At 51.7% G+C, this 114,603-nt stretch overlaps 1 protein-coding gene across 2 annotated transcripts; it reads left to right on the plus strand.

Annotated features, from left to right (window-relative positions):
• Nucleotides 1–35,557: 35,557 nt before the first annotated feature.
• Nucleotides 35,558–114,151, plus strand: PSD2 (pleckstrin and Sec7 domain containing 2). Of its 2 annotated transcripts, none has more exons than XM_054287786.1 (16): nucleotides 35,558–35,660; nucleotides 75,948–76,052; nucleotides 78,216–78,728; nucleotides 82,214–82,702; nucleotides 84,150–84,344; nucleotides 88,390–88,470; nucleotides 88,906–89,018; nucleotides 90,194–90,254; nucleotides 95,034–95,124; nucleotides 96,207–96,250; nucleotides 99,784–99,974; nucleotides 101,095–101,165; nucleotides 108,153–108,310; nucleotides 109,614–109,758; nucleotides 110,799–110,942; nucleotides 112,461–114,151. In XM_054287786.1, the coding sequence occupies exons 3-16, from the start codon at nucleotides 78,265–78,267 to the stop codon at nucleotides 112,665–112,667; spliced, it is 2,454 nt and encodes an 817-aa protein (XP_054143761.1). In that variant the 5' UTR covers nucleotides 35,558–35,660; nucleotides 75,948–76,052; nucleotides 78,216–78,264; the 3' UTR covers nucleotides 112,668–114,151. The 2 variants fall into 2 exon arrangements, with proteins under 2 accessions (XP_054143761.1, XP_054143762.1); XM_054287787.1 differs by lacking the exon at nucleotides 35,558–35,660 and adding an exon at nucleotides 56,838–57,064 and having other exon boundaries at nucleotides 90,194–90,252; nucleotides 95,035–95,124.
• The last annotated feature ends 452 nt before the right edge of the window (nucleotides 114,152–114,603 follow it).

Genomic DNA, 114,603 nt, shown 5'->3' on the forward strand with positions numbered 1-114,603 from the left:
CAGTGATGTTCCTCAGTAACATTAATGAAACCACTTCTACGACCAACTTCTGCATTAGCCCAGCTCCCTGTGCTGAGTTGTTGGGCTTTCCCCTCATGGTGCCTGCCTTCAGAGAGAGCAGGATGTGCCCTTGGTGTCTGTATTTGAAACCTGATCAGAAATGCTCAGTCACCAACAGTCCCCTCCCCTCCCTGTACTCCTCAGTGCACTCCAGAGCATTGTAATGGCTGAAGATGATGAATACTACGCAGACAACACACCCAGCTGTCCAAGCACACAGTCAGTGCAGAAATGAAGATATGCCTGCCTAAGTAAAAGTTTGATTAATTGCATTAATTAGGCCCTAAGGTATGGTTCATAAAATAAGAGTACAACTGGTATATTGGATTGGGGAATTGACTATGTGACAGGGAACAAACAGTGGCACGAACGGGAGCTCGTCTCTGTCTGGAATGGCATGATAAATTATCAATTAAATAATGGAGAGTGACAAAGCTGCAGTCTGGGAGAGGCGACCTCCAGCCACGGCTGCGGCCAGCCCGGCTGGGTGACTCAGCCACATCTGTCACTCTGCAGTGCTTCCATCCCAGTTTGCTCTCCCCAGCCCCACCTGCACAGCCCTGGGCTCGTGGCCCTGGCACACTGCAGGGCACTGGATCCCATGGGGGGAGTGTGGGCTCAGCAGCCATGGGGCACTGGGCTCCTAGAGGGCACTCACCAGCTGCTGGTCTCCTCCTGCCGTGGCAGCAGGACCACCTTCTGCTGGGAAAAGTGGTGAAGGGGTACTAATTCATCCCAAATGCACTGGGTTTGACCTACCCATGTGTCACACCTTCTCTTCTCAGGGTGTCTCATCCTTTGGCATCACTATATTTGCTCACCAGGGTCCTGCACCAGTGGGAGAGCCACGGGTCAGCTCAAGCATGAGGTCCAGTAGAACTTCTTCTCCTGGATCTGGGACTTTGTGCCAGGCTCTTGTGTGGCCACAGCTGCAGCTTTCTCATCCTCTTCTGTTCTTGCTGCTCTGAACCATGACTCCTCACTGCTCTTCCCTCCCTGCAGATCCGTGGGGATTTGCCTGCTGCAGACAGGGGCCCATCCCCGCCTGCACAGGCAGAGGGAAGTGGATGGTCTGTGTTGGTGGTGTGCTCCCCCACATCCCTCTCCCGTTTCCCACCCGAGCATTTCCCATTTCCCTCTCCCGTTCCCCACCCGAGCATTGGGGAGTGCCCGATTCTCCAGGCTGGGTCTGCGAGCGCCGCTCCTGCCTCGGGCAGTGCTGAGAGAGCTGCAGGCACAGCCGGGCAGCAGCAGCCTCTCCAGATCCCTCCTTGTGGCTGTTATCAGTGACTCTGCATCCCCACAAAGCCAGCAGCAGGCTGGGACAGGGGTAACACACCTGTCCGTGAAAAGCAGAGCTGCCCCAGGAAGATGATGAGTGTCACTATAGGACATGAAACAACACTGTGCACACACCGCTGCTCTCAAGGTGAAGGGAAGTTTCTTTTCTGACTCCAACAATTTATAGATTCCCAAAAGTGACAGTGGACTGCAGGGTGACAGTGCCACCTGTCCAATGACACTGGACAAACCAACAGTCCATCAAATTTCTCCTCCTCCATAAAAAAATGCAAAACAGTAAGTTATTTACAGAAAGTGTGTGAGAAAGTTTGCTACAAGAATGCAAACATCAGAAAGCTTAGAAAATCTTTAAAAATCAGGGCAACAGATGAGAGATGCTCCCTCCCCAGCAGCACTGCTTCAGTTTCTTCTGGAAGAAGGCTCCTTCAGGATAATTTCCACCAGCTCTCACTTTCCACAGCATTTTCTCTCATTCTGCATTGTTTTCTGCTTCAAGATTTGTTCCATTATTACTTCTGGTGTCACACAAAAGGCTTGACTGATATCTAGGCTGGACTCTGACAAAAAAACTCTACAAAAATACCTCTACAAAAGGAGTGAGCAGGCCTGTGACCAGTGCAGTTGGAGTGTGTGATATGGGAAACCCAGGGGAGCTTCAGCACTGACAGAGAGAACTCAGGAGATGGTGTGGGCTGAATGATCCTCTCCCTTCCCTTGGGAATGGTCCCTGCAGCAGAGGAGGGACTAAAGGCAGTGCGAGAGTGGAAACCCAGCAGGGAAATGATCACAGTTCCACCCTGATGAATGGCTGAGTCAGGGAGATGTGCCTGGTCATTAGTTGTGTTGTCTCCATAGTGGGTGTCCAGACAATGTGAGATGTTGTTTGAACATTTCTCTTGTCACACACCCCTGGCAGGGTGGGATGCTGGGGAAGTGACAGCTCTGTGGTGCTTGGTGTCCTGTTCATTCTCAAACCATCACTGGGCACACTCCTCTCACCTCCTGTCTGTCAGATTTCTCTGCCATCCATCCTGTACATTCAGACAAGGCCCTTTCAGGCAGACCAAGCTGACCCCAGTTGTCAAACAGAAACCAGAGTGGTTTAAAGGTGGTTGTAATCCACAGAGCCTGGTTTTCCCTCTCTTCCTTGTGTTCCTTCCTCTACCTGTGTTTCCTTGCCCTGGATGGAGCAAGGACAGTGGCCTGGGACAGAGCAAGCACAGTGTTTGCCAGTGCATGCTGGGGAAGGACAGATTCCCCCCAAAACTAAAGAAAGAAGCAGTTCCTGGTCCATTAGTGCTTATGGTGCTGTGCTGTAATGAGTGAAGGTCAGACACAGGAGGAAAGCCAGAGAGGGACACAAACTGCAGCCATGGGATGTTCACTTGGGATGCAGGCACATCTCTGTGCTGATGGAAACACACATCTAGCAGGTGTTTTAATGATTGAGCAGCACTGGGGACCTCAGAGATTTTTTGTTCTTTCTCTACCCTTTCTGGATGACTTTTGGAGTTACTAGTTGTGGATTACTCAGCACCTTCTCTTCAGCTCCCTCTGAGCCCTCTGTGTGCCATTTTCCCAAGCTAAGGAGGGCTGTTATTTCTGGACAACTGTCTCCTATCAGTGATGGTGACACGATCAGTGCTATGCTTCTGCCTGTCTCTGACATGGTTTCAGAGGGCTGCTCTCTGTGCCCTGACAGGTTTGGGATATTTGTGCAGCAGTGTCCCTATCCCTTTCAATATCAGTTTGTTTCTGGCATGTGAATTTAGAGATGGGTGGTTGTTCCTCATCTAAGTTTGGTTGTTGTAGCACAGGTTGTAGTTGGGATATTGCTTTCACAGGATAAATGATCTCCCCATTTTGCTTTGGAAAACACCCTCTCATTCTGCAATTGTAAAGCCATGGTTTCTGTGAGAGAGGCTGTGCACACCTGGGGGAGGTTGTGTCCTTTTCTCATCAGATTTCTTAAAGAACAGGGCACATCATCTCACCCCACAGGTGATGCTCAGTGAACCTGTAGGTTGAGCTGGAGCCTGGTTTTCCATAAGATGCCCAGCTTGGGAGTTTGGGATGAGTCTATTCCCAACCGCAGACAATCTGGTAGAGCATCCCTCGATTCACAAAATGAACCAAGCTTTGAGCTTGCTCTTGGAAGCATGGAAATGTACTGGCAACGGGCATGCTACAGCAAGCAAACCTATGGCTGATTCATCTGTCTCTCTGTTCCTGCTTTGGGTGCCCCTGGTGAGGCGAGCGGATGGGATTTGATTGGTGCCATCACAAAAAGTGGCTGATGTTTGACAAAGAGCTGTGAGAGCCCAGCTGCCTCTGGCTGCAGCCAGGGCACGTTGCCTCTCTCTGCTCCCCTGACCCACGGCCCTGCTGGTTTTGGGGTCCCACAAGCAGCCAAGCTGCACGGCGACATCCCAGAGTGAGCTGACGTGGTGCTGTGCCTCTGTGTGAGGCTGCCCTGCAGAGCCTCCTGCCAGCTGGAGCCCTCTGGGCTGTCCCCTCCTGGCTGTCACCAGGAGCCACCTGCTGCAGGACAAGCAGCAGCTCAGTGCCACTGCAGTCCAAGCCCCACCACCAGTGCTGGGTGCCGCAGGTCCGTGCAGGCTGGTGGGAGCACTGTGGGGATGGAAAGTCCCCGGGTGCTGTGCTGTTGTCTTGCACATCTTTTTATTTGCCTCATTTGTTTACGTCTTTCAAACATGATTTGATGGCAGTCAGGGATCCTCCTTCACCCTCCTCAAAGGGTGGCAGCTGAAGCTTTTAGAGTGTCCAAAGGTGGGACATGAGGATGGAGAAGGGCCCAGAGGGGCCACACAAGGAGCAGCTGAGGGCACTTGGCCTGTCCAGCTGGAGCAGAGCGGACTGAGGCCAGACCTGCCCAGGGATGCAGCTCCTCTCAAGGGACAGGGCAGAGGCAGATCTGATCTCTGCTCCCTGGGACCAGGAATAGGACCTGAGGGAGTGGCTGGAGCTGTGTCAGGGGAATTTAGGTTGGACATTTGGAAAAGATCATTCTTCCATAGGGTGGTGGGACACTGACCAGGCTCCCCAGGGAATGGTCCCAACCCCAAGGCTGCCAGAGCTGCAGGAGTGTTTGGACAAAACTCTCAGGGATGAGATTGCTGGGATGCCCTGTGTAGGGGCAGGAGTGGGACTGAATGATCCTTTTGGGTCCCTTCCAGCCCAGGATATTCCATTATTCGATGGTAACTGCTCAGGGCTGCCACATTAACCCAGAAGTTCCCACATCTGCCCCTGTGCTGCCCCCCAAAGCACCCCCAGTGCCTCCAGAGCTGGTGACAGGCAAGGGCTTTGGCTCTGGCAGACAAAGCACATCTCCCAGGCTTATCCATCCCTCACTGTGATATCAGCCCCAGAGGGAGTTCCTGTGTCAGGGCATTTTTTGGGTGGCAGAACGGATGAAAAAACCCCGTGATCAAATGCAGAAATCCCCACCCAGCCCCTTGCCTCACACATGGCAGCTGGTGAATTTGTTGTGAAATGCCATCCGCTGTCCAGTTTATTCCAGATGAAAATCCCTTCTCCAGCAACTCTTTCCCCAGGAAAAGTTATTCATTTGTGTGAGTACTTCAAAAGGAAAGACTCTGAAGCAGGTCTGAAACTAAACTCATCAAGGCTGAGGAGTCCAGCTAAAGCAGCTACAGCACCCCTGCTTTACTTTCCAGGAGAAAAAGAGATCCTTCCCATGGCAGGGAGACAGCTCTGCCAATGTTTCCTTCTCATACCTAGCACTGGCAGTAATTTCAGCTGTGGCAAGATTCATCAAAGTTAATCATCTGACCCTCATCTACATGAGATAATTTTTCAGCGAGCAGGATTTGCCAGTAGCCTCAGCTGGCACCACGCAGACCAACATGAACAAATCACATCCTGTTCCAGGTCTGGCTTTCCAAATCCCAAGCAGGGAAAGAGAGCAGCGGGCGTCAGATCCTGAGGAAGACCTAGATTCAATTCAGCTCTTGGTGTTGGGCCATACGGCTGCCTCAGGTAGCTCTTCAGCGAAAATCTGACAGTCCCCAAAACTTCACGAACACTTCTGGCCCTGAGCGGCTGGCATCTTGCACAACCTTCTGATCTGACAAGTTTGCCAACATCCTGAATGGTGAACATCTCATGGGGTAGGCGGTTCTTGGGAGGCTTCCATGCATCTTCTGTCGTCTCTGAAAACCTGTCTGAAAAAAACCCGGCCTCCTTCTGGCTTTGCCTTCAGCCCGGCACGGAACCTATGGAGGCAGGTTCAATTGGAAAGGTCCCATCTCTGCAGGGGTTGGAGCCAACCTTCTGATTTGATGTGAACAGTATGTACGAATGCCACTGAATGACATGTTTCCATGATAAAGAGTGTGGTGATGAAATTCTCCTGCGTGCCAAGGATGGAAACAAAAAAGTCAGTGGGCAGCTGCAACACATCACAAGAGCTGGAAAACAAAAATCCTTTCTGATTCCCAGAGCAATTCTTGAGGTGCTTGGAAACCTCAGATTCCTGCCCCCTGCAAGGGACCTGCACTTCCCCTGAACACATAAAGCACTGTCACTGTATTAAAGCTAAACAAATACTCCACAGAGAACGGGGAGATATTGTTTGAGTGACAAAGGCTGATAAATCATTCTCTGGACGTTTTCCTCTTTGCTTGGCTTCTTCCCGTTGATCCATAGGAAATCGGTGGCACTTTGCATGTGAAAATCCATAACCCAAAAGTCCATGCATTGATGACTTTGAGCAAGCCGTGTTCTCGGGTAAAACACACCACTTGCTTTTGGTTTTCATCAGCATTGTTCAGTGGGGAGGAGGGTAAAGAAGGCCCAGGGTGGTTTTTGATGTGGGGGCAACAGAGCTGATCTGTGTCCTCGTGTCAGAGCAGCCCCAGGCCCATGCTGGAGAAATGCACACCATGGATGTGACACCCACCCCCGAAGCCACAGCTCAATAGTGCTCAGGCTGCTGGGAGCTGTGGGCAGGGAGATAAACACTTGCCATTGATGCAAATGATCCCTTTGTGGACAGCTGGAATGTGGTGGGCACCTGAGATTCATTGGTTCAGCAGAGACCTGAGGAGCTCAGCCTGTCTGCCCCAGCTCAGACACCACCCCTGAGCTCCCCTTCCCTTAAAATCCGCTTGCTGTGGACTTGGCACTTGGCACGTCAGCCTGATTTCTCATATTTTAGGCCTGTTGTGGTGGGCTGACCCTGGCCAGCAGCTCAGCACCCAGAGAGCTGCTCATTTGCTTCCTCCCCACAGCAGGATGGGGAAGAGAATCAGAAGAGCAAAAGTGAGAAAACTCGTGGGTCGAGGTAAAGAAACAAAGCTGTGTGCCTGCTGAGGGAAATAAGGAATTCATTCACTCCTTCCCATCAGCAGGCACATGTCCAGCTGCTTGCTGCAGCTCAGGGCTTCAGCACACACGATGGATACTTGGAGAGACAAACATCATAACCACACACAGCCCTTCATCCTCCTTTCCCTGAGCTTTTGTTGCTGCCATCATATGGTTTGGAATATCCCTCTGGGCAGCTGGGATCAGCTGTCCTGGCTCTGGACCTTCCCAGTCTGATGCCTGGGGGTGGGATGGGAAACAGAGAAATCCTCAGCACAATGCCAACACTGCTCAGCACCAACCAGAACACCAGTGTGTTACCAACACTGCTTTAGTCACCAGTCCAAAACACCATGGCACCATACGGGCAGCTGGGAGGAGAATGAGCTTCATCCCAGCCAGACCCACTATACCCAAAACTCCAGCCCACAAAGCCTCCCTGTGCCTGGGGCAGCACTTTCTGTCTGACATGGCTGAAAACTTCTCAGGGCTCCAAAATGCCTCGTACAAAAATAGGTCCAGCAGGACCATCTTCCCCTGAAAAATCTTCTTTTGATCCAAAGGGAGAGACAGCCTGAGGCTGGAGGGAAGAGCAAGGGGCCTGCAGAGTGCTCCCCTTCAGCACAGGATAGGTACCAGGAGACCTTTGCTTCACTTAGATGTCCTGAAGAAGGGCTGAGTCATTTTCCTTCCTTGTGCCTCATTTTCCCAGTGCCCAGGGCAGAACTGGCAGCACTTGCGTCCCAGGGACTGGGGGTGTTGCAGGGAGTCTGATGGGCTCTGTGAAATCACCTGGTGCTGGCTCTGCTGTGCGGATATTTTGTCACCCTTTCCCTGACCTTGTTTATCTTGGAGCTGCCTCTCCCACAAGATGTCACCTCCACCTGGGAACGACCGATTTGGTTCAAGGCTCAGGGAAGTTACCCTGCAGATCTGTGCCACAAGATGTGATCTGAACCTGCGCAGCATATGGCTCAGATCTCCGTATTTCGTAGAAAATGGGACTTAGCTTCGTAATCCTGAACTAAACAGCAAGAGAAGCAAGCAGAGCCAGAAGGGAGCATCACTGCCACTCTCCTGCCAGTTTTCTGGGTCGGCACTGCCTTACTCACATCTCTGCACAAGCCTGCAGCAGGCAGCCGCTCTCACCCACCAAAACTCATTTCCAAGCATCCAGATGGGGACTGAGTCAGGTTTCAGCTGAACCCCTCCCAGGTGGTGCACCAGGTAGCCCTGGGCAGCACTGCCTTGCACTGTGCTGGTGACACTGTCACTGAGGGCGGCACCAGCAGGGTCCCCTCTCAGCCTCAGGCTCCTGAAAGAGCTCTGCAGTGAGTCACCAGTGGCACTGCTGATCTTGTGCTGGCAGAGGTGGGTCCTCTGTGTCCATCAGTCCCACTGTGTCCATCCAGCAGTCTGGAATCCAGAACTGGATCATGAACCATAAGGGCTTCACAGTTTGGGGAGCAGGTGTCACTACAGGACATGAAACAACACCATGCACACACACTGCTGCTCTCAAGGTGGAAAAAGGGAAGTTTATTTTCTGACTTCAACATTTATAGATTTCCAAAAGTGACAGTGGATTGGAGGGTGAAAGTCCTATTTCTCTAATGACACTGGACAAACTAACAGTCTATTAAATTTCTCCTCCTCCATAAAAGAATGCAAAACAATAAGTTATTTACAGAAAGTGTGTGAGAAAGTTTGTTACAAGAATGCAAACATCAGAAGGCTTAGAAAATCTTAAAAAATCAGGGTGAAAAGCAGGCATGTACCCAGGCAGGCAGGAAGGGCTATGCTGTCCTGTCCTCTGGCTGGCTGTGCCACTTCTTGAGCCTCAGCCTTTCTGAGTTTGACCCATGTTTTCATATTCTTCTTTATCCATTCCTGACCCATGTTTTCATATTCTTTATCCATTCCTTGGCTGCAGTTTTGCAGTTTGTTCTTTTCCCTGCCGAGTTTCAGCGCAGTGAGTAGTTCAGGAATCAGCTGGTTTGGTTGTTTGCTGTGTTTCCATGCCTTCCTTTGTACCTGGATGCTTAAGATCATTTCAGTGAGGAGGTGTGAGGGGCCCTCCTCTCTGTCCCCCTTAACCCCTGGATGTCCCTCCTGGCTCTCCAAGGCCATGGGAGATGTCTCCAAGCCCTCTGCCTTTCCCTTGCCACTCTCCTGCCACTCAGAGCTGTGAACTCTCACAGCTGCTCTCACCCAAGGTGCCTCCCACTTCCAGTTTGCAAGGATCCTACATCAAATCCATGCAGCCTGGAGCTAACAGATGTTTTGCCATCCCATCAGCTCACTAAGAAATCGAGATGCTGATTTTTTCCCGTTGCTTGTACCGCCTGTACCAAAGGTTCTCTGGGATAAAAGCCGACTTTGCTGAACACCTGCTCAGCCCTTTGCTGCCCTCTGAGCCCTTCTGCAAAGGTCTAGTCATGCTATTTTCCTGCAGATGCTCTCTTAGGATGCAGAGTTGAAAATCAGTAACCTCTACAATCCTAGCTATCACGAATTTGTCTGATTACAGGACTCCTGAGTCTTTCTCCAGGTCTCTTGGAGATGTTTCCCACTGAAAATGGGCTACCTGGCCACGCTTCACCACAGTTTACTCAAGAGCTAGAGTTCCTCTTTATACCTTACCCCAGCCAGCTGGAAAGAACAGTCACGCTCACAAAGAGCCTCTGTTATTTTCCCAGAGGGGAGCCTGAGTGCTGTGGCAAGACCAATCCATGCTGATTATCCCTCACTGGCTATACAAGAGAAAGTGAAGCACAGAGAGAATCTTTCACGGCTGCACAAAGGAAGGGCCAGGCTGAGTGCAGCTCCAGGGCTGAAAAACCTTCCTCTTTCTCTACAGCAGTGTGGAGCAGACCCTGCCTTTGTGACCCACCTGCATCAGGTATCCAGGCAGGGCCAGTCCTTCCCAGGCTGTCCCAGCACATCCTCACTGCATGGGAAGGGAGGATTTCTAGCCCACCATCCCTCCATTTCCAGGACAGAAAAGATGAGTGTAAGAGGGAAAAGAGCCACCAGTCTCTTTTCTGTGCCCACTGGAGCACAGCTGCCTGTGCCAGGCCCTGCACGTGTGTTAAGGGCAGGATGCACTTTTTGAGGATCCTGCAGAAAATGCATCCTGCTAGCTCCCTCCTCTGTAGGCAGCCCAGCTCTGCAGAGCTGTGAGTCACGGCAGGCAACAGGATTTTATTCCTGTCATTGCCACACCAGCTCAGACACAGGCACAGGGGAGCTGTGGGCTGAGTCAGGAGGTGCCATTTCTGCACGGTCGCTCTCCAGGCAGGAGCTGGACTTTTCTCACAGTGTTTTTTTAAAGCATCTCAGCAAATCAAACTCTGAGCACAGAGGGTCAGGACGTGCTGCATATCAATGAGGGGGATGTACAGCAGCCACTGCATTCTCTTATCTCCTGCTATCCCCTATGGAAAGCTGGACCTCGGCGCTGACATGTTTTGCTGAAGAGGTCTCCAGAAAGACACACAAGTCAGCAGGGAGCAGGAGGAGTCCTTGAACTGTCAGCAGAGGAGGAGGGAAAGCACAGAGGGGCTGTTGGATGGAAGGTGGATTTGGAAAGCTGTGCATGAACCACTGGCCTTTGATAAGACACAACCAGAGCTCCCAGGGAAGCTGGGAGGAGTAATATCCACCACCCTCCAGCAGAAAGCAGCATGGCAAAACAGGGATCCCTCCCTGGTGCTACCCAACAGCTGGGGGGTCTTGTTCTGCTGCCCTGACCATGTGGATCTCCCTTCTGAGTTTATAAAATTACAAGTTTACTGTCTAAGTGATAGCCCTAAGCTGCTATCTAAGTGACACCAGTTTGTTGTGTAATGATCTGATGTCCTTGGTAAGGAAGGGGGTTGTCTCCTCAGAGACCAGTTTGTCCCAGCAGGAGAAACTGGACAGCTCAGTCTCTGGCTGTAAACAGAGCTCAGACTCCACGCTGTGATTCAGGTGAGGAGCTCTGGGGTGTGAGAAGCAGCTGGGATAACTCATGGTTTTGTGGAGCGTGGGGCAGACCAGTCCCCCTGTGCCCTATGCCATGTCTGTCCCTGACCCAGCTGCTTGGCCATTCTTCACTCAAGGGCAGGGGAAAAAACATCTGCTGAGCAAATCCAGGATCTTACATCTCCTTAAAGGGTTTCACCCATGCCCTTTGTTTCCATGTCAAGCCTGGTGTGAATTAAGGACCAGCCCATTTTTTGGGCCCAGTGTGAGAGATTCTCACACACTTTCAAGCTGACAACATGCCTAAATCAGGGTAAATCAGTTACCCTGTGATCTACATATGTAATTTCTACATTTTGCACAAACAAGATCTCTGAAGGGGCTGAAATCCAATAGAGGACCAAGGCAAGGAGACAATAAAGGAAAAGGATGCACCCGAAAGGGAAACCAATGGCTTCTCCATCCACACCCATCAAAGGCACAAGGAAATGCTGATGGGGAGTGACCTCTGAAGATTTCTGGTCCAATCTGCTCAGAGCTGGCCAGTGGCTCAGCTGTGGTTTGTCCTAACTGCTTCCTGAGAGCCCCCATTCTCTGGTGACCTGTCCAGGGAAGAAACACCCATAGAGATAAAACATGTTGCAACCAGAATTTCTCAAGCTTGTGTCCATGGCTCTTTTTTTAACTTACCACTGACTAATCAGCCTCTCACCTCCCCAGGACCACATCACACAAGGAAGGGAAGGAAGGTGTTGCTAAAGGTGTCACTCTGAGTGTGTCCCCATCAGAGAAGGGATTTAATGAGGCCTTTAGGAAGCTCTCAGAAAAAAGGCTGCACTGACAGCCCCACCACTCAGGCAGCTGGGAGCTTTGTCCTGACTGCAGACATTGCTCAAATACTGAGTGGGAGAGGCTCCAACAGGCAGAGTGAGCAGATTGTTCCTGGCAGGCCCTGACTGCATGGCAGTGCCACTTGAGCCCTGTCCAGGCTGCCTCTGTATGGGGAGAAATTGTCCAAACCAAGTGCAGCTACTAAGCAAGATCTCCAAGTTACCTGTAGCTGGAAGAGTTTTGATGCTGCTGGGACTGAAGTCAGGAGGTTTTGCATTGGTAGATAAAGCTAATTGGGTTTTCTTTTAATTAAAAAAAATGAAGATATGTCACTTCCTGGGGCTGGAGATGGCAGAAGTCCTGCCTTCAGGACATGGAGGAGGCCCCCACACCCTGGGGCCAGGTGTGCACGTACAGAACAGAGAAGTGACTCCAGACATGTGCCCTCTGCTTATGGCACAGCACATCAACATTCCCCATCCTGCTGGGCCTCCTTGCCCATGGCCAGAGCTGGCCACAAGCTGCTTTGTGCAGGATGTTTGAAGCCACGTGCAGGAACAAGATCATCTCTGTCCAGAGGCACTGGGTTGAAAGTATCTGAGTAATCAGAGAATGATGGAATCACAGAAGGGTTTGTGTTGGAAGGGACCTTAAAGACCATCCCATTTCACCCTGCCATGGGCAGGGACACCTTCCACTATCCCAGATTGCTCCAAGCCCTGTCCAGCCTGGCCTTGGACATTTCTAGTGATGGGGAAGCCACAGCTTCTCTGGGCAACCTCTGCCAGGACCTCACCACCCTCACAGGGAAGAATTTTTTCCTAATATTTAATTTAAACCTACTCTCAGTTTGAGGCTGTTCCTCTCTGTCCCAACAATAATGGTCACAAGGAGTTCAGTAGTTTCTTCAAATCAGCTTTCCTGAATTGAAAAATGGTTAGAATGGTTGTCTGTGAACCCACCCAAGTTCTCCCTGGAAATTACAAACCCCCTGATTTTTGTTTGCTAACACATTGTCTATTTTTACTGAAACCTTCTCCAAAACTGTTCAAAATTTGTCATCGACCAAAAGCATTCTGTTTAAATACAGCTTCTGAAAAAAGTGAATGCTCATAATTCTGCAAAATATGGCAAATGTCAAATTGAATTAATGCCAACTCCACTTATTTATTAAAAAGGGACAATCTTTCCATTTAAGTCAGTTCCTATCAAATATTTTGGCCAGCTCCCCTAACTGTGGCCTTAATTGTGATCCACTTATCCTACTGGAGCCCATCAAATGAACAGAGGTGAGGACAGGGAACAGAAATTTCTTGGGAGTGAAATCAAGGGCAGACGAGGAATTCCCTACCCCCATGACAGAAACCCACCCATTGCCAAGGAAAGCTCATTGCTCAGACTTCAAACACTACAGCTTGTGCTTAATTTGGATACCACGGTTCTCCTGCTAGGATGAAAAAGTGCCAGTCTTACTCCAGGCAGAAGAAATTGGGGGCTTAGCAGAGCTGCCAGCCCCGTCTCTGCCCAGGAGCAGTGCCATGGTCCAGAGCTGTGATGGCAGCTGGCTCAGATGGATGATGGTGAGTTGGATATGTGGGAAGGAAACCTTTTTTACACACTGGGGAGCCAGCCTGGCTTTCTTTCACCTTAAACAGAATTTATCACTCCAGAGCACAGCCCAGTGCCATTAACTGTTGGAACTCAGTGCATCCCTCTGGGTGTCCAGAGTTGCCAAGGACCCCTTTGGGGAGCTCAGAGACCCTGGCACTCAGCCCAGAGCACCTGGGGATTTGATTATGACCCCTGGAGCAAGTTACCAGCTTTGTATGAGGACGTGAAGGTCACTCAGGTTTGAAAAAATGATCACAGGGTGAAAATGTAGATTTTAGGATTTTTGGTATGGGGGCTATGGGGACAAGATGGAGGAACTTGGGCATGTCCAGCCTTTCTCCTTCTTCTTCTTGTTTTCCATTTTCTGCAGTGATGTTGGCACTTTGGGATTGGTTTAGAGTAGAAGTGCACTGTCTAACATAGGTGATAGGTATTGGGAATTAAGTGTAAATATGTTATACGTAGTTTGTAGTATAAAAGGACAACACAGAGTGCCCGTGGCTGCCCTGCTGAGCAAATTTCGGCTGGGCAGAAAGAAAATTTTATAGATAAAAATTAATAAACAACTTCAAGACCGAAAAGTGAAGAGTCCAGACTCGTTCCTCAGCCGCATGGGCTGAAGCAGAGACACCCTGCACATCTCAGGGCAGCAATCATCAACAGCAACCCAAGAATTAACCTGTGAGGTGTCTGCAGTGGTGGATGGGATAACGAGAGGTGAGGACTGCAGGTGGGATATTCAGGTTGGGTGTTAGAAAAACGCCTTCCCTGTGGGTGCTGCAACCCTGGGTTGGTCACAGAGGTGTGGGATTCTCCAGACTTGGCCAAACAAAGCCACATCTGAGTGCCAACAGTGCTGCTCCAAGGGCAGGATGGACCAGAGGCCTCCAAGAGATGGACTCTCTGTTCATGTTTAATTTCATGTCCCAATCTGTCAGACTGTGCCCTTATCTGTTCCACCAAGCTCAGGTGCAGCACCCTCTGCTCAGAGCTCCTGTGGGCAGACAGACCTTGCTAAAAACACTGAACCATTTCTGTGCAATGATTTTTTGGGGGGAGGTGAGCACACACAGGCACAGGCAGCTTAAATCTTGGAATCATTTCCAGCCTGCAGGCTCTGTCCTCATAAAGCTTTGCAGAAATACCTTTCTTGCCAGGGTAGCTGATGTTGACACAGCTGGATGGGCTGTTGATGAACCTTCCTGACCTCAGGGCCAAGGGGTGAAGGTGGACCCCCCTTGGACCTCATTCTAGACCCTTCTGAGGCCTCAGCCCCTCTCAAAACTCATCCTGACCCCTCTGGGACCTCAGCCCCCAGCCAGGCTCCCAGACTGGCTGTTTGATTGTGCTCTACCTCCAAACAAGGACAAATGAGGCAGAATTCAGAGAAGAGCAACAGGAATGATTATGGGGGTGGAGGTAATGGCTGAGGAGGAAAGATTTTGAAATTTAAAGATGGATAGCCAGGCTACAGGCCTACATACAGAGACATTATCATCAGTCATTAAGCAACACAACACTTCAGAGCCAGGGCAGGCTCATGATTCAAGACAGCCCAGTCTCCAAAGTGCTGCAGCCCAGAGGAGCAGCAAGGCCAGGCAGAAGGAGCCTGCTCAGGCTTGTGAGCATGAGCATTTATTTTTATTTTTTCTCTCAATGCAACATCTCACAGTACGAAGTGAAATTCTGTTTGGCACTAGGCAGTACCACAGGGGCAACAGGGAAAGAGAACTTCCTAGCATCATTGATGATCTTGGAGGTCTTTTCCAACCTTGGTGGCTCTGTGGTTCTGTAATTCTATGATTCTATGACTCTATGAATCTGTGACTCTGATTCTATGATTCTATGACTATGATTCTATGACTCTAATTCTATGATTCTATGACTATGAATCTATGATTCTGTGACTATGATTCTATGATTATAATTCTATCATTCTATGACTATGATTCTGTGATTCTATTATTATAATTCTATGATACTGTGACTATGATTCTATGATTCTAAGATTTTATTACTATGATTCTGTGATTCTGTGGTTCTATGGTTCTATGATTCCCTGTTTGGGTGGAATATGAAGAAGTTGGGATTTTCTTGGCATGGCACTGATCAGCCAGAGGAGTGCCAGAGCCCCACTGCTCAGGGTACTGAAGTTAGACTGGACAAAGCACTGGGCAGTAGCCAATGGTGAGGAATGGCCAGTGGCCAGCAGATGGACACAGCAATCAGAGGAAGGCTTTCCCAGCACAGGAAAGGAGCCAGCTTTGCCTCTGGTGTAAGCCCAGCCTCCCTGAGAGAGCTGGCCAAGCCCTCCTCACACCCTCACGCAGGGCAGAGCAGGATTTGATCAAAAAGTGCTCCCACAAAGTTTGCAAACCACAAATGCCACATGGAGAGACAGGGAGGGAGTGAGGGAGGGGAGAGAGGGCACAATTAATGTGCAGCTGGTGCAGGCCTGGGAGAGAGGAGCTGATGGCCAGCGGAGCTGAGGCTGAGGCAGCCACAGTGAAAGCTGAACGCATGGCTGAGTGCAGGGCCCAGCAAATCACAGCAGATGCAATAAGCTGTGGCCAGTGGAACCAGCAGCCAGCAGTGACAGCAGAGCCCACGGGCTGGGGCACGTGGTTGGCACAGGGAGAGGAGGAGGCCGGAGAGAAGCGCAGATGAGCTCTACCAGGGGAATGCGAGGCCTGCTGCTCCAGAGCCAGAGCAATGGCAGCGAGCTCCTGCCACACATGGCACTGACAGCAGGAGCTCCCCTGTCCCTCCAGGAGCCAGCCTGAGGCAGGCTCTGCTTCCAGGATCAGCACAGAACCCTCCATCTCCCTCTGCCTTCCCCCAGCAGAGCTGCCCTCAGTCACACACTGCTGCAGGGAACTCAGGGCTCTGCTCTCCAGAGCCATCCTGTGTGACCGTGTTCACAGGGGTCTGAGGGTGAGGGAAGAGATGAGGGTCTGACTCCATGTTTCAGAAGGCTTGATTCATTATTTTATGATATATAGTGTATTAGAACTATACTAAAAGAATAGAAGAAAGGATTTCTTCAGAAGACTAGCTAAGAATAGAAAAGGAATGAAATGATAACAAAAGCTTGTGTCTCAGACAGAGAGTCCGAGCCAGCTCGCTGTGATTGGCCATTCATTAGAAACAACCACATGAGACCAATCACAGATGCACCTGCTGCATTCCACAGCAGCAGATAACCATTGTTTACATTTTGTTCCTGAGGCCTCACAGCTTCTCAGGAGAAAAAATCCTAAGGAAAGGATTTTTCATAAAATGTGTCTGTGACAATCCTGCAGCCAAAACTCCTCTGTCCTCTGGCACCCAAGTGCCTCCCATCACAAGGGAGGGGGATCATCCTTTCCTTATCCCTCATGGTTTGTGGGCTTGCTCACCTGGGGTAAGGCTGCACCAGCTTGGGGCTCGCAGGCTGGGTTTGCATGGTGGGACTTGTGTGAAGATCTGAGAAGGGAAGGGAAGGTCCACACTGCTGAGGCCACCTGAGAAGGGAGAGAAAGGTCCTCACTGCTGAGGCCACTGCCCTTTGCTCTATTGGGACGTCCAGCTGTGGGTTAGCACAGCCACTGCCACCATCAACCTAGTGACAACATCCTGTTGAGAGATGATTTTGCAGCCAAGGATATAGACTGGAAGCTCTTGCATCCGTGATATCCACAATGTGTCTGTGTAGGACATGCGAGCACACTAGAAATGGAGAGTAAGTGTCTGATGTTCATATCAAACATCTAGGACAGCAGATCTGTGTGCCTGCTCAGGAACATTTGTAGTTTGAACAGCTCACCCCTGTCTTCATGAAGAGCGTTCCAAGGCCCTGAGTCATTGGTTTCCTCACACCAAACTAAGCACAGCAAAGCAGAAGTTAAGCATCTCTGCACTAACAAAATCTCCAGGAGCAGTAAACCTGCCTTGAACAACTCAGGCCTTTTAAAGAAGGAAAAAAGAACCATAAATCCACCTGAAAACTCCCTTTTGACTCCTGGGATTCCTCCATTTTTTGTGGCCTCCCTTGTGAAAGATGATAAAAGAAACTTTTGCAAAGATTGGGGTGCCATATCTTTTGAGATCCTTCTTGCTGCTCCCAATGCACAGCCCAATTTAGAGGAGCGCTGCTTCATCTCCCCAGCTCCTCACAGTTCACCTGTAGAGCAAGGCAGGCTCTGCAGTGCTGTAACAACCCATTAGACACCCAGTCAATCACACCAGTGATCACTGTAATGGTGCTGTGCACACCAGGGGATGCCTCCCCACCAGAGCTGGGCACAGCACTCCACCCACCAGTCCCCCCAGTGCCTACCAGGGGATCAAAGGATATTAAAGGGGGAAAAATAAAATTCTCGATCCAATCTCCTCTCTCCAGGTGTCTCTTCCTGCTGGTACAGATGCAGCATCCTGAGGATGCCATGACTGTGTCAGAGGGTCACTCCACCTGGGGCTCGGCTCTCAGGGCTGTATAAAAGCTCTCCTCTCATCAGCTCACCAGCACCCAGTCCCCAGGAAGCCAAAATCAGACTGCAGAGTGTGCTGGAAGCAGGAATCTCTGTCCCTGCCCCTGCCCTCGGCCTTCTTAATCCCTGTGATGGCTGATGCTGGCTCTAGCCCAGGTGCCTGGCTATACAGGGCAAACTGCTCTTCAGGGCTGACCTGCTGCTCTCTCATCTCTCATTTTGTTGTTTCCCATCCTCAGTGTGTAGTGGAAACAGGGGGCAACTCCAGAGTTACCTCCTGGTTCCAAAGAAGAGGCACTTTGTGACCAATCCCTCCCAATCTGGATGAGGACAGCTTTGGAAACTGCACCAGGAGATGTTTTTATTTCCTCTCCAGCCTGAAGCCCTTGGAAAGTGTTGCTCACAGGCTTAAGCTCTTCTCAGCAAGACACAAACTAACTAAAATATATCAAAGCAAGATTCTCATCTACGCCCCCAAACCTTCCAAATATCCAAAGCCTTGCATTGAAACCAGCCTAGGCAGCAATCTCTTGATGCCCCAAAACAGAACACTTTTCTGGAAGGGAAACCTTGGGTCTCTTCAAATTGCTGGACATTTTGCTGGACTATGCCACTCAAAATGATCTAATTGTTTCTTCTGGCCTCAAAATTCATTTATCAAAACCACACCAACTCTGTACTGGGCCAGCAAAGCCTCTGCTATAGATTTGGCAGCAAGATGTCCAGACCTACAGTAGCCATTGACACCATCATGATGGATCTGCTGAAGAAAGCTCGGGGAAAGGAGGGGTACATATATAACAAAGAATATGGTACCCATATAAATATGTGCAGACTTCAGTAAGCAATAAATCAGTTTAGAACCCCTTAGTGTTTAGAGAAAACCAAGCTATGTTCTAGTCAATCAATCTGTTGCTGAAAATATTATTAGTGCCTGGCACATGGATTTATGATGAAGGCTAGATGGATGCAAAAGAAACGTTTGTTAGTGGGAATTTTTGATGACTGTGCTGAAATATCATTCATTTGTGAAAAGAAATCTAAATACAATCATCATGGTTGTTTATCAAGGAACAGAGTTATCTTCATCTCTTAGTTTCCACCTTAAAATTCAGGATACCTGCATGATTCTCTTGTCTCTCTTTTTGTCTGAAATGCACACAAGTTAAAAATGTAAACCTGTAAACAGCATTGTGGCAGGAGCTGCACCATCATCACATCATTCCCAACACAACAGGAGATGCTGGGCCTTGGGTGGTGCTCAGAACCTGATGGCACAAAGTCACCATGCAGGATGTCACCCCAGTGATGTCTCCTGAGTGTCTCTGTGCAGGGATGGACACATGAGGAAGGGAAAAGTCCCTTCTGTAGACTTGGTTAGGCACAGGAATGGTTGTGAAACTGGTTATGAAGCCTCATGAATGGTTATGAAGCTCAAAGGAATTATAACAGAGCATCTGGAGAAGGTCAGCAGGGAGAACAGCTTGCACCAGTGCGAGCATCTCAGGCACTGCTCACTGTTTGTGGATGGGTGCTGAACAAACAGCGTCCAGAAGCGGTGTAAGTGCCAACTCCTCCTCATCCCAGCCCTGCTGGCCGTGTCTCCACTCTGCCCTCACCAGTTCCTGCCTTCCCCAAGAAGATGCCTGAGCTGCTGTTAGACCCTGGTGTGGTCACTCCTCCTCAGCCAGCTGGGAGGTGCCTGGTGTGGAAGAGTCAAGCTTTGACACGGTGGGGTCTGTGCCAGGTGTGCACAGGAGACTGTCAGATCCCATGGGACACTGGCTCCAGCCCTCCCAGCATCTCCATGGACACCTCTCAATACAGGCTTGGATGGGACCAGCATGAGATGAGTGACTGTCCCCATGGCAGGAGGAGCCCATGGGGTGGGACAACCCTTCACCACACCGAGCAGAGCAGCTCTGGGAGCTCCAGCCTCAAGCTGAGCTCTGCCCCTGCAGCCCCAGCCCCAGGCTGCCCAGGCCAGCTCTCCCAGCTCCCTCTCTTCTCTTTACTGCTGTTTTTGTTTTCTTTCCACAGCTCGTTTTCTCGGTCATCCATGTCTCTGTGCACCATAGATCACCCCTGTGTGTCCAGAGGAAAGAAAGATCCCCTCCAAGCCAGCAGCCCTGTAACGGATGGACCTTCCCCATTCGCAGCGAGCTGACAGCTTGTGAGAACAACAGCTTGAATTACTGAAAGAACTTTTCCCACTGAGTTAATCTGCAATGGATGTAGGTGACCTTCTAAAGGCATCTATTAATCAAAAAACCAGTGCCCATTCACTGTGCTAAGCTGAGCCCTTTGGGGGAGGGGGAGATACTAATTTCCCTCTGAGATAAATCATAATTTGACAATAATCATCTGCCCTAATCACTCCGATTCTTCCCTTTAATTATTTGTACACACGGCTCTTCCTGCCTGAGAAACACAAAGGACAACATTAAACGTGGAAATGCTGAAGGCTCCAGCCACAGCCTCCAATCCCAGTGTGGAGCAGGGCACCCAAAAGAGCTGAGCTGACACGGTGCAGCCTCCTTCAAGGTGCAGGGAGCAGCTTGTCCCACTGCTCCCAGGCACAGGGAGAGCACAGCTCCCTACACCACAGCATCAAGGAGAGGGCTGCTGGAGGGGACAGCGGGGAGCAGAGGGGCTCTAGAGCTGTCCCAGGGGTGACACTCAGTGCTGCACCCACTGAAGAGGCTGACCCCACACAACAGCCATGCACTCGTCCCCGGGGAGGGCTGTGATAGCAGGGAGGCTGTGGGGAGCACAGGGTTAATGTCACATCAGTGCCCCTGGATGCCGGGAGGAAGGGCTGTGGGCTGGGGAGCCAGCAGACCGTGGGAGGGAGGAAGGAGGGAGGAAGGAAGGGAGGCAGGGAGGGAGGCAGGGAGGGAGGGGTGCTTTGGGTGGCCTTGTGCAGGGCTGATGCACTCCCTGCCTGGGGCTGGTGGGCTCTGTGCCCGGGTGTGACCCTCACCCAGCCCGGGAGGTGGCTCTGGCGGGCACAGCAGCCCCTCAGAGCCCGGGGAAGCTCTCAGGTAACGAGTTCAGTGCCTGGGGGCCCAGTGTGGGCCAGGGCTCCTCATCCTGGCATCCCCTGCCGGGTCCAGGGCTGCCTCCAGCAGCTGGTGCTCTTACCCAGCCACCTTGGAGCCACTGAGTCCCCAGGGCACGCTCCAGGCAACACAATGCTGTGTCCTTGGGCGCCCCTGAAAGCAGAGGGGACATTGATGGGGGTCAGGTGACCGTTTTGTAAAACCTGCACCTGTGAGATAAGAATATGAATGGCAGTGCTGTGAGAATTTGCCTGTGCCTGCAGTGGGGGAGCAGTGGGGTGTCCCCATGGCAGTGAGGGTACAGTGGTGCCCTGCACGTGGCTGACTGAAAACTGCTCACAAAACTCTTTTTTCAGTAGACTCGTGGGATGAGGCAAACAGCGCACGCTATCCCTGGAAAAATGGGACTCCTCCTTGTTCTCCTTGGGAAGAAATCCTCTAAAACTGGAAACAGCCAGGAAGTGCAGCACAGCAGCCCTTGGGAAGTGAGATTTCTCCCTGCAGCCATCTCCTCTCCCACTGGCTGTGCCCACAGCATCTCCCGCCGTTCAGGCAGGGCTGGGTGTGCCAGTGCCTCACTGCCAGCCCCATGGGACAGCCCAGTGCCAGCATGGGGTCCCGAGAGCAGCAGCATCACTTCAGAAACACACCAAACACACTTCATCCTCTGCTCTGTAGAGTTTGGGGCCAGGAGCTGTTAGGATTTAAACATCTGCCCTCCCCAGAAAAACAGACAAAACAGGAGACAGCCTCCACAAGCTTCCCCAGCGCTACTGGGTTGACTTGCAGCAATTCCCGGAGCCCGGGTCACTGTGCTGTCTCACGAGCTATACCATGGACCTACAGCACCGTATGCTGGCCTAGCTTGGCATCTACACAGCACATCCTGCTGCTCTCGCTGTGCTGAGCCGAGCAGAGCCGGGCAGAGCCGAGCAGAGCCGGGCAGCGCCCGCTCCGGGCCCGGGGGGCTGCAGGAGACGGCGATGTCCCCACTCAGTCGGTGATGGTGGGGACACCCCTGGCAGGAGCTGAGGCAGCAGCCCCCGTGTGCCCAGTGCCAGGGGAGCAGTCCCGGGACGCCCATCCCGGTGTGGGCACAGGGGATGGAGCTCACTGGGGTCTGGGCAGCTCCCTGTGTTCTCCCTGAGCAGCTCCAGCCCTGTCCAGCAGCGTCCCAGGATGCCCATCCCGGCGTGAGCACAAGGGATGGAGCTCACTGCACTCTGGGCAGCTCCCTGTGTCCTCCCCGTGTCCTCCCTGAGCTGCTCCAGCCCCATCCAGCAGCGTCCTGGGATGCTCATCCTGATGTGAGCAGAGGGGACAGAGCTCACTGCACTCTGGGCGGCTCCCTGAGTCCTCCCTGAGCTGCTCCAGCCCCGTCCTCCCCTCTGTGCTGTGTCCCTCGGGCAGTGCAGCTCCAAAGCCCTCCTGTGGGATTGATCAGCTCCAGTTTCACCAGCCCTGGGGGCACTGGTGCCCTCCCTGTGCAGACTGGCAGCTGCCTCACAGCAGCCCAGGTGAGGCCAGCTCCGGATCCTGCCCCTGCAGCAGCTCAGAGCTGCCAGACTTGGCACAGCTCAGCTCTGATCCTCCCTCAGATGGGAGGGACGGAGTGACCTTGAGCAGCTCTGGCAGTAACCACATTACCATTGAGCTGGGGAGGAGCAGGCTGCTTCCCGAAAGTCTGATCCCTGGGACTCCCTGCCATGAGAGGCTGGAGCCAAGGATACAGAAATGAAGATTTAATACAACTGCCGAGAACCAGCTGCATCCCTGAGGAGAACAGGCACAGAGCTCTGTGTGCCTGGTGCCTCCATCTCCTGCTTCTCACCACAGGTGCCCTTTGGGCTGTGACCAGTGGGCACTAAACTTGGATTGCAGTGCTGAGGGACAGTTTAGGGGTGCACCTGGTAGTGAGTTAAGGTTGGACCTGATGACATCAGAAAGCTGTTCCAGCCCTAATGATTCCATGGTTCTGAGCTCATCTCCAGGGCAGTGAGGTATCATGAGCACGAGCTGGCTGTGCCCACTTTGTGGTGCTTCCTGAGCCATGGGGGACAGCTCAAACCACACATTGCTCTGGAGTAACCCTGGTGGCAGTCCCTGAGGGTTTGGGACACTGTGGGTGACACGTGGCCTGTCTATGACTGAGTCCTGCCATGAGAGATGGATGGTTCCTCATGGAGGAGAGAGCTCTAAAGTACAGCATGGCCCACCCCAAAAACTACTGGGAGAAATCTGCCCTCACATAATCTATAATAGGATGGTTTGGGTTCCAAGAGACCTTAGAGCTCATCTGACTCCAACTACCCACTGGGCCAGGCTGCTCAGAACCCCATCCCACCTGGCCTGGACACTCAGCCATGCATCATCTTAGGTCCCTCCTTATGGGAATTAATCACATGGACTCCATTTCATTCATGGTGGAAAAAGCTCTTTTTTATTCACATAACTCCTTTTTACACAATTTTACACACCTGTGTGTGACTCCCATTGGTTAATGGCTTTCTTGCCCATTCCTCATTGGTTAGTAACAAGTTGTTATTCTGTATTTATTAACAAGTTGTTATTCTGTATTCATTGGTCACTCAAACCCCCAGTGTGTACCTGCAGGAAAAGTTGTTTGTGAGAGATAGTTTTCATTTTTCTATCTAAACCAGCGCAAAAACTGTTTATAGAGGTGCTGCTTGTTTTACACCCAGGAATAGATTGTGATGCTAATGAACTGCTCACTCCAGGATTGCTTTCACATTTTTGCAAAGGGCTAGCCTGACAAGGCCAACCACTGATTTTAGGAGAGCAGGTTTGATTTTATGAAGCCTTTCTTTACGATTTTTCTACCTTACTGCAACATCTCCTGACCCCAGGACCTGTAGAGGCAGACCTGGAGTTAGCAATGACCCATCCAGGTACTGCAGGAGAGCAGCAGGAGCTCAGCACATGCTCCAGATGCTCTTGCTTTGGTCAGTAGCATATATAGTAGAAGCAATAATGTATATATATACATAAATTAGTTGCATATTTAGTTACTAGCAATAATACTAACCCATCCCACCACCCTGGCTGAGCCTCTCCTCCCTGTAGGATGTGCCCAGGAGTGGGATCACATGGAATGCCCAGCAAGCAGAGAGGTGACCCTGCAGTCTCACAGCACCCACTGTGTCCCTGTCACCTCCACACCGGTTTGCCCACTACCCTGGGGCCCCAGCAGAGAGCCTGGGGGGAAAAGGAGAGAGCTTTTGTCCCCATGGCCCAAGCATGCAAGAAACCAAACAAAATGCAAGAGGTCAGCAAACACAAGGCAGCAATTAGCACAGGCAGTGGGGAGGAGAGGGGGAGACACTGAAATTTATGGAGCTCAGGAGAGGGAATTCTCTATGGGCGCCAAACATGCACTATAAATACCTTCAAGGTAATGACAGCAATGGAGTGAATTATTCACCATCTCTGATGATGGGAGGGCAAGAGGCAGTGACCTGGATCTGGGGAAGGGAGTCTGGGTGGGAGGAAGCCTGGGCAGCAGGACCAGCCTGGGTGGGATGTGCTCCCAGGGGCAGCCCTGCTTTCTGTGCAGAGCCCATCTCTAGCAGGGCCTTGGCTGAGCCCACCTCAGTCCCAGTGCTGGAGGGGCCAAGGCCAGGCCATGGGGGCATTCCCAGCCTTCCTGCCCCTCCTGGCACAGAGGCAGTCAGTCAAGTTTCCTGCACATGGTGGCTCCTCCACTCCCAGGGCTGTGGCTGAGCAGGCAAACACCTTCCTTTGGAGAGCCACCCACATCCACCTGGCTCCACACAGGTGAGTTTGGCATCTGTGACACCCATCAACCTGGGCAAATCAGCAGGAAGGAGAGAGAAGAATCTAAGTCTTTGACTTGGAAGGAAGAACAAGGGAAAATTGCCTTCAGCAAGATCTCAGCATCACAGAGTGGCTGAGGCTGGCAGGGAACTCTCAGATCACCTGGCCCAGCCCCTGCTCAGGCAGGACCACCCAGAGCCAGTTGCCCAGTTCCAGATCCAAACAGCTTTGAAACATCTCTGAGGATGGAGATTCCACAACTCCCTGTGCCACCTGTGCCAGTGCTTGGTCACCCTCAAAGGGAAAAATGTTTCCTGATGCTCAGAGGGATCTTCCTGCGGTTCCATTTGTTCCTATCTCCTCTTGTTCTGTCACTGGGCACCAGTGAGAAGAGCCTGGCCCCATCTTCTCTGCACCCTCCCTTTAGGTTTCTGTACACATGGAGGAGTCTCCCTTGAGCCTAAAAGATGGAGATTTCCAGTGCACAGCCAAGAGGCCCCCAGCCAGCTGCTGGGGTTGTTTCCCTGTATGTGTGTGTGTGTGATAAAGAGAAACAACCACATTGAGGGTATGGGGAGGCCCAGAAAGGTGCTGTGCTTCCACTGATCCTCTTGGAAAGGTTCAGTCCTGCTCCTGCTCCCTGGTGCTTCACAGCCAGCCCAGTGGAGAGCTGTAACAGCATTCCCAGTGCCTGCTCTTTGTTCTCTCTGCTGCTGGATCACAGCTGATGACACCAGGAAAATAGAGGAGAGGTGGGAGTAGCTGTGCTGTCCCCTCTGTCCTGGTGACCTGTGGAGGCAGCAGTGCCTCCTACATGCTCAGGCAGCCTGGAAATATGAAATGGTCAGTATGGAGGACACTTGTAGCATCTGCTGGAGACCCAGACTGGTTTCTGGAGCTTTTTCCATCTCTCTGCAGATGGGTCTGTCCTTATCTGCATCTCCCTTGGGGAACCCTTCAAGTGCTTTATCACAGCACCAGGGCTGGAAAGTAGCTAAGGTTCCCTCAGAGCTGTTTTGGAGCTCAGGCTGGCACTGGGGTCCCCACCTTCAGCCACCCACCAACCTTTCTCCTGCCAGGGCAGAAACCAGGGAGAAGGGTGGGTCAGCTTGGGTGGCTCCTGCAGCCTCTCCAGGAGAAAGAAAGCAGTGCTCTGATCTCATGCTCAACATTCAGAGTCACGTCACCAGCAAGGACCCTGGATGTGCTGTCTGAGCTGTGTCAGTCTCGTGTGTTTGTCATCCATCACAGCCATGTGGAGAAGGTGGCATGGGCTGAAATGGCTCCTGGAGCAGAGTCTAAAGGACATTTGCTGGCTCTAAAACCCACAGGAACCACAGGAGATCCTGCTCCCTCTTAGCTGGACAGGTGGGCATAGGCAGGATGGTCAGCCCCAGCATTGGGGGAGAACAGAGAAAGGAAAATCCACATTGGAAGAACATCACAGCTTTGGCAGCCCTGTGCCAGCTGCCAGGTTTGTGTCTCCCAGAGAGAAGGAATGTTAAACTCAGTTCCTGGACACTGCAGTGGCACAGAGCTGTGTGACAAGAGCAGGAAAACAACGATCCCTCAGACCCTGTTTGGTTCTGTCTGGCACTGGCAGAGACACAGTATCTGTCCCAGGCACTGATTCCTTATGCAGAGGACAAGGACACGGGTCTGCTCCAGCGTCGGACACGCAGCTTTACAAGGCACAGAAAATGAAAGAGGAAGAGCAAAGGAAACTGCCTCCTAAATGTGAAATAAGTGGAGCCTGGCTCCAGACCCTCAAGACAAAGCCATAAATCTGCCCAGCCCTGCTGCGAAAGCATGAGACACCCTGCAACAGCCACATGGCGTCACAGTGTCCTTGATCTCTGTTTGCTCTTCCATCCCTCCCTTTCATCTCGCCAGCCCCGGGGCACGTTCCGGCTCCGCTGCCAGCCTCTGTCCGTCCCGCTGCCGCTTTATGGCACTGCCGGCTGCAGGACAGGGCTTGCGGCAGGACAGGGGTGGCTCTGCAGGAGCAGCAGGACAGGGCTGGCCCTGCAGGACCAGAGGACAGGGCAGGAGCAGCAGGACAGGGCTGGAGCAGCAGGACCGGAGGACAGGGCTGGCCCCGCAGGACCAGAGGACAGGGCTGGCCCCGCAGCAGGACAGGGCAGGAGCAGCAGAACAGGGCTGGCCCCGCAGGACCGGCCGAGCAGGGGATGCAGCCCCGAGGATGCTGCCCCGGGCGGTGCCACGGGGTCCGGCCGTGGGTGACACATGACTGGGGTGGCCGTGCCCCCAGGGCGGCTGTGGGTCACAGGACCCATCGGGACAGCTCCTGAGCCTCCTCTGTTTGCCGGCTGGAATGTTCCTGGTGAGCTGGGGTGAAAGGAGGGGTTCTGGCAGCCCCAGGAAGGGGGAGCAGAGTGACGCCTGTTCCCGAGGCACGGCTGACACTGAGACATCCCGAGAGCCACGGACTGGCCCGGGTCCCCGGCTGCTTTAAAGGCAACTCTGTTTTGAAGCCTCAGACCCCCTCTCCCACATAAACAAGCCAGGAGAAGCTCTCAAAGGCCACCCAAACCACATCCAGGCGAGCCCATTTCCCGCCCGTCCCTGTTTGACCGTGTCCTGGCCATCGTCTGGAAGCGAGGGGACAAAGCACAGAGGGCACAAAGCCATCGCCTGGCTCTCCCCCAGCCTGGCTCCGAGAGCACAGGCAGAATCAGCACAGAAGCCACAAGTCTGTGCCACATTTGTCTCCTTTCTGTCCCTGGGCTTGCAGCACAAGGAGCAGGGGGAAGAGAAATGTGTTCAGGCTGCAGCTAATGCCAGAGCTTAAGAAAAGGATCAATTCACCCCCAGACAATTTGCAATGCAAAGGGAGCAGCTCCCCTCTTGGTTTACTCCTCCCCACATGCACAACCCCTGTTTCCCACATCCCTGCCTTGGGAGGAAAGCAGCTCACCATCCCAGAGCAGGCAGAATCCTGAGCCTGCCCACTGCTCCCACACCGCTGATTGAAATCCCTGGCACTGCCACCCGGTGCCCGTTCACCCCTGGCACCAGAGAGCCAGAGGATGGTGCCAGGGAGGGGCACCCAGCACATCGGCAGCGCTGCTTGTGCACAGCTCAGCTCTCCTGTCTCCAAAGGCTTCTCTCCCAAGCGTGCCTCACTAATTAGTAAACGGAGCCTAAACCTTTTGGTCTCCATCGATCTTATCTTTAAACCCTGCAGACAACAATTCCTCAATCGATACCTCATTTAATTGCTGCCACCAGGCTGACAGCTGGGCTCCTGGCTGAGCAAGCCTGGCTGTCACATGGCAGGCTGCCAGTGCCACCTTCTAATCCCAAACTGATTTATCCTCTTCCAGCTCCCCTGCTCTCCCTACCCCCCCACTTCTGACCCTATTCCTGCCCCTCCTTCCCTGCGCAGGGGTAGAAAAATCCTGGCTGCCTGCATGTCCCCCAGGAGCACATCCCACTCCTGTGATGATAATTCTCCCTGAGCATGGCTGTGACCAAACTCGTGTTAATGAACATTTGGGCAGGAACAAGCAGCCCCCACACCTTGCTGAGACCCAATTCAGCTCCGTTCTCAGGTGGGCATCACCACAGGGGGACACCTGGATGTCACTTGTGTTGTGTCCCAGCCAGCCCACACAGGGGGACAGGCAGACAGGCAGCTCCGCCCTGCCCATCCCCATCCCAGACCTGGTCTCTGTGCACCCTCAGCCGGGTCCCAGCGTGTGCTGGCCATGATCTGGTGCCTGGCTGCTGCCCCAGGAGCTGGATGTTTATGGATGTTCTTGGTCTCCTGAGAGCACCAGATAACAGAGGCAGCTGTGCTGTTTTGGGAGGAGATGCCTTTGGAGGCAGGCACTGACTTCCCAGCTCTGCCCGCTCTGCTCGGGGCTGGGGGAGCCATGGCAAGGTGTCCTGAACTGCCAAGCAAATTTTACCCTGTTTGCCATCTGTATGGCAGTTGTTTTCTGTTCAGTGGGCAGTTTTCCTTATCTCTTCCATACCCACTCCTCCCTCTGTGGACACATCTGCTGATAACAGGCACTGAATGTCACTGCATGGCTGACAAGAACTACAGCATCCCACTGGGAGATGTGAGCCCAGAGGGAGGAGCCAAGCATTCCGACCTGGATATAATCTGGAGATTCTGGAACACCAGGAGGCTTCCAGAGGAACAGCAGCTGCCTCTTCCACTGGATCTTCAGAGGAAGAGACTGCACCCTTCTACAGGACCCCTGCTCCAGCAGAACCAGCCCTGACACTGCAGGAGGACTGAGCCACAATTCCAATGGGACTGCCACCAACACCCTGACCCACAGGGTGTCAGGTTGGGTTCTGACTCTGGCAGTGTTGTTCTAGTGTACTGCATTGTTTATTTTTTCTTTTTATTTTCTTCCCTATTAAAGAACTGTTATTTCCTGCTCCCATATTTTCACCTGAAAGCCCTCCTTAATTTCAAATTTATAACAATTAGGAGGGAGGGGGTTTGAATTTTTCCATTTCAGGGGAGGGTCCTACCTTCCTTAGCACACATCTATCTTTCCAAACCAAGACACAAAGGGATCAGGCTCCTGTGATGGGGCAATTGTTATGGGTGCTCTGTGTTTGCTCTGGCTCAGTTTTTAATCTTGCTTCCATCGTGAGGTTTTTTTTCTGCAGTTTAATGATAATCATAGGTGTGACACACATTTCTGTCAGTGGCAGAATTGGGAAGTGATTGCTGTAGCCTGATCTTAGATCAGTTCTGCGTTTGTCATCTGCAGCTCTTGATGGCCTCTCTTGGTGGGAATGCTGGTTGCTCTGTCCTTGTAGCCTCAGGAAACACCAGTGTGTTATTTTGGAAGGAAATAGCACTTGAACATAATAAATGAACACATCACCAGCAATACCACCCAAATGGAGCCTCAGGATTGGGACTGTCCCCCACAGCACAAACCCTGAGCCTGTGGACTGTCCAGCAAGGGAGTGGGTGCCTTCTGCCACCAGTGACACTTTGAGTGCCACCTGTCCTTGCAGCTTTGAGTTGCTCCACTCCATGGTGACCCAGAGTTCTCCAAGCAAGACGAGGTTCAGATATGTAAAATAAATCACCACCTCTACTATTGGCCTTAGCTGGAATCCTGATTTGGAGCCAAGGAGAGCAACAAGGCCTTCACTGTGCAGGTGCTGAGGGGAACCCTGGGTCTGGGGGAATCCACGTCTCACCAGAGTCCAGCAGGAATGTGGAATCTTCTCCAAGGAACCATTCAAGGTCTTCACAGAGCAGGAATGAGGAACTAATGCACAAAGAAAGGCAGGGGAACATGCCAGCAGCTTCCTGAGGGCAAACACAGCTCTGGGGAGCACGGATGCTCTGTGGGAACACTGGGCTAGCTCAGAACACCCCTGGCTGCTGCAAGGCACTGGTGTCTCCTCCAGCCATGACAGGCAGGGTGTACCACATCTCACACACCTCCTCTTCCAGCTTGCTCTTCTCCTGCAACAGCCACACCAAGGCAGGATGTGACCCTGGGCAGAAACCAAAATCTGCTCTTGGTGCAGGCTGCTGAGAATGGAGGACAGAGCAGAGGTCAGGCTGGAGGTAAAGGCACCTGAATCCCAGGTTTCTAGGCCAGAAACCAATCCCAGAGCCTTTCAGCCTGGAGAGAACCTAGCCATATATCCATGGTGTTACCACAGGGCTCAGACAGCATCCTTGCAAGCAAGGCTGGGCCATGCCAGGGTGCCACCTCAGCACACAGTCTGTCCTGCTCTCATCTCCCAGGCCACAGCTTCCCAGCGAGCCAGGGAGGGAGGGGAGTGCTCAGCAGCTCCAGGAGTGAAGGCCAGGGAAGCTTGTAATGGAATTCATGTTCTATCAGCAATGAGAAGTTGTTTCCACCAACAGCTCGGGGCTCTTTTGTGCAGGACCAAGAGCTGGACTCAACAATCCTCGTGCAGGGCCAGCAGCTGAGCTTGGTGATCCTTGTGGGTCCCTTCCAGCTCAGCACGTTCCACAGTTCTGTGCCTCTCTCACCTCTGCTGCTCCTCCACAGCCTTTTCATTCAGGGCTGCTCTCTGCTGCCCTGTGAGCCAGGCTGGAGCCGAGGGGCCCATCTAGGCAGGGCTGGTGGGAGAGGAGAGCCCCGTGGGCAGGGCAGGGGTGGCTCCCTGTGCCAGCCACGGCCCTGGAATGCAGGAATGCTGATCCTGCAGTGCTCCTTGGCCGTGGTGCCAGGGGGTGCACGGTGACACATGGCACCGGGAGCTCTGCAGTTGGCCCCGAGCGTGCCCCAGATGGTTTGATGCCAGGGTGTTTGCACACAGCTCTGCCATTTAATGGGGAGAGAAGGCAGAGCTGATCCCAGCTGAAGCCACACACCAAAATGCTGACAGACTGTTTGTCGAGACACAAACATTGGCAAATGGCCCCGCTTGCCATGTACTGAGAGGGAGGCAGCCCGAGAGCAGGGATGTCTCTGGCAGGGACTGGGAGCCCTCAAAGTGCAGCTCAGAGGGTGCTTCTGAAAAAGGAAGCCACTTTTGTGGGGATTTGAAGCACCCTTCTCCAAATGGGCAGAACTGGGATGTCCAGCTTCTATAGGTGGGGCTTGGGGTGATGGGGACAGCAGGGTGTGACTGTTGTGCAGCACAGTTTGGGGGATGCAGCATCTCCTTGGTCCTCTGGCTGGTGTTTATCCAGAGAAAGCCACACCACCAGCACTTTGGATGTGTTGGTGTCCAATCCCAGCAGGGATGGAGCACGCAGGGTGGTGCTGGGGCTGCCTGTATCCCTGGATTTTGGTAGGGCTGTGCCTCCCCCACCAACGCTGGCCATTAGTTCTTCCCCACTGGATCCCATCCTCCACGAAAGGAGGGGGTGGGAGCTGTGGGGAAGGGGGCACTGAACATGAGCCAGGCTGGGCAGCCTGGGGCAGAGACAGGCATCAGCACTGTGCCCAGGGGTGGCACAGGTCTGCTCACCTCAGGGACAGGCTGGCACCTGCCCACACCAGTGCCAGGAATTTGCACCAGTGCTGAGAAGGGAAGAACTGCCTTCAAACAGAACCTTCCAGCCCCTGGGGAGCCTGGGTTTGGATTTTGGGAAAGCCAGGCCCCCTCACCTGAGTGCCAGCCCAGAAAGTGCCACTCTCAGGCCACTGGGTGGCAAGAAGGTGGCTGAAGGCAATGAGCTGGAAGGCTTCACAGCTTCCCACTGAACCAGGGAAAACAGGAGCTGCTCCTGTGCTAATCCAGCAGCTCCACTTTGCCAGCAGGAGCCTTCTGTCTCTCAGATGATCCCCCTGATTGGAAGCAACTTTGGAACCTGAGTGTAAACCCAGCTGGGCCTCAGTTCAAGGTGATCAACTTCTCTGGACAAAGCCCCTGTGTTCCCAGCAGCTCTGCCCTGCCAAATGCTGAGCACTGCCCAGGACAGCAGGGAGAGGGGCTCCCAGAGACAGGAGAACATGCCCATGTGGGTGGGAGCACAGGAGGTAATGAGGGGGGAAGGAACTGCCAGCTGGGAAGAATTACAAACAAAATAAGGTTTTGTCATCTACCAGGACACCAGATTGATGTTAAAGGAGTCCATAGTTTTAAATTACCAATAATATCACATCAAAAAATACCAAAATTTGGGGTGAATGTTCAAAAAACTATGGAAGGACTCCTGTGTTTTGGTGCCAGACAGGGGTCCATCCCTCCACCAGCTATCACCACAGTCCTGCCCAGCTCCAGGCTGAAACCTCCCTAGACTGTGGCATCTGTTAAAAATAGGTTAGAAGCGGTTGTAAAATAGTTGATAATTGTTAAGCATGTACTGTTAGTTTGGTTATGGTAAAAGGGATTAAAAGGGTAGTTATAAGAAATTACACCTCAGTAAAGTGCACCTCTCCCCAGGTGAAACGAGCCAGCCTGGACAGAACTGTAATGGGCCAAGCAAGGCCTTAAACCTTCATGCAAATGAAGGATCCAAACAGAAACTGATCCAAAGGGACAAAAACCAGGATAAAAAGGGGGATCTGACCCAGGGAAGGTGGGTGGCCTCAGTGGGAAGGAGGGTGCCACTCCTCCTGGACCATCGGGGCCGTCGCTGCTGAGCAGCCCCAGTGCTGGCACTGCTCCATCCTCGATGGGAACGCTCCTGCTCAGTCCGCAGGCCCCCTGCTTTAGGCCTTTCTTTTTATTATAAAAAATGCTGAAATTACTTTAGTACTGGGAGTCTGGTCCTATTTTTAACAGCACCCAGTGTCCCCCAATCAGTAACATCACCAAGGACTGCCTGGGGAGCCCAGTGGGATGTAAAGGCCACGGAGAGCCTGCTGAGCTGCCTGCTTGGGGCAGCCATCCCCTAATCTGCTGTGTCAGGGCAGCCCAGGCCTTCAAACTTGATGTTTGCACCTGCACGGGGTGCTCAGCCAGGGAATGCCAAAGGATGCAGAGCGGCACAGTCAGTCTGTCTTGTTTTGTGCTTCCTTCTGCTCTGTCGTGGTACCCACCTGTGACGGTGTTCACAGGGGTCTGAGGATGAGGGAAGAGACGAGGATCTGACTCCATGTTTCAGAAGGCTTGATTTATTATTTTATGATACATATTATATTAAAACTATACTAAAAGAATAGAAGAAAGGATTTCATCAGAAGGCTAGCTAAGAATAGAAAAAGAAAGAATGATAACAAAGGCTTGTGGCTCGGACTCTCTGTCCCAGCCAGCTGACTGTGATTGGTCATTAATTAGAAACAACCAACATGGGCCAATCAAAGATCTACCTGTTGCATTCCACAGCAGCAGATAACCATTGTTTACATTTTGTTCCTGAGGCCTCTCAGCTTCTCAGAAGGAAAAATCCTAAGGAGAGGATTTTTCATAAAAGATGTCTGTGACAGGCCTCCTTCGTGCTGCCAGCATCACAATATTTGGGATTTTTAAAATCTTAAATAGCATGATAGGAAGGGTGGTCACCTAAAAAGCAAAGAAAGGTTTTAGCTTGTGTGAGTTTCTGTGAAAAACATTGAAAGGAATTGCACAGAGGTGGGGAAATGCCTGCTGTGGCACTGAGGGGCTACTCTGCAAAGTCACAGCATGTGTCAGCCAGGGACACACCATTGCCTCATTCAGGCTCTGGGACAGTTTTCCACCTAATTTGCACCACGGAAATATCCTGAAATTTGTCTCCTATATCAACTCTGACTGTTTTTCTCCCTGGCTTTCAGGCCCCTCATGAATTCCTTGCCCTTTCAAAAGAGAGGAGACAAAAGGGGGTGAGTATTTCTCAACCCACCCCAATGCCCCAGGCAGGGCAGCGGGCACTGCCCAGCTCCCAGTGCCCCATCCCTGCCCTCAGTGCCCCCCTGCCCTCCCTCTGCCAGTGCCCCCTCAGCCTCCCCTCCTGCCTGTGTCAGCTGCTGCCCAAGAGCCTCCACAGCCCCAGGAAGGGGCTGCTAACAGAAATACCTCACTTCAGAGTGATCTCCCTGACCTGGAGAAACCCTCTGGACTACCTTCCCTCTCCAGATTCCCACCATCCTGCTGGTGCTCAGCTCTCCCTCCTCCTGCCCCTGACCCTTTCATCCCCACTGCAGAGGTTTCCCTGGGAGCTGTGGGGCTTTCTCTCTCCCCGCAGCCCTTTGTGTGATCTCCCCAGCAGCCTCCCCTCATCCAGAGGTTCTCGTGCCGATGTGCAGAGCGGGGCTCAGCGCTGGCACCGCGGCATCCCGTGGGATCCCGTCTCCTAGCAACGCTGGGAGGATGCTGAGAGCACGTCTGGTCCATGGCCCGTGGAGGCTCCGTGCGCAGGGCAGAGGGCAGCTGCTGCCTGCAGGGAATGGAATGAATGCAGCTCCCTGCACACACCCCTCCTTCTCCTCCCACCCTGGGAAGTGACTGAGGGTCAGGACCTTGAGCACTGTCCTGGGTCACCTCACCCTGCTACCCCAGCCCTGCTCTCCAGCCCATCACAGAGCTCCCCAGAGCCCCTCCCTGCACCAGCGACCTGCAAAACTCCCACCCACCAACCCTCCTGCCTTCTTCCACTGCTCAGACTTCCACAAGGTGCTCAGACTGCCCCATCCTGTCTTCTCCCACCACCAACAGGGCCTCAGGGTGCTCAGACTGCCCCAAAAGCACTGCGGGGTTTAGCTTGTGTGAGTTACTGTGAAAAACATTGAAAGGACTTGCACAGAGTTGGGGAAATGCCTGCTGTGGCACTGAGGGGCAGCTACTCTGCAAAATCACAGCATGTGTCAGACAGGGACACCCCACTGCCCCCATCCAGCCTCTGGCACAGTTTTCCACTTAACTTGCACTGAGGAAATATCCTGAAATTTGTCTCCTATATCAACTCTGTTGACTGACTGTCAACTGACTGTTTTCCTCCCTGGCTTTCAAGCCTCTCATGAGTTCCTTGCCCTATCAGAAGAGAGGAGACAAAAAGGGCTGAGTGAGTATTTCTCAGCCCACACAAGCGGGGTTTCCCCCCTGTTCCCAGCCCACACAAGCGGGGCTCTCCTCCTGGTCTCACCCCACATAAGTGGGGTTCTCTCTCCTGTTCCCGGCCCACAGAAGTGCGGTTCTCTCTCCTGTTCTCACCCCACACAAGTGGGGTTCTCCCCCTGTTCTCACCCCACACAAGCGGGGTTCTCTCTCATCTTCTCACCCCACACAAGCGGGGTTCTCCCCATGTTCTCACCCCACACAAGCGGGGTTCTCCATCCCGCTCTCACCCCACACAAGCAGGGTTCTCTCTCCTGTTCTCACCCCACACAAGCAGGGTTCTCTCTCCTGCTCTCACCCCACAGAATCAGGGTTCTCCCCCTGTTCTCACCCCACACAAGCGGGGTTCTCTCCCCCTGCTCTCACCCCACACAAGCGGGGTTCTCCCCCTGTTCTCACCCCACACAAGCGCGGTTCTCCCCCTGTTCTCACCCCACAGAATCGGGGTTCTCTCCCTGCTCTCACCCCACAGCAGCGCGGCTCTCCCGCTGTTCCCAGCCCTCAGCGCGGTTCTCTCTCCCCGGCAGGGCCCTGTCAGTGCGCGGTCGGGCCGCCAGGGGGCAGTCCGGTCCCGGCCGTGCTCTCTGTCGCCGCCCCGCGGGCGCGGCGGGCGCTGCAGCGGCGGGCCCGGTGCCGGTGCCGGTTCCGCTCCCGGTCCCTGTTCGGTGCCGCTCTCCCCCCATGGCCGCGTCCCGGGGACCGCGTCCCCGCACCTGCCCGGGGATCCGGGCACGGCGAGCAGGTACGGGCTGGGGGAGTGAGGGAGGGAGCGTTTCCCTCCCGGCCGGAGCAGCATCTCCGCCTCGGCGGGAGCGGCGGGGTCGGGAGGGCGGTTCAGCTCCCGGTTTCCGTGCCGGGTTATGGATGGATGGTGAAGGTGCTGCCGGGGCTATGGCACACCAGTGATGGAGAGATAGCCGGGCTGTGCTGTCCCTCATGCCGGGATGACGGGGATGCCCCTGGGGTTGTGTTATCCCCGTGCGGGAGGGATGGAGGCGCCTCCAAGCTGCGTTATCCTCATGCCGGCGGCATAGAGGTGCCCCTGGGTTGTGTTGTCTCTGGAGGGATGGGGGTGCCCCGGGCTGTGTTATCACCGTGTTCGAGGCATGAGGATGTCCCTGGGCTGTGTTATCCCTGCTGCCGGAGGGATGGGGGTGCCCCCGGGATTGTGTTATCCCCATGCTGGAGGGATGGGGGTGTCCCTGGGTTGTGTATCCCCGTGTTCCAGGAATGGGGGTGTCCCCAGGATGTGTTATCCCGCTGCGGTGGGATGGGGGTGTTCCAGGGCTGTGTTATCCCCGTGTTCGATGCATGGCGGTGTACCTGGGCTGTTTTATCCCCGTGTTCCAGGGATGGGGGTGCCCCTGGGCTGTGTTATCCCCGTGTTGGAGGGATGGGGGTGTCCCGGGCTGTGTCCCCCGGGTGCCATAGGGTTATGGGCGCCCCCCGTGCTATCCCTGTGCTATTCTCTGTCCAGGAGCGATGGAGGTGCCCCCGGGGACAGAGAGAAGGGGCTGCTCCCGGGGCTGTGCTATCCTTAGACGGATGGGGATGTCCCCGGGCTGTGCCAGACAGGAGGGTGCTCCTGTGTTGTCCCATGTGCTGAAACAATGGGGTGCCCCCAGGCTGTGTTATCCTTACAGCTGTACCAAAGGGAAGGAGGTGCCCCGGAGCTGTGTTATCCCCGGGCGGGAGGGATGGGGTGCTCAGCCCATGCAGGAGGGATGGGGATGCGCCCTGAGCTGTTACCCCTGTGCAGGAGAAATGGGGGTGCTCCTGTATCCCAAATCCTCCCCGCAGAGCCAGGTGGAAAGTGCTGTTCAGGGACCCATCCCTAAACTGACATTTTTAGTGCAAGTCACTTACAAAGAGTATTTCTTTCTGGAAAAGTAGAAATGCAAATGAAATATTTCAGTTGATGTGAACTACATTGGTTCCAGTTAACCACAAAAAAAAAAAAAAAAAAAAACCCTAAAAAAAAAAAGGAAATGGTGAGTTTTCAGAATGAACCATGCAGGAGGGATGGGGGTGGAGCCAGGTGGAAAATGCTGTCCAGGAACCCATCCCTAAATTGACATTTTTAGTGCAAATCACTTGCAAAGAGTATTTCTTTCTGGAAAAGTAGAAATGTAAATTAAATATTTCAGTTGGTGTGAACTACACTGGCTCCAGTTAACCATAAAAAATAAATTAAAAAAAAAAAAAAAGAAGGAAATGCTGAGTTTTAGAGTGCACCATGCAGGAGGGATGGGGTGCTCAGCCTGTGCTGGAGTGATGGGTGCTCCTGTGAATGTGTTATCCCCATGCAGAAAGGATGGGGTGCTCCTACATCCTAAATCCTCCCTGCAGAGCCAGGTGCAAAGTGCTGTCCAGGGACCCATCCCTAAACTGACATTTTTAGTCTAAAATTGACATTTTTAGTCTAAAATAGACTAAAAATTGTAAAAATTGACATTTTTAGTGCAATTTACTTGCAAAGAGTATTTCTTTCTGGAAAAGTAAAAATGTAAATGGAAGTTTTCAGTGAGTTACATTGGTTCCAGTTGCCATAAAAAAAAAAAAAGAAAGAAAAAAAAATAAAAAAGAAAATGGTGAGTTTTTAGAGTACCCCCATGCAGGAGGGATGGGGCGCTCAGCTCATGCAGGAGGGATGGGGATGCTCCTGGGGCTGTGTTACCCCCGTGCAGGAGGGATGGGGGCGCTCCTCAGGCCGTGCCATCCCCTGGACCAGCAGCAGGGTGCAGGACAGGCTGCTCGAGGGCCTCCCTGCCCACCCCAGGGAGCACCATCCCCTCACAGGTGCTGCTGGGAGGAGTGACAGGAGTGAGCTGAAGGAGGCTGCTCTTCCCTGAGATGAGAGCCCCCAGGATGGAGCACTGCAGGATTAAGTTTGTGCTCAAGTGGCCTCACGCTATCTCAAAGCTGCAATTCCCCCCAGGCTGTTCAGGGAAGGGGTTTTGGAGGATTTGAGGCCTGACAGAGAGTTTGCTGCAAGGATTTTCCTGCACTCAGGTTCCTGGCCAGCTGCTTCCTTGTCCAGTGTGTCTCCAGCTCTTTTCTGTGGGAAGGAGCAGGCTCAGCTCTCAGGAACACCCTTCAACCAGGGGTGTGTAAGACATGAGCCAGAGGAGGGAGCAGCATCCCTGTTGTGCCCATTCCCCTGTTCAGATGTGTGTTTGCTGGGGTGGAGGGAAGGCTGAGAAGCAGAAACAGAAAGCTGTGATTTGCACAGCCCCACTGGAGCTGCCTTGCAGGCCATCTTGCTCTGAGGGACAGCCATTAGGGAAGGTGTCAGGCTTTTGTAGGCAGTAAAATGAGCAGACTCTGGGCAGTTTGCATGCATGGGCTGCTGTGTCTGTGGGATGGGAAGCCCTTCTGTGAGGAGCAGCCTTCTGGTGCTATGGGGTGTCCTCAGCCTCACGCCCACTATGTATTGTTTGGATCACAGTGGTGGAACTCATCTGCTGCCACCTTTGCAGATTTACCATGGGGGAGATAGAGGGCAGGCTGGGAATTACAATGTTTGATCAATGAGGTTGCTTTTCTGAAATATCTATTTTAATGAAAGGAAAATGTTGGTCACATCAGAATTAAGTTCTTCTCTGTGAGTTTGAGGTGATTCCTCAGTTGAAATGCCTTTGCAGGGGATGAAAGACAATTTGAGTTAACAATTCATTGTCCCACAGGGAACACTTTTGGTTCTTTCTTCCTGGCAGCAGCTGGCAGCAGTGTGGCAGGAAAAGGGTCGCTGGTTAGGTGGGAGGGAGGTTCAGGGCTGTTTCCTGGGCTGCTGAGGTGGTGAGTGGCTGTGAACAGCCAGGCTGTGCCCCTGCAGAGAGCTCAGAGCCAGCTGTGCCTGCACCCTGCTGCTGGAAACTGAACTTCACTGCTGGGAGCCCAAGGGCATCAACCCTGATCCCCAAAATGGGGCCCAGGCAGCCCTGGGCTGGAGGTTTTGGTCTCTCCTGTGTTTTCTGTCACCCTGGGCTCCATCCAGCCTTCCCTGTCCCACCCTGCTCCTCCTGGGCAAGGGCTGTGGCACTGCCCCAGCACAGGGCAGGGCAGAACATCCTCCTGCTTCTCCTGCTCTGCTGATCCCTCCTCCTGCCCCAAAAGCCTTTTCCTCTCTGAAAGCCACTGCAGCAGCCCTAGCAAAGACCAGAGGAACCTTTCTTCACCTCTCAGCTCTGTTCCAGGCTGATGTGCAGAGCCCCCCAGCTCAGAGTGAGGGGCTGAGCTCCTCAACTCCAAAAGGCCATGGTGGGGGACAGATGTATAGGGATCTGACATTGGGGTACTGGCAAAATTATCTCTTGGCTTGTCTCAGAGTGGGCTCAGCCCTCAGTTAGTCCAGAATCACTCACCTGAGCTGAGGGGGATGCTGGGGTCACTCCTCGCCTCAAGGCTGCCTCACTCAAGGCTGCTTTTGGCAGGTCTGAGTTGACCACACCTGGCAGGGAGACCTTCCTCTGCAGGGGAGAGGCTTAAAGCTTTCTGGAAAGGGACCTGGATGGTTTCCTACTGCCTCCTTTGAGAGCAGGAACAAGGAGCAGGGCTTTGAATGGTGTCCTGAGACCTGATCTCTGAGTTTCCGTTCCAGCACAGGGTCCTAAGCCAAGAAAACTGCCTGTCCTGCCAAGGCTGGGTAGGAAACTGGCCCAGGAGCTGCATGATGTTGTGTTAACTCCTCTCTGCAAGAAGCACTGGGCTCCTTTGATGAGCCTCCTATCTGTACTTTATTTCCTTCCAAAACACCCATCCTGCCTGGCCTAGCTGCAGCCTGAGGCTGTGGAGCTTGTGAAGGTGCTAATACAAGCTCAGTGATGAATTTAACCACTCCTTAACCTTGTCCTTTCTGAGCTGGGTTCTGCTGGGGATGTCAGCCTGGCTGGGGAAGGTGCTGGGGCCAGGGAGAGCAGGGTGGGCTGGAGCCAGGATAGGGATGGCCTTGGAGCAGGGAGCACTAAACATGTTTGGCATGTCAGTGGTCTGGCACATGGGTAATCCCCTTCTGTTTTGTCTTTTTGGTGATGATTTCTTGCAGAACTCTGTGTTTAGCAAATGGGATAGAAGGGATCAGGTGTTGGTTTGGGCACACATCTGTCTTGGTTTGGAAAGACAGGAGTCTGCTAAGGAAGGCAGGAGCCTCCCCTGAAATGGAGAATGTAAACCCTCCCCACCCCTCCCAATTGCTGTAAATTTTAAATTAAGGGGCTCTCAGGCAAAAATATGGAAGCAGGAAATAACAGTTCTTTAACAGGGAAAAGATAGAAAAAAAAATTAAAGGATGAAATAAAACAATACAGTACACCAGAATAACACTGACAGAGTCAGAACCCAACCTGACACCCTGTGGGTCAGGGTGTTGGCAGCAGTCCCATTGGAATTGTGGCTGCAGCCCTGCTGCAGTGTCAGGGGTGGTTCTGCTGGAGCAAGGGGGATCTGTAGAGAAGGATGTATTCTTCCTCTGAAGATTCAGTGGAAGGAGAGGCAGCTGCTGTTCCTCTGGGAAATTCAGTGGAGAAGCTGTGCTGGTGTCTCAAAAACCTCTGGATTATATCTGGGTAGCAATGCTTGGCTCCTCCCTCTGGGCGGAGCATCTCCCAATGGGATGCTGTAGTTATTATCAGTCAGGCAGTGACATTCAACAGTCTGTTATCAGCAGATGTCCCTTCCCGAGGGAGGAGTGAATGTGGTCACTCAAAGAGAGAGAGATAAGGCAATCTGCCCACTTGACAAAGGTCATCTGCCATACAGATGGTAATGGAAAACACCTTGCCTGCAATCTTCAACAACATCTCATGGGCTCCTGGGGGTGGGACACTGCTCTGGGCAGCACAGACAGACAGACTGACTGGCAGCAGCAAGTCTAGAAGTCATCTCAGAGACTCTGAGAGCTGCTCTGCTTTGCTTGGGACTGCACATTCCAGCTGTTTGCCTGGCACACCACACATCTGGGCTGTCTCCATCAGGTGAGATGTGCGTGGCCAAGCTGCCTGCTCTGCATGTGCTGCTCCTGCTGCAGTGACCAGATGTCCTGCTCTTTGGGGATGTTGTCCTACTTTCAAGTAGGTTATTCTATTTTTGCCTGGCCCTGTCCTTTTTGTGACTTTGCCTTCCTGCGTGTCCCATGCCAGGCTTTCCCCTGGCAGAGGCAGAGGCTGTGCAGGTTGTGGTCCCAAGCAGCACAAGCCATTTCTCTCTGCTGTGTTCCCTTGCACGAATGAGCTCAGGCACCCAGGCTCCCTGAAGATCATCAGGTGCTCAGGGGGAAGGGTCTTTGTTCTTGTTTGTAATGGGAAGGTATTTGGGAAGTCATGGGAAGATCATGGGAAGGTATTTGTTCTTGTTTGTATGTCTTGTCCTCAAGCACCAGGATCTGGAGTGGAGGTTTGGGCAGAGAAGGAAAGGACTGAGCTCCCTCTCAGGGAAATGGCAATGGAGCCTTGTCCTGTAGCTGCAAACAGGCAGGTTTAGGTCTGGGAACTGCCAGCTCCCAAGCCTTTCTTGGGAAACACCCTGGGCTGCCAGTAGCCCTGATCTCTGCCTCTGCCTCTTCCCAACCTCTTCTTCACTCACCCTTGACTTCAGTTTGAAAACTGCAGCTTCTTGTTCAAGCCAGCCATGAGACACTGAGGTCAGTGTGTCAGAGGCCTCTCAGCTGGCCCAGGTGGGCTCCAGGTGTCCTGGCATGGCTGGGGGGCTGTGGAAAAGGGCAGAGGAGCTGGAGAGCCCTGTTGGACATGCTGGGCTGTAGCAGGGCTGGCAGGGAGCACACAGGGTGGGAGCTAGAGGCTGATGAGCTTTGGACCAGTGCTGCAGTTTATTTCTGGCCTGCTTAGCAATCTCAGGCAGGCAGTGTGGGTTAAGGCATCTCCTGTCCTGGATTGACAGTACAGATCCAATTAGCCATGAAAGCCTCTAATTATTTGTCCTGAATTGCTCTGGTGGTAACCAAGGCTCTGCTATCTCCTCCTTTTGTCTGTGTCCCAGCTGGAAATGCCCCAGTGTCCCTGCATCTAGAGCAGCAAGTGTGATGTGCAAGCAGAGTCAGCACAATCTAATCAAGGGAGACAGGCCCTGGGAGTTAATGAGGGGATGGACCCGCTTGGTTGGCTTTGGAGAGCTCTGAGCCCATCCTGAGAGACAAAGGGCTGAGTGTGGCCAGGATAAGCCTCACAGGATGAGCTGCTGTGAGAGGGGCTGTAGGACACAGGGAGGGAAGGGGTGGCTTGACAGCAGTGCGTCCCTTGTGTCTCATAGGAGAGAAACACCTCCTGTGTGAGGAAAGGCTGAGAGAACTGGGATTGTTCAGCCTGGAAAAGGGAAGGCTCCAGTGTGGCCTTGCTGTGGCCTCTCAGTTCCTACAGTGGCTGACAGAGCTGGAGAGGGACCTTGGGCAAGGGCCTGCAGTGACAGAACAGGGGGAAAGGCTTCAAACTGACAGAGTAGGTTTAAATTAAGTGTTAGGAAGGAATTCTTCACTGTGAGGGTGATGAGACCCTGGCACAGGCTGCCCAGAGCAGCTGTGGCTGCCCCATCCCTGGCAGTGCCCAAGGCCAGGTTGGATGGAGCTTGAAGCAGCCTGGGATAGTGGAAGATGTCCCTGCCCATGGAATGGGGTAGAAGAAGATGATCTTTAAGGTCCATTCCAACCCAAACCCTTCTGTGGTTCCTCAATTCTGGCTCTGCAGCCTGGCCAGCTGAGGCTGGCCGCTGGAAGCAGTGGCTGCAGGGAGCCACAGGCAGGATGGGAGGTCACCCAGGCAAGGCCTGAGGGTTTCTCTTCTCCAGACACTCGTGCTCAGTTATAGCTGTGCATTCTCAGCTGCAAAACTATTTTAAGGGGAACAAAGCTTTGCAGGCCATTTATTGCATGCTTCTGCTTCTTCTGGGCTCTTGTTGTGCAGAAGAGGGGCCTTGGCTGTCTGTGAGAGAAAATGTGTCATGAACATTCTCAGTAACCTTAACTCTGACCAGACATGACAGCAAATGGCTCTCAGACGAGGCAGGGCAGCCAGCCTTGGCTTGAAAGCAACATTTTGCACAAATAATATTCAGGTCCTGTGTGAGGGGCCAGCTGAGTGCTTCCACTGCTGTTTCCAGGTCACAGGGTCCCCCCAAAATGGGTTTGACGTCATTGTCTTGAGAAGCTGCCTGAAGGCAAGCCATGGCTGTGCTCACCCAGTGCACATTTCTTCGTGTGTGGATGGATGAGCAGCAGGCCTCCCAGCAGCATGGCTCTGCCCTGTGCAAGAGGAGGGGAGGAGCAGCAAGGATCCCCACCTGGGGGAAGCTGGGGGCTGTTCCCAGGCTGATCCTGGTGCAAAAAATGCTGCTGAGCATCAAGTGTGTCTCTCTGACCTCCCTCCAAGGGACCTTCAGACAGGACCTGTCCCTACCAGGGCCCTAGGAGTCAGCTGACACATCCCTCAAGCCTCTTGGTGTCCTTCCCATGCAGCCCAGAGTCTGCCAGGGTCCAGCCAGAGCTTCCTCCATACAAATGGGGACCAGGGGGGTGGGCTGGGAACGTACAAAAACTGTTTCTTTCATGCCCACTTGGAAAGGGGAGCCTTGGAATTTTAAGCAGCAAAGACAAAACTCTGCTGAAGAGGCCTCTTCTGTGCTTGCCTGCTGAAACCTCTGATCACAGTGGAGAGGGGGTCCAGGGACATGCCAGACTTGCCCTTATTAATGGCTCTGTTGTTGTCTGCTCCCGTTTGTTGGCCTTTGCTCTGGGAGATGGTTTGCCAAAGCAGCCACTGCTTTCCCTGGAGCAGCTTCCAGGGGAGCTGTCCCCGTGGTGGGGCTGTCCCCAATGTGGTGGCTGTCCCCAATGTGGTGGCTGTCCCCATGGTGGGGCTGTCCCCATGGTGGGGCTGTCCTCATGTGTGGCTGTCCCCATTGTGGAGCTGTCTCTATGGTGGGGCTGTCCCCACGATGGGGGCTGTCCCCATGGTGGGGCTGTCCCCATTGTAGGAGCTGTCCTCATAGTGGGGCTGTCCTCACGGTGGGGCTGTCCCCATTGTGGGGCTATTCCTTTGGTGGGGCTGTCCCCATGGTGGGGCTGTCCTCATAGTGTGGCTGTCCCCATGGTGGAGCTGTCCCCATTGTGGGAGCTGCCCCCATGGTGGGGCTGTCCCCATGGTGGAGCTGTCCCCAAGATGGGGGCTGTTCCCATTTTGGGGGCTGCCCCCATGGTGGGGCTGTCCCCATGGTGGAGCTGTCCCCAAGATGGGGGCTGTTCCCATTTTGGGGGCTGCCCCCATGGTGGGGCTGTCCCCATGGTGGAGCTGTCCCCAAGATGGAGCTGTCCCCAAGATGGGGGCTGTTCCCATTTTGGGGGCTGTCCTCATGGTGGAGCTGTCCCCATAGTGGGGCTGTCCCTGTGGTGGGGCTGTCCTCATGGTGGGAGGTGTCTCTGTGGTGGAGCTGTCCCCAAGGTGGGGCTGTGCCCATGGTGGGGGCTGTGCCCATGGTGGGGCTGTCCCTATGGTGGTGCGGTCCCCATGATGGAGGTTGTCCCTGTGGTGGGAGCTGTCCCCATGGTGGGGGCTGTGCCCATTGTGTGGCCAGGTTGCTCTGATGCCTTGTGAAGTCTGGCCTAGAACAGAGACTAGACAGAGCTAAAGAATAAAGTTGGGATTTATTAAGAGACCTCAATGGATCCACCTTGGGCAGCACAACCCAAAATGGCCACAAAAAATGGATAACACGTCCTGGGGTCTCTCACTTTTATCAGTTCTGGTCCATTTGCATATTGGAGTTAATTGTCCAATTCCAGCTTTAGTCCATGTAGTCCCATCCTTCTTGTTTTTCTCTCTTCAGCCCACATTGTTTGTGCTCTTGGGCCCGAGATTTGGATCATTTGTCCTTGGTCCCCAGCTGGAGCAGGAATTGTTTTGTCTCCCTGCTCTGTTAAGAGAGCTCACCATCCCCTGACATGAAGCCCAGACTTACACAATAAAACAAAACAGAATCTGAAAAATATAAAAGCTAAACCTTTGAGCTGAGGAATCAGCTCAAAGTCAGCTCTCAGACCTGGCCTTCAGGGCTGAGCCAGAGTGTTCTGGGAATCTCCTTTATGGCCACAAAACCTGAACCTGCAGGTGGAGAAGGGACATGTGAGAGGAGACAGAGGATCTTTGTTCCATCTGGGACTTTTCCCTTCTGGATTTTAAGGGTGTTGAGCCTTGCAGCTCAGAACTCCAAGTAGGGGCACCAACTTCTCCCACCTTGGTCTCTGCTCTCTCCAGCAGCACCAGTTTGGCTGGGCTGGGGACACAGTGACAGCCTGACTGGTGCTTTTCATGCATCACTCTGACCATCCAGCATAGCAGCTGTGCAGCTGCTCTGCCCTGCACTCTCCTGTTTCCCACCCCAGGCTCACAGCATCGGGCCCTCTTACCTGTGTTTTTCTCCTTGAACCACTTAGTTTAAAATAGAGCAATTATCTTCCTTCAGAAAGGAGCTTACCCACTCCAATCTAGGGCAGTCTGGCAGAGCAGCAGCCTGCACAGCTCTCCCTGGGAGCACAGCTCTGTTCCCAGCATGGGGGTCCAGGGCTGGAGCCCCTCTGCTCTGGAGCCAGGCTGGCACAGCTGGGGGTGCTCACCTGGAGAGGAGAAGCTCCAGAGACACCTCAGAGCCCCTTCCAGAGCCTAAAGGGGCTCCAGGAGAGCTGGAGAGGGACTGGGGACAAGGGATGGAGGGGCAGGACACAGGGAATGGCTTCCCACTGCCAGAGGGCTGGGATGGATGGAATACTGGGAAGAAATTCTTCCCTGTGTGGGTGGTGAGGCCCTGGCACAGGGTGCCCAGAGCAGCTGTGGCTGCCCCATCCCTGCAAGTGTCCCAGGCAAGGCTGGATGGGGCCTGGAGTACCCTGGATAGTGGAAGGGTCCCTGCCCATGGCAGGGGTTGGACTGGCTGATCTTTAAGGTCCCTCCAACATAAACCCTTCTGTGATTCTGCCATTCCTGTCTGTGGCTCAGGATGGTGGTTGGATCACCGGTTTGGGGTCTGGGGCATTACTGGGCTGAGCAGTTCAAGCCCTTAGTCCCAGTCTTTCCCTGTAACCTCTCTGGTGCCACAGGGATGCAGGTTTGGCTCCTTGGGAGCAAGGCCAAGGCTCTGCCAGGGTTCTCAGCCCTCCCTCCATGGCCAAGGCCTGAGGGTTGTCTGGATGGGGAAATCTCTTCCTGAGGTTGTGTGATAAGAAAATACAGACCTTCAGACTTTTACCTACACATCTATCAACAAGTGACAGATCTGCAGGAACTTTCAGAGGTGGCCTAGTCCATGTTCATGCCTGAAGATGGGACCATTTCTTTTGTAGGCCAGTACCAGCAGAGTTTTCTCCAACCTGCTCCTAAAACGCCTGCCCATGACCCCTGTCTGTTTGACAGGATGGGGTATTGGCTGTGATTCAGAGGATGTAATTGCTTCTGGGTTTAAATGCTCACAAAATGAGGGAGCCTTTGCAGAAGCTTGTTGCAGTGAAGGGTTCAGAGATGGAGCAGGTTCTGCCAGGCTCAGCTGCCACACTCTCCGTGCTAGGAAGGGTTTACATCCTCACTTGTGTAGATCACCTAATCTCCTCTGTCCTGGGATCCCTCTGCTGTCGCACAAGTCTACACCCAGCTGTTGTTTAATTAAAAAATAAGCAGACAGGTATTCACTGGGAAAATTAAGCTGTTTTGCTCTTTATGTGTCCTTGATGCACTCCTGGCATCTTATCTGGGGACAACAGCTCCAAGCCTTGAATTTGCATTTATTTTTGTCTTGCCAAGCTGGCTGTTTCACTAGGGAGCAAACCATGGAGCAGTGAATGTACCATGCCATGCAGACTGGCCGTGGTTTCATTGAGGAATGTGCCTTGTCTCCCCTTTGCCCTGCCCCATGGGCTGTGGGGTTCAGGGGATGTGGCTGCAGCTCATGTTCACTTCCATGCTGTGTCTGACTGCTGGGGGCATTTGGCTTCTTCAGCCTGGAGCAGAGGAGGCTGAGGGGAGACCTCAGGGCAGCCTGCAGTTCCCTCATGAGGAGAAGCAGAGGGGCAGCACCAAGGACAGTGACAGGACCCAGGGGAATGGCTGGGGCTGCGTTGGGAGGGTCAGGGTGGATATCAGGAAAAGGTTCAGAGGAGATCATATACTGAACAGGCTCCCCAGGGAATGGTCACAGCCCCAAGGCTGCCAGAGCTCCAGGAGTGTTTGGACAACACTCCCAGGCACAGGGGGGATTGTTGGGGTGTCTGTGAAGGGCCAGGAGCTGGACTGGATGATCCTTGTGGGTCCCTTCCAATTCAAAATATTCTGTGATTCCATGAGACAGCTTTGTGTAGCTGTGCTGGACCAGCCTCTAGACCAAACATAGCCCATGTTGTGCTGTGAGATATGGTCAGGAGGGCCAGGAGAAGCAGAGAAGGACCTGTGTAGGACACCCAAGGTCACACAGAAAGGCAACATGAGCTACTGATATCTCCAGTGTAGCAGAGGAGAGCCAGCTGACCAGAAGCTGAAAGGTGGGAGTAAACCCTTTGTAGCAGAGGGTGTTTGTCCACAGACACAGAGCACATGACTTGTCCTTTGGCTGAGCTCTGTGTCCTTTCAGTGAAGCTGGAGCTACAGCTCACACCCTAGAAGCTGGAGACCCGCAGATGTGAGCTCTCAGTACATTTGTCAGGGCTCGACAAACCCAGAGACTGGAGCTGTCTCCATATGCCCTGAGTCAGCAGAGCTTCTCCATCTGGTGGCTTTAGGTGAGAAGAATAGAAAAGTAAGGAAGAATAAAGTTAAAAGGCTGATTTTCAAAGGTTGGAGGAGTTGAATCTCCTTGATTAGGGCACTGTAAACCACTGTGGTCATCAAGCCCACCCTAAGTGTTTGTCTTGAGCCCAGCCCAGGATCTCTTCTGAGCGGGGACCTGAGGCTGCTGGGTACATGGAGCCCAAGCTCCCATGGACACCTTCTCAGTGCATCAGCTGGAGCAGAGTTAGAGAAGGTCCAGCTGAAGAAGGATTTCCTCCAGGGACAGACAAGCCAGGACAGGACTTGTTTCCTTTGAACTTTTCCTGCAGGAGTGCCAAGCTTTAACCCCAGAGCACAGGGGTGATCCCCAAAGACCCTCAGGGTCCAAGCCCCAGCTCTGTACCCTGAATTACTCCATCCCTCCAGAGCAAATCCAGCTCCAGTGGAGCAGATCCAGCCATGGCTCTGCTAATCCCTGGGGGCACATCAGTGTCACTTTTCCTTGGCTTCTCCCACCTACATCACCTCTGAGCAGGGCAGTGCTCATGGCTTGAGCTCCACTGCTCCCTTACAACATCACTGAGCAGTTTTCATACTGGAAATTGGGATTTGCAAAGATGATGTGAGTTGATGAAGGAAGTCAGGGCTGTGGGGAGGGAGAGAAAAAGAACCCAGGAAAGCTGTTAATCTGCCATTTTAATTTGCTGCATTGTAGCCTGAGAACTTCATCGTTGCTGAGCTACCACCCAGGTGCTCATCCAATGGGAGCTGCTGGAGATTTGCAAGTAGAAGAGCTTTAAACAAGAGACAACGTGGATTAAGCCTGACATCCCATCAGATCCTCCTTCTCTGGGTCCCTGATCTTCCAACAGGCACCTTTCCCACTTTGCATATAATGTGAACTATTGTATAAATATTTAGTCATTCTGTTGGGAACATTAATTATAAATGGGGACTCAGCTTTTGAAAGCTGCCTGTAGGTCTGGGCACCCAATTTCCATTAATTTTAATGAGAACCAGACATCCAAATCCCATTCGGTGGCTTTGAGCATCTCAGGCAGGGAGCTCCATGTGACACCCCCCGCCTCCATCCTCCCCACTCTGCAGTGTGAGAGTGAGATTTGCAAATACCTCACAAATCCTGCAGATGCCTGAGCTGCCCTTGTGCCATGCCATTGTTGTCTGCTGAGGATGGTTGGGTGGTAGCTTCAGAAGTATTTCTAATAAGTTCATTTAATCCATCCTGTTGGTTCTTTTGCTTTGCACCCCCCACCCTCAGCACTTTGAAACAGCAATGCCTGAATGAGCCCCCAGCCTGTGTGGTTTTTTTGAGAGAGAAGCTTTGATGCTTGCAAATGACAGCTGTGCAGAGCAGGTCTGAAATGAATGATTGAATTATCTGACTGATTAAAAATGTGCTGTGGCTTGGAAGATCTGACAGCAAGTACCCACTTAGGCAGCTCACATGAAAGGGAGCACACATGCACGTAGGGTTTGTGTGTTTGTGTGTGCATTGGCAAAAACAGCCAGTGAGATGGGACAGACACACAGAGCAGCAGCTTCTTAAGCTCAGCATCCTTTGCAAAGCTCCAAATCTGCTGTGAGATGCTCAGCAAAGCTAAAACTCAGCGTGGTTGTGGAGATAATGATTATTTAGACAGACGTCAGCAGTGGTTTAGGAAATGGAAATTGAGCTAAAAAGTAGTGCAGGCTGGGGAACTGCTTAACTGCATCTCAGTCCCTCCTGGCCTGTGGCTGAGGAGGGATAAACTCTGCAAACACAGTCCCATCCTCTGTGCCATGGTGAGGAGCAGCCCCAGGGGTACCAGCTCCATGGGAACCTGTCCCGTGATCCAGAGGCTGGAAAAACTTGAGCCCTGGTGAGATTGGCTGTAAATGGCTGGAAGGAGGGAGAAAGGAGGTTTGGTTATGGCTGTGCCCTCGATGCCATCAGTAATGCAACAGCAGATGTGCCCATGCAGCCTTTCCAGACCAACCTCAGCTTCCTTCCCAGTCCCCATGTAGTGAACTCTCCTTTGGTGATGCCTCAGAGAAATTCAGCTCAGCTAGAATAGAAGAAAAATATCTGGAAGTGAAATTAATGAAAAAAAAATTAAGTGTTTTTTTTTTTTGCAAATAAAATATATTTTGTTGGCTCAACAAGTTCACAGTTTCCTGTTGGAGTTCCATACAGGGGAAAAAAAATCGTGTCATAGAAGTTGCAGTTGTAGTTCTTCATTGTGAATTGTCTTCTGATAGTTTGCTGAAATTGATTTTTTCCTAAATTGTCAGTGTTTTTCATCTCCCTGCTTACAGAAGATCACTATCTCGCCCTGACCCCCAGCTCAAAGAGGTGAAACACTGGGCTGTAACTAATTGCTGTATCTGAAATAGTTTTGGTTTGTTCTCCCAGCCCAGCCACTGAATAATTTGCTCTTTGCCCCTTGCAGTGCCATTATTGCTGTTGAGTGTGTGTAACAGCTCCAGCCTCGCCCTTCCTGCTCCTGTCCCAGTTCCAGTGGTCATTTCCACAAGACTAAATGCTGCAACATCCTAAGGGCACACAGAGCTAATGGTAGCTCATTGGCATCTGTGTCATCTCTCCATCAACATCCCAAAATGTCCCTCTTATTGAACCCATTCTGGCAGCTCAGGAGCACTCAGAGCAAAGAAGGTGCTGGGATTCTGCTTATGTAAAACCTCATCACTGCTAATTGTCCCCCTGCAGCCCAGGTGTGGGAGCCCCAGGGCCCCTGTGTTTCTGTCCCACATTTCTCCCAGCCAGGACCTGGCTGCTGAGCTTAAAGGGAACATCAGATCATTTGAATTCCCTTTTCCATCATCTGAAAATGTCTGCTTATCAACAATTTTTTTTTTAATTTTATAGACAATAGAGAAGTTGTTGACACTCCATCCCTGGAAGTGCTCAAGGCCAGGTTGGGCAGGGCTCTGAGCAACCTGGTTTAGTGGAAGGTGTCCCTGCCCGTGGCAGGGAGTGCAACAAGAAAAGCTTTAAGGTCCCTATTAACCCAAATCATCCTGTGTTTCTATGAATATAATTGAAATCAGGTATATAACTTTCTTATCCTTCTTTCCATATCCCAAGTCTTTCAAAAATCAGAGGGCCTGGCCTCTAGGTTGGACTCAGACAGACAATGAGCCTTAAAGGTGATGGTAGATGGGCAGCACCTCCAGTCAGTCAGTGCTCCCCAGTAGCTTGGCCTGAATTTGCTGCTGCCCTTGCTCACTGTACCCCATCCGACAGGATGAGCAGTGCTTGGCCTGGAAGATCCAGGGCCTCTGTTCCCACAGCTGAAGCATCCTCACTTTCTCTGTCTGGGATTGTCTCAGGTAACAGCAAATTTTTCTTCCTTTGCTCTCTGCCCCTTCACATCAGTGCTCCAGAACCTGCTCACACCAGCAAAATCAGTCCTCACACCCTCTAAAATCCCTCTGCAGCTCTCTTGGAGAGGCCACAATGAGGTCACCCTAAAACCTTCTCTTCTCCAGGCTGAACAAACCCAACCCTCTCAGCCTTTCCTCACAGCAGAGCCGCTCCATCCCCTTGATCATCTTGGTGCCTCCTCTGGGCTTGCTCCAACAGCTCCACATCCTTCCTGTGCTGGGACCCCAGAGCTGGAGCAGAACTGACCCCAGAATTCCACCAAGGGCTGCTCTTGCACTCAGGCTGGGCTGGATCAGCAGATGGATCCCTGCAGAGTGCTGGATCGAATAAGGGGAGGGACAAACAGCTTCCCTAAACAGCTTCATAACAAAGTGAAAGAAAATCCATGTTCCCAGAACAGCTTTTCAGCCTCAGGGGTAGATGCTGAAGGACTCGTGCTGCTGCCAATGTGCAGCCCCACAGTTTCCAAAAATGACAGATGATAATTTTCTGTTACCAAAGTATTGCAGTGGATTTGGTGTGATTCTGGATCAGGCCTCAGCTGGACAGATAAAGGTGAATTGATTACTGAACTCAGAATTAATGGTTGCTTAAATGCTCTAATTGCATTTGTTCTGAGCAGAATGTGATCCTAAATTGATAATATGCATGCAAGGCGCTTGAAAGTGGTCAATTTTCCTAAACTGGGAACAATTACAAACAAGAAATGATTGGGAGAAAAAGATGAGAAAAAATAATGTGTGTTCTAAATTAGGGTTGCTTAAGAAAACTTTGATAGATGCTGTCTCCTCCACAGCATGCACACAGCTCTGCAGCCATTGAAGATATTCTTAGCTAAGAATCTATCATTGTTAAGGAAGATAAAATCAGAAATAATAACACCAAACAGGCAAAGAAGGGATTTGGTAACAAAAGCAATGAATTAACTGTTACATAATGCAGAGACCTGGAAGGCTAATCTGGAAAAGCAGTCAATGAAAATTATGTTTGGTGGCATTAAGGACTATTAGGGAATGTGCATGTGTGTGTGTTTATATGCATGTATGTCAGGGAGAAAATAAATGCTGCATGTTGCTTTTAGATGAAGCTGGTAAAGACTCTGCTCTGATACTGAAAAATAAAAAAGGTGTCCAGTCAAAGCTTCATAGCTCTGGAGAAGAGCAGCCTGATGGGTCCATATCCTACTGTGGGGATGCAAAGATGCTGGCTCCAGCAGTAACCAGGCAGCACATTAAATGTAATGTGGTAAACTGTGGTAAACAGCTGGTAAACTGAAATGTTTTACATGTCTAGGGCTAGAAAAACTCCCTCGAATGGTTTCATGTATGTCAGTACCTGGGTGTTGGGGAAGGGAGTGCCCAGAGAAGCTGTGGCTGCCCCATCCCTGGCAGTGCCCAAGGCCAGGTTGGACTCAGAGCAACCTGGGTTATGAAAGCTGTCCCATGGCAGGGAGTGGAGCTGGATGGTCCTTCCCTAAAGTCCTTCCCAACCCAGTCCATCTGTGATTCTGTGAAGTTAGGCCAACAAAATAGGATGGCATTTGTTTAGGTGAGATGATGGATGGCAGAGAGGGGGAGACTCCTGGCACTGGGGTACAATGAAAGATGGAAGAGATGCTGCAGAGCCCTTGTAGTCAGAGGAACACCAGACTCCCTGTGGGACCTCCAAGGACCTGCTCACCCTCATCAGCTGCTGAGGATACAGTTTTCATACACTGAGTGTTACTGAAATTAGGACAAGTCAGATGCTCTGAGTGGTCAGGTCTGCTTGGGGAGCTGATTTTGTGTCAGCAGTGGGCTCTCAGGAAGACAAGTGCAAATTCATGCACTCAGAAACCCTCGTGGGCAGAGGAAGGATGCTGGTTTGGAGGACAGTGACTCATTTGAAAGCTCCCATGAAGGAAGATGGAGAGTGAGCAGAGTGCTCATCCAGCACCATCAGTCTTACCTCCTGCCAAAACCTGAAATGCCAGGAATGATGACTCCCATATTCCAGGCTGGGATTTCCCAGGCAGAAATGCCTACACTGGGCAGGGAATCAAAATCCTCTATGGCACATGGAGATTTCTTTAGTGTGGGCAAGGGAGGTGACTAATCCCTGCACAGGAGATGAGTGCACACTGTCCTTGGGACTTTCCAGAGGGCTCTGGTGGCTCTGCTGGCCAGGCTGGCACTCATCTCTGACTCCTGGCCCAGCAGCCAGAACGTTATTGAGGAGCTCAGAGGATGAACTGGGGTGTAGAAAACCAGACCCCTATGGAGCCCTAAACAAGTTTCACTCGAGTTTATATGCAGGAGGAGGTTACAAGAGAAACTGATCACAGCCTGAGGGGAAAGAAAAGCTCCCGGGGGAACATTCTTGAAGGCACTGGGCTTTTCTGTGCAGGAAGAGCCAATGGTGACCCCAGACACAGTATTGAGGTGCAGCTCCTGGCACTGGAATTGTTTCACCTGGTTACTCATTCTAGCATTAATTCTCCTATTTGAATATAGGTTAGCCTGTTAATGGGGAGGGAGTCATAAAATTCTTATATTTTTGTAGTGTAGAGCTTTAACACACTCTTTGTTGATGGTCAGTTTGCTGTTGGACAGTTTGTCTCAGGGTGAGGTGTTTGGTGCAGCTCTCTGCCTTCTGCTACACCTGTGAGAGCCCAGCTGGATGCAGAAATTCCAGGTGTGGGCTTTCCAACCTTACCTCCAAGGACAGACATTACCCAGGATAAAGAACTGATCTCAAGTGTAAGAGAAATGCAGACAAAGGCTCTCAAGGACTGGCCCTGATTCTGCAGAGGGGCTGTTATCCCCATCCCCCTGCCTGCACCACCTGCATGCAGCCAGGCCCTCACACAGATTTCTCCTAATTATGGCTTCCAGCAAAGTGGCTTGTACTGAAAATGAGTGAATCCCAGCTGGGAAATCCAAGGGATTTCCTGAGAAAAACAGCTGTGTGAGGACATGGAGGCATGCTCATTCCTGGGTACAAAAGAACGCCAGCAATGGTTTCAGAATAAAAACTGAGAAGGCTGAGCAGCACCCAGAAGTGTCCTTGTGGTCCACAGCAAGCATCAAGAGCGGGGCATGGCTGGAAAACTCTTTGCAATGGGGATTCAGCACTTCAAAAGCAAAGGCATTAAGCTGCAGTTAAGGCATTTTTTAAATGGTGAGGGAAGTCAATAAAGCCTGGGGGGCTGCAGGGTAGGTGGTCCTGCCTTCTCCACTCAGAGTGTGTGGAGCTGCCAGCCTTGGAGCTCGGGTTTGGTGTATCCCATGGGGCTACAGGACCATGAACCATTTCAGGACCACATCTTTTTTCCAGGTGTCCCCCTGTGCTTTCAGCCTAGCTGGAGCATTCCCATGGTCTGTATGGTGCAGGTGTTGGCACTTTACTTGCATGCCTGCAGTTCCCCACTGCCTGGCAGGCTCACAGGGGGTGCTTTGGCTTGTTGGGGGGCTTGTTGGTGGCTCCCCTGATGCTGGTGTGCAGGGAAGGTGTCCTTGCCTTAGGATGCTCCCTCTCCCTCACAGAACTCGTGTCACAGGTGGCAAAAAATCCAGACAGTTCAGCAGCACACACAGAATCGCTGCAGTTTGGGAGCTTTCTTAATTGGAGGGAAATATTATGACATATTGGAGGCACCTGACAGAGATGTACCAGGAGGAATCTCTGTGCCTTGTTGCTGTTGGGAATGCCCAATCAATGACAGGCACAGGCTCACCACCCTGCCAAGGGGAGGAGAGGAGGTTTCTCCCTCAATCCAGCTGTTGATACACTCATTCCCAGGAGCAGAATGATTGATAACACAGTTATTTGGAACCCACCAGTGGATATATTCTTAGAAACTAGAACCTCATTTTCTCATGCTGCAAAATGTCATTTCCTAGGACCAGCTGAGCAGAAATTGGATTTTGTTCCTTGCCTTCAGAGCTGAACAGCACAACAGACTGATAAATATTGATTATGCTTTTATATTTTAATTTTTTTTTGTTAAAGCACCCTAACCTGATAATTGTTTGATTACAAATACATTAGAGTTGATCAGACAGAGCAGCAGGAAAGACTTTTATGATGGTGTTAATCGAATTTCTTTGATGAAGGGACCCTGTGGGAGGTTAAAAGCCCCACATCTGGATTTGCCCAGCTTCTTGACTGTGGCCACAAGGTCCATTTTTGTGTCTCTCCAGCACAGTAACCTTCACTCACACTTGCATTTGTTGGAAAATCCTGAGTGTAGCTGCAGGGTGGCTCATTACATGGTCCATTACCAATCCTATCCCTGGCAAACAACCCTGTGTGCTGTGCTGGGGTATCCCTGCTGGAAGGAGCTCTGGCCATGTTCTGCTGAGCTGCTCCAGGACATTATTTCACCTGATGGTGAAATAATGCAGGGTTAAGGACGTATGGCTGTGGGTTGTAATGGTATTTTTAATTTGGAATGTCGGGGATTTGCCTGCTCATTCAGCAATGTGTGTTCCCTGGAAGGAGTTTTCCAAGAGACAGAGGTCTAGGGAGAGGTTTTCTCCATGGAATCAGGAGTGGGATCTGGGGCAGACACCAAACCCTTCTACTCACCCAGAGGTTTGATGGGGCTTGGAGCACCCTGGCCTGGTGGAAGGTGGCCCTGCCCATGGCCTGGGCTGGAGCAAGGTGGTCTCTCAGGGGCCCTCCAACCCTTCTGTGGTCCTGTGGCCCCACATCCCAGTGCAGCAGTCAGGGTGCACATCCTGGCTCCTGTGTGCCACCCAGACACGGGTGTGCCAGCACAGAGTGTGCCAGCTCTGGGGGAAGGATCCTTGTAGCTGGCCCAGACTAAGGGACCACTGGCTGGTGTTCCAGTGGGGCAGCTTGACCCAGAGAGCACCCACAGAAACCCCCACTGTATTACAGCCACCAGAAGGCCAAGGGACAGGGTTTGCCCTAAACCACTGCTGTCAGTCTGGTAAAATGGCCCTAAAGCAGGAAAAGCTTTGTGTCCCTGTGCCTCTCCACTCCACACTGCATGCCCAGCTCTCCTGGTGAGCCAGGTTCCGGGGCAAGCCTGTGGACAAAGCCACTGCCTTTGCATGCAAGAGCTGTCAGGATGGAGATGTGTCAGTGGTGGTGAGCAGCACCAGCTCCAGCCCACCCTGGTGGGAGAAGCTCTGGAGGCAGCTTGGCAGGCACAGGACAGCACTGCTGCTGGAACCTGGATTGGATGGGATCCATGGGATCCATGGGATGGGATGGGATGGGATGGGGTGGGATGAGGTGGGATGGGATGGGATGGGATCCATGGGATGGGATAGGATGGGATGGGATGGGATGGGATGGGATGGGATGGAGCTGCAGCAGGTGGGAGTGTCCAGAGGCATGGAGCAGCCCAACCTGCAGTGCTGGGGTTTGCACCAAGGTGGGTCCTCGGGGCATTCCCAATACTGTACATTTGCATTTGGAAGCACATCGGTTGTTAGAGACACTGAGAGCATTTGGCAGGATTTCAGCCCAAAACTTGAAGCCAGTGTCGATTCTCAGGGCGAGGATTTGCCGGCAGGAAGCAGAGCAATCCCTCAGCGCTCTGCAGGTGCCCGTGGGGGGACAAGCCCCGGCCCTCCGGGACATCCCCGGCAGCTGCGAGCGGAGCCTCCCGGGCAGCCGCGGGTCTGCTCTGCCCGGGGCTCTGCCGGAGCTTTATCCCATCCTCTCCCCGCTCCATTCACCGTGCCTCCCGCCTCCTCCCCCTCTGCCGTCCCTCCCACCCTGCTGCCGGATCCCCAGCAGTCTCTTGACACCTTGGGGGAAGGCTGGGAGGTGTAACCATCGGCAGCGAGCGAGGCAGAGCAGGAGAGCAGGCAGAAGGAAGCCAATAACAGGGAGGTCTAGGAAGGTGGTGGAGGGGGAGGGACGGGGCCACTCCTCCATCGGTGGGACTGCAGATTATTTTGCATGGATTGTTGAAGAGAAAAGGGAGCTGCATTTGTGAAGGGACCAAAAAACAAACAGCTCACTGCTCGGGTAAGTGCCAATGCGAGCTCCCCGGCTCTCATTGTCATGCCGTACATCGATCCCCCCTCCTATTTTGCTTAGTTATGCTGGGTTTGGTTCTTATGAGGATTATTTGATGCATCAGCTGTGTGCTTCAGAGGCTGGAGACTGACTGGTACGTGTGTGTGTGTGCGTGTGTGTGTATGTGTGTGTGCGTGTGGGAAGATGCCCATTCTCTGGATATACATTGACACATTTTTCCGGCTCTCAGTGTGGTGTTACCCCAAAGCGTGCCGTACACACACACACAAATGGTGTTTGCTGCTCCTGCCTTTAAAATCCACTCACACACGCAATTATTGAAGCTGAAAATTAAAGAGGGGCTCTTAAATCACAGTCCTCAGTGGTAGGGGGCTACCTCTCTTTATCCTGAGCCTGACACGTTCGGTATTATGTTTTATAGCAAAGCTACATTTAAAGATCAATTCGGCAGTGGTTATTGCATCCAAATTACATGGTTGTCATGGAGATGGTACAGAGAAGCTGAAGTGATATGACTGCATCTGGACTGGAGTGGAGCTTTGCTGCCGAGTGAGATCCTGCCTTGCCTCCTGTGTCTTTTTGTCTCTGCTGGGTTACAATTTCTTTTAATCTTGAATGAAGCAGTGATGTATTAGAGGATTTAGAGGTCGAGCTGCTGGGAAGGGTGTGTGTTACCCCCACTCAGCACTGGGTTATTACCATAATTGTTCTATTAACGTCTGCCTCTCCCTGAATTTCTTCCACAAGTCTGGGAAGGAGGAAGGCGTGAGAAGGACAGATAGTTTTCTGAGCACAGCTAGGGCTGGCAGTACTTTCTAAAAGGATACCTGCCATGCCCACACCTCCCTGCTGGCTCCCACACCTTGGGGGACAAAAGGGAAAGGATGCTCTGCTTTTAGCCATGGTTATCTTCCATTTTGCTGCCTCAACTTTGAGGATTCAAGGAGCCGGTCACCTGCTCCTCACAGTGTCAGGGGAATGGCTTTTAAAAAAATTATTGTTATTTTAATTATTATATTTGTTTGCTTTGCAACTGGTAATATGGATGTGTCGGCAGTTGGGAAAGAAAATCCATAATTTATGAGAATGAAATTTTCCTGCCTAAGGCTAGCTAGAATACAAAGAGTATATCTGTGGGAAGGGCATGTTATATGTTACAGATGTGTATTTCTCTAGTGGCTGGGAGTAAATCACACTATTGTGCTCATCTTCATTATTTTGGGTGTTAGGCTGGCTTTAGTCAATATTTAATCTAAGCTCATTGTGTGCTTGCACAATAAACGTGCAATTTGGAGCCTAACTTTACATCTCTAAAATGCTCTGGGAATGCATGTGGCATTGTCTCCATAAATGCAATTTCTCCCCTTTCTGTGAGACCAAGCCTATTGTGGCCATGTAAATATAGTAAAAGGCACTGGTGGAAGCAAGCCCATCAGAATGGCAGTGTTTCTCTAATTGTATCACTAAACATAAGACAGAATTAATTACTAGGATAAACAGAGCTTTGTAGCTCTTGGATCAGGATAATATTTGCATGGAGTTCCAGGCCCGCATTATAGTAGCTGGCATTATGGCTTTAATTCCCCCCATGCCAGTAGATAATGTTTTTAGCCAGGAGTGGAGCATATTATCATTAGATATTTTTGCTTTAAAAAGATGTTAAACCCCCATGTCCTTGTCAAATTGTCCATTGCAACTGTTCCAAAGTCTGTGATTCAACTAGGATTTTCCTTAATGTGATTTTTCCCGTACAAGTCCAAGCAAACAATGGATAAAGTCTGGAAGTGGGTGGCCGAGTCCAGAGGGGATGTCAGAGAGATGGCTAATTCACAAAATGGATGGTTCTCATTCTGGGCCTCTTTTCTCCCTAAAAGTTAGGCAGAAGTGGAGTTGAAGTGGGTAGTTTTCCCAGGAGATCCCTTTGGGGGTGTAAGGTTGGAAGCCAAGTAGTTCTGCATTAATCCTGAGTTCCCTCCTGTCTCAGCACCTTCAGCCCACCCTAGGATGTGGCTGGATTATTCTCTGGGGAAACTGAGGCTTGGCATGGTTCAATGACTTTGCCAAGGTGACAATGGTAGTGCTGGGCAGGGGACACAGGAGCTGTGCCAGGAAGAGCCTCTGTGTGAGCACCAGGCCTGCTCAGCGTCCTGCTTGCACGGGGAGGTGGTGGTGGGGAGCAGTAACTCCAGTTCATGGAGACCAGGTGGGTGTGTTTGCTGAGGCCACTCATGAGAGCTCCACAGAGGGTGGCAAGAGGGGCTCAAGCCGTTTCAGACCAGTTTCTGAGCTGTCCAAGACAAGGACTTGCTTTTCTGACCTCAGGCTGTCCTCACTGCGTGGCCCATCACGTGGCTCTTCACATTAAACCCTCACAGGTGTCTTGGCTTTCTGCTCTCCCCACTGGTGCTGCTCACCTCTCACCTCCCTGCTGAAATACCCTGAATTGCTCTCCTGGACTTCAACCCACTTCTCTGCTCTCCATCCCATCACCCAACACCTCTTTGTCCTCTTCCTCCATGGACTTTCCCAGGAATGAAGTTCCCTCCATCCAGCAGTGCCACCAGCTTCCATGCCGTGGGTTTGTGTGCTCTGTGCCTGTCCTGAGGCACACAGTGCTGGGTAGGACAGGCCACCATGCTAAAGCAACTCAAGTGAAAAGTCTCCTTTGAAATCTGAAGTTGCCCCATGTGGTGTCCGTGGTTCTGCACAAAGCTGGAGCTGGTTCTTGCTGCCAGAAGGAAATGGAATTCCCTGTTCAATTCCCACACAGACACCTGTGTGTGGCCCTGCTGACTCTCACAGTTTGGTGCTGTTGCCAGAAGGATGTTCCCTGGGCTGGGAGGGAGCTGTGGCTACTGCCAGCAGAGTGCTGGCTGTGGGCACAGCAATTCCTTGGAGGTTGGGTGTGAGCAGTCCCTGGAGTGGGTGATCTCCTGGTGGAAGTGGCCACATCCCCTGTGGGTGCTGCGTGCACTGCTGCCTGACAGTCTCTGCGTGCACACACCTCTTAGCCAGATTTGCTGGAGGTGAAATCATCCTCCTTGTCCTTTTGGCTGGAAAATGCCTTTCCCAGGATGGGACAGGCATCCAGGCTCTCAGTGGCTGGATGGAGCCATAGGTGGCTCAGGGGTGGATTCTGCGCTGGAGGCTCGTGGTGCTTCCCTGTGGGGGTTATGGTGGGAGCAGGACAGGGTCAGTTCTGGCTTTTCCCTGTTTCCTGTGACTGGCAGGGAGAGAGGCACCTGTCCAAGCTGGACAGTAACCACCTCTCCCTTTGTCCTCACTGCTGTCCTTTGTGCTCCTGCAGGAGCTCCAGGAGTGGCTGGGATGCTCAGGGAGATCCTTCCCTGCAGCCCATACCCTGAGCCTGGCAGCACCCAGCTCTGCTCAGCTCCCAGGTGGGGACACTGGGATTCCTCCAGAGCCAACACTGCCCATCCCTGGGTCAGGCCCAGAGCTCCCTCACCTGCACCAGGCAGGGCCAGAGGGAGCAAGGAGCTGCAGGCAGCCCCAGCAGACATTCTGCAGCTGAGCCCAAACCCCGTCTAGTGCTCTCCATGCTTTTTCTGGGCTCTGGGCCTCAGCCTGGCACTGGGCACATGGTTTGTCACCTAACTCTTCACCAGCACTGCACTTCCTCCACTCCTTCCTCTGCCTCCTCCTCATCACCTCACATACTCCCCTCGTGGTTTCTCAGCTCTGTGGTTTTGAATGACCTGTGGAAGAGGCAGGGCTGGCAGGTGGCTCAGGCTGTCTGCTGCCAGGTTGTTTGAAGGAACTGTCCCCATGTCCTGGCCAGGAGCTGTGCTCACACTCGGTCCCAAAGGAGGAGACTACACCTGAGGGGATCTTCCCAGCATCACTCTGAGCACCCACTGTGCCATGGGAGCTGCTCAGGTGTCACCTCTGTGGTGCCACCAGCCTTGCCTCATCTTCTCCTATGTCCTCTTCTTCTCTGAGCCATGCTGGATGGCTCCCAGCAAAGGGGTGCTGGTGGGATGCCCTGAATTGGTGGCTGCTGTCACACACCTCAGCAGGGGCAGGGAAGGGCCAATGCTCCCTTGAAAGCAGGATGAGCCCAGGATTGATCCCAGGATTTTCTGCCTTCCTCTAGAGCATGGGACATGCTCTGGTTCCAATCTCCCAAAGCCCCAGTCTGGCAAAATCTTTGTGCACTGGTTTTGTGCCTCCTGCTCTCCATCTCTGACAGCTCCACGCTGCAGAGGCCCCAGTGTCTCTGGGAGCTCTCCATGTGCTGTGGCTGTGGCAGGGACATGCTGGGGACATGCTGCTTTGTGACCTTTGGGATGAAGTGTTTGCAGGGCTGGGGGCTCACAGCTGGATTTGGTGTCTTGTACGGTCACTGCCCATCCTTGTCCCCCCAGGCAGTGCAGCTGAGCTCCCCTGGCTCTGTGGCCTGGCTGATGGAGATGGAGAACTCCATCCTGGGATGGAGAACTGAATTCCCCCTCAAAAGACAGAACCTAGGAGGGCAAATCCCAGTGATGTTCCCTTTCTGAGGGTTAGAGGATGTGCCTCTGAGTTCTCCTGATCAACCTCAAGCAGGAAAACTGACATCAGACCCCAGTGCCTGATCTGCTCATGGTTCACCAATCATACTGAAAAGCCCAGGGAAAATGCTGTGAGCTCAGCCTCCTCTCCGGCTTCTCCCCCATGTGCAGTTGTCTCTCTATTATTTTCTTGATATGGAAAAACAAATTTGACCCAAATATCTTTTTCTTTTAAATCTTTAAAAAATTGTAAGATAGTAGGGAAATGCTGTGGCACCAAACTAAATTGAAGGGTTGCATTTTTTTTGTTTTCTGGATTTGCTTACATGCTCCAAAGTCAAGGCAAAAGCTCTGTTCTTGCAACTTTTTTTTTTTTTTTAAGTTAATCCAGCTCTTCAGTGGTTTCAGCACAAGTGCATCACAACCCTAGGTAAGGTCTAGCTGACCTATAATTGCAATTTTCAGCAAGTGAACAATTTTTCCAAAAAATTTCACACAGTTCTATGCAAAAACCTCATAGAGGTGGAGAGGGTATTCCCTGTGGTACCTTCCACCTGATCCAGAACTGGGATCTGAGGCCAGTTCAGGGAAACATCAGGTGCTGCCATGTAGAGAGCAGGACCTGCTGACTGCACCCTCCTCCCCAGCAGGGCCTGGGCACACTCACAGAGATCTTTGCCCACTCTGCATGGGCACACTCACAGAGATCTCTGCCCACTCTGTGCATGGGCACACTCACAGAGATCTCTGCCCACTCTGTGCATGGGCACACTCAGAGATCTCTGCCCACTCTGTGCACGGCCACTTGCTGTTGGCTGGTGCTGGGCACAGGAACAGAGGATGGCCCTGCTCTAGTGGAAGGTGACCCTGCCCATGGCAGGGCTTTGGAAGGAGGTGATCTTTAAGGTCCTTTCCAACCAAACCATTTGGGGATCCTGTGCACCTTCTCCAGGTCACCCACAGCTTCTCCCTTTGCGTGTCCTAAAGCAGCATCACATCCTGGCAGTGCCAGGAGGGTTTGGACAACACTCTCAGGCACAGGGTGGGATTGCTGGGCTGTCCTGTGCAGGGCCAGGAGCTGGACTGGATGATCCTTGTGAGTCCCTTCCAATGCAGGGTATTCCATGGCAGAGAGACCTGGCAGCCTTGGATGAGCCCTGCCCTCAGTGTGACACGAGGCACTGTCACAGACATCTTTTATGAAAAATCCTTTCCTTAGGGTTTTTCCTCCTGAGAAGCTGAGAGGCCTCAGGTACAAAATGTAAACAATGGTTATCTGCTGCTGTGGAATGCAACAGGTGCATCTGTGATTGGTCTCATGTGGTTGTTTCTAATTAATGGCCAATCACAGTCAGCTGCCTCGGACTCTCTGTCTAAGACAGCTGCCTTTGTTATCATTCTTTCCTATTCTATTCTTAGCCAGCCTTCTGATGAAATCCTTTCTTCTATTCTTTTAGTATAGTTTTAATGTAATATATATAATAAAATAATAAATCAAGCCTTCTGAAACGTGGAGTCAGATCCTCGTCTCTTCCCTCATCCTCAGACCCCTGTGAACACGGTCACAAGCCACTGCTCCCAACACTGAGCTCTCCTTGTGTGGGGCTCTGCTCCTTCCCAGATTCTGCATGTTTGCTCCTCAAACAGGCACTGTACCCAGCCTGTGGGAGTGGATGGAGGAGAAATGAGAGACTGGAGCTTTGGCACTTGCTAGGAACAAAGCAAGCAGGCTGTGGATGCAGCCTGCCCAAGCAGGACACAGGCACGGGGGGGACTGAAGAGGTTTCTGGCCAGAAGGGGATACACGATGCAGGGGAATTCTGCTAAATTAAAAATATATATTTGTCTTTACTGGTACAACAGAAGCTAGGGGAGCAGGCAAGAGGAAAGTGAGAAAGCTTTATTTAATTAGATTATAAGGCCCCAAAGGCTTAAGACTCATAAAAAAAATGAATTGATTTTTGTAATTGAGGATGGGGTTTCTGCCAAGTGCTGCCTTAATGAGTATTTAGGTTTTGCCTCCTAAGTTAGCAGCACCAGGCAAGGGCAGCTATTCAAGCCACTCCTCACCAGAGCCCTGAGCTTGGAAACAGGAGCTGCCTGCCTGCAGCTGGGAGTGTTAACCTGCCTCTCCAGGAAAGGACATTGTGTGTCCTTTCAAGGCAGTTTACCCAGGTCTCTTGGTATTCTCTCAACATGAAATCCTCCCTTTTCCCCAGAACCCAGGAGGCAGCTTTTTCCATGCATGGGTGTGGAAACTGAGGCAGCAGATAATCACAGGGTTGTTTTTCCTCACAGAAGTAGAGAGAATTAATTTACTGCAGCAGCTGAGGCAGTTTCCTTTGGTGGCTCCTTCCTAGGGGCTGCTGGGACAGCTGTGTGCCACTGGAGCCCATCCTGTCCCCTCCTGCCTCTCCTGCAGGTGATCCTTGAAGCACAGCACCTGAGCATGGTGGGAGGGTGCTTGGGGCATGCACAGCTGGGACCTGCCTCTGCAGGAGCCATGGGACACCAGGGAGGGATTTATCCCTCTCCCCAAACCATAAGACTGTCTGGAAAGAGCAAGAGATTTTTATTTACAGGCTTCCTCCAGAGTATTTTCATTTTTCCATGCAGGAATGGGGAGAGTTGAGTGTGCAGAGGTTCAGGATTTCCTGTGTGCCCCCGCTGTGAGAGCTGGGGCAAGTCCAAGAGGAGGTGATTCCAAAATGCATGGTGGGAATGTTGATCCAGGGCTGCCTGGGGACCAGGAGCAGAGTAACAAGGCCAGGTGAAAGGCAGGAGGTTTGGATGTGCAGGATCACAGCAAGATCACAGCTTGATAGCAACACCTAAAATGCAGATGTGTTACTATTACTGCCATCAGAGCAGGGGAGCAGAAAAGTGGCCACAAAATTCCATCAGCACCTGGTAGATGTAGGGAATGGTTCTGTGCTTTATGAGCTGGGTGTTTCCTGAAAGCAGAAGAGCAGGAAATGCACTGCTCTCCAGATAACAGCAAGCTGCAAGGAGTGCACCTTGTGGGGACACTGTCCCTTTGATTCTGCACACTGTATCAGTCAGAGATTCCCATGTCAGGCACAGCACTGCAGTTTGCACACTTGTGCCCTGCAGCAAACCCAGCTGCCACTGCTCATGTGCCACTGTGTCATTGGGTGAGGGCCTGCACCAGCCTGAGCAGCACTCCTCTCCTGAACCTCTTTCATCTTTACAGCACACTGATTTCTGGCAGGCCCCTCTGGCGTCCCTGTGCTTCAGTAAAGCCTCAGCCCAGCATGTAATTCACCGGTTCCCAAAGTCACTCTCTGATGCCCAGATGTAAAGATGTCTAGGGAGCAGGAGAAAAGCCCTGAGAACACCCAGAATTGTCTGCTAAGAGGCACAATGACCCTACTGCAGGCTGGTGTAGCAGCTCTGCTCTACCCTTGCCCAAAACCTAGTGCAGGGCATCTCAGAGGTTGGGAGAACCTTTTGGTCCAGAGCAGGTGTGGTTAAAACACTGTCCTGCTGCAATTACATCATCCTGATGAGCTTTTTGCTCTTTTTGTAATTCCCCTGAGGAGAAGCAGCATCCTTGTCGCTGTAAAGCACCTTTACATCAGCCTAGAGTGTGCCTGTTGGAGTCCTTCCTCAGGGAAATCCCACTGCTCTCACCATGGCTATCCAGCACATCCATTAAGGGCAGACCCAGCCTCTGCACAGGAGCTGCAAAATGGCTCCACCAGGGTTTCACTTGCACTTTCTGGACAACTTGCTGTGTTTTCAGAACAAGTCAGCTTCAACATTTCAGGCTGCTCAGAGGCATTCATGCTTAGGGAGGCCAGATCTGGCCATGTCACAGCAAGATGTTGCTGTGGAAGTGTTTGCAGCCCAAGCATGTTCAGCAGGGCTGGGCAGCAGCCCTGTGCTTTTCATGTGGCTGTTTGCAGCAGAAGCTTCAGAGCTGGGGCTGCATCCAGGCTGGGGGGCAGAGAGCAGCAGAGTGAATTCTTCTGCTTTAACAAAAACTTCTGATGCAGATCAGACCCAGCCTTGCTGCTGAACCCTGGGGGCTGAGCTCAGCTGGAGATGTCTACATTTGGGTGAGCTGACTCTCACTCAAAGTGCTTTTCCATGTATTCAAGCAAGTTCTGGTGTAGCCAAGTTCTGAGCAGCATGTCCTGTGCCATGTTAAAGATAATGATAACTCAATACATCCTAACAGAGCAGAGAAATCCTGGTTTTCCTTCAGTGATTCCACTCTGGCCTGTAAGTTCTGAGAATAAAAATGCAATTATATTTTCTGCCATTTCTACACCCTGCTGACTGCAGCCTGGGAGACTGAGCAGACTGCACATCATTACACAGATGTGATGGACCCACCAAAAATGTAGGTGTGCCCCAGACCATTTTTCCTTCAGTGAAAGATGAAGGAAAGATGGGGAAAGGAGAGAATGGTCATGCTGCCTGCAAGACACCCTTTCCAGAAAACAGATTGAGTGAGAGACTCCTTCAGCATGGAAGAATGATGAACTGTTGGTCCTACCTTGGTTTTCTACAGCCAACAGGCAAGTTTCAGAAGGTCATCTGTTTGCCTTGAAAAGATTTACTTGGCCCACACTTCTTTTATGGAAATGTTTTCTTCAGTTTTGAAAGGAAAAGTAGAAATTTTGAGCTAAACCTGCCTGCTGAGATGAGCTTATGGATGAAGTATTCACTAGGAAAAGGGCTGATGTTCACATCTGAATCTAAGAGCAGTGATTTTCCTCCACCATTGTCCTGTCTGTTCCCCTGTAGTGGCTTCCTCTCTCCACTTTGCCTCTCAAATGTCTTGATTTGGTCCTGGTGATGTATTAAAGTCCCTTCATATTAGCTCTCATGTTCTCAGGCTGTTCCTTGCAGGTCCTCTGTGCAGATAGCTTTATGCCCAAGTGGAGCTGCTGACTTTAGTAAAATTGCCACGTTTCGTGCCCTAACACCCTCTGATTTCAGGCAGGGAAGTTTCAGCCCTGTTGGCTGTCAGCAAATCTTGGCTGAGTCTGTGTTTTCAAGCCAAATAAGTGCATCTCAGTCTGATTTGGGTGAGGGAAGCTGCTGTTCCTTTCCTTTCCTTCCCTCCACTGAGATGAACACAGAAAGTCCCCTCTGGTGTGACAGTTACCCAGCTGTTCCCCTCACAGATGGATGGCTCGCCTCGGGTCCCAAGTGGACACTGGTTGATCCTGTTATTGCTGAAATCAGTCAGATGGTGTTCAAGGGGTCTGAGGATGAGGGAAGAGATGAGGATCTGACTCCATGTTTCAGAAGGCTTGATTTATTATTTTATGATATATATTAAAACTATACAAAATAATAGAAGAAAGGATTTCCTCAGAAGGCTAGCTAAGAATGGAAAAGGAATGAAATTATAACAAAGGTTTGTGTCTCAGACAGAGAGTCCAAGCCAGCTGACTGTGATTGGCCATTAATTAGAAACAACCACATGAGACCAATCACAGACTGGTGTGCGGATGCTGTTGCATTCCACAGCAGCAGATAATCAATGTTTACATTTTGTACCTGAGGTCTCTCAGCTTCTCAGGAGGAAAAATCCTAAGGAAAGGATTTTTCATAAAATGTGTCTGTGACAAGTCAGAGCAATTAGTCCTGTCTGGACTCTCCAACAGCCTTCTCTGGACTCAAACATCTTCAGCCATCAGGTGTCTGCTACCTGTCCATGGATGCCTTGTACCAATGCTCCAGCTGGAATTGCTGACATGGTGACTCTCAGGAGCATCCGAGAGTCTTGAAGCAGGTGTTTCTCTTGAGGATGTGGGGACCATCACAATGTGCACAGAGCTGTGCTGGCAAGCAGAAATCATGCTCAACTGAGGGGCAGGGAGAGCCCTTTGGAGAGCAGGGCTGAGTCTCTGCTGGGCAAAACAAGGACCATTCCTGTCTGCCAAGGGAGCCTGGGCACCCTCCTCACAGAGGCTGAAGTTATTCCTTTTGACCTGGAGATGCTCCAGGGTGGAAATTCAAACCTTTTGAGATTTCTGTAGATATATATAATGACATTCACAATGCTTGCTGTTCTCTTTCTCAAAGGAGGATTCTCTCCTTCATCCTCCAGCTTCCAGAGAGGCTCTCTCACTCACACTAATGCCAGCAGGGTGTTCCTGGTGGTTCCCTGTGGATGAAGAAGTGCTGTGTGGAGAGAATGGGAGATTTCACACTCTCACTGATGAGTCAGGAGTTATCTGGTGTTGCAGGTTGCTACACATCACCTTTGGACACCATCAGCTGGCTCCAAACCAGCTTTCTCTGATGTCAGCACCCACAAAAGTCTGTTTGCTGCCATCCCCCTCTCATGACAGGTTTGGGGGGTGCTCAGGAAGACCTTGCTCCCTGCTCTCTGGGTCACATTGGGCTCCCAAGGAGCCCAAAGCCAGTTCCCAGCCATCTCTGCACATTCTGGACTCTCAGAGCTGCTGGTCCTCACATCCCTTGGGCTGGAGCCATCTGTCTGCACACATTGCCTGCCAGCTTCTGTGGTCAGAGGATCCCCATCAAAGTCTGATGTGTTCCTGCTCCTCATCTCCAAGATTTATGGATGTGTTGGAGTGTGAAGGGAGTTTGCCTCCCTTCCAAAACTCCCTTTCTTTCTGCAGTTCTGCTCTCCATCCCTCTGGATGTCTCTCCCAGGGGACAAGCAGGATTGGCTCGCCTGCTGCCTCCTGAAATCCTGCAGTGAGGCGTTGCATGGGCTTAGTGTAGACAGACAGCATGGCAGGAATTTCCTTTTCTGGGCTCTGAGTCAGCTGCCAGCCCTGTTTTATTATTTTGGGTACTGGGAGAATGTGGGGAAGGAGGATCAAGCAAAGGGAGGGAAAGAGAGGGGAAGAAGCTGTTTCCATTTATGGGTTATGAGAAGTAGTTGCAACTCTTGTGGATTTTTATGGAAGGTAGCCATGGCTGTGAGGAAAGCTGGGTTTAATGAATTCAATTACGATGCTGCACAGAACTGAGTGGAAAGGCCCCACAAACAGCCTGGTTTTATATAAAAAACCCCAACCCTACAGACAATCAGACTAAAAGCTCCCCTTCCAAAGCAGGTGAGCACCAGAGCAGACAGGCACAGGTGAGGATGGAGCCAACTCTGAGCTGAGCCTAAAACCCCTGAAAACTCCTGTCTTGGGTTGGACTCAACCCAGCATGGACTGATTACAAGCTGTTTGTTCTGCACTCAGGCAAGGCTGAGACTCACCTGTTACCCAGAACAGTCATCCTTCTCTCAAGCTCTTCTCTGAGCTCTGGGAGCTGCCTGAAGGGTGCCAGGGCACAAAATAACTCTGCCCCTTTTCTCCACTTTTTCTCCCATGCCAGCAAAGAGATGGCTGGGATCCTTTGGTATCCCTGTGATCCCTTTACAGCTGCAGGCTTGAGATCTGTGCCATGGGCTCCTGCAGCAAACAACCTCCTTGGGCAGACCCACTGAGTGGGGAGCATTGTGTTGGAGAGGCAGGAACAACATCCCTTGGGAGCTGCCCTTCTCCTCCCTCCCTCAGGATGCAGCAAAATTTGCCCTCCTTTGCTGTTCCCTCTCTGGAGGCTCCTGGTTCTCTCTAGGCCACAGGAGGATTCCTAAATTGCAGTGGGTTTCTGCAGGAGCAATCCACAGGGAGCCCTGCAAGGTCTCCAAGGGGGTCAGGGTTTGCTTCTGCAGGAGGGAGGATCTGGGGATCAGACAGACCCCACTGAGTGCTGCAGGATCTTTGTCCTCCCACAGTCAAGCTGAGAGGCCCTGGGTGGGATTTGAAAGGAAGATTCCAGACCTGACATGCTGTCTGAAACACAAGGACATTCAGGTCCATGTTCATCACATCCTGGACCTTCTGCCTCAAGCTCACACTTCTCCTAGGAGACCCATCAGCTCACTGTCCCTGTGCTTTGGCCCACTTTTTGTGGAAGCTTAAGTGACTCCTACCATGTCACCAGGATGTAAAGTGAGGGTGCAGCCACAGAGCCACAGAGCCACAGAACCAAAGAACCAAAGAGCCACAGAACCACAGGCTGGGGAAGGTTGGAAGGGCCCACAGGGCCTCACCTGGTGCCACCTCCCTGCTCCAGCAGGGCCATCCCAGAGCTCAGGGCACAGGAATATCTGGAATATCCCCAGGCAGGGACACTGCACAGCCCCTGCACCATCTGCTCAGGGCTGGCACTGCCAGGGCAGCAGTTCTGCCTCCTGGGCAGGGGCAGCTCCTGGGCTCAGGCCCTGCCCGTGGCTCTGGGGCCATGGCTGGGCCTGGAGCAGAGCCTGGGGTGCGCTGAGCCTGCACACAGGGACAGACTGGGGACACTGGGACACACTGGGGACACAGGGACAGACTGGGGACACAGGGACACACTGGGACAGACTGGGACAGACTGGGGACAGACTGGGGACACACGGACAGACTGGGGACACAGGGACAGATTAGGGGACACAGGGACAGACTGGGGGACACAGGGACAGACTGGGGGACACAGGGACACACATGCCCACACAAGGACACCCAGGGCTGAGGCTCCTCTCAGCTGGGGCTCCTCTCCAGACTAAGCAGTCCCAGCTCCCTCAGCCTTCCCTGGGCACAGAGATGCTCCAGGCCCCTTTTCAGCTCTGCAGCCTCCCCTGGAGCTCCTCCAAGAGCCCTAGGTCCCTCCTGGCCTGGGAAGCCCAGAGCTGGGCACAGTCCAGGCTTTCACCCCTTTTCACAGGTTTGAGATCATGGTGCACACCCAGGGCTGGAGGAAGGCTCAGTGCACCAAGTGCTGCCCAGCCAAGGTGTCAGTACGAAGAAAGGCACATGCAAAAAATACCAAATATATTCTTTTATTTATCCCAGTTTTAATAACTGCAAAAGAATGCAAACAGGAAAGCTGTTAAGGATTTTAAGATTCATCTTTATTGTTTCCCATAAGCAAAAAAGCTGCTGTTGTTTCCCCAGGATGAAGTTTAGCAGCAGTCATTTGGATCTCAATGTGTCCTAATTGCTCTGGGGACTCTAATAAAAATTCAAAATAAGGAGCTGTAGGGTTTGGTTTCAAGAAAAAGCATGTTCCATGCACAGTGACTTCTGATTACCCAAAGGCTCTTTTTTTAGCATGTAGCTGGTTTATTTTAGTCTGTAGGATATGTTTTATCCACGGCCTCTTTCCACATTGGAAGTGAAGGATGTAGGAGCTGCAGTTTGCACTGGCAGAGATGGATGGAAACCACTGGGACAGCATATTGCCCATGAGCAAGGACCATCAGTGCTGCAGGGGTTCTGAAGTGTAACTCTGGCATCAGTGTGTGGCTGAGGGCTCAGCCCAGCCCTGCCCCTCACAGCCTGCAGAAATGCTGCACGTGCCTTAGAACTTGGTGCCACCAGGGAGGGACTCCTGTCCAGAGCAGGGGGTGATGTACAGAGCAGTTTGCTGCTGCACAAATCTTTGGTGTGCCCACATCTTGAGTTCACTATGCAATGCTGCTTTCCCTGTGTTCAGACTGTAACAGAGCAATCGATGTAAAAGAATTAGAGAAAATCCAGAAAAAGGTAGGCAAAATACTCAAAGGGGTGGAGAAGCTTCTGAGAACAGGCTAAGAAGGCAGGGTCTACAATCTGGAGAGGAGAGGCTGAGAATGATAATGAGGTCTTCAAAATCACATTAAAAACAAGCCCATGGGGGAAATAATTGAGGATTTTCACAATGAGAATGGTAGAAGGTTTTTATTTTCAGCCATGTTGAAAGGGCAGAGGTCAAAGCAGAGACATAAGAAGGAAGAAATGTGCTTCAAAAAGGAGAAGCATGGCTGTGATCTCTCCATGTCTCTACAGGATTGTCTCCTCAAAGAGCCCTGACCGTGCCCATGTGCAGGGTAACGTGTGACACCTGCCTTTTGTAAATTCACTGTAAGTCAGGTGATAAAAGCACATCCATCCCTGTCCTGCAGCCACACTGTGGATGGGATCTACAGCCTGGACATCAAATGGATGGGATCTACAGCCTGGGCACATTCCATTCCTGCTCACAGGGGACAGGAACTCAAGCACATGGTCTATCACAGCAAAGGATGTCACTACAGGCATTTTAGCCCAAGAAGTTCAACATCCCTTCCAACCCAAACCATTCCATGATTCTGTCTTCACTAATCTGGAGGGAATGAGGTGCAGAGCAGCAAGGAGAAGCAAGGCTGCTGCAGGAAGCAGCCCAGCTCAGCATGAACTTGAGGAAAAGCTCATGCTTGACTAAGCAGCAGGATTCTTCTCCAAGCCTTCCTGTGTCCCAGCAGCCAAGTGGTTACACAAAACTGAAGCGGGAGCCTTTCCAGTTCCTAACGCAGGAAAGAAAATTAAAAATAAATCATTTCCCACCAGCCATTCAGCTTCAACAAAAGCTGGGACACTTCCAGAGCCTGTCCCTGAAAGAGCTGCTGTGTGGTTTCCAACCCCTCACAAAATCAGGGCAAACTTTGCTGCTTCTCTGCCCGGCCTCTTTGGGACCAGTGCTTCCCTGCAGTGGATGCCAGCCTGGCTTCGCTGGCCCTGCTGCAAATCCAGCATCATCCCAAAGCACATGATGGGGTATTTCTGCTCTCCTTCCCTCCCAGCCAGCCCTGCTCTGTCTCCTCCTGGTCCAGGGGCTGTGCAGGACCTGGGGCAGAGTGGGGCTGGAGCAGGGAGTGAGGGGCTGTCCTGAATTGCTATCCTGTAGCACTCACAGTGATGAGCTGGTGCTGTGGAATCCTGATAAGTGAAGGTAATAGCTGTTGGCTTGCTGAGTCTGGCCTGCAAACCAGGGCAGCATGAGAAGGGATCCTCAGTCCCCTCAGTCCCCTCAGTCCCTTCAGCCTCTGTCCCATCTCTCACCAAGCCCCAGTTCTGGGAGGGAGATGGAAGGACCGTGGTTAGCCATGGACTATGGATGCCTTGGCTTCCCTCAGCCTCTCCTACATCAATAATGTGCTCTTTCTAGCAAGAATTCATGTTCCTCTACTTATGTAGACCTTACAGAGCTGCTGTGCTCCAAATCATGGGGCTCCTGCTTAAAAACTGTCCACAGCTATCAGGGTCACATTATCTGATTTTTATTTATCTGTTTTCCTGCCAGACCCTGTTTTCAATGCTACCCCTGGTTATGTTTGTGGGAGGCTGGCATCACTGGACATGCAAGGGTTGCCCACCCTATTCCCAGGACCTAGGGAACAGCAGTCACTTGAGAGGGTGCCTGAGCCTGCAGAAAGGGCAGGACTTATGAAAATCCTCAGATGGGAACCCACATACCACTTTTCAGCCCTTACCTGCTTCAGAGAGCACTTTGCAAAGCAGACACAGAATGAAATGAGGAGGGACTGGGGGAATGTCAGCCTGCAGCCCATGGCAGCCAGGCTGTGCAGCTTTGGGACAGTTAGAGGAGCCCCACAGGGACCTCTGAACACCTCCCTGTCCCTCACCCCAGTGCTGCAGTGTGTCCCCTCCCCACAGCCTGGTTCAAGCTGTGGCAGCCTCAGAGGCTGAGCTGCACTTTGGTGCTTTCCAGAGCAAACAGAACAGTGTTGAGAGTCTGGGTTTGGGCTTTGTACAGAGCTGGTGACCTTTCAGCTGTCTGCTGGAGGCATATGTGGACAGTTGCAACCAGCTGTTCCACCACCGTTTATTTCTTCCAGGTTTTCCAAGCGGTGGAAAATCTTGTCTGCTCCTCCTTTTGCTCTGTCTTCCACCCTGTCTGCTCCTCCTTTTTCTCTTCTGTCTTCCAGCCTGTCTGCTCCTCCCTTTGCTCTTCTGTCTTCCAGCCTGTCTGCTCCTCCCTTTGCTCTATCTTCCACCCTTTTCTCCTCTATCTTCCACCCTGTCTGCTCCTCCCTTTGCTCCTCTGTCTTCCAGCCTGTCTGCTCCTCCTTTTGCTCTTTCTTCCAGCCTGTCTTCTCCTCCCTTGCTCTATCTTCCATCCTTTTCTCCTCCATCTTTCACCCTGTCTGCCCCTCCTTTTGCTCTATCTTCCAGCCTATCTGCTCTTCCCTTTGCTCTGTCTTCCACCCTGTCTGCTCCTCCCTTTTCTGCTCTATCTGCTCCTCCCTTTGCTCTTCCACCTTCCCCACACAGGTGGGGAGGCAGCAGGTCCCAGATGAGCTGTAGGGTGGGAGAGACCCTCTGCAGCTGACATGGGATGAGCTGGGAGTGTGGCAGGAGCTGGCTGCATGACTCCAGTGCAAGGCATCACCATGAAGAGCTGTGACCAGAGCCACAGAGTGTCACAATCCAGTCTGGCAGTTTCTCTGGAGATTCTGGGAAGCCTCAGGCACTCATAACCTGTGTGTGCTTCAAGTGACAGCCACTGCAAGCAAAAATCAAGTGGTTGGTGACTTGTTGGGAGTTTGTCATGGGTTGCTTCACTCTCTGCACACAGCAGCCCCCAAGCAGGTGTGTGCAATGGAAGACACACAAACCTCAAGGGTCAGGAGGCTGCAAGAGGCCTGGGTTTCTCCTCCTGGCTGTGCTCAGCTCCAGTTTTGTCACCCTGGAAGCTGATGGTGTTCCCAGCTCAGCAATAATCTGTGCACATATCCTGCCAGGGTTTCCCTGGTGCCTCTTCTCCAGCAGGAACACAGGCCAAGGAGGAACATGACTAAGGCTTTAACTATTGATTCCTCAGCACTCCTTCCAGACCACAAACATTCCAGTGAGACTTCACGGAGGTTGAAACAGTAGTGTAATGCTTAACAACTGTAGTAGTTTATATGTAATAAAAAAATTGTGGTGTTTTTTTTTTCTTTTAATATAAACAATGTAAGTTACTTAAAGTTCGGAGGGATGGCTGGGACACCACACATTAAGGTTTGTCAACATTTCTTACTCAGGCTCATCTCCTAACTGCTTTTGGTTTCCTGTTTTCTGATGCATACAGCTGTACCAAGCTTGAACTGTTGGACTGGAATTCAGCTTGGGTGGTTCCTACTGGAGTTTTTGGATGGATGGCAGGGAGGTGGAGAATTTCAGCTCAAAGCCTTCTGGCTGTTTTTAAAAAATTTCACTCTAACCCTCTACATTATTCATCTCATATTAAGAAAAAGACCAGCAAAGTTTTGCTGGAAAGATTCCTCCAAAGATTTGAGCGGTGGTTTGGTGCTGCATGTCTTACAGGTCTGTATTATACCTTCACTTTGAGAAAGTCAAAATTTGGCCCATGTTAGGTTTTCAGTATTTTTTGAGATCACAGTGTGGTCGTGCTCAGGAGAGGGTTGGTAATTCTGCAAGTAAATTCCTGGAAGTGCTGCATTGGCTGGGTCCTGCTGTCAGTGCATGGGAACACCAAGTGCCTGGGACTGATTTTCTCTCCTGGATTTGGTGGGAAAGAGATTTACAGCTTTTCCCTCTTAATTTGGGATGGCAGATGAACAGGCTAGAGGAGACTTGGCCCCCATGTGTGAACCTGAGGACTGTCCCAGGGGCTTGTTTTGCCCTCAGCTCCTGCAGGTGGGATTCTGGACTACAGGAGGCTGATGTGTTGGTGACCCAGGAAGTCTAGGCCAGCCTTTCTCTTGTCAGGCTAGCGGAGAATGAAGCTGAAGGCCTGCAAGGGCAAGCCCAAGGGAGAGTATAAGCAGATCCCTCTGCAGGGATCAACACAGACATCTGCTGCCAAGCTGCTCTGTGGGCTCTTTCCAGCCGCTGGAAAGCAGGTGGCACATCTGGGCCCTGACCCACCCATCACCTCTAGCAGCACACAGGCAGTGCTGTCCTGTCTTTCTGTCTCCATCAACTCTGTGCAAGTCTGGCCTGTGAGCTCAGGCAGCTGTCTGTAGGGGACACACCATCTGTGGTGACCTGACATGCTCCCCCAGCCTGGGGTCACCTCAGGGGGACACATCACTGTCCATCCCTGCATTGTGCAAAACATTCTGCAAGAGAAATGTTGCTACATCAATCACTTTGATAGCTTGGATTTGCTTGCATTTAGCTCAAAGACCTTTACCATGGTGGGGCTGAGGAGGGGCTGTTGGTGAGATCAGTCCAAAACTCGGGTATCTCACACCATGGATCTGATGGGTGAAATTGAACATTCTGCGGGCTCACATTGACAAATTTCTCCTGAAACTGCAACCACAGAGTCTCTTTGCTCTACTTTATCTGGCTGGGGGGGCTTTGTAATGAAAGATGTCAGATGCCCTGTGTAAGGAATACTCTTGCACTGCCATGTCTGAAAACCCCAGAGAACCAGAGCATGCTGAGGAAAAAGCACTTGCAGTGCTCTGCCAAGGAGCCATGGGATGGGTCTGGGGAACAGCCTGATGAGGAGCAGCAGCAGGGAGGCAGGAAAGCAGCAGGGTTCTTCTCCTCTCTGGGCTAGGTCTCACTGTCTGTGCTCCCTTGTTGCAGGCAGGGGCCGTGCCGGGACCATCGGGAGCGCCCAGCTGCGATAGTGCGGCCGTGCCGCGCGCGCTGTGACAGCGAGGGATGCACACGGATGCACCTGGACAAGAGGTAAAACTGCCAGCTCTGCCTCCAGGAGGGACCTGCCCCATCTCAGGGCTGTGGCACGTGCAGCCCTCAAGGAGTGCTTCACCCCAAAGCCTTGCCATGGGACTGTGAGCTCCCCAGCTCATCACACATCCCAGCTGTGGGGAGCAGGACATGGAGAGCGGGCCAGATCTGAGGTCTGGGATTGCCTGGGCTGTGGGATGGGAGCAAAGTGAGGCAGGAATTGGGGCTCCCTTTGGGATCTGGCCTGCTCAGCAGCAGCTCAGCATGTACCTATGTGGGTCTGCCCTTACCCAGGCCACAGAGGGGCCCAAATCCCTCCTCTCCCTGACTCGGGTGCAGAGGAAGCAGCAGCAGGGAGGGGCTGCTGACATCTCCACAGGGTGAGAGGTGCACTGTAGGAGCAGAGGCAGCTGCAGTTCTGCGCCTCTTGTTAACAAGAACTGACCTGGCCCAGCAATTAGGGAATTTATGGCTAATGAAAGCTTCAGCTCAGCACGAGAGAGCACTCAGAGTCTGCTGCTGAACCTGGGCACCCTCCTGGCTGCTCAAGGTGATGGCTTACTGAGAGGGAAACTGAGGCAGGGAATGTGAATGATCTGCTTCAGATGTGAGTTAGGAACCAAGTTAGGGGGAAACCCCAGAGTCCTGTCTGCCTGCTGGCACTGATTAGCCAGGCTTCCTGTGCAGGTGAATCACAGTCACATCACCAAATGTCTTTTTGGGTTGGAAGGGACCTCAGAGATTATCCTCCCACCCCCTGCCCTGGGCAGTGACACCTTCCACTATCCCAGGCTGCTCCCAGCCCTGTCCAGACTGGCCTTGGGCACTTGCAGGGATCCAAGGGCAGCCACAGCTGCTCTGGGCACCCTGTGCCAGGGCCTCACCACCCTCACAGGGAAGAATTTCTTCCTAATCTCTAATGCAGCCCTGCCCTCTGTCAGTGTGAAGCTATTTGTCCTTGTCCTGTCACTTCGTGCCCTTATCAAAGTCCCTCTCCAGCTCTCTTGGAGTCCCTTTAGGTTCTGGAATGGGCTCTAAGGTCTCCCTGGAGTTTTCTCTCCTCCAGGCTGAACAGACTTATGAAGACAGATAATATTTTAAAAATATCTGTGAAGACACATATTGCTTAAAACCAAAATCAGCTGTTACAGTGGCTCAGCCTGGGTGCCATGCAGAATACTCCTGCTTCCAGAAAAGATCATTTCTGGTGGCATTTGACTGCAGCTGTGGGAGGGTTATGATGGAGTAAAGCTTGCACAGCACTGTGGGGCTGAGGATGGTGCTTGTAAAACCTTGCAGACTTTGCATCAATGGGTCTATTTGCCAATAAAGTGCCTTTTTGTAAAAAAACTACTTATATCAGTGCAAAACAGTGTCCTTCCCTTGCCCTACAGAGAAAGCATCCCAGGGAATATTCAATCAGGACACTTTTGCCAGAGTTTTAGCTGGCAGCTTGTGACACCCTTCAGCACTACTTGTGTGTGGGGAAAAGTGGTGCTCTGGCAGGCAAGATGCTCTGCAGAAATGCTAGCTCAGCAGGGAGAATCACACAGGTTGGCACAGCACAGCTGCTTAAAACAGTTAGAAAAGAATAAATCACTCTTATTGCCTGTTTCACCTATTTCTCCTTTTTCTGGAGGGCAGGGAATGTAAGGGAATAGCATCCCAGCAGCGAGTCTGGGAAATGCAGCCATGCCACATTGCTGTCCCCAGCCCTGGGCACTAACCCTGGGGAGGACAATGGAGAGGAGGATAATTGCTAGGGTCACCTCATAGGAGATTGTTTGAGCTACTGCCCGTAGTGCCCCGATCAGGGCGTATTTTGAATTAGAAGCTCAGCCTGATCATAGGATGGAGTATACTGCCAAGCTTGCATGGCTAATAGGAAGAGTAGGCCTAGGTTAAGCCTGGGTGGGACACGTCCCCTGTTCTGAGGCTCTCTGGGGTTATGGCAGCAGCCGAAAGGTGGGTGCCTCAGCACCACAACAGCTTTTCCTCCCCCATCTCACTGCCCTGAGTAAGGAGCACTGGGCCTCCAAAAGCACCAAACACCAGAATAGCCCTTCCCTGCTTTTACACCGAGGATGTGAGGTGGGGTGGGGGTTTCAACCTGCCTCCCCATCCCCTCCCGATGCCCACGCTGTGCTTTCTTTTCCCTCGCAGGCAGCAGCGAGGCTGAGCTGAGCGCGGGGAGGGATCCCACGAGCGGACCATGAGCGAGAGCAGCCCCTTGCCATGGAGCGCCGCCGATGAGGGCGAGCCGCCCTCCCCGGGCCCGCAGCCGTCCCCGCCGGCCCTCAGCGATGGGGACTCGCCGCCGAGCCCTCCCGCGGAGCCCGCCAGCGGCAGGGCCAGCCCCCGGCACGACGCTCAGCCCTCCCTGGCGGAGGGGGAGCAGCGGGACGAACATGTGGCAGCGGTGACAGAGGCGGGCGAGCGGCTCAGCGAGCAGGGACAAGGCGCTGCCAGCGAGGGCGGCCGTGCGGAGCGGGCAGGGCTGGCCAACGGCGTGGGGCGGGAGCACCGGGACACCGCCGGCCCCGGCAGCCCCGAGCTCGGGGACAGGGGCTCCCCCAGCCCCCAGAGAGCCAGCGGGGCCCTCAGCAAGCAGCGGTGGCACAGCGTGCTGGGATCCTCGGAAGCGCTGAGTGCCGACGAGGCGGAGGAGCAGTTCGGGTAAGGGCGGCTCGGTGCCGGTTCGCGTGTGTTGTTTTCGAGGCTCCTTGGTTCGAGTTACTCGGCTCCGTGTGTAACTCATCAGTTTAAGGAGCTGCAGCTGCTCTCATGGCTGACTGCGGCTTTCCACTCCTGCTTCTCTTTGGGTTTCTCGCACATTTTTTCCTTGTTTGTAACTTTTTACTCTGTTTTTTTCTCTCTGGACTTCTCACACAGTTTTCTTTCCTGTTACAAATTCAGAAAGCTGTGATTAGAGCTTACAGAGCCACTAAAGTGAAGGGGAAGCTTTTGGGATCTTGAGAAGAGAGGTTGTGCTCACTTTTGGGGTGTCCCACTTGCAAGTTGCAGCACTTATGGCAGAGTTGCCTGAGGTAACTTAGGGCAAGAACAGCAGCCTAGGGATGCTCCAGAGCCAGGCTTGTCTGGGAGCCTGCTGTGCCCTGGAAGTCCCTGGCAGCATGGCCAGCTCTGGCAGTCCCTGGGCTAGCAGGTGGCAGCTGTGTGTCTGAAAGTGGGCACGGCTCTGAGCTCTGCTCTCCACTGCACCTGTGGCAGGTGTTACCAGTGCCTGGGTGACAGGAACAGCAGTGTGAGACAAAAGGTACAAGTGTCATCTAATTCTCAAGTGCCTGTGACAAACCTGAACATGAGTCCCTGAGTTCTCTCTTCTGGCAGCCTGGCTCACAGGAGAACTCTCCAGGCAGGGGGACACTCATACTGGTGTGCTGTCCACAGCTGATTTTATGCCTCTGCAGGTTTCTAGACCTCCATGGGATTCTGCAGGCTGGGGGCTTGGGGGGAATGACAGGTTGCTGGGATGAGGAGAGGTTCTTCCCATGCCGTTCCTGCAGGAGGGGTATGGATGCTTCCCTTTGCCACCAGAAATCAGCCAGGGCTCTGTGTTATAGCCACCAGGGGTTGATGCCTGCTGTGAATTTTACAGCCCTGCCTGTGCACCCACCCCGGGGGCAGGAGAGATGCTGCAAGCAGGAGGGGCTGAAGCAGAGCAGCAGGGCTTGTCCCAGAGGAGTGTGGCCTTCTGGAGAGGAGCTGTGAAGGGACAGGGTGGCCAGGGTGGCCTGGGGATCACCTCCTAGCTCTGGCCCCGTGCGGGCTCCGTGCTGAGCTGTGTTCCCAGCACTGTCTGGAGCGTGGGCAGCAGGGCTGGGGAGCCACGCAGGGCGTGGGCTGACAGCAGGCATCCCTCCTGCTTTGTTTCTCTGCTGTTCAACAGGCTTCTCTAGAAAAGGCTGGTGCTTTGTTTCACTCAAGAGCCCCAGCAAGAAGCAGCAGCACTGCTTCAAAAAGCCCAGCTGAAGGTGTTGCAGAGGAGGTGTCCATGCAGGCTGCTGCTGTCCGGAGAGCTCGGGGAGCCTGTCCCAGGCAGGTCCCAGGAGCCCCTGAGCTATGCAGTCAGGGCTTGGATAGCTGCAAGTCTCTCAGGTTTCAGGGGAATCATATTTGCCTGGTAGGTGGCTCCCTGGCAGAGTTCAAGAGGAAACTAAGAGTGGTCAGAGAATGCTGCTGCAATCACTGGGAGTGCAATTATTTTAAGATACTAGGGCATGAATTGGTAGAAATGGCAGGCTGAGGATTTGGAGATGATGCAACCTGGCTGGGGTCTGCATGCAGAGTCCGTGATCTCGTGCTCTAAACATATTCACTTGTAGAGCAAATGAGCCTTTTGGGAGGCTGAATGCACAAGGGACAAGTCACACGCTATATTCAAAGCAGAAAGGCAGCTGGAAAACTTCTGGGACACAGCTGAAGTCTGGGAAACCACTTAGAGCCTGCAGATTGGGTTAGCTGACTGTACTGGAGCCCATCAGTGCTTTGACCACCTATCTTTAGGGTTAATGGCAGGAATGTGTGGCTGGGCCAAGCACAGCATGGAGCTGCTGTGCCCTGACCACATGGACTGTCCTCTCTCCTGGGTCAGGAAGAGCTGAAAGATGGACCAAGGCACCAGGACATTGCTGTCATCCTGCATCACCTCTGAGTTTCCCATTTTTTCCTTTACTCCCCTTTGGGGAATTGCTGTAATGACCCATTCTGGCTACAGGAGAATCTGGTCTGATGTTTTACCAACAAGCAGTCAACTATTTGTTCCTGATGAGAAATCATTTGTCATCATCTGCACGTTGCTGCTTCTATGATGCATTTTCTCCCTGAATCTTAAAGTACTTTACAAAAAGGTGTTGAGTCTTGCTCTTCCCACTGGAATGGAGAATTAAAGGGGGAAGTCATCCAAGGTCATCAATCCATGGTAGAGCTGGAGAAGAACCCATTATTGTCCTCCTGAAGGTAGGTTAGTTCCTGCAGGAAATGGTTGGCTAAAAAAAAAATCAGGCAAACAGAGCCAAAGATTGAGTGTTTGTGTTGCAATTTGCATTAACTGAATCCCTTTTCCTCCTTTCTGGTTTATCCCGTGGCATCTATTGTTTGTCAGAGCCCCATTTTCCTTTCTTGTGGCTGTGTTGCCTAGAGGTCTTTCAGCTCCTCAGAAGCACCCAACCTTGGCCCTGCTGATCTCAGGGAGGTCACAGCTCTGCAGTCCAACTGCAAGATCCACCAGGGAATGATCTACTTTCAGCCCCATGAACTCATGGAAAAAGAACAAAATTTTTAACAGAGAAATTCCCACCTTTTGCTTGTGGGCACCCTCAGCACCTGCAGTTTTGGGAGTGCGGCTTTTGCCCACGCATTTCCTCCTATGGCAACATATAGCTGTCAAAAAAATTCACATTCCATCAAATAAAGTTTCAGAAAAACTTTGCAGAAAGACTGCAGTGCAGAGGCAACAAAGTCCTGGTTTCCATCATGTCCTTCTCTGGTAGGATCCACACTCCACCAGCGCAGCAAACTTGTGATGGCAAGTTGAACATGAGTCCCTGCAGGCTGGGAGGGACAACCATGTCCTGGGGGGCATCAGGCCCAGCATGGAAGGAGATTGTCCCACTCTGCTCTGGGCTGGGGTGGCCTCACCTTGAGCCCCGGGGCAGTTTTGGGCTCCACAAGAAAGATCTAAAGCTGTTAGGGAGTCCCCAAAAGAGGGACATGGGGGGGGTGTCCAAAAGAGGGACCTGGGGATGGTGAGGGGCCATCAGGGGACAAGTGTAGGGCTGGAATATACAAGGTCTGTGGTGTGAGCAGTAAATAGAAGTTATTCTGTACAGAGCATTGATAGAACAGGGCTGTCTTCCCTGGGATTATGGCAATGTGGGAGCTGCCAAGTGATAACCAGGAGGTTATTCTGGCATTGGGTCCAGTAGCAGGTGTCATATGCAAAAGTCTCCACTTCAGAGGTCTGGATTTTTACTGGAACATGACCAAATTAAGGGCTGGCTGGGCCTCTGGGATTGTTCATCACAAAACTGGTTTTTTTCAACTAGAATCTTGTAACAAAATTGGGAATCAGGTAGGTTATACCACAGAAAGATCCCAAGGGCCATTATCACAGCAGCACATCTCTCCTTTTGGTCCAGGTTTGCTTCTGGAGATGCCAAGCTGAGCTGCAGTGATGATGACAGGGAGCATTTCCAATTCAAAGACATCAGGGATGGCTTCAGCTCGACCTTTGAGAAGATTGTTGAGTCTGACCTTATGAAGGGCACCTACTACAGCAGCCTGGACTCTCTGGACGTGCTGTCCCTGACGGACGAGACAGACAGCTGTGTCAGCTTTGAGGCACCCCTGACCCCCCTGATCCAGCAAAGGGCCAAGGAGAGCCCCGAGCTCCTGGAGCAGAAACTGGCAGCCCAGCAGAGAGAAGCCCTGCACCACATGGCTGCTGATAAGCAGGAGCAGGGGGCAGCCAAGCCAGCAGAGGGGGATTTTGGGAGCCCTCTCAGACACTCAATTACCAGCAGCAGGTCAGAGAATGTGCTCAGCAGGCTGTCCTTGAAGAGTATCCCAAATGGGTTCCATGTGGAAAGCTCAGAGGAAGATGCCACCAAGATCATTAACTCCATCAGGTAAGGCAGGGAGTTTCTTGGACAGTGCATGCTTTTCTTATGAGATCCCAGTCCAGGAGCAAGGCTCAGTGGGCATGGTTGATTTGGAACTGCTTTTTCACCCCTTGTGCTTCCTCTCATGTGTTGTTGTGGCAGAAAGGCCAAACACCGGCAGGAAAACTTCCACCTGTACCTGCACAGCCCTTGGCAGGCTGGGGATGGTCAGGTGCTCTCCCAAATGCCTCTGAAGTGCAGGGAAACCTCAAGGTTGCACTTAGGACAGGGTACCCCTACAGAAGCCTCCCCAAAGGTTCTTCTGCAGGCAATGAGGAGATCAGCAGAGACTTCATCCTCTAGACCAGCTCAGACCCAAACCATCACCCCTGGGAGACAGCAGCTCATCTGTAGGGCACTTCCCTGCCTGAGGAAGCCAGGTGATGAGCAACCAGGTCAGGGGAGAGCTGGAGTGAGGTTGTATGTCCAGCTGTCAGGCCAGCAGTGAGTCACACTGCTTGAAAATGCTTGACTTGGTGCTGTGAGTGGCCTTGGGCAGGCAGATAGATAAAGGGCTGTATGCCCACCTGCATGGTGCCAGCAGGGCTGCTCAGAGCAATGTCTGTGGGCACAGCTGGCCACAAGGCCAGCACGCAACTTCAGGGGAGCAGCTCCCCAGTAAAGGCTGGTCTGGTGCCAGTCCCATTGACATGATTTGTACAAGTGCAGCTTCCTATCCTCAGCAAATAACCTGAACTGAAAAGCATAACATCTATCCCTAAAATTTCCATGATGTCCATGGCTTGGAAAGAGCTTGGGATCCCCAGTGGGGAGAGAGGAAGCTTAAAAGGTGTTGAGGCTGCTTACTTTGCTACACCCTCATTTCTCAGGGGGAAGCCGCCTTCTCTCTGACCTTTCCTACCAATTTGGAATTACACTGCACTGTTTCATTTCAGCTGAATTGAAGGAGGACTTGTCCAATGTCCAGCTCACAGCCATATTGCTGGTTTTCCATATGGGTTTTTTTTTTGTGAGGGCAAGAAGAAATCAAAAGGTGGAAAGGTGGCATTTTCTGTGGCTTTCATGGTGCCACAGCGCAGCTCCCTGAACGTTTCTTGTCTCTGCACAGCAATGCCAGCCTGAAGGTGGCTTGGAAAGAGCTTGGGATCCCCAGTGGGGAGAGAGGAAGCTTAAAAGGTGTTGAGGCTGCTTACTTTGCTACACCCTCATTTCTCAGGGGAAAGCCACCCTCTCTCTGACCTTTCCTACCAATTTGGAATTACACTGCACTGTTTCATTTCAGCTGAAATGAAGGAGGGCTTGTCCAATGTCCAGCTCACAGCCATATTGCTGGTTTTTCATACGTTTTTTTTTTGTGAGGGCAAGAAGAAATCAAAAGGTGGAAAGGTGGAGTTTTCTGTGGCTTTCATGGTGCCACACCGCGGCTCCTTGAACATTTCTTGTCTCTGCACAGCGATGCCAGCCTGAAGGACACGCTGTCAGACTCGGACTCAGACATGGGCAGCACGGAGCAGCTGGACCAGGGCAGCACGGACACGCTGGCCAACGGCTGCAGGGCGGACAGCGAGGCTGCCAAGAGGTTGGCCAAGCGCCTCTACAACCTCGAGGGCTTCAAGCGCTGCGACGTGGCCCGGCAGCTCGGCAAGAAGTATGTGGGGGCAGCCCTGCCAGGGTGACAGGCTGGGGATGGGGGGCACTGCTCGTGATGGGAGGGCAGCAAAAGGCAGCAAGGGCCAAGTCTGGGTGCTGGAGGGAGTTGGGGCTGCTGGAGGTTGTAGGAGTGCTGGGGGGTAGGATGGTTGGGAGGGATGGAGATGAGAGATCTTTGCAGCCAGGTTGTGAAACTTGGGGTTTATTGCAAAGGGCCCTGCTGGGAGTTGCCAGCCACAGCTCAGAGCAGGCCTGAGAGAAGTAAAGAGAGTGGTAAAAAAGAGAAGGCAAGAGCATGGTAAAGGGGATGAGAGAGTAAAAGAGAGGATGAGAGCATAAGAGAGCGAGGTTCCTGTTACAATACAATTCATCTTCTTCTGTGCTGAATATTCTAATTCTCACTGACCAATCTAGTACAAGATACAAATCCTACAGCATTTACATACAGCCTATAAGAATCACTGCATTACCATCCTGTGTTACATTTTAAACCCTAAAAACTCCTCTTTGGACCCCTTCTGCTAAGCTGTAGGGTCTGCTCTGACCCTTGGAGCTGTCTGCAAGCAGAAGGTGTTGTTCCATCAAAAGGGGATCACCTTCAGTCAGGCCACACAATTGTTTTCCAGTTGTTCAGTAACTGAGGTATCTCAAAGCTTGCTTTCATTTCAATCTTGCTTATAATTTCCATATTCTCAAAATCTTTTGCCAGGCAATCATATTTATAAGGCTTTCCTGTTTCATCTTCCCCAACAGGAGATCTTCCCAGCTGAAGCTGGGAGCTCAATGTCCTTAAAATAGGAATGCTACAAGCTGCCTGTAGTATTGGACAGTAAATGTCACAAGCTGCTGCCTACCAGAACCAAGAGCTTCCTGCCTTTGGGAAGAGCCCAGCAGGACCAAAGCATCCCCAGGCTGAAGGGTTTGGGTGCCAGACCTGCCCGTGCACTGGGCTCCCTCCACTCCCCAGGTTTTTCATGTCTGCACCCCAAAATGCCCTTGCTGCAGAGTCTCCCAGCCCAGTGTGTGTGAGGGTAGGAGGGGTTGGCTGGAGAACCAGGCACACACAGAGAGGTCCAGGCTCTTCAGCTGGTAGATTTGCCTGGGTAAGGCAGAAGGGAAATCAAAAAATATTCAAAAGTGGGAGTGGTACAGAGATTTCTAAGAGACAGAGTAACAGCAACGAGTGTAGCAGTAACAGATTATTTTAGGATGCCAGTGGGTGTGAAGGCACCAATCCCCATCATCCTTTGCCTGGATCAGATATAACCTGTGTTGCTGGGTTTTTTTTTTTTTTTTCTTTTGTCCTTGGAATGTCTCCCCCTTGCCCAGATCAGCAGAACACACCTGTCCCTCAGCAAATACTCACACTTTCAGTACAAGGCTTGTGTGTGATTCCCAGCTCAGTGCTGGGACAGAAGGAGCCCAGGAATTGTCTCCTAGAGAGGCTCTTTGCATCACCTGGCAAATCCTCATTCTCCTCCTTTGCTGAGGTCCTTGTAGCAGGTGCATTGCTGGCTGCTCTTGCCTCAGGTGTGTAACATCCTTCTCCTTTCTTTCAAATTTGCCATGACAGCTCACTGAGGGGGGAACTTTCAAGCACTGGGTTTCTGAGTCTGTCCCTTTGCTATTTCCTGCAGTCCTCACTCACACCTGCAGCCCTCACACCTCGGGGGAGGCTGTTTGGTGACCCACATCTGAGGATTCATACTGCCTTTGAAACAAAAGTTTTGTTTTGATCAGCTGGGTTTTGACATCTGAACCATTTCCTGACATGAGACCTAAATAGAGCTGCAGACTCTTGGTGGATTGGCAGAGCAGAAAAGGAAACAGGGTGAAGATAGGTATTTATAGGTATTAATATAGGTATTAAGTCAGTCTTGCTCACTTAAGACAATGTAAGACCAACCTATAGTGCTGGGAACAGACTAAGTTTAAGTGATGCTTTCAGACCAGCTTATGTAGGAGGGCTGTACAAAAAGTGAAATCTCATTTTATCACTTCTTTTTTCTTTGTGATAATTGGCAATTTTCTAGAAAAGATTAAAAAAGATAAAGTAAACCAAAGCCAAAACTATTCATCATTGTCAAACAGGCAGAAAAGGCTTGACAAACCAGGTTGGATATCTCCCCACAGTTTGTTTCCATCTGCCTCAGTTCTGTGAAATTAACCTAAAACCCTGAAATTAGCATTGGCAGATGTTTGGGAAACTGAACTCTCCATGGAACTCTCTTGTTCCAGCATTGGTCTGGGGCCCTCTCAGCTCCATCAGTGTCCACAGGACATCTTGTGCTGGTTGAACTGTCCCAGGCTGTGAAGGTGGCACTTCCCTGTAGGGTTTCCAAGAGTTGTGCTCACCAAATCCCTGTGGCAGAGCCCAGGACAGCTCCAGCACTGCCCAGGGATGTGGGGTCTGCCAGGATCCCACCCTTGGGCAGCAAAACGAGGGCACAAGGCCTGTTTCACCCCCCAGAGATGAGATTTTACTCACACGGGTTCTTATGGCACTGAAGTGCCCCAGGTGATGCCAAAAGGAGCCCTGCTCTGTAGGGCAGTGGGGTTCAGGTAAAATATCACAAATTTTCCATGTCCAGACACATGGGAATGGACTGGGCGAAAAGGCCAGGGCTCCTGTGTGACTGTGTTCACAGGGGTCTGAGGATGAGGGAAGAGATGAGGATCTGACTCCATGTTTCAGAAGGCTGATTTAATATTTTATGATATATATTATATTGAAACTATACTAAAAGAATAGAAGAAAGGATTTCATCAGAAGGCTGGCTAAGAATAGAATAAGAAGGAATGATAACAAAGGTTTGTGGCTTGAACTCTCTGTCCAAGCCAGCTCACTGTGATTGGCCATTAATTAGAAACAACCAACATGGGCCAATCACAGATGCACCTGTTGCATTCCACAGCAGCAGATAACCATTGTTTACATTTTGTTCCTGAGGCATCACAGCTTCTCAGGAGGAAAAATCCTAAGGAGAGGATTTTTCATAAAAGGTGTCTGTGACACTCCTGTGTCCCCTTGGGGTGGCTTGCAACCCAGCAGGTCAGTCAGAACTCTTGGTGCCTGGTCCCTCCCAAGGCAGGCAGAGGGATGGAGCACCACACTGGGCTGTAAGGTGAGAGGAGCTCTGTGGAGGCTGAAAGGGCAGCAGGCGGAGGATGCCAGGCATGTCCCCACAGGAAATGCCTTGCAGGGCCACCAGCCAGAGCATGGCAGGAATGTCCCCATGGGAAATGCCTTGCTCTCCTTGTAGCAATGCCTCTGTCATCATGGTGGAACTGTCACCCATTCCTGCAGGAAGGGCTGGCACTGGCACAGAGACAGAGGAGGATAACTCCTGAGTAAGGAAACAAGAGCAAACACAAAAGTCCATCTTAAGGTGGGACGGGGTCTTGCCTTGGCCCCTGTTGTTATCCCATGGCCTGGGGCATGTTAACTGCCTCTGGGGCTCAGGGAAAAGGGTCACATCTATGTCACTGGATTCCTGGAAATGCAGAAATTTGTTGTTTGCAGGGGTCTGGCTGCCTTCTGATGTCTTGTGGCACTGTCCAGCCCCCTTGGCAGAGCCAGCCTGCCTGGAGCTCTCCTGCTGCAGTGTCCAGCAGCACCCACCTGCCACAGGAGCAAGAGAGAGGGTGGGATGGGAGCCTCTGTGGGTGAGAGCAGGGACATTGCAGTGACAGCCAGCACTGGGAGAGAACCAGGTGTTGGAGGAGCTCAGGATATCCCCATGGCTCCTCTGGCTGGTGTGGGAGCAGGCTCTGCCTGGCCAGCAGCACAACACAGGGGTGCAGCAGGGCAGCTGGAGACTGGTCTGGTGTCTCATTCTCAGGGGTCTGGAGATGGCTGTGGGCACATCAGGGAGGTCTTCCAGCAGCACTCCAGGCCAGGAGCAGTTCTCCCTGTGTCTGAGATGGTGTCTGCAGTGTCTTGCTGGGATTGGGCTGGCCCAGAGGCAGCATTCTGCTGTTCCTCTTGTGGACAGTGTCATCTTCCCCAATGAAGGGGCTGATCACTCCCTCTTTAATTGCAGCAATGAATTTAGCAAGTTGGTAGCAGAGGAGTATCTCAGCTTCTTTGACTTCACTGGCCTGACCCTTGACAAAGCACTCAGGTGAGCTCTGGGATGGAGAGGGTGGTGGGATTTTGGGGTTTCCTCCAGGCTTCCCAGCACTGTGTGAGCTATCCACGTGACAGGAGCAGGGGCTGGGGGGAGATCCAGGCTGTCACTCAGGCTTCGGTATCACGTTTTGGCCTCCAAAATGGGCTTCAACAGGAGGGCCCACAGCCTGCTTCCCCAGGGTGGAGAACAGTTCTCCCAGGCATCCCATCCCATACAGAATCAGAGCAAGTGGGAACAACTTTTTTCCTTAGGATGGGGCAACCCATCCTGGTGCCACATGCCCGAGGTGGATCAGATCCCAGCTGGCAGCAATTCCCCTGCACAGCTCCATGGATCTGCAGGCTGTGGGGCTGGGGGGAGGACAAATGAGCCTTTCCATGTCCCACCTTGAGCAGGCCATCTCTGAGCACCCCTTTGTCCTTGCAGGACGTTCCTGAAGGCGTTCCCGCTGATGGGAGAGACGCAGGAGCGGGAGCGGGTGCTGATCCACTTCTCCCGGCGCTACTGCCACTGCAACCCCGAGGAGAGCACCTCTGAAGGTACTGCTGCCCCTGCTCTGCCCCCCTGCCATGCCACAGGGCACCTGAGCACAGGGCTGGAGTGCAGAACCAGCCACAGCCAGGCAGACACGGCTGCAGCTTTTCCTGGCCACAGGGATCCTGCTCTAGACATTGTCCCTGCCCTGGGCATTGTTCCTTCCCTGGGCATTGTCCCTGCCCTGGTCACTGTCCCTGCCCTGGGCATTGTCCCTGCCCTGGTCAGTGTCCCTGCCCTGGGCATTGTTCCTTCCCTGGGCATTGTCCCTGCCCTGCCCTGGGCATTGTCCCTGCCCTGGGCATTGTTCCTTCCCTGGGCATTGTCCCTGCCCTGGTCATTTTGTCATTGGCCCTGCTCTGGGCATTGGCCCTACTCTGAGCATTGTCCCTGGGCATTGTGTCATTATCCCTGCCCTGGTCACTGTCCCTGCCCTGGGCATTGTTCCTTCCCTGGTCACTGTCCCTGCCCTGGTCACTGTCCCTGCCCTGCTCATTTTTCCTTCCCCGTTCACTGTCCCTGCCCTGGTCACTGTCCCTGCCCTGCTCATTGTCTCTGCCCTGGGCATTGTCCGGGGATGTGGGTCACTGTCCCTTCCCTGGTCACTGTCCCCACCCTGCTCACTCTCCCTGCCTTGGTCATTGTCCCTGCCCAGGACAGGGTCATTGTCCCACCCAGGGATGCTGGGTGCTGATTCTCCCAAGGAGAGCCAGAGCAGGCTCCATGTGCCAGCTGACAGCACTGAGAGCCAAACACATTCTGGCACAGGGACTGGTCCTTGAAGGACCTCACAAAAAGGGCTAGAGAGCACCAGGGAGGAGGCAGGGACTGGAATATTACTGTGCTGGAGTATTGCTTTCACAAGCAGCTGCTTTGGATTTAGAAGTGGGAAGTTTGGTCTTTTAAAGGAAAACTGCTTTGAAGGCAATTTTATGGTGGTTGTTTTAGGAAAAGGTGAAATCTGAGGGAAAAGAGGATGTCTTTGGGGCTTTTAGTGTTGTTTGTTTTGGTTTGTTTTGTTAAATCCTACACAGCTGAAGGAAGCAGATAGTCTTTAGGGTGCCCAGACACAGCAGCTGGCCTTAGTTTAGCAGTGGCTGGGCTGCCAAGACAGCAAACACCAGAACTGCATGAGCAGGGGAGTAAGCAGCCCCAGCTGTGTGCCTGTTGTGTGTTTCAGATGGGATCCACACACTCACCTGTGCCCTGATGCTGCTCAACACAGACCTCCATGGCCATGTGAGTACCACTGGAGGAGCATCCATCCTTTATTGCTTCCCAGGAAGGAATTCCCAGGGTGGATCTCTGTTCCCTGGTGCTGAGTGTGTTGCTGGACAATTGAGATGGGTTGGCAGAGAGTTCTCTGACCTGCTGCAGGTGGAATTTTGGGTACCTGGGGACAGTGCACACCTGAGTGTCACTGCACACTCACACCAAAGGCACGAGTCCTGCTCACATCAGTGATCCTGCCCAGCTCAGCCCTGCCCAGGAGCTCTCAGTGAGCTCCTCCCTGCCAGTCCTGGGGGCTGCTCCTTCTTGTGCTGCAGACACCCCTCCCCAAAAACTGCTGAGAGGGGGCCAGTGGGTTTACACAGGTCTGGATTTGATCCTCCCTACCCAAAACATGAAGTGAGCTCAGCTGTTCCTTTTCCCCAGGATGTAACAGGCAGCCACTGGAGAGTTTCATAGGAAAAAAAATAGAGTGAGCAGAGCTCAGTGCCCAGAAAAGTGGTTGGAAAATGGCAGAAGCTGTGAGAAGATCTCTCAGCACCTTCTAGAGGCTCCCAGTGACCTGTCTGCACACAGTGGGATAGTGGTGGGATCAGCCTCATAGAGCATCCATCCTCGAGCCAAAATGGTTGGAGCCAAGGAATTATTTCCATCAAATCATTTCCTGCAGCAGCAAAAGCAGCATTGTGGCAAAAGGCAAACTATGTGACTTCAATCCAAAATAATCTGTTTGTCTAGTTTTTTTTAAGCAAAAAAAAAAAAAAAATCCAAAATATGCCTCTGGGAAGATAGACATAATTGGAGGGACAAAAAAACCAACCTAAACCTCAAAAGCCTTACCATTTCTATTCTTCATGGACAAGCTAGCTCAGAGGCCTGGTAAGAGGAAATGTTCTCATGATATCTAGGCACAGAAAAAAATAACTTTCTTTTGACCAGGTGTGCAAATGCCTGAGCTTTTCTTTGAAAAATCTTCTCTTTATTTTCTGCATGTGTAACATTAATTTCTTCTTCTCCTTTTCCTCCTTTTTTTTTGTTTTTTTTATTTTTTTTTAAATTTCCTTCTGCTCCTGGAACCTCTCTTTCTGCTCTTTAACCCTTTACCAGGTGGTAAGTGCAGTCCTTCTAGTGTTTTGCTTTCAAGCACCGGCATTTGACTTGTTTTGATTGTGTTAAAAACAGTGAGGAGTTTTGTTTGTCTGGAATCCTAAGTGATTGTGCAGTGTTCTTCCTTACTTAGCAAGCCATTAGCAGCCGATATCATCCCATGAAATGCTCCTGGTGTAAAGAAACCTCCATGGACTGTGTTGTACCTGGGAATGTGTGACTTGATCTCCCACCCCTCCTTGTTAGAGATGCTGCCATGACATTCCATGTCACTTTAGATTTTATTTTCCTTTTAAATGTTGTGTGTGTGTTTTGCTGCGAATTCCTGGAGTGGGAGATGCCCTTGGTGAGGAGAGGGGGGTGGATGTGTGTCTGTAAAGGGGCAGCTCCTCACAGCATTGTCCTGGCATGGTCTGGTTCACCATTCCAGCAAACACCTGGCACAGAGCTTTAGAGCAGGAGATTTTGGCCTTAGCACTGTTGATGTTCTACTCAGGTGCACTCAGACTCCATTTCTAAACCACCCAGAAAACTTTGAAATGAGATATTCCCTATTCATGGAAGCACCTGGAGCTGGTGTTAAAAGCCAGTGGTCACCAAGAACATTCCAAGTACAACAAGGAATGCTGATGCCTTGGAGTGGCCACCTAAACCAGAGGCTAGACAAACTTAAGAGAATAAAAGCAGGTATTTATTGAAGGCCTTCAATAGGTTCACCTTGGGCAGTCAGAAGCCTCTGAGGGGCTACACCCAGGATGGAAGATGGTCACGAGTTTTTCAGACAATTTAAAGTTTGGTTCATTTACATCTCAGGGGTTAATCCTCCAATTACAGCTTCAGGTAATGAAGTCATTTACTCCAAGTTATACCCCCCAATTCACTGCTGTTTACATCTCTGGGGCCTGAGACAGTGAGGTGTCCTTGAGTTCCAGGCCTAGAGAGGAACTGTTTTATCTCAATGAAATGGGAGGACAGCAGACAGGCCATGGAGTTTCAGAGCTGTACACCAAAGCAGTGCAGGATCTCAAAACCAGGAAAAGCTAAGTCCTAAAGCATGAAGACTATACATGTAGGATAATTCAAGTTACAAATTTCTGCCTTGCTGTGCTGGTGCTGTGTGAGCTCCAGGAGTTCTCATGGCACAGAAAGCACTGCCCTGCTCCATCTGTGCCCTGGGGCAAGGATAAAGACAAAGCTCAGGGCTGTGTCCTTTCCTACTGCCACTGTTGGCCCTCCTGGCCATGGAGCCTTAGACACACACATGAGGAACCCCAAAAAGGGCCTGTAAGATTTGATTTGTGTTATCTCACTGCATCCACTCACTTCCAAAAATGCTTTTTGGAAGTGCATCCAGTGCTGAATCACTCTGGGCTCAGAGGCCAGTGCTGTGCATTCTGCTCCCCTGCCTCAAGGCAGGGCTGGGAATGGGCACCTTCTCCTTGCAAAGCAATTCCTGTGCCTCAAAGTCCCAGGCAGCACCTGCCTCACCTCCCAGCTCCCTTCCTTCCTTGCCCTCCTCCCTTTCTCCACCCACACTCTATGGTGCTGCTGGATCTTTCCTTTATCTTTTCTGTCCAAAATTCACTGCTGGCCAGCAAGCAGACAAATCTCTCCTCTCTGCTGCAGTCCCTGCATGTCTGCTCTTTTCCTGAGCCTTCCGCAACCCCAGTACCTACTGAAAGGACACAAGCACACAAATCTCTCCTCTCTGCTGCAATCCCTGCATGTCTGCTCCTTTCCTGAGCCTCCTGCAGCCCCTGTACCCCCTGAGCCCTGGCTGGCAGCTCTGGCTGATGCAGCTCCCCGGGAGGAAGCCACGAGGGCTGAGCTGTGTTGTGCCACAGCAGTCCCCAGGCACTGCAGATTTGTAACAGTGCTTTACTCCTCCTTTTCTTGATCTCTCAAGGGAGCCGGCTCATCTGGAGCTGGCACCAGCAGGAGGCGTAATTAGGAGCATCAGGCTCAAAGGCAGTGCCTGGCTGGCTGTGCAGCCCAGTTTGCACACACAGGAGGCTGTGACCGTGTTCACAGGGATCTCAGGATGAGGGAAGAGATGGGAATCTGACTCCATGTTTCAGAAGGCTTGATTGATTATTTTATGATATATATTACATTAAAACTATACTAAAAGAATAGAAGAAAGGATTTCATCAGAAGGCTGGCTAAGAATAGAATAAGAAGGAATGATAACAAAGGTTTGTGGCTCAGACTCTCTGTCTGAGCCAGCTCACTGTGATTGGCCATTAATTAGAAACAATCAACATGAGCCCAGTCACAGATGCACCTGTTGCATTCCACAGCAGCAGATAACCATTGTTTACATTTTGTTCTTGAGGCCTCTCAGCTTCTCAGGAGGAAAAATCCTAAGGAAAGGATTTTTCATAAAATGTGTCTGTGACAGGAGGCAGGGGGTGCAGGGGGCACGCTGAGCTGATCCCAAGGCCTCACTTCTTCCTCCTGCTTTCATCTTGAGAGATTCCCCAGGTCTCCTGCAGTGCACATTTGTGGGCAGAGGTTTCTGGTGTCATCTCTTTCAGGAGGTTATTTCTTTGCACAGATGACACATCTCACCCTGCAGGACATCTCCTGTAATATCTGCTGCAACTTCATCTCCTGCCAGACCCACTGAGGCCCTTCCTCTTCCTCACTGAGCCCTGAGCAGGGCTCTGACTGCTGTTCTGGGCCATCCTCCCACCATATGTTCCTCCTGGATGCTCACCCTGCCCATACCTTGATGTGAAGCCCAGCAGTGCCAGGATGCTGTTGGGACCCTCAGGACCATCAGTGGCAGCTCATGCTGTCCTCCCTGGCTCCACTGCCCCCTCCAAGCGATGCCACCAGGGTCTGCCCCACACACTGAGGCTGTGAAGGATATAACATAGCACTGGAGACCCCCATCTTTCCTTTGTGACATCAAACTCCTTTTTCTGAGCCCTATAATCACCACTGACTCCTCCCCACCTCTGCTCCATCCCTCTGGAGAGGTAGCATTGCAGGGGAGGCTTGGGAAGAGGCCGCCTGCCTTGACCCTTGCAGGCTGAGGGAGTGAGGGATGAAGTGTTTGGGAGGACAGATGCCACAGATGATGAAACCATGATATCAGGGATGCCAGGGGGCCTGGAAGCATCATTCCCAAACATTGTTGGCATTAGCTGGTGCTGAGTGTATTCCAGGCTGTGGGATTCTCCCAGTGCACATGTGTTTCCCTCTCCACAGTACCAATGGCTGGACCATTTCTTTTTGTACTGGCAATCAAAAACAGCAGCTTCCATCAAGGAGCAGCACTCCCCTGCCCAGTGCTGGCTCTTCCAGGTGCTGGCACTGCAAGCTCACACCATTTCTCTCACAGCAGGCTTGGACCCCCATCCAAACATTGTCATTTCACCAGGTGGAGTGCTTGTCTCGAGTTCTGTGACACAGAGCCTGCACCCAGGACCTCTCCAGCAAGAGCTGGACAGGCCATTTTCAGGTGTCTTATTTCCACCATTAAAAAAGAGGCCATTTGATTTGGATGCTGGCATGAGCAAATAAAGCAGAGAGCCCAACAGCAAATCAGATCAGAAGCCCTTTGAGCTCTTGGGACAAGCCCAGGCATCAGCACTACATATCAAATTGTTCTTTGAAAGTCACTGATGAAAGTCAAAGCTCTCCACAAGTTTAATGAGCTGCTTCTTTGCCTTACAGAACATTGGCAAGAAGATGTCATGCCAGCAGTTCATAGCAAACCTGGATGGGCTGAACGATGGGAAGGACTTTGCCAAGGATTTGCTGAAGGTAATGTAATATAAAGAGACAGTGGGATACTGTCGTTATTACTGCAGTGCCACCTAGTCCTGCTGGGACACCCTGAGCCCTTCAAGCAGCATTTTCCAGTTGTTTCAGGAGAAGAATTGTAACCCCCATGAATGTCTCTGCTAACCTGCAGTGAGCCAAAACAGGTCTGTTCCCTGGTGGTGTTTTATCCAGATTTGTGGCATACCTGTCCCCAGAGCCTACCAGGGGCCCTTTTCCCCCAGCATTTCAGATGATGCCCAAAGCAAGGTTCTCCCCACCCCAAAGCACAACCATCTACCACCAAAACTTTTCTTAACCTCCACTACCATGTGTGGAAATGCAATGTTCCAACACACCCAGTGCACTACCATGGGATCTGGTTAATGTCCCAAAGGGAATATTTTCTCCTGCCACGTGGTTCAGCAGCACCACTGCAGGTGCAGCAGCCTGACCTGAATTTCACTGTATGGAAGGAGGTTGGAACGAGAGGTGCCACAGCAGGGGTGTCACATCATGTCTGGGGTGACATCCCCATCTCCCAGCAGACCTCACCCTATTCCTACCCCTCTGTATGGTCAGGATGACTTCCACATTCTGCTCTGCTAGCCCATTCCTGCTTCTTTTCCAGTGCCCCAGGGAAGCCACTGGAATTGTGCACAGAAGGAACTGGAAAAGCTGATTCCAAGGTCATTCATCCCTCCCCTGCTACTCAGTTCAAGCCTCCCCTATAATTTCCTCTAGTTAAGACACTGAAGGTGTCATGGCATATCCCAGAGTCTTCTACCCCTGTGTGTAGGCCAGGATTCACTCAGAGCTAGGTACAGCACCCAGAATGAGTCAGAAATGTCACATTCAGGCTCCTGAGCAGGGCTGGGTGCCAGAGCCCTCTGCTGCTGCTGTGTCCAGCCCAATTCCCAGCGTGGCACACACAGAGAAGGGTCCAGTAGGACAGCAGCCATCCTGCTCACTGGGAAAAGCTTCTCCAGGACAGTTCAGCAGGGAAAGGATCTCCAAGAACACAGGGTGTGGAGGAGGAGATGCCTCCACAAGCAGGCACAGCTAATTCCATGTTCTTTTTCCAGACACTGTACAACTCCATCAAGAATGAGAAGCTGGAGTGGGCCATGTAAGTATATGCTGAGCATTAAAGGGATTGTGTGTCTTTCCAAGTGGCTGGCAGCTCCTAAGTCATGTTTTCAATCCCAGAATATTTCCTGCCAAGCCCTAAAGTGATGAAGTCTCTCTGCAGACAGACAAATGGAGTTTATTTATGGCTTAGACACAAAGGCAATTGGGAAGGTTGGTGATGGTCTGTGGATCCATGACCTAAAGGAAGGGAATGCCCTCTTTGTTTACTATGACACTTGTAAAATGTTGGTTCCTCTCCAGGTGCTTCAGAAGTCTTTGCACAAGCAAAGATCTGGGGTTATTTTGGTCATTGAGATTTTCCATCTCTCCCTCATGGGTTTTTTTTCTGGAAATAGTATCAGAGAATCACTTTAAAAATGAAGAATCCTTGTGATATCTCTAGTTCAGCTCCCTCCTCAAATTATGGTCAGCATTGAATTCAGACCAGGGTGCTCGGGGCTTTGTTCAGTTTGATCCTGAAACCCTTCAAGGATGGGGAACCCACAGCTCCTCACAAACCAATACTTTATTTTTATGAGAGTGGCATTTTCTCTCGTCTCTGTTGTTTGACTTCTGCCCACTGTCTCCTGTCCTTGTGCCATGCACCACAGTGAAGAGCCCAGCTTTGTCCTCTCAGTAACCCCTCACAGAGGCTGCCATGAGGTCCCCCAAGCCATCTCCTCTGCAGATTGAACAAGTCAGATTCTCTCAGCTGTTTCTTACATTGCAAGTGCTCCAGCCTGTGACCGTGTTCACAGGGGTCTGAGGATGAGGGAAGAGATGAGGATCTGACTCCATGTTTCAGGCGGCTTGATTTATTATTTTGTGATTTATATTAAAACTGTACTAAAAGAATAGAAGAAAGGATTTCATCAGAAGGCTGGCTAAGAATAGAAAAAGGAAAGAATGATAACAAAACTTTGTGTCTTGGACACAGAGTCCAAGCCAGCTGACTGTGATTGGCCATTAATTACAAACAACCACATGATGACTCACAGATGCACCTGTTGCATTCCACAGCAGCAGATAATCATTGTTTACATTTTGTTCTTGAGGCCTCTCAGCTTCTCAGGAGGAAAAATCCTACGGAAAGGATTTTTCAGAAAATATCATGGCTACACCAGCCCCCAGGTTTCTGGCCTCAGCTGAAGTCTCTCACCTTGCTGACACCCTGTGCTGTGCTGGGGCCCGGCAGTGTTTGCTGTATCACCACAGGATGCAGGGAGGGCAGAGCAGGCCATCACTTCTCTTCTCCTCCTCACTGTGCCGCTGTTTCACAGCCCAGGATGCTCCTGCCCTCTGCTCTGCCAGGACACACCGGCTGCTCCTGCTCATCGCCCGCAGCCCCAGTGCAGCACTCGGGTGTTCCCGGCCCTCTCAGCAGTGGCCTTGTACCCCTCTTTTGTATGCCATCCACAAGTTCGATGAGATTTGTTACCCTGAAACCAGCCTGGAAACAGCTGTCAGGGTGGGCTCCATCACAGGTCACACAGCACCTTCCTCAGTCCTCCTTCCCCTCTCTGCCACTCAGAGCACAGGCCAGGATCACCAGCGAGGTCCCAACTCCAGTGTCTCTGCCAAGGGACACCCTTGGCAGACCTGAGCTCTTAAGCTGGCACAGGGAACAGGGGACATTCCTCTCCTCTCTCCTCAATCTTAGACCTCTCTTGTCTCCAGACAGAGCATGGCCTTCTGTGCCATCACCTGCTCTCTTCCTCATGTTGCCCTGACCAAACAGAGCATCAGGAGGGGGTTGGATCCTCCCTCCATGACTCCGGCGGGGCCATCGCGCCCGGGCTCTGTTGCGAGAGGGAGCTCGGGCTGCTCCATGGAAGGGCAGCTCGGCAGGAGCTCGGGATGCGGGCTGTGCTTACACAGCAACGCCCCCTGCTTGGGCTCTTCCCGGGAATGTCACCCTGCCCGAGCACATCCCAGGGATGTCACCCTGCCGAGGTCCTGGGGATGTCACCCTGCTTGGGCACATCCCAGGGATGTCACCGTGCCGCGGGGGTCCCAGGGATGTCACCCTGCCCGAGCACATCCCAGGGATGTCACCCTGACAGTGGGTCCCGGGAATGTCACCCTGCCATGGTCCCAGAGATGTCACCCTGTTCAGGCACATTGCAGGGATGTCACCCTGCTGCGGGGTGCCGGGGATGTCACCCTGCCTGGGGACAACCCGGGGATGTCACCCTACTGGCGTCCCGGGGATATCACCCTGCTCACGCACATCCCAGGGATGTCACCCTGCTGGGGATGTCACCCTGCCGGGGTCGTGCTGCTGTGGGGTGTCTCCAGCCAGCAGCATCCAGATCCTTTCTGCCTTTCTTCACCCACCCTGTGGTACCCCTTCACCCACCCTGCGGTACCCCATCACCCACCCTGCTGCATCCTTTCACCCATCCCAGCCAGCCTGGGGCCTGCCTTGCTGCAGGGTGTCCTGCTGGGCTGCAGGCCCAGAGCCCTCAGCTCCTCTGCAGGGGCACAGATGGGACATGGGGTACCTGTTTTTCTATCAGAGACCTGACATTGAGTCATAGCCAGGACCCTCTTCTCTCTGCTGGCCTCTGCCTTGTGTCCTTCTCCATCCCAGGGAAGGAGATGCCCTTGCCCACAGATGCCACCAGACAGGCAGGTATGTGACCAACAGCAAGGGGCACAGAGGGGTGCAGCCCAAATGCCTGAGCCCCACTAACTCCCCAGGCAGGAACAGGATCTGGGCTCTGCCTGAGCCCCAGGACTCCTGTGGGAGCTGAGGGCTGAGAAATCATCCTTCTCTTCCAAGAGGGGTCTGATGCTTTGGCCATCTGCTTGCTGCAGGTGAGGAATTGTGTTTTGCTGCTCACATCCCAGCCAGTGGATTCATTGAGGGTCTGTCCTCAGCTGAGGTTTGGTCCCAATCTGATCTGTAGCCTGAGGTGACCACTCATCCCATTTAGACACTGACATGTGTCAGACAGGGCAGAAAAGCCCTGTTTGCTCCTTCTCCCTCATGTCCCAGGGACACTGGGAACTATCACTTCCCATACAAGTTCTGCTCTCTTTGTGCCAGAGTAGGTTCATCTCCCAAATGTCTGCAGATCTTCTGTTCCTCAGAGATGCAGAGGACATTCCTAAAAAAGGTACTTCACTGTCTAGGAGGCCCCAGGCATTGCCTCTGAGCAGCTGGGGAATGCTGGTAATACCTTGGTCTTCAGCAAAAATCCTCCTTAAGCTCTGGCTTTAGGACACAGAGTTGAAGGCTTTTCCTGTGAAATATTTGTAGTGAAATATTTGCAGTCCTCAGCATGAGATGTCTGTAGTTTCTTGGTGTTCAGACCAGAACCCAGTCCCTTACCTGTCCTGAGTGACCTCACAGTGGGACCACTGGGACGGTCACCTGCCACCCGCACTCCCCCCAGCCCAGACCACCACTATTGGCACTCTGTGTTGTGGTCACAACATCTCCTTGAAAATAAAAACCCTAAACCCAAAGCAAATAGGGCTGTTTGCATGGTAACCACATCTCTCTTCTCTAATTCCATTTCCAAGTGACGAGGACGAGCTGAGGAAGTCGCTCTCGGAGCTGGTGGATGACAAATTCGGAGCCAGCGCCAAGAAAGTGACGAGGATTGTGGACAGCAGCAACCCCTTCCTGGACATCCCCCAGGCCCTGAATGCTGTCACCTACAAGCACGGCGTCCTCACCCGCAAAACCCACGCAGACATGGATGGCAAGAGAAGTACGGGACAGGGACAGGGACAGGAGAGGTGCCCAGGCAGTCCCAGAGCCTTCCCTGCCTCTGCTGGTGAAATTTCCTCACCACACCCCGGGCAGCACAGGAAAGATCCCCACAAGTGCTAGGAGAGAGGAAAAGGAGGGTATTTTGAGGCATTTGTCCTCAGTGTTCCCTTCTCACTGCCAAGGAATCTAACCCAGACACACCTGGTCTTCCATCCCCCAAATCCCAGTGTCTGAGCATTGGGGGAAGGCTGGTTCAGACCCGGTCTTCCATCCCTCAAATCCCAGGCTCTGAGCAGTGGGGGAAGGCTGGTTCCTCAGCAGCTGTCCACTCCAGCCCTGGCTTTGGGGACAGTCTGGCCTGCCAAGCTTTGCTCCTGTCCATGTCCTGCCATGTGCTGGCTGAACTACAGAACAACCCATAGCTCTGCTACCAGCACATGGCATTACAGGACAGGTAAAGGTATTTGGGAGTTGTTAATGAGCAGAGATTAATTAAACCTTGGGTAATTCCTTTTGCTAATTGATATGATTGGGCCAATCACTGCAGCTGATTAAAAAGTCTTGAGTAGACATTAACACCAAAGGCCTCCCTTGCTTCCAGCACCTTCTCAACAGCCTGTGCTTGGAGGATCTGCTGTCTGGTGGGATGTGGATGGCTCCCCTCACCTCCCACCCCTCTCCAGCTTCTGCCAAGCTCTCTGTTCCCAGGCCCATTGAGATGGTAATGCTCCCTCCTCAAGGGAACAGAAGCTGCCTTACCCAGCTGCTCATTTCCAAGCTGAGGAGCTCAAGGAATGTCTCTGCTCTCCAAGCATTAGGTCCAAGGAACATGAACCTGTTTTTGGAGGAGCAGAGACTTCCAGGTGTCCACTGGTAGCTCTGTAGCAGCTCATGTCAGGCTCTGACCTGCTTGTGTTCCTGCTGGGAGGCTGCAGAGCCCAGCCACTGTCCCTCAGACACCTGTCCCTGCTCACAAACCACTGGTGAGCATAGCCTGGAGGTGTGGGAGCTCTGGGCATGAGGGAGTGCCCCTGGTGGGTCAGGAGAAGGGCTAGGTTTGCCTGGAAGCTAAAGTAGCACTGACAGACATGTACAATCAAATGTTCTTCCTTTTTTAGCTCCCAGAGGAAGAAGAGGTTGGAAGAAATTTTATGCTGTGCTTAAGGGGACCGTCCTTTATTTACAAAAGGTAACCATGGGGGATTCTCCCCTTTGCTGTCTCCAGAGCAGTCATGCATTCACATGCCCAGGTAGTGGTGAATTCATGTCCTAACTCATGCATGGACACTGACAGAGCTCCTCCAGAGACCAGGGCTGGAGGATGCTGTCATCTTTGGTGGTGCTGTTCATGCTCAGGGCACCATTCACAGCCTCAAAGGGACCCCTGGAGGAGGAAGCATGAAAGAGGAAACACAGATTTCGGCAGAAGGATCCCAGCAAGTAGGAACTGTTGGGGAGGATGAATGAACTGATGATATGGAATAGGTGAAATAGGATGCTGGGGAGAAATGAAACAGGAAGGTGAAGAGGTGGAGCATCTCACCAGTCTTATCCTGCCTATAGTTTTATTTGCTGGCATAGATCTGATCAGGCACAGCTTTATTGAGTCTGGCATAGGAAGCCAGCTGATGTAATATCTCTGGGTTTCACTAAAGCTTTTGATGCTGTCTCTCACAGGATCCTTCTGGACAGAATGGATAAACACATCCTGTGGTGGCTGAGCACTTGGCTCATGGGTTGGGCACAAAGGGTGACAGTGACTGGGGTGACATCAGACTGGTGACCTGCCACTAGTGGGGTTCCACAGGGCTCCAGCCTCTGCCCTGTGCTCTTCAACATCTCCATGCATGACTTGGACACAGGGCTCAAGGGAATACTGAGTAAGTTTGCAGGCAATACTAAACAGAGAGGAGCTGCTCACTCCCTCAAAGGAAGGGCCCTGCAGAGAGACACTGACAAATGAGAAGCCCTGGCAATCGTGGACTGTATGAAGTTTAACAAAGGCAATGCTGGATTCTTGCACCTGGATTCTTGCACCAGGGTAATCCTGGATGCACAAATAGACTGGGGAATGAGAGGCTGGAGAGCAGCTGTGGAAGGGGACCTGGGAGCCCTGGTTGATGGCCAGTTGGATATGAATCAGCAGTACCCTGGCAGCCAGGAGGGACGCCTGTGCCGTGGGGACATCAGGCCCAGCGTTTGGATGAGGCCCTCAGACACAGGCTGGGATTGTTGGGGTGTCCTGTGCAGGGCCAGGAGTTGGAGTTGGTGGTCTTTGTGGGTCCCTTCCAGCTCAGAAGATTCTGTGATTCCATCGTTCTATGCTGAAAGTTTATATTCTTCAGGACCTTGATGACCTGGGTGTTTCCATGGGCTGTCAAGTGACCCTTTGTGCCTCTCTCCATCTCTGTTCCTTGTGTAGCCTCCTCCAGTCAACACAAGTGTAATTCCCAGGTCCTTGGGGGACACAAAGTCACCATGGAACAGCTTCCCTGAATGCTTTAACATTCAGCTCTCTGGCACTTGGATACTTGGAGGATTTGCTGGAAAGTCTTTTGTGAGGAGGCTGGATAGGGGCTCACTTGAATGTCAGTGTGAGCCAGCCCAGGATCCCAAATGTTCATTATCAACATAACCCACTGAATTAGCCTGAGCTACCTGAGCAGCACATGCTGTGCAGTAACCTGTGACTGTGTTCACAGGGGTCTTAGGATGAGGGAAGACACGAGGATCTGACTCCATGTTTCAGAAGGCTTGATTTATTATTATATGATATATATTATATTAAAACTATACTAGAAGAATAGAAGAAAGGATTTCATCAGAAGGCTAGCTAAGAATAGAATAGGAAAGGATGATAACAAAGGTTTGTGACTTGGGCTCTCTGTCCAAGCCAGCTGACTGTGATTGGCCATTAATTAGAAACAACCAACACGGGCCAATCAAAAATTCACCTGTTGCATTCTACAGCAGCAGATAATCAGTGTTTACATTTTGTTCCTGAGGCATTTCAGCTTCTTAGGAGGAAAAATCCTAAGGAAAGGATTTTTCATAAAAGATGTCTGCGACAGTAACCCATTGAACTCCCCTTGCTGGAGCAGCACTCCCCGTGGGTAGATGCTCCTGCCTCTTGCAGCATTATCTCCACAGCAATGAGAGTAAACAAACAGTGGATTATATAAGAGAGGCAGAAAGGTCCTGGGGGCAGCAGGAATTATGACTCAGAGCTCAGAGCACACCTCAATGCCTCTCGTGTTTCACCAGGTCCTGTGGCACACGTCAAAGGCCAGCAGAAACCTGGCAGCAGTGGATGCTCACTGCCAGTGTGGGTTGCTCTCAGCCCAGTGATGTTTTTACAGCTGTGCCACTCTCTCCTGCACCTCAGGGAAGTTGCAGCACAGGGAGGAGCCCAGATCTCCTCCAGCCCTCTAAGTGTGGTGCTCTTCAAGCCAGCAGCACTCTTCTCACCCCTCAGTCCTTGTCTCATTGCACATCTTCACATGGAGCCCACCAGAGTCCTCATGCTGGCCCATGGGTTACGCATGAGGATTTAACTTGTGCAGAGTTATCACTGTGCAGAGTCACAAGTTATTGGTGACACTTTTTCTCTGGGGAAAAAAAAAGACATTTTAACTATCACAGAACCATTTGGATCTAAATTAATTTTCTACCAAGGGCTTCTCTTGGGATGAGTCTGCTGAGAGGGTGTACATTGAGAATGAAATACCCTTTCAGGAAGGAATTTTCTTCCCTGGCAGCAGAAGGAGCTGTGAAGCCAACACTTGAGTGTCATTGCTGGGGCAGAGGGGCTGGGGGTTCTCTGCTGTACAAGGCTTGCAGCAGTAACCACTCATTAACAAAGTTCATTATGTTTGTCTGAGGTGTTCAGGATTTAAAAAGAGAGCAAGGATGAGGCTGACATGGCAGTGAGGAGATCAATGCTCTTATCTCAGTGACCTTCAGGATCAAATGGTTCAGAGACTGAGGGCTTTCTTTATGGACAAGGACTGCAGGAACAAAACACCCAAGGTCTGGCTGTGTTATGAAAGTGCCTGATAAAGAAGAGCCATGACTGATGTGCAATTAGCAGGAGGGACCAGAATTGCCAAGGATGCCCCAAGGAAGGAGCATTTGGAACAACAACAAAAACAAACCGAAGGAATGTTTGGGCAAAGCATTTGGGGAAAGAGGGGTTTCTTACTGGTGAGCTGCTGCCAGACTGAGCTGTAATCCTCTCCAGGGAATTCCTTGGGCTTGGCTACAGACAGCGTCTGTCAGGCTTGCAGGGACAGGACAGAAGGATGAGAACACGGAGACAAAGTCCTTGCCCTGTCACTTGCAAACATTCCCAGCACCACAATGCTGTGGATAAATGGAGAGTGGATAAACATCCACCTGCCCCGTGGATCCTTGGTGTCATTTCTTGCCCTCAGGGTGGCTTGCAGAACAAAGGAATTGCACAATACAGGAAGGAAGTGGTGTGCCAGCCTCCTAAGCTCTCAGCAGAAGACAACTGCAGATAAACATGAGGTAGAACCTTGGCCGAGCATAAATCACTGGGGAAAGATTTTTCTGATGGGAAGATAGAGGAGAAAGGAACTACTTCCAGAAGCACCGGATGTCATGGAGCACAGGTTCAGCTTGTTCCACTTTTCTGCTCAGACCAAATTAAGGATCTAGGCTTTAATAGTAAATTCATGGTAGTTGAACAGGGAATTCCATTTGGTTTTGAGGAGCAAGTTGAGTATAAATAAGACTGAGAGGTAGAGGGAAGGTGAGAGGAAGGAGGGGCTGGGTAGGTGGGTGTATAGATAGGAAGAATGGCCAGATACAGAGAGAGGTGGACATAGCACAGGCAGAAGGGTGGGTGGACAGGTAGAATTCAGTCTGACAAGCAATTCAGGCAGCAGCCATAAGCCTGATGAGGAGATGTCACATGTCATTGACTCGCTGGTGTTAATTGCTGGATCAGCATGTTCCAGCACAGTCTGCTGAAGCAATTGCTTGATCCCCTAAAGGGATGCAGCAGAGTCTGGAGGAAGAAATGCAGGCTTGGGAGCAGGGCACACCTCTCCTGTGCACTAATCTGCTCTGGGCACTGACTCATTCCATGGCCTTTGGCAACTTACTTCACCTCTGTGAAATGGGGATAATAACCCTTAATCACTATACATAGAAGGGGGTTAAGAAAAATGATGGAGAGCTTAAAGCATGAGGTGCTTTTGCACAGAAGTGCTTGAGAGGGTGCAGGTCTTCCCACAGGTCCTGTCCCCAAGCAGGAAGGGGCTCCCAGCAAGCCCTGAGCCACAGGTGCTGTCCCATGCAGGCAGAGCCTTGCCAGGTGCTCTAAGACCTTGCTGAGACTGAAAAGGGCACAGGGGTTCATATTCCTAATTAAATGGTTTTTTTGGATGGTAGATGTGAGGTGAAGAAAAGAAAGAAGAGAAAAAGCCACTCACAAGCCAGAGCATGAGGAATATCTGCCAGTCCATGGCCACATTCCCAGCACTGCCCAGGGTTGAGAGGCAGCAGAACTGACACACTGGGCTCTCCCACCTCATCCAGTGCCCTACAAAGGCAGGCACAAGAGCCAGGTGCTTTTTCTTGGCAGAACAAGCTTTGAGATTAGCTGTGGATCTGCTCACAGGGGTAGGCAGCAGGGGACAGGGACCCAAAGGCGCTGGGATGTCCCAGCCAAACAGGCCATTGTGACACCTGGCATTGGGATGAGCCTCCTGGAAGAGCCCTCCCAAGCAGGGAGCCTCCAGCACTGCTCACTGCTGTGAACAGCAAGGCAAAAGGCAGAGAGAACCTGCTTCATCCAGCCTCACCTTGATTTACTGAGCCCAGCATTAGGAAAAGAAGATTGGATTTTTCCTTCCACCAGCATTGATGCCTGAGAGCCTGAAATCCATGGAGGCAACACTTGATGATTCCATTCAAGATGAGGATCTGCATTAGTCAAAGCACTCAGCAGCTGTGGCAGTTTCCTCTTGTCACACACCATTAAGCTGGGCTAGTTTGCACTGTATTTTCAGAAAGCTTATTTTGTAATAAGAGATCATGGGCAGCACAGCCAGATTTATTCAAATCCAGAGAACTTCAGCCTTGGAAAAATATTCCCAATTGAAGTCTGTCTATATATAATATGCAAGGCCTGAGCAGCAATGTCTTCCTCAAGCAGATATTTCTCTTGCAGTGGGGTAACACATTAGGTCTTCACAAGGCAGAGCATTTGCTTTTCTTTGCAGAAAAGGCTGACAGCCCATCCCCCTGGCTACTGAAATCACCACAATGGCAAGGTCATCTGTCCTGCCCACCTGAGTGTCTCCCCAAACACAGGATGCCTGCAGCACCCAGCCCTCCTCTGCTGGAAATTCAGGGCTTTTCTCTGGGATTCACCATCTCCAGGATCTTGTGCCAGACATTTGTGGGTGGACCCATGGCACTTTTTTGTACCAAGCCCAGTTTCATTTGATGATGAGCACAGGATGGCAACCACTCTCCTGGACAGGATTATTCTTTTGAAAAATGAGGGAAGAAAGGCTTCAGAAGCATCAGGAGCAAGAGCTGGGTGAGCCCCATCCATGGGCTGGGGAGTGCTGCTCCTCAGGGCTCTCAAGAGCAGCAGAGGGAAAACCATTCTGCCCCTACAGCAGAGAACAGCCCCACTGCCCAGGGCTCCCATCCCGGAGGCTGCAGCACAGCTCCTCCCTGAACAGCTGCATTTGTACCACTGGCACATGGGAAACAGAAAACAATCATCCTTTTGCAGATCTGCACAACAGTTCTGGCTTGGAAGCTAAGGAAGGTTTGGGATGTACAGGCCACCATCACCAGACAGACCTGGCCTGGTGCTGACAGCTCAGGGCAGTCAAGGAAAGCAAAATACAGAGCACATGAATCCTATAGCACTGTAATCATCAGGGCAAGGCAGGCCCTTCCAGGGACACCCTGGCCTGGCATGGGGTGGTGATTTGCTTTAGCCAGGGTCTGGTTCTTTCACCAGGCTCTTTTTTCACCAATCCATGCATCCATCTGTCCATCCCTGCCATCCCAGCATCCAACTAGTTGGGCTGGCAATGATGCAGAGTGTGAGGCAGGATACTGCATTAAGTCACTGGGAAAGTAAAAGGGTAAACATAGGATTGACTGAACTTTTTTTTCCTAAAAAGTGCTGTGTCAAGATCATAATTTCAGAGTCCCATGTCTGGTATTTTCTACGTTTTTATAAAATATAAACATATGTAGTTACTGCTACATTCCCTACTTGTGTGAAGTGGGGAAAGTGAAGCAGGAACACAGGGAATGCTGCTGCAGTTTGCAAGTGCCAGGCTAAGGAATTACAGGGGAAACAATGCCAAAGGAGCACGTGTGCTAGAGGGAGACCAAAGCTGGTTCAGGGGGGCCACTCTCAGACTGGCAACTGCCCATCAGGCCCTGACCTGTACAGAGGTGCCCTGGCTGCAGGGATTGCTGTTCCAGGGCTTCCTCCACACACAGCTGTAGTGACAGGACAAAGAGCAAAGGGTTTAAACTGAAAGAGGGGAAATTTAGGTAGATATAAGGAAAAAATTGTTCCCTGTGAGGGTGGTGAGGTCCTGGCACAGGCTGCCCAGAGAAGCTGTGGCTGCCCCATCCCAGGAAGTGCCCAAGGCCAAGTTGGACAGGGCTTGGAGCAGCCTGGGATAGGATAAGATGTCCGTGCCTATGGCAGGGGGCTGGAATAGGATGAGCTTTGAGGTCCTTTCCAGCCCACACCATTCTGTGAGTCTATGAAGATGCAGCACCAGGGCAGGTGCTCATTGATGTTCTCTGCTGATTGGGATTTGCATCCTGGTTTGAGCCCTGCACTGTGGGGGAAGCTCTGCAGAAACCTGGCCCTGCTTTGTGCCTCCCCACAAAGCCTCAGGCATGTGCTGTGTTAGAAATAACTATTGATAATTATCTTTAAAACTTTCATCTCCTTCTTTACATCTTCCCAGTGAACTTAATGATGGAAGCAGTTGCCAGATGTTAATTATTATCATTATCAGCTCCTAGCATTTACTGTACAAAGCAGTGCTTTTCCTGGTCTCGGCACTCTGTGATTATAGCAGGGGGAGAAAGGCAGGTTCATTAAAGCATCCCACAAATGTTAGTGTTGTCATTATCCAATTAACGTTCCTCTCCACAGGATGAATATAAACCTGACAAAGACCTCTCTGAAGTGGATCTGAAGAACGCCATCCGTGTGCACCACGCCTTAGCCACAAAAGCCTCCGACTACAGCAAGAAGTCCAACGTGCTCAAGCTGAAGACAGCTGACTGGAGAGTCTTCCTCTTCCAGGCCCCGTGAGTGCCAGCCCTCCCTGCAGAGCCTGGGGGGCAGCCTGACCCCCAGCCCCTGCCAGACCAGCACACGCCTTAGGGGGCACATCTGGGGGAGGAAGGGGCTGAGGGTCATTTCTGCAGGGCTGTGCAAAGGATTGGCTCACAGGTCACAGTTTCTTGGTGGTTTTGTGCCAGTCCTTGAGGTCCTTCCCAGCTGTCACCAAGGCAGGCTGAGCAGGATGGGCTGGTGTCACTGTAGGACACAAAATGGAAAGATGCGGACACTGGATTCTTCAAGGTGAAAAAGAGGGAAGTTTAATTCTGACTCCAACATTTATAGATTTCCAGAAGTGATAGTGGATTGGAGGGTGACAGTGCCACCTCTGCACTGTCCACACTGTCCTTGTCCACACTGGACAAACCAACAGGCCATCAAATTTCTTCTCCTCCAGAAAGAAATGCAAAACAATAAGTATTTACAGAAAAGCATGTGAGAAAGTTTGTTACAAGAATGTAACATCAGAAAGCTTAGAAGAACTCAAAAGACCAGGATGACAGGCTGAGATGTGCAGGGCTGAGTGAAAGGGCTCCTCTTGCTAACTCCTGTTGGTGTATTCTGGAAGGGAGAACATCTGTGTGGTGCAGGTGATGGTTCCCCTTGTCAGCTTCTGATGGGGAAACTGTCTAAAGCTCCTTAAAGCAGGCTCCCCAGCCAGGGCAGATGTTTTACCTGAGTCCATTGCTGAGGAATGTTATGGTGTTACTAAGTGTGAAGTGTGATGAAGTCATCTTCTGTGTCACGTTTTTCATGTCTTCTGCTGAGAGGTGACGTTGTCTGTAGGGCTGGGGTAGTAATGTCAAACTAAAGCTTGACATCTGAATTTGTGCAGCAAACACCCACTTGAAGGCTTGGGGGGCAGTATCTGGACAGATTTGATGAAGGAAACTCTGGAGACCCTGGGCAATGTCTCATAAATTACATAAGTGACATCCTGCTCTGTGGTTCTCACCCTCCTAAGAGCAGGACATCCTTGGCTCTGGCCTCTCCACAGCTCCTCAGGAATGCAACCAGAGCTGATGAGGAGGGCAGGACTGCCCAGGCTTCGAGAGGCAGACAGCAGCCCTGAGATCATCAGGGCACTCTAGAGGAGCCAGTCAGACAGTGCTTCCCTCTGTTCATAACCTGGCACAGAGGTGACATCAAAGCAAGGCCACCCATGTCCTTCCTGAGTGTGGCTGGCTCCAGGGCTGTTGTCAGCTGTTCTCTGGTCCTGGTTCAAGAGCATTTTCAGACTCCCTTCTCTTCTCTCCTCCTCCATAACAGAAGCAAGGAAGAAATGCTCTCCTGGATCCTGAGGATCAACCTTGTTGCTGCCATTTTCTCTGCTCCAGCCTTCCCAGCTGCAATCTGCTCCATGAAGAAGTTCTGCCGCCCGCTCCTGCCTTCATCCATGACCAAGCTGTGCCAGGTAATGTGATGGAAGGAGTGCTGGAGGGGTGCCCAGTGCTCAGCAAGCCCTTCAGCTCAGGGTGAGCCATTTCTGCAGCTCCCCCTGTTCCTGATGGACACACTCAGGTGCTCAGTGCAGGAACAGGGGAGTGGGGTGGGCAGCTTGGACAGAGGTGGAAAATCCTGACCTGTGGCCAGAGCTCCTTTTGCAATGGCTGTAAACAGCCCTGTGCACACACCTGCCTGTTGGTTCTGGCTTGTTTCTTGTTTTTTTGTCCATTGCATCCCAGCACCTTCCTGTTGCTGGAATGGAAACAGGAGAACAGCTCCAGAGTTGATGCTGCAGATCCCAACAGGTTTGGTTTGTATCGTGGCACCCTCTTGCTTTTGGAGCTCAAAACCCACAGAGAAAAGGGATGTCTGAGTTCCAGCCAGTAGGGAAAGCTTTGGAAACAAGGGGGCACAGTGCACCAGGCTCAGCTAACCAAGAGCAGCTGCCATCCAAAGAGTGGCTTTGGTTTCCCTTTCCAGGGAAGGCCCAACATGCCTTAGCACTTCCAAAAAGTGGGGACATAGTGCCACTGCCCCCCAGCAAAGGGGGGACAGCCTGAAATGTCAGGGCAGAGACACAGCTGCTGTCTGCTGAGACAGATGTGGCCAGATGGTCACCTTGGTCAGAGGGTGGATGGTACTTTGTCAGATGGGGAGGGTTCCTCTATCTCTGAAAAGAGTAGATGAGCAGCTCCTGGGACAGCACTGCTGCTGCCTGGCTGGTACAGGATGCATGTTACAGGAGCATTCTGTGCTTATGATGCCAAAGATGCCTCGGTGCCAAAGAAATCCTCTCTTGGCACCTGAGATACCTGAGCTTTGCTCTCACTCCAATACCTGTGTTTGAGCTCTCCTTATCAGATGGATTTGCAAGTGCGCAGCACACGTTTGGCTCCAGCACAGGGGCTGAGCTCAGCCCTTGCAGAGAGAATCCCCCAGCCACAGGCAGGAGGAGCACTCGGGTGCTGCACTCCACGTTCTCATACCTGAACACGCTTCTCTCGGCAGGAGGAACAGCTGAGGTCTCATGAAAATAAAATGAAGCAGATTGCAGACGAATTAGCAGAGCATAAATTACATCCTGTAGAGAAGAGCCTCAAGTCAAAAGAGGCTGAGGAATACAGACTCAAAGAACATTACCTAATATTTGAGGTAAAGGAACTTTAATCTTTTCTGTGATAAATGGTACCTTGGCTGATTGAGGAGAGCAGAACTCCAGAGTGGGTGCTGTGAGTCTGGGAGAGTGTGCAAGGAGAGGGAAGGACAAGGGCTCCCAGCTGGATGAGGGTCTTGGGGCAGCCACAAGCCTCACTGTTTTGCACTGAAGCTGAAAAAAGAAATAAAAGCCATTTCTTTCCCTCTGTGATTTCACACCAGAGGAGGGGAAAACTGACAAGAAAGTCTTCCTTTACTGTGCCAGATTTTGACATTTCCTCAGGTCCCAAGTACCAGACTGGTTCAGTTCTCAGTGTGACTCAGTCTTTTTCAGCAACATCAATAAAAAGCAAAGGGAATCCCTGGGAGAATTAATCCTGTTTTGCTGCAACCATTTTTGTAAATAAAGCCAAACCCAGTGTTACAGCTGGTTACAGACCCTTTGAGGTTGCATGTACATAAGTTTTAGCTCCCTGTAAAGTCTAAGAAGCTTTTAATCGTGGGAGAAATGGGGTATTTTGTTCCCGTGAGAGTTGAGCAGGTGTGGTTCCTGCCACATAGGTGTCAGTGGGAAGGGACTGCTGGAGGCCTCTAGTCTTGCTTCCAGCAGAAACTTGGATTATTCCTAGTCTTAGCCCACACTGAGGGTGCATTTAGTGGCCAAGCCCCAAAAATCACTAAGGATGGAAATATCCCACCTCCCTCATGCCCGGGCTGCACAATCCTTTTGTGTAACACCCAGCCTGATTCTCCAAAGCCACAGCTCCCAGCTGCTGGTTCCCTTGTCTTTGTACCACTTTCCAAATAGTTGCTGCTGCCTCCCTTTTTCCAGCCTCTGGTTTTGGATGCCTGCAGAGAAGTCTCTATCTGAGCTTTTCTCTGGACTGCCTTTTCAGTCTTCAAGGAGAAGCTGGCACTTCCAGGGCATAATTCATCTCATCTGTCTTATGAGATGTGCTCCAGAAATGCTTGTTTCTTTGTGCTGACAAAGAAGCCAGCACAGGCTGCCTCTGAGATGTTCAGAGAAAGGATGGGTATTACACAAGCCCTCAAAAAGATCCCATCTAGCATTGGAACAGAGGATCCAGGCAGAGAGGATGCCTCCCTTTATCCTGTGCTCTGTGAGGAGCGCTGGGGGCACAACTCAGCAGCAGTAACTGAACCACTGGATGGAAACAATGACAAGCAGCAGTATTTTAACCAATCAAGGCGAGCTCCTAAATGAGGAAGCAGCAGGTCTGTTGATCTCATTTTGCCCTCAGTATCCTCCTTATACAATCACAGCGGCAGCCAAGACCTGTAAAAGCAACTGGAAAGTCCTACACAGACCCACACTCCCATTTCCCCTCAGACCTTCAAACAGTCAGGCATTGTGCTGGGGTTGAATCTGTGGGATGTGATCAGTGATGGTATGGGATGGATTTTCGTGCAGTAGCTGATGGAATTGTTCCTGTGTGCCACACACACCATGGCCTGTCCCTGTTCCCAGGCTCTCTGTTCCCTCTTTCCCTGCAGAAGAGCCGCTATGAAACGTACATCAACCTGCTGTGCATGAAGATAAAGGTGGGGACAGATGATCTGGAGAGGATCGAGACCAGTTTCTTCAAGGTGGAAGCCGACGACCTCGCTCTGCGGAAAACGCACTCCAGCCCTTCCCTGAGCCAGGGGCACATGTCCATCAGCTGTAAGGCAGAAAAGGACATTTTAGAGCAGAACACTTAACAAGGAACATGTGCACGGGGGGATGAACCGGCCATGCTCTGCGCTCCTGGACTTAGATTGATGAGCACAATTTTACTTAGGAAATTACATGAGCAAAACTGTAGACATGTCTGACATGGGGATTGCTCTAGTGAAGGAAATCAAAGAAGCTTTAGTTGACACTCTCTGACAATGCTGTGGCATTTCAGCATCATCTCTTCTTCATTCCCAACTGCACCAGTGGCTTTTCTTTCCCTCCTGCTGCAGCCTGCACAACAAAGGGATATGCTGGTTCTTCAAGGGCTGGGTGGCTCTTTCCTCCACCAGCCCTGTCTCTCTCCTTCCCTCCCTGGATCCCCAGCGGTTCGTGGTCCCTGGCAGTGCAGGAAACTGAGCTGAGACGACGTCTGTGGCACCACCAGCGCTCCCAGAGAGGGGCACAGGGTGGCAGGGGCACGGCCCTGCCCCACGAGGAGCACGGCGTGACAGGACGGGTGTTGTGAGCTGGTCACCTTCAGCACGGCCACGTGGGAATGTCACCTGCCCCTGGCAGGAGAAGCCTGAAGGGTCCTCTGTCACCTTACCCTTTTTTTATATATATATACATATGAATATATATAAATAAATATATATATATAAGGAAACTTTAACCTGGGTTTTTAACCTCAGTGTGTAAGTGAAGGCAAACTGCCTGGGGAAGACACTAGGGACGTGGAGGGTCTGACCAGCCCACCAGGATGTTCTAAAGAAATGGAATAGCTGTGTATCTTTTTTGTTTCTTTTTTTCTCCTTTTTTTACTCGAATGGAAATCCCACCTGGCTTTGCTGTGAAACATCGCTCTCCCATTCCTGCTTATTCAGACAAACTGCCCCAGTGGCTGCCAGTTTGGCTGCCAGGGGATCCACCACTCTGGGTTTGAGGCACAGCTGGAGCTGTGTGCAAGCTCCAGTGGAAGCTCTGTGTGCAGGAGTGATCCCCTGCCCGTCCCTGCTGTATTCCTCCATCCTGCAATGCACATGCTGTACTCTTTTAAGTGGGAATTGTGTTTCTGTTCCTTTCTGCTGTCTGTGGTCCAATGATTTACTGTTGTGCTGAAGTGATTCCTCTGCATTTCAATGCCACGACTGTCCTCCCACACTTTATTTATTTCATGTTTCGTTTGATCCTTTATCTCAGATTGCTTTTCTTTCCCCTAGGTGCGTTCACAGTAATCTAGTTCCAGTTTTGAAGGATCTTGTAGCTGCTAATTACAGTCATTTATTGTTTATATTTTGCAGCATTTTTTAAACAAACAAAGTAAGATTTATTTGGACCTTCAATGTTTGAGAGCCTATGGACTACTGTTTTCCATGACAGTTCATAACACTAAAAACCTCTTCTCAACTTTATCGCCTCTTCTTTTATCTCTGTTTCTTTGTACAGTTTGATAGTTTATTTGAAATGATGCACTAAGAATCATGTAAAAAAAGAATAACAATAAAACTGAATCTGTTGGTAAAGAGAATTGGTCTGAAGCATCGTTCCACCATGTGCTGGATTGATCCCAGATTTCGCAGCACCAGAAGGCCAGGCTGATTCAGATATGCACCAGCACCTGATGCAGAAAATCCAGAATCCTATGGACAGACAGCACCAGAAAACATGGATTCCCTTCCACAAGTGGGTACCAGCCCACCCATCCTCTGGGATGGCTCTGGAGCAGGTGTGGATAGATGGGCTGCTTTGGGAGCACATTCAAGGAACTCTTCCCTCCTCCTGGTGCATCCAGGTGTGTCTGTCCACACACAGCCTAGAGATTTATGGGAGCAGAAAGGTACCAAGCCCTGCATTGCCACTGGAGATGTTCTCACAAGGTTCCCAGAGGAGTCTGTGGCTGTTCCTCCATGGCATCCTTGCTTTTGTGCCAGGTATTGTACAGACATTCCTGCACCCCAAGATGCTCCTACTCACATGAAG

Source organism: Melozone crissalis, unplaced genomic scaffold, assembly GCF_028551555.1.
Source record: "Melozone crissalis strain CALT ecotype California unplaced genomic scaffold, PUWL_Pcris_2 ptg000061l_1, whole genome shotgun sequence".
NCBI lineage: Eukaryota > Metazoa > Chordata > Aves > Passeriformes > Passerellidae > Melozone > Melozone crissalis.

Bases quoted from the DNA above. Each gene is read 5' to 3' on its own strand.
- PSD2 (XM_054287786.1), top strand. From the start codon at position 78,265: ATGAGCGAGAGCAGCCCCTTGCCATGGAGCGCCGCCGATGAGGGCGAG. The intron at 90,255-95,033 runs GAGTACCACTGG...CTTTGCCTTACA, and splicing joins ACAGACCTCCATGGCCATGT to GAACATTGGCAAGAAGATGT. The intron at 110,943-112,460 runs GTAAAGGAACTT...CTTTCCCTGCAG, and splicing joins AACATTACCTAATATTTGAG to AAGAGCCGCTATGAAACGTA.